This window comes from Megalops cyprinoides, chromosome 2 (assembly GCF_013368585.1).
Source record: "Megalops cyprinoides isolate fMegCyp1 chromosome 2, fMegCyp1.pri, whole genome shotgun sequence".
Classification (NCBI taxonomy): domain Eukaryota; kingdom Metazoa; phylum Chordata; class Actinopteri; order Elopiformes; family Megalopidae; genus Megalops; species Megalops cyprinoides.
Genome location: NC_050584.1, coordinates 45,499,824 through 45,630,020, shown reverse-complemented (window position 1 = coordinate 45,630,020; position 130,197 = coordinate 45,499,824). Strand labels below are relative to the sequence as shown.

Here is a 130,197-nt window from a genome sequence, read left to right as displayed (position 1 = left end):
ACGGTATATTGATCCCTTTTCAACCCTTCAGACTAAATATAAAAAGCCCACATCATATGATCCATCCGCAACGTGATAAACATAATACTTTTTTGTGAACAAATATTTTTGAATGACTACCACAGCTGTTAGCCACTGTTCAAGCACGGAACAGTTGTCCCCCTCATACCCTTTTTGGTTCATTTCCCTTTTTGTGCTCATTAAAGTAAATGTGCTCAAACATCAGTGCATGGTCCCACCGTAGCAGACAAAAGTAAATATGGGCCAAACAATGACAATATGCCAAAAAATTCAGTGGAGGTAAAGGCCTTACGGGCATATTTGCAGCCACTATAAATGGAAAGCAAAGGGAATGAAAATTACAGTTGGGTTTGTATATGACTGCTAAAAGCTATGAATGCTTATTTCTTCCTTGTGGTTGGCTGCATCTCCTTGTTTTTATGGAGGTGCTTTTAAGATGTGCTGGTACTGGGCAACACATGGCCCAGTGGTTTGGTGAAAACTGGCCGTTCCGTTTCACCCTTGACCCCACTCAAAACAGGCGTGTGCTGTAACGTACCGACAGAAGGAATGGACTGGCGCAGGAAGCCTCAATCAGATGCTGTCAGCGCGCATTTCACTCCTCGCTTGTCGTGCCTCTACCTGTCGTGTTGGCAGCGGGCCCTTCCTAATCTGGTGTCCGTGGAGTCGGTCGAGTCCCCAGCTGCCGCAACGAGGCGGTCGGCCCGATGTAGCCCGCTGCGGAGGAGTGCACACTGACTAGATTTGACAGAGGCTTCTGAAAGTCGCATCGAGACCCCGTACAATACAATGGCCTGATGCGGTGAATATGCACATGCTCAATGAAATGTTTCATGGCTGATGAAGTAACTGGACTGCGATGACCTGGAAATCCCTCGTCACACGCCCGCTCCGCTGATCCACAGCAACAGATCACCTGATGCCCCATGTGGTACCCCGAATAAGGAGCGCCGTGGAACGGAAACCGCGTTTGGCCAGCCTGCAGACGCAGACTTGCTGGCAGCAGGGCTTTGTCGCTGGAAATTTGAGGCAAGTAGCATTTCCCCTCCAGTGTGACCCACAGCCTTATACATAGGCGTGTAGGTATACACAGACGGACTACTTATATGACTACTTGCAGCTGCGCGGTCATGCAGCATGCATTCGTACGAGGAATCACAAAGCCCTCTCCCACACGCAGCAGATAGAGAGCTGCACGTTTACTCATTACCTCAGAGACACAACATCCCTCTGCCCCTCCTCCACTGCTCTGCTGTGCTCTGCTCCTGCTGTTGTAATTCTAATTTCTTTAGCAGATCCCCGCCAGTGCCAATAATGAACTCTGTGAGACGCAAAGAGTCACTCGCTGCGCTGTGCGTGTGTGTGTGTGTGTGTGTGTGTGTGTGTGCGCATATGCATGGCTGTGTGTTTATGTGTCTGTGGAGCACAGTGTGTGTGTGTGTCTGTGTGTGTATGTGTGTGCTTGACTGTGTGTGTGTGTGTGTGTGTGTGTGTAAGGTGGGGGGAGGGGGGGGGTTATGTTTTTAAATTAACTAGTGCCACAGAGGCCTGCAGCTGAGCTGCTGAAAAGGCTGCTATCCAAGATTCTAATATTCAATTTTAGAAAAAAAGATTATTTTTAGAAACATTTCCTTTTAAGTGCTTTATCGGCATTGAAGTGCAACACTCAGTATGTGGACCGATTTACCAAGACCAAGCAATGAAAAGCTTTGTGTGTGTGTGTGTGTGTGTGTGTAACATTGGACTCATAATAGAAGCTGCTGTGGACATTTTGGCTCACAGGTTGCTGATATGAGGCAGGCTTCACTGTGGCGGCTCTGAGCGGTTGTGTCCCTCTCTGCTGTAAAGTCTCTGTATGAGAAACAAAGGTCTTGCCCTGAGAGAAAATTGGGGGGGGGACGGAAGGGCAGGAGAGTTCAGTCCTGGCCTCTCCAGTAGAATTTATGGCAGCTTGAATTAATGCAGGCCTTGAAGGGTCTCTTGGGGCACCAGAGAGCAGCACTCAGAACCAAGTATGACCACAGCGCTGTGAAAGAGTGTGTCCAGTCATGTGTCTTTGAGAGTAAAGAGGGTAGGACCACATTAGCAGTGGGATTAGACTGCACACTGCTCACAATGCAGTGATGGGAATCCCAATGCTCAGTGGCTTACCACATGGTAAATCAACATGGGGATGGAGATGATCAATATTTGCCAGGACTGAGCAAAGCACTTTTATTTTTTTTTCATAATTATTTTTTGGAATGTTTCATTCACTTAAGTACTAAATTGCATTTGTAGACCCGTAAGGCCTGGACAACTTTCATTTCCCCCTTTTTGAGTTCATCTATTATTGTGCTCACCCAAAGATGTGCCATGTCAGTGTGCTTCTTCCAAGGGTCATTTCAATCAAGAGGTTTGTCGTGTTTGAAACTGAATTAATGAGCAATAGCACAAGAGAAATGCGAATTCCATCAGAGATTATTTATGGGAACACACGTAATAGATACGCAGAATTTCCGACAGCAGTTACAAAATCCTCTAGGTCACAGCGTGTGGTTTTTGATGCACCCGTGCAGAACTCAAGGGGTGGGAAATAGACTCCCGTTATGTGGCAGATTTAAGGCACCCCAGGTTTTTTTGCAGCCATAGTGCCCTTCTGCACACAGTCCCAGCAGGGCCTGGAGCTTTCATGCTTGAAGTGCGTTCGCAGAAGGGAAATTAAGCTCATGTCATGTTGCCTGCGACTTTCGCTTTTTTCCATCAGTGTACGTGGCATGGCCTCATTGAGACTTGAATGGTCCTGAAAGCAGTCTCATTGTTTTGTAATCGCAGTCCTCTTTCCCTGAATTGCTGGGGCTACCAAACGCATCGGAGAGCGGTGTCCACTGAGGAAGTGGTGAACCCTTTGGGCCAGTACTGTACTCAAAGAGCAGTCTCCAGCAGGTGCGTCTTCTGATTGATGGATACCTTTTCGTGGCACTGAGGCAGCGCCACCTCGTGATAAATTGCATCCCAGCACTTTTGCCTCCCCTCAGTTCATTTGTCTGTTACCAGAGTCTGCATCTTAAGTAACCTTGTGTCAGTTCAGTCAGAACAAAGGAGGAGTAATTACAAAAAGCAATTAACAAATGTTGCTATTGAAATGGATTACTTGCAAACTGGTTGCCTAAAAGCACATTCCAGTTAGGCAACTAAAAGCTGTTCAAGAATAAGTGTGTTGTTTTCCAGTAATAGACCATTCATGGGCTTTTTTATCAAAGAGATAAAAGATGGTAGATTTTTAGGTGGCAATTTAAATTTTAAGGTGAACTGAGGTGCAACACTTCAGGAGAAGAGTTGTCTTGTCTTGTATATGATGGAACAAATGATGCAATAAGACGTTTGTCCGTCTCTTTGGCAAAGCATATAAGGAGAGACGATAAGTATCAGATAAGAGCACACACTGCTGCACAGGAAATTATATTAGCTTAGATCTGACCGACACAGACCTCTTGCTCACCCGGATGCTGCTGGTTGCCATAGAGACATCATCCCTCTGTGCTGCAGATCGTCCTGGTCTCTCTGGAGAGGAGATGCATGCCATGAATGAAATGCAAGTCTGTCTCCCAGCGGAGATTTATGACAAGGTCCTTTTTTTCCGGAAAATGTAAGTTTCAGGAAATTAAAGAGCAGCCCTTTATTCTGTATGTCAATGCCTGTTATTTTTATGGTAAAAGCAGGTGGATGTTTATGGAAAATGGAATAAAGCTATTCAGATTCCAACAGAATACCCTCTGAATAATACATGGATAACTCCCTATGTGTTCAGCTATCACATAGTTCCATGAGGAACCATTGTTGCACATGATGTGGTGTCATAGGGACAGTGTGATAAAATGTGTCTTAAACGTATTAAACAATAATTACCGAGAGGTGGAAAAGGGATTTTTCTGAAACTGGATCAAGGGTAATGATATATTTGGTCTCTGAATGCACACGACTGCATTTCGTTTGCCCCACGAGGTAGTAATACTCTGAATGACAGGGACTTGATGACAGCTCCTTAGCATTTTCAAAGAGAGATGTGATTTCCGGGGCCAATTTTATCTTTTTCACAAATCGATGCATCTTGCCTAAAAGTGTCCCAACCCTGGGGATCAAAGACACTCCTGTCCTGTACTTCACAACCAGTCAGTACTCGTATCACAGTTTTACTGAAATTGAACCTTCCTCTGTCCCTTCGTTTCCCTCCCCTTCTTCCACGATGCCCGCCGTTTCAAAAAAGGTACTGTAACACTTTGTTTGAGTGTTAAAGAAATTCCTGTATGGGTGAATAAAATCCGAGCTATATTAAAATGTGCTAATAAATTGTGAACTACTAATTTATGAGAGCTGCTGAGGACAAATGGACAAGCATGCTCTCGCCCTATTGATATATTTTTAGCCCTATTGGCTATTTTTAGGAGGTGTATGCTGACGAGTATAGTGTTCCTGAGAAAGTAAGGAAATCTTGAAAAAGACCCATTTTCCCATTTGTGAACTGTAGTCGAAAATGAAAATCATCTCCCTCGGAAGGATGTGTTCTGCAGTCTGTGGTCTACTTTGACCCAACGCTCCTCAGATTTCATCTGGTGTAATGTATTCTTCCTCACCTCTAAAAGGAAAACACAATAAGCAGAGATTTAATTTGGCGTTGTCACACGCGAGGACGAATGGGGGTGATGAATATGGTCATTAGAGGTGGCACTGCTGGTGCTCTCTCCATATTCCTGCTGCTCCTCCCCCCAGCTGTGACCCATCCGACAGGAACTCTCTCTAAAACAGAGCCACCTTCAACAGCCACTTCCCAAAAAAGAATGCTTTCAGAACACTGTAGTTGTCTGCATGTGTTTATTGCATTTATTTTAATTAGTATTTATATAGTTACATTTATTTTTTATTTTATGTTTTGCATTTTTAATTTCTGAGTTTTATGGCTGCACTGTGATTAATGGAGGGTGCACATCCTGAAAATGAAAAGCTATCTTTGTTTTAAATTAATCTCTTTCCTTTGCCTGTCTCTGTTTTCCCTGTAGGCTTATTTCTGCCTTTTGACACTGTGCCTCATACCCACCTGTCCATAATTCCAAACATCTACGTGATTTGTGTTCGAGTACACTTTTAACAGAGGTCAAACTTTGGAACCTATTGTTTTCAAAGTGGTACCTTGGACAGCTCCTCTTGTCCGTTGCTAAACCAAATGATCTCCGATTAGAATGTATAGGAACGATAAGAAAATATATAATATCATCGCAATTATATGATCCTGACACAGAGTACATTAACTTAAAATTAATTTTAGAAATTCATTTCAGTGTCAAAGAAGTGCAATTTTCTATTATAAAATTGTTTTTGTTTTTGTTTTGTGTTGTGGTCAATGCTGGAGTGAAGTATAGCTGTGTCTGTAGTGCACCAAACCAAAGCCGTACGCTGTGTCAACGCTATAGAATGTTTTGTATCGCGTATTGTCGAACTGTGCGTACACAGTACGAGGCATGTCGAAATGTTTGGTACATTGAATTGTACAGTTCTCAAGTCCACTAGAGACAGCTGTTGCATAATCCGATTATTGCCAGTTGAACGACGCCTCCCAGTTGCGCTCTCTCCACTCCTCGCTCCACAGACACAGCAGGACCCTGCTCCATCCCCGTCAGCGAAGAGATCCTAGTCTGAATTTTACTTCTTAGCAGGCGATTTCAGCAGGACATCTTCTCCTGCTGTCGCGTTGTGGTCTTTTTACGTTGATCTCTACAGTTTTTCTCCTCTATTTTTTCTTCTTGGTGACATCACTTTTCGTGATCCCTTTTCGAAATTCCGATAAAAGACGAAGAAACATTTATTGTGGGAAGCGGTAATCGAAAAAAATACTTGGTCGAAATGGTCTTTTTCTTATTCTCCTTATTGTCCACCAAGGGGGAAATTAAACGACATTATTAGTAGACGTATAATTAGTTTGTGAGAATTTTTATTATCCAGCTCTCTCACAGAGTTGGTTTGTATTTGTAGACTTTGCTCCAATGCATTTTCCCTGAATTCTGAAGGCTGAATTCCGTGACGAGGTTTCCTTCACCCAAACTATTGCCTCTGTGGGTTTACACTCTGACCTCTATTGAACATACAATCCATCACCCAGACTGTTGCATTTTTCCCGGGGGAATAGCCAAACGCGCGCGGTGTGCTCAGTGGATGTCATTTGGAGCCGCAATCAGTGTTCGAGCGTTACCCCCGTTTCTTCTTTCCCAGAAATGCTATATAATTCCTCGTGCCTTCGTCGCAGTTGCACTCCAGGAGGGGGAAAATAAGGTATTCGAAGTAAGGAAAAAAGAATGTAACATTTCAAGTGATCGAGTGATAAGTTATTTTATGTAATGTGGAAACCATCAAGCGAAGCGAAACCAGCGGACAGTACAGACCGGTAAAGACTAGGCTGTAACATCATCTGGAAGCACTCGTTTGGGAGACTATTCGTTGCATTTCCACTCTTCGCAAAACAGGGACGGTGTTTAGAAAGGTAAGGCTGTTTTGGGGGGGGGGGGCTGAGGACGGAACTGTCGCTATGTAATCCCTTTGAAAGAAAAAAAAATTCAATACAGGTCGGTAGACATAAAATGTATCAATGGACTGTGTGCATGTGAAGGAGGTAACTGGTTTACTGATTCGCAGCAGCGTATGGCAGCGCTCCACTGTACTAAAGGTCTAGCATTGTCTGTTTCTGCAGCTATTTGGATATGAAATGTGTCTTTCACGGGGATCAGAGTAATTGCGCCCCGGGTACATGCTACTGTAGCTGGTTACAAATAGTGTAGGATACTGTCACTTTGAGAGCTCTGTAACACGTTATGCGAATGTGCTGCCGTGTCAGGCTCCCCGTCTCTGAAACCACTTTACTCCTGAGCAACTGAACTGAACTGAACAGGCCCAATGCACTACAGGTACAATATTAATGTGCTCTCTCTTAGCCTATCTGTGAATATGAAAATGGGAAAATTCAGAATGGCAGTAATGTTGGGTGATTTGCAATTAAACTGTTAAATACAGATACAGATAAACTGTACCATGTGTAAACCATAAAGCAAAATAATATGGTACTACATCTGGGTGGATTGACCAATGAACCTCTGGTCCAGTGCAACACTGCCGTCCAGCTGGATGAAGAAAAGACCAGAGAGATAAGGTCTCCTGAGCTCCACCTCTTCCCACTTCCTTCATCTGCAGCTGAAGCAGTGATTTCCCTCGGGGTTCTGCAGTGTTGTCCGTGCTTGGCTGGTTGTATGAGAGTTCCGTTAGCTTTATCATTTTAATCAAATTGTTTGATATCAATGGCAGAGGCAAGCGGGCCACTGCTGACTGAGAGCTGCCAGCTGCACAGACATGTGATGGGCTGTTGTTCTTGAGGGATTGCAAACAGTATCTGTGAGTGCTTCATGATGTCAGAGTGTGTGTGCATGTCTGTGTGTGCATTTGCATCTGTGTGTGTTCTGACCCTACTCTGATCAAACATTCAAATTGCTTAAACAAGATGATACATTCACCTATTAAAAATGAAGTCACATTTTCACTTGAAAGCCCTTGTATGCCAATGTGTTTTGTTTCTTCTTTTTTATGATGCCTACCATTTGTTACCTTTGCTCATTGGGTTAGCACACATTACGTAATTGTAGAGTCACCTTTAAATGCTTCAACTCTTCCTTCTATTGTTTTATCTGTTGTAGATCAGTTGTTTATTTAATCTAAGAATTATTTTTCTCTTTGGCATTTTTTTCTGAGGGCATTTTAGATATGTTCTCTATTATATCTCCATTTTGTCCTCTTAATATTTTCAGAACTGGAATTAGTTATCTCTCAAATGTTTCATTGATACTAAAATTGCTCTGGTTAATTGGCTCCTCTCTTGGAAAGAAAATAAGGTTGGGGGCAGAATTTGGCAGGAATGACACAGTGAGGTGGTATCTTAGCCCCTGAAGTAGTTGTGTGTGAAATTAAAACCCAGAAAATGTGCTTGGTTAGATAAAGTAAACATGGTAAATCAGTCTTGTAGGGGCCAATGACTATTGTGGTCTTACTGTACCCAAGGAAACAATTGATTTTTGGTTGATCTTCATATAGCCTGAATATATGTCATGCTACAATTAAATATACACATTCAGTTAAGTTATCAAGGTAATGAGCACCATTGACAACTTTTCAGGGAAGGGCCCCAGTGTTTTGTGAGCATCAAAGACAACCTTGTTTCTGCTTTACTTCACTGGACTGTATGGTCCAGTTTAGGGTCCATGATTTGCGACCACAATTTTGTGGGCTCACTGCTGCTGTTCACAAAGCACCAGAAATTTCAATTTCATTTCAACCAATTTCATGGTTGAAACTCGTGGGTCCTGAAGGGGTAACAAGGAGATAACAGAAACAAACATACAAATGACAAATCCACAAATAAAACAAAAGATGAACAATAATTACAATTTCAATATCCAATTGCAAATTACATGTTCAACAATCATTGTAATCAATGTAATGTAATGACTTTACACTCCAAGAGCTGGCCACCATGTGTCATCTTTGTGGTTCTTTGATGCAAAGTGTCTGTGATACAGGGGACTCTTGGAATCATTTTGTTACCAAACAGTAGTTGTACACTTGACCAATGTACAAATATGAGTTTTAATTGCTCAACATTTTAGAGAGACATATTAAACCCACCGGGATATGTATATCCTCAGGTAAATTTGTAAATAATATGTTTGTTTGTCAGCAAAGTAAATATATTAATGTCACAATACTGGTTGCCCTAAAGCCCAGTGATTGTCTGAACATAATTATTGTGTCAAACTGAGCTTAGACCACCTGGGTGAAGGTCATATATTTCTGCCTCTAGCCACAGGAAATATATTTCATTTGACTTTATTGACTTTGGTTTTGTTTTCAAAGAGAAGTGGTAAAATAAGATGCCCTGGGCTTTAAATTAATTCAAACCTTTGGGTGACATATGCAGTACTGACATTCTTAGAATGGTTGGTGCTGAGTGTTTTTGAGAAATGTTTTGATGATGTTATGTTCAGCTCTGAGAGGCCTCCAACTCAACTGACAGCCATGTTTACCTTTGCTGAAATAAGCAGACTGTTCACTCGAACTGCGGTATCATCAGGACCAGAACTGAAAAGGGTATTTTCCATTGAACAGTGTTACAGAATTACAGTGCTTTAGTCTGATAGACACAAACAAGGGTTTAGGCTCACCAACTGTACTTATTGTTTTTGTAGTAATTAAAAGTCAAACGAGAGATAAGTCAGTGGAAAAAGTCAGTTGGATTAAATGGTTTAATGTCATGAAAACTAAAATTTGCATAGTTGTTGTATTTCAGGATCCAGGCTATAAAGGGCTCTGTGATAATCCTCAGCTATTTAGTTCCTTGTAGCCTGTTCTAACTGACAATGATAAGGAACAATTTTTCTTTTTTCCTTTGGTTGGTTTGTCCGAGCTGTGCAGCTTTTCTGGCTGTAGATGTATTTTCTCTTAGTGCACGCAGAGATGAGTGCTTTTTGAAGAAGATGGAAAAAATGGGGTGGGGGGTTGGGGAGAGAGAACCATAACCTGACTACCTGGCTAAAATTGCCTGGTGATGGAAAAATATTGTTGCAGGAATGATATGTAAATAATTGAAAACCCCTACTTTGAAGTTGTAGGCTCACTGTGATTCCAAGAGCAAAGTTAAAGAGCACTTCACCGAAAGATTCATGTAATTATCGAGGAGTGAAAACGCCAGAACCGGGAGCTCCGTCATAACCTGATCTTGATCACGATGCGTCCACTGCTTTATTGGTGGTGGAGTTCTTCTGTCAGCCCGTATGGCTGTAGGGGAGAAGTATCTGAATAATGCAGAATCAGGTTCACTTTACTATTTCCCTGTTGCCTTGTGTTTGGTGACATTGTACATTAGAAAAACATGTTGTTTTTGAAGATGCCTCTGGGCCGAGTGATGCTGGTTGTGTTTTCCTGCAAATGAATAATAGATAAGATATCAGAAAAAATACATTATGTTTTAAGGAAGAGTGCCGGGTAATCTTTCAGGTCTCGTAGTATTTGCACCTCAGCTCCAATCATGTATCTTTTTTAAGCTGATATTAAACAGTAAGAACTAAATAAAATGTATTGGAAAATAGCCATATCAGTATGATTTGGAAGTGCATGCAATTTGAAGCTTTGTCTCTGCTCGCCCAGGGGTTTGGTTGCAGTCCTACCTCTTGACTAAGGATGGACAGAGGAACTGAATGAGGCCCTCCGTGTTCATATGACAGGGAAAGTGTGAGGTTCTTCAGCCCCAAGGACAAAGAAGAGCCAGGCCTCCATCCAGTCCAAATACAAAAACATCTTCACATCAAGGCATTTCACTTTTTGAAATTAGTTATTTGATGTTTGATATGATGGATGTGAGTTTCTTGATGTAGTAGAAGTTTGATCATATGAAATCAAGACTGGTATTCAGTAGGAACAATACTACTAACTGTGTTTTTAGAACACGAGCAATACCAAAGTGCTACATTGCTGTTTCATAAGAAATACTGATTACCGTCCACACGCAGCGTCACATTAGAGAACCCAAACATTTTCTATTCAACGTCACCCTTATCTTCCAAGTGTCGCTCAGTTCCCTTTTCTTGTCTCTTCCAAGGCACTTTGAATAAAGACGGGTGAATTAAACAGTGCACCAGCAAGTGCTGAATAAGGACCCAGTCAGCGGCAGAACGCTGCTTTACTGCCTGACATCTGGGGCTGTCTCTTGATTTGTCCTTGGAGCGGGATGCGCGTGCGGAGCGGCCATAAATCTGGCAGCAGGGCCCTGCCGGCAAACACTCGGCCCCAGCTGGAGCCTGAAATGGCCGGGGAGCAGGAGAGGAGATGGAGACAGCGGCTCTGCACGGGGGGGGGGGGCAGGCAGACCCTGGGACTGTGGAGGACCTTCTGGGAGAAGTAAAAAAAATCAATGCACTCACTATTGAAACTATCGCTGAGCATTAAAATCATTTATTCTATTTTGTACTATGGGTGCTGTCTATTTCTTTTAAATGTTTTGATGATAAAATCACAGGGATGACAGAAGAAAAGAACGACCTATTTTGCAATTTTCCTATTTTAGTTATACTGAATAATAAAGGCAAATAGGAAAATGGTTGCATTAAGTGAATAATGGAGAAAAACAGTGAGCCATAGTTCAAAGTTGTATGTTGCTCAAATGATAGGTATGAAGTAGGTAACTATAGTCCCTTAATCTTCCATGTGGTCCCTGCTGTTGTGCCCATTCTGCCTCACACAGGTCATTACTTATTAATTTAGCTGATGTCTAAGGAAGTCAGACAGGACCAGGCAGTAGACATATGCACAAGTGAAAGCACTACAATTGCTTTTTTTGTTTGTTTGAGTTTTTGCTATTATTATTTTCTTGACTAAATTGTTAATGCTTCCCTATGTTTTTGTGCTCTAGACAAGCCTGCGCATGTCTGTGTTGTGTCCTTAGGCTTCAGTGCTGTAGTGCAGGACTGTCTCTTCCTGTTTGTTCTGAGACCCCCATATCATAATTCATCCGTGTGGCTATAAAAAGACAGGGCCGCTCGCCGGGGCCAAGACTCATTACAGAATTGCTCAAATGTGTAGAGGGAGGAGTCATGCTACTCGGGCGTTCCTTTGCCAAAAAACGCTTGTGTTTCCTGGCCTCCGCGTTTTGTTGGCTGCGGTGGCGTTTGGCACCGGCCCTAATCTTCGGTGGCCTGAGAGACCTGAGCGTGGATATGAGGTGACGAGTGCGGAGGGACACAGAGGCGTGTTCTACATTGGATGGAGCATCGCAGGGTGTCAGAATGTCAGAGAGGATTGTTAAAAAAAAAGAGAGCACACTCTTGCTTTTCTTCTGCATGCACTCTCCAAATTTGTCGTGCCTCATGTGATTTTGTGTTCTCTCATGTGAGGTCTTGCTACTCGCTCTTCCGTTTGCTTACCTGTCTGACTGAATGCAGTGCAGATTGACTCATGAGCTAAAAGTGAAGCTACTTGCTTTTCTTTCTAACCCATATGAGTCCATGGCTATGGTCTGTACTACACACTGCTGGACTTATGTTTTATACAAAAGGCTCTTGCATGTATTAGCAGCGCTCCCTGTTAAAAGTACCTTGTTAACTCCGGAAATTTCTGCGGGGACATGGGGAGAATCTTAAGTTAACTTTGACTGACAACCACAGGCCATGACCCTTGACACCTTTATGGAAGAGAATAGAGACTGAAGGTGAAAAATCTGCTCCATTGTGGTTTATGTCGGCATGGACATGAATGCACTGTAATAGAAACACAAAATAAATAAGAGAGGTGCAGAAGGAAGGCCTACTGTAACTCCTGATAACAGAATTACACAAATTACATTAACTCTGTGAACATAAATCCCATTCTGGCAGGGTTTTTTTTCCCAAAGACAGTGAGCCAAAGCATTTCTATGAATTCCCTAAACTGCGAGGCTTTAGCAGAGACATGCTTTATGCAGGCAAGGAGATTTGTGGGAAACCACATGAATAAATGGATTTCATTTTTGTACAGAACAGCAACACTGTAACTGATGCATTCGAGTCAGCTGTTGTGGTGGGTGTCAAACTGAGGCCTAATGTGGGATTAAATGAGAGGCTCTGACAATCACAATTTGTAAACCGAATACTAATGTTGTGACAGAGAGACAAGTCTATCAGTACTAACTTTGACATTAGCTGTTTCTGTAGCATTTGATCAAATTTCCGTCTGATTCTGCAACCTATGGAAGTACTGAGATTTACATTCACATTTGCATTCATTCATTTGGCAAACGCAAAAGCGACTTGCATGTGAGGCAGAGTACCACACAAGCAAAAAATGATCTAAGGAGTCAACAATATTAGACGTGCTAGTGCTAGGTGCTAGAGATATGTTTTTTTTTAAATAAAGGAAAACATAAGACATAAGACATAAGAAATTGCATTAGGTGGTAGTGTTTCAGGTGATCAGGTGAGCATGGAACCTAGATATACCTATATGTGTCAAATTAAAACTAGTAATAGGATTAGGATTTGTTTTCTGTTGTCTGTTTTATTGCCTTAAAATAGTTGCAGGTCTAAAATTAGAGATTACAATTATTCTGATCATTTGTGGGTATTAGTATACTAGCTGGACAAAATGGTTGCCATCAATTTACCAAAGACCATTTTGTGAACAATAGCGTGTAATTGGGTGTAAGAGAAGCGGAAGTGGATATCTCTTATGAGTATTTTGAAACACTATTTGTTTCACTTTTCAATTGTGCAGTAGAGCGTAGCACACAAACAGCAAAAGAAATACAGAAATGACAAAAAATAAAAAATATAATAATGGAAAAAAAACATAATAGTAAACACTGGGAAAATCTTTTGTTAGGTAGGGCAGCATTTCTGTGGTGGTGCATGCTGGAACCTGGAGCAAGTGACTCATCACTTACTCCACTGCATGTGAGGTCTTTGTGTGTGACTCCAGGTGATTGGTGAAGCCGAGGAGCTTAAACAGGATTGGCACCACAGGCAGACTCACTTGTCAGGGATATTTACTCAGCTGGTGCTTTTATCAGGTTTATTTAGTGGTACTTGCAAAATGGTACTCCTGTGTCTGAAAGTTGATGTTATACTCAAGGACCCCCAGCTAAGGTGCTGAATTTTAGGGGCGAGGTATAATGTGGCGGTATGGAGCAGGATTCGTAACTGAAAGGTTTCCCATTTGGTTCCTCACTGGGGCACTGCTGTTGTACCCATGGGTGAGGGACTTAACCCAGAGTTGCCTCATTAAATATCCAGCTGTATACATGGGTAATGTAAAAAAAGTAACCCATGTAAGTCACTCTTGATAAGAGCTTCTGCTGAATGCCAATAATGTAACGTATTCAAAAGTAATGTAGCAGCACCTTTGATTTAAATCCTATTGTATGGCCTCACTGTTTGGTAAAAAGTCATGTGGGGATGAATGTAGAGAAGAGATGTATTTTTTGCTTTCAAAGGCAACTGTAATCAGACCCACACCTTTCACATCTACTATTTAATCAAAGGTATGATTTAATTGGGTGCAGATTGGGAGTGGAAAGAAACTCAGATAAATGACTCTTGCTAAGGACTGTGATGTCTGTGGATGCATAGGGTTGCGGGGGTGTGTTGGGCATAATTCATGCAGACAGAGTTTCGAGAATTCCCCCTCTGGGAAGGGAGAGAACCCTTTGCACTGCGCAGAACATTTCAGATCACAGATGCCGTCTTCCCGAGAGAGACTGACCTCTGTTCACTGTGTGGCAGGTGCAGGTCCTGCTTCAGAGAGTATTTGCCGCACCCATAGCCCAAAGCCGCACTCACCCATTGCATCACCTTTATAAAGTGTCCACTGTTGAGGCACAGAGAAACACTTAAGTGTTCTATTACAGATTACAGGTGCTGTGCTCATGTTATTACAGATTGCAACGCATGGTTTGGCCAACTTGTTTACTGAAGTGTAGAACTCTGTCTCTGACAGCTTTTCCCTCCAGTGGCCATGGGCCTTTATGTTCTGTTGAGTAGATACAATCATGCAGTTATTAAAAGCTTTTGAGGATTCAAAAACTGGCGGAATCCAGCAAGATTTCTAATTATGATTTATGCTAAGAACAACTGCAGAAATATCAAAATAAACCCCTATTTGCCTTTGGCATTTGATAAACAACATTAAACAGACTGAAACAAATTATAATAAACAGCAACAATTACAAATCTCAGATTGTGTGCTCGGTCAATCAAAGGACCACGATTTGAATCAACCTTAGTAATGGATAAAGATTTTTGAAAGACCTTAGTAATGTTTAATGATTTTGCAAGTCAAAATTATATATATTCTGAATGAAAATAGGTTTAATGTAAAGACAACTATTTGAGTACTGGAAAATTAAGCACACGCCTTTTGCGGATCTTGGCCCATAGGAAAAAAAAATAGTTGAAACAAAAGAATGATTCCGCTAAAATGCTAAAATGATGCTTAGAATTTGATACACGATTTTACCACTGCTACAGAGGAGATGTGGTTGCCTAGAGAAGTGTAGTGGAAATGCTCACCGAGGAACTCCTATTTTTATGACAGTAAGGAGTCGCTGAAGCATGAATGCTTCTTTATGACATGAAGACATGATGGCTAATTCGATAGTTCTTCCAAGGTAAAATCCTCTTTGCTTAGAGGTAGAGTTTTATAAGTGGCATGTCCCAACTGAAAATATAGGTAAAAACAGAAACATCTGGCTAATTAATAACTTCAGTGTCAATTTAAGCCTAACGTTAAGTAATTTTTAGCATTCCTTATATTTTGTTGTGCAACTAATCATGACAACACTGATGAATATGTGTGCATGTATGTTATATTTAAGACATGTTTTGACAGTAGAGACCCTTGATGGCTCCTGAGCCTCTACATACAGCTGTAACTGAGCCTTCTCCTCTGTATGCAAGAAGGAGAGCAAGGGGGAGATCTAAAAGTATCCAAATGTATATGAATTGTATAATTGACTGTCCCAACAATTGTATTCATAGACAGAATGAAGTATGGATGTAGGTAGAGCCCATGTGAGCCTATACTCAACTCATTCAATCAGCGCTCATAGCAGACCTCAGAGCAAATGCAGAAGTTTTAAAAATACTGTGTATTTGATAACCAGTCATCAGTTCTTACATGGTGCATGACTGGAGGTTTGAGTTTCCTTTAGGGGTGAGGGTGTAAGAAGTGTCTCATGCAGGAACAACCCGTGCCGAACAGAGCGAACAAGGAGAGGCCAGTGGCACAGCCGCTTCAGACATCAGGGTTAACACGGCTGACCGAACCACTGTCAAAAAGATGAGACCAAGGACGGAATAGCCAGAAATGTGCTGTCAGCTTCAACTTGTAGCACGTTAAATATCCCCCTGATAGTTTAAAATTATAGCTCTTTCACGGGCCTTGTCATTGTTACTTTTGTTATCACCATTCCCCTCTATTTGCAGCATTAGATGGATGACTGCAAGCTGTAATTAGTTACAGTATCTTTTCCCTTCTTCTTGAAATATTTCCGGATGAAGATAAAAATAGACAAAAAGCTGAACTGAACAGCTCATTTGCTGAATGGCTCAGGGGAGGAAAAGGAGGAAATGCAGGAATAAAGAAAAGATTGTCCAGAGAACTGGGATCACCACGAGAAAGAGAAAGGAAAAGAGACAAGGGAGACGAGGAGGAGGAGGGAGGTAGAAAAGGCACAGGTGACCAGACTGAATGGTGATGGAGTGATGAAGATGAACGGGCGGTGCTCGGGAGGACATGAGCAGAGAGGAGGAGTGGAAAGAGAGGAGAGGACAGGCAGAACAGGGGTGTGTAAGGAGGAGACTGGGTCAGGGCTGGGGAAACAGCCCTCAATGCCATGGCAACTGAGATATACGAGCATCAGTCTATTGATCTGCAGACTCATTGCTGTAATAGAGTGAACAGGATGATGGAGGGGCATGCTGACAAGGCCTGCACCACACTCCCCCCACCCCCACCCCCCAGATCCGCAGAGCTGCATGCTCTCCCCCAAAGACCCCCATCACAGGCACCACATCCCATATTATTCACCGTTTGTTGTTCAGACAGCCCCTCACCCCCACCCTCCTATGCCCCAGTGTACTGTTGTGTGAGTCTGTTGGATGTCCTTTAGTGTATTGCAACTGAAGTCAGCCAGCTTTTCACGTTTCCCTTTTCAGAATCATGACACAGATTAGTAAACAAACACGACTGAATGGATAACCTTCAACCTTTTCTTTTATAGTTTTGTAAATTCCAGAGTAACTTCTTTATAATTTATGATTTGGAAAAAGCAGTTGGTTTACATCCCTCTTTGAGCGACAGCAAATTAATTTGCTTGTTCATGTGCATTTTATTACTAGTTTTAGTTGAAGTAGCTGTGTTATTATCGATATTAACAGTAAGGATATGAGTACTGGGCATAACAGTAAGTTACAATGCACTTGGAAACAGTGACAAAGAGGCTGCAGTTTCTGCAGTGCAGTGCAGCTGCGTGTCTTATCTGTGTCCGGCTCCTCCGGTAGCAGAAGGGAATGGAGCGTGCGCTATGTTTGTAGGCTATTGTCGCTGTAAGCTGCACCCGGCAGAGGCGACAGGCCGATCCTCCCGTCCTCTGAGCCGCTGCGTGCGTGGAATCTGACGCTCCCGTCAGCACCCCGGAACGGGACGTGTCGGTGAGCAGGCCACGTGCAACCTCCTTGCGCTGCCCTTCTCACCCTCTTTCTACATGAAGGAATGAAGGGATGGTCAGAGAGAGACAGAGAGAAGAAATACTGAATGCTTAATGGCATTTGCAGTAAATGGTTTGCACTGTGTGAGGGTGCGTTTTAGGCCGGCTCTGCACCCCGCCCCCCATGTCTTCACCCCTGGAAGAATTCAGTTCTGTGAGTCTGTTACAGCCTGCTACTTCACTGTCTTTAATTAAGGGTATTTGTCATCTCTGGCGGATTAAGACTACCCTGTTGGGATGCCATCTACAGTTTAATTGCATATTCCTTTTGTTGGCCAAATGAAAGTCACGGCTGAACAAGCAGGGCACCGTTCCTCATTGTGCTGACTGCGCATTGTGGCCATTGGACACATCTTTGTTTTTATCAACAGAACAGGCTGACATTAACCGTATTTACACTAAGCCAGTGTTAACTTTAAGTTTTTGCAAATGTACTGTAAAGGGCGGGGTTTGCTTTTCTGCAAAGAGCTGCGGGTTTGAACCCCAGCGCTGCTGAAGCCACCGTGCTGTGTCCAGGACATTGTGTGTCCAATAGGCTTAACCAGAACCTTTTGTGAGTGACTGCTCACCACTGCAAGAGAAGATGTGTCTGGAAGGAAAAAGGAAGAGGAGATGCAGACATGACCGGGCCCTTCCTGGGTCCTTAGGGAGAAGAAACGCCCACGTGCCCCCAGTATCCCTGCTGTGCAGTCATTATCCTCCTGCAGCCACATAATTACATTTCGTTAGGCCGACTCCTAAATCACATTTCTGGTGCTGGTCAAACTCAATTCCCTTTGGTTGACCAGCCCAACACTTCCTCTGTCAGCACTTGCTTTATGTGCCGACAGCCCCTGCAGCCAGGCACCCCTCCGTACCTCATCGCAGCTCTGCTCCCCCAAGAAGCAGAGAACGAACCCACTCCAGAGCAGAGAGAGAGAGAGACTTCATATTTCTCTTTGCAGCTTAAGTGTGTCCTTATTGCTGTGTATAATTTAGTGCTCTGGGTCTAGGATAATGGACAGGCGCCGTCTAATGGAGAAGTTCACATATTGGTTTACTGGAGCCGTCTTGCTTAAAGTTACCTTCTGATTGCGGTTCACAAGTGTTTTGAAATGTTTTTTTTTTTCCAAAAAATGCTCGCAGGAAAAACATGCCGAATACAGATGAAGTCAAAATAAGTCAGAAATAGATAAATAATGCATCACCACCTTTTTTAATATTCCTGACCTTGAAACGCAATCAAAATTTCTTTCAGTGTAGCCTTCACTGGCAGAAGTTCAAAGAATCCATACATGTTGAAAAATTCTTTCAGCTCAGTTATAATGTATTTTGTTTAAGCATGCAGTCCTCTGATGCCTCTGTTTTGTTTGTGAGATGAAAAAAATTATCTGCTGCCTTTACTTAAATGAGAGGCAACATTTCATATAGTCAAATGATAGTGGTGGATGACAGCCAAAAGGTAACATTAAGACACATTGTTAAAAATGGTTCCAGTTGCCCTTGAAGGACTTGTACTGTGCTGTACTTTGGACTGCAGGGTCAAAGTACAGCTCAGTACCCCTACCTCAGTGTGAGTGGCAACTGATCCCTTCCTCTCCTGAGTTTGGGGTACAGGGTGTATAAATGAATGAATGAATCAATACATTTCATTTTATTTTGAACCCTTCAGCAAAGATGTCACAGAATGCTTTTTGCTTAGCGTGACACAGGCCTGTGTTGATCACAGATCGCAGTAGCACAGAAGCTCTGTGTTTCCAACTGAATGATCTCTAACTGAATTAAGAATAACACAACTACAATGAGAAAGATGAACAGAATGTGAGAATGGAAATGGACAAAAACAGGATTACAAAAATTAAATCAGACTTCAGCATGAAACAGCTACATTTTATTTTAACATGTTTATCTTACATAAATAACCATAATAAAGATGATTAATTCCTGCTCCAATGCTAGGGTGCACGTTGACAGGTTTTCTTTGTTCTTTTTAACTCTCCTATAGTAATAAAGGGCACTACATGTGTATATAGTACTGAGTTGAATTACTAACAGAAAGTATTGGAATATAAGAGTATAAGAGAATATAAGAGAATAATTTTTTGATAGGCTTTCCACGAACTATTTTTACTTTTTTAGCTAGAATGCAGTTATATCGTTTACCACGCCACATGCTAATTATTTTAAGTTTGTAGGTTATCTAACTGTGGGCTATTTTCTATTCATTGTTCAGTAACCCCATCTTGTGGATATCATTGGTACTGCAATAACAGCTGAAGAACATTACCCTCAAATTTTTATGCAATGTATTTTAAAGTATATTGAAATCTTGACATTCATTGCAGTATGCTTATTGAATCGTATACTTATAACAATGTAAAAAAAAAAGTTTATCTGAATATAAATGTTTTTGGCTCATGTGCAGTGTGTTTATTTGTGTACATACTTATAAGCTTCTGCTCTACTTCCCTGACAAGGTTAAAATTTTGGTGTGCTGCGATCTGCCTGACCTTCCTCCCTGGAGCTGGGATCATCCCTGACACTTCCCCCCAGGCAGCTCCACCTCCTGTTCTCCATCTCTCTTCCAATGTGAGTATGTGCGCACCACTGACAGGCCTCCATCCATTTTGGATGATGTGTTGTAGTGCTGGTGTTAAATACTGCTGTAGATAGAGCATTTGACATTTGTCTTAATTTGTACTGCAGACACAGCTAATAGCAGAGTAGAAAAAAATGTGATCATTGTGTTCATTTTCACTTTAATTGCCTAATGCTTTGGAATTAACAGATATTATTAAGTAAAAGTTTATGAGGGGTAGAGTTCACCTTATTCTTCTGGTCTATGTCAATTTTCATCACAGAGCATCTGGGCTGTACAGTGCTAGATAGATGTATCTATGCAAATGTTTTATTCTCTTTGGAAATGCATTAGCAACTCACTAGCACCCCCTATTGTTCATTCAGGTATTAAAGCACACTTTGCTGAACGTAAGTGCCTTTAATTTATATTTTTTGGGACCCAAGGAATAAATCACAGTCGCTGATGATAATGTATTTATGTAACCCATGTATGCAGTGGACATTATTCTTTTGAATGTTTAAATCTCTGTACTTTGCTTTGCCTGTTGCTTAAGTGGGTGTTATACGTCAGTGAAATACAATTTATTGTCACCATTTCTCTGGTGTGCAGTAACGGCAGGAGTAGAGTCTCAGACAAATACTTTTCCACATACAGGGTTTGATGGAGATCTGGTCGGATGACAGCTGGAACTGTTGTCATAACCGGAGGAATTCTCGCAACGGTGATACTTTTGTGTATCATAGCAGTGCTCTGTTACTGTAGGCTCCAGGTAAGGAGAACTGCTGCCTGTATTCCATGATACATCTTATTAAAACACAGCTAAAACAGGGTCACAATGAAACAGACTGCTGACACATGCTGTAGGAGCTTCATTAAATTGAACAGGTTAATGCTCAGCTTCAATTCATATACTTTGACGCAAGTGAAATAAATTGCATGCAGGACAGCCTAACTCCTCTTAATGACACCATTAGCCTAATTTCACATGTTAAAATTTATTCAAACTCCCAAGCCAAATGAGTTGGAACTAAAAAAGGGACATACTGAAAATGATTGGATAAATAAACTTTGATAATGAAACTTAAACAAGAAAGAATAATCCAAAACTTGTATTTTTATTGTTATATTTCACATTGTTTCTGCTAATCTCAGCTATGCCTTTTTCCCTGTCATTTTCTTATTTTATATTTCTCTCTTCCGCTTTCATATCTGCATCTATCTCCCCCATTGCTCTGTCTTTTCCTCTTCTCTTTATCTATCTCCCTCTTTCTCACTCTTACTTTCTCTCTCTCACTCTATTTTCCACTTTCTCCATCTCTCTTATCTGCTGTATCTCTCGCCCTCTGTCTCTCCCTCAGTATTACTGCTGTAAGAGGAATGAGTCAGAAGGAGACACGGGCTCTGGCTCTCAGCCACAGTTCGCCTGCAATGCCTGCAGCGCTCCGGGGGTGGACGGGGCGGCCGTCACCCCTCTCTCCCTGTCTCCCGACCCCGCCCCTCCCCGCAGCTACTGCCCCACCTGCTCCCCGTACAGCTCCCCCTTCTACATCCGCACCACGGACGAGATGCGCAACGGCGGCGAGCGCATCACCTACATGCCCACGCACTACGAGAACCCGTCGCTCTCTCTCACCCTCTCCTCAATGCACGGCGCCCCGCTGAGCACCCGCAACCCGCCGGACTTCTACACCAACACGCGGGCCATCAGCACCGAGGTCTGATCCGCGGACACTTGAGAACCCCCCGTGGTCCTGGTTGCAGAGTTCCTGTCCCTCTCTGTTGTCTGTACCAGTTTAGAGTAGATGGTGACAGAGGGTTCCGTCAACCCTGAAGACTGTCCCTTGGGGCACCTGAGGTGCCAGCCTCAGACTGCCCCTCCTCTCTCTGCCTCCTGTTGGATCCCAATAAACACATGACCTTTTGAAAATACAATATTAAGGATAATGTATGAGGGCTACTTATATTGTTCTTTTACCTGCACCCACTCTTGTGGTTTCTCTTGTCTGCCAACAAAAAAATGAAAAAAAAGAAATGAATATGTGTACATTTTTACAGGCACAAAAGAAAATTATGTTTGGTTCTTGAATATGGGAAGAACAGTACTGGGTGTTGCCATTTTTTTTTCAATCAAAATTTTTAACTGAAAAATGGGACTGAGAGCAAAACTGTTTTAAAGTCAAGATTTCAGAGCTTTCTCTATGCAAGTACCATACTCTCATGCCCAACATGTGCAGAGAGAAAGAGTGAACAGAATCCAAGCGATGCAGCCATCTGCCTTGCCTGTCTTTTCTGCCTGTTTAATGTAACTGATAAAGAGGGCTGTGTTAGGCTTGAAAGAGACACCAGTGAGACACCAATGGCTTCTTTTGCAGAGAGGAAGACTGACAAGAAATTGGAGTATGAGGTAACCATCAGAGGGGGGAGCTTCTCCATGTGGTTTTGAGGGCGAAGACACTTTTCCAGGAGGTGGATAAGCTAGTCTGTAGCCACCCAAATCTCTTCTGAGGTAGATCGTTCATAATGCTGCCTGGAGTCTTGAGACAGGTCACTGGAACTACAGAGAAAAAAAGACTTTAGAATACAATACTGATCTTAATGATAGTAGTGATGCAAAAAATCAAATATAAAAAAAATTGAATTTAGAGAGATATTGTTAATTAATTCACTTAATTGATTAGCTGGCTGACTTTGTAAACAGCCAGTATGCATTTTGAATTGGGAGTGTGGTAATTGTAGGCAAGGTCAGGTTTGACTAAGGCGTAGTTTGGGATGCATAGAGGAGGTCCTCTCCTCAGTCTCTCTTCATTGTTTTATTAGTGTTCATGTATTCTCTTTTCTCCTTACTTACCAATGTCTTAATTTAAACTTGTGATGAGCCTGGAATGTCTATGTTTATTTACTTATTTATTTGTTTCCTTGCTATGTTCATTTAATTGATGCACCTTTTAAAGTGATGTTAGATAATAATGCTTGCAATATGTACAGTATTATCTCTCCATTACATTTTTCTAGTTTAGGGTGTGAAGAACATTTTTAAAAATCTTGAGTGAAACAGCAAAGCAAAAAAGAAAGAAAAAATAAAGTGACACTATTAATACTGTTGATACTAAATGTAGTTGTGCTCTAAGATTGAATTTTCCCTCTTTCCCTGCAGTTTGCAGAAATCCACAACCCATCCTACACACACTTGTCATGTTCATCCACATACTAACTATATATCAACAACCTTTATCTTGTTTTTGAGTGGTCAAAACATATTACTATAATATAAACAACCCTCCATCAATTAGATCAAGTTCCCTCTTAACGTCCGATTTTAGGACCTTGTATTCTATCAAGACACTGTTTGCCTGTAGCTTGATTATAAAGTAAACTGTAATGTCACTGCATATCTTTCAAAAGTCATGATATACGGTTGACATCTCTTTTTGTCATTTCATTGGTTTATTGTTTTTATGATGAGAGATATTTTTTAAAGATGATATTATTCCAAGGTTGAATAGAACAAAGAGGACACAAACAAGAGAAATGCCCACATATTTCACAGAATGTTCCCTTTTGAAGACCATTAAACATTTATAACTGCTTGAGGTCGTGTGCTTGTTTTGTACTTTGCATCTCAGTGCGTTACTTGTTATCTGTATGGCTGTCAACTGGCTTGTGCATGTAAATAATGGCGTATATCTGAGACAGAACATTTGAATATTTGTGCCTTGTTGCTGCAACTGTATTGTGGCCATCAAAGATGAAAGTTAGTCAGTTGTGTGTATTATTGTGCCAGTATACAGTTTTTACAGCTGTTCAATGGTGTGTGAGAGAGGACTTGTGCAGAGTACAGGCTCAGCACAGCCATACAGGTGTCATTTGGGATGCAGAACAACCTACACATCTAGGCTTTCAGTCCCAGCAAACATGATCTACCTTATCCCATAATCATAGAAAAAATATGTAAATGTTTATTAAGAACAACATACATAAGGCTTGGATGGGGCAGGTTTTTGTCAAAGTAAACAGAGTTTTCTTATATTGTGTGAATGCTGTTTAAATCTTATTTCCAAGACAGACACAATTTTGCCCAATGCAATTTTCCATCATTCAAACAATAAGACACATGCAGTGACCAACCGGGGTCAAACCAATACTAGAATCAGAGTGATTAAAATGATACTCGACATTCCAGACAGAACGTAAGTAAAAGATTCCCTATGGGAGATTCCCCTCACTCCTAAAGGAGACTCTGTTTAGTAGGGGATAGCGAAATACTATTTTAGTTGTTGATGTGTAAACTTGTTTTTATTTAATATAAAACCCTTTCGCATTTTGAAATGACGTACATGAAAAAAATCCGCGCAGATAGCACGGTCTGAAAAATGTTCACGGTTTTACAATGTATCGGGTCAAATCTGTAATCTAACTAATGAAAATATGTGAACCTATAATTAAGGAACGCGCTCGCCGCCGTGCCTTGCGGCTGGAATTTTGGCGGCGGTGACGTTGAATGCGCCGCGTGGACGCGCCTGGGATTGAGGAGGTCTGCGGATGGGAATGTGTGTCGGTGAGCTACTGTAAAGACTGCGGCTCAGCTGACACACTCACGTCCGGAGGCATAGACTCTAAACAAGTAAGTAGTTTTTAGTACCTCAAGACAATGGAACGAACAACAAAATTATATATATACCCAACTTTAGGTAACTGCTTATGTCGAGACGTAGCAGTGTCAGTTATCCCGCATTTTGCAACTATCAGCCGTTTGAGTGTGTTGCTGAACTGTTTTGACTTGTTTTACGCCTTAGCCGAGACCAGAAAGCAAGCTAGCTAGCCACTTCCTGTCACTGGCTGAAGCAGTGTAGCCTAGCCAATTGGCAGGCTAACACTGTTGATAGTGCTTGCTGATTTCTTACGAGAAACGGCCCCTTAAACTGTCAAGTTAGCAGCTAGCTACAGATTGCAAGCGAGCTACTTGGCCACATCCTTTTGTTGCTGTCCTGTTGTAGCTAGTTGGTTTAGCTAGCTGTTGTCTTGGCTAATGTATTGTAGCACGTTTCCTTCCTGTCCAGGTTGCTGTCTCTTTAGCGTAGCTAGATGGTCTTGCAAGAGCGCTGCTTTCCCAAATGCTCCTCCCTGCCCAGCCACCTAGCAAACAATTTGTTACCAAAACAAATTCGTTGTAGTAGTTCCAAGACGTATGGCATAAAAAACGAAATAGTTAATTCAAATATTCAGGGGGACGTTTTATCAATCAATCCATGAGCACAAGGATGGCTTGGATTAAAAAAAAAACTTGTATAATCTGTGCAATTGAAAGGGCGGTTTGTCGCTGATTACATTATAACTTGCTACTTTTTTAGATCACTGTATGATTGCATGCTAACCAGTGAGCTGTTCAGTAATGATCTGGGAACGTCTTCATGTCAAAATAATAGGTTTTGATGTCCACGGTACTGTTGTGGTTTGTTTCCAGTGTGCATTGCCCAGATACGCTAGTTAGCAACTGTGACAGTTTGCTAGACAGCTGGCTAGCTAACCACTGCATCTGTGTAGTTAGCTACAATTCACTAGCGCATTTAATCCCTCAAAAAATAGTTGATGACGCAACATTTTGCGACAGTACACGTGTTTACCAGCCTCGATAACTCCACGTTCCGTTTACAGACACCGAGCTGGTGTACTGGAAAGTCTGCGTGTTGAGCGACTGCTCCCTTTGTACTGGGGATCAAAAGAAGAAAGATTCTGCTATAAAGCTGCACAACAGGTCTCAGAACAAGAGTGCATTTACGATCACGTGCTTGGAGATGGAGGATAAAGGGAAAGCGATGGAGGATAAGAGATGCAGAGATGCAGCACAAAAATGTGCTCGCAAAGTGCGTTTGGGAATGAAACACAGGTAACACTTGATGGACAGCCTGAAACAAGTTCTTACAGAAAGTACTGTTGTTTTCTAGCAATTCATGCATTTTGCTGTGTACATTTTGTTACGGTTTCCAGCCAAAGTAAGTTTCTCATTAGCTAAGCAGATTGTTGTCTGTCAGTGAGCTGCTTGCTTCCTTCCATAGCACTTTCAAGGCGACCAGCGTGTGCCTGCGTCCAAAACGGTGTCTGTGGTCACGGAGTCACAGACCAGAATAGGAGTGGTACATTAATAAGTTCTGCAGCGTCCATCAGCAGGGTGTGTCGTGGCACAGGGCAGGCTGGCCAGTGCAGGAACTGCTTCAGCTGCTTTTTGGGCTGGTCTCGTCTTCCTGCGTCCTCTGGAGCAGCTGTGTGCCCAGAGTGATGTCATGGCTGTGTGGAGATGCCAGGCGGGAACTGCAGCCCCAACACACTTAAACTTTCATACAGTTCCTTTACAGGAGAGGACTGTTCACCTCTGCTGGGTTTGGGATGGAGGTTGGCAGTACACTGAGAGAGAGAGGCTGCGTGTAACTTGCCTATAGCCACAAAGTGGTGCTGTGTTGTTCTTTTTAGACTTTTATGGACATACATTCAGGGCTTGGATGGATTTTTCTTTTCATTTCAGTAACATGTCATGATGTTTTTAAGGTATTAGCTGTCAATAAAATGCCAAATGAAAGTGCAGTGTTTATATCGAAAGAGGGAAGTGGTATATATGGTTTCAAATTTAAATTATACCGTGCCTATATATACCTATATGCCACGTCATTTTCCAATGGCAGTTGATGCGTGTCATTATGACATGAGCTTGTGGGTAGCATGGGTGTGTATGTGATGCAAGAGGTATTATTCATCTGGATTCAGTAGTGCAGTGTCTGCCTACACACCCTTGTCAAGTGTATGGGATTGTCCCTGCAGAGATACTGAACACTATTGTCTTACTGACTTCCTGTTTTTGCATTGGATATAGTCTAAACTGAACTCTGTATGTGTGTCTTTGCATACTGTTTGGTCTAGAAGGCCGGAAAAATCAGACTGTAGCTCTGTGTCTGCCTGAGGCATACATGTGTGCCATGAATGTACTGCTAGATGAGACCCTGTTGTGTACAATGTAATGTAATGTACAAAAAACAAGTTCCAAGAGCAGAGCAGCGTGGCTTAATGAGAAAAGGAGAAGAGACCTATGTTATGTGGCAGTTTCTCTTCATTATTTTCAAAATGCGGTGTCCAAGAAACTGCATGTGTTGTGGGTGCCATGAACTAGAAAGACTTAACAAGCAGCTCCAAGGCATCGGAGCCTACAATAACTGTACACATAGTGCTATGTAACAGAAAGGTAACAGTGTTGTAATACTGTATTAAAATATTCTGGGAACGGATTAAGTTGAAAACAAACAACAACAAAAAATGCTGATAGAAACATCCAGCAGAAAGCTTTCAAAGCTGGAAAGTTTTTTCCACTCTCCTGCTTTCTCTTCAGTTCCTCAACAACAGTCAGGGCCTGTATTCATATAGTTTGGAATGTTAGGGGGATACACTTGAACAGACTAAGAGGAAGCCAGTCTAGAAGTTAAGTTAAATTCATTTAAGCTCCAAAGAATAGCCTATATAATAACACATTAGACTCAGTGTAGCGTGGACCCCAAGATAGTTATGGTAGCTTCAGCAAATAACTGGTTGTCATTAGCTTATTAGTCATTGACCGCTTGCTTAATGGATTAATGGGTTACTAATGTCATTAAATTCCAGCTTACTTAATGGAAGAATGGTTGGTATATTATGTGAATATAATGAAGCATTGTTTTGTTCATTTTCTCTTTTGCTAGAAAGAAACAGCCAACATGTAAGGAAAGCATGTCAATAAGAGTAATGTCACAAAATAAAAACAAAAACAAAATGAAACAAACACCTTTATTATTTTCCATTTCCACATTTTCCACAGTTAAAGCAAAATCTGTATTCCTACACACTCCAGCATAGGAAAGTACCCAATTTTATATTATTCACCTGCTGTTCATTATATGAAGCCACAATGGTACTGGGAAAATAGGAACAGAAATAATCTTTTTAACATTCCAGTAACTTCTCATGTGAATATTATTCAGTTTAATAATTGACATGCCTGGGTCATGATCACATGAAATTTTCAAGTAGGATGACAACCTAGCATGCATTCACATCCTAATTGGGGAACTGTGCGTGTGCGTGGGTGTGCGTACTTGCGCTTTTGTGGGGCCTCTACACTATGGAGGAACAGTTGAACCTTGTACACCTTCCTTGGGAATCTGCCTAAACAGCAGAGAACTTAAAAGAATTCATTCATTTTTCTCTTCCTCATTGTGCAGTTCAGCTAATTGAATGAGTGTGATGTGACCACATGACTGCAGCCAGTTCCAGTTTGAAAATGAGGCAAAGCAGGCTGTGTATCTGCATGCAGTGTTAAGGTCAAAGAGCATCCACTTACTACAGTTGTACATATTTTGCCTTGTAGGGGTTATTAGTGAATAGACAACCTTTGCCGCATTTCAGCACAGTAGTGTATACATGGGCACGGTCATTGCAATTTTCAAGGTTAGTTTCTCTTCAGCAACCCTTGCACCCTCTGCCATTATTGACCTTCAGAAAAATTCTACAACTTACTGACTGTTACCTGCTCTAAATAGCCAACTGCAAACAGCTTAGCATTTACTCTAATGATATTGAACATATTTGTGAACTAATCAGCACAACTTAAGTGTACTTCAGCTGTGCAGTCAGTAATGTCAGATTTCAGATGACAGTGTTGTAATTGAAGCTTGATGTACCATTGGGGCTGTCAGCGGTTTTACTCTTCTGTAGGCTCAGACCTTTATTCTGCAGGACTCTCAAACACAGCAAATGACTGGTCAAAGAAGGATAAGGTTTTTATATTTCAAGCACAGCCGGTCAGATCCTTTTCTGTGCAGTTGACAGATGATGGATGAAATGTTACCATGAGCCTCAAATGGCTTGGCATTCATCGCATTTAAAGTATCTCCTTCTGTGATCGTCATATAGATTGCGGTGGTGCCCTGTCGGATAAATTATGACTGGATAACATTGGTAAATTGTTTTCTTTATCAGATGTGGCGTATATTGTAATAAAAAGATAGGCTGTCCTTATGTGTGTGTATGCATATGTGGGACGGCAGTGTAGCATAGTGGTAAAGAGCAGGCCTTGTAACCAAAACGTTGCTGGTTCAATTCCTTGCTGGGTCGCTGCTGTTTCCTTGAGCAAGGTGGCAAGGTACATAACCCAGGACTGCCTCAGTAAATATCCTGCTGTATAAATGGGTAAAAACCTATGTAAGTTGCTCTGGATAAGAGCGTCTGCTAAATGACTGTAATGTAATGTAATGCACGATCAATAGCCCATGTGTGTCTATCGCATGCAGGGCGTCTGCTGCCGCAGTGGACCGAGCACAGTGCTTTGGGGGGAGAGTGTTCCAGGCTATCATGGATGACAGCTCCTCTCTGGGCAAAGTGAGCGGCTCCACAGAATCTGTGTCAACCGTCACCAGCGAGGAGTTTGTGCTGGTGCAGCCTTCAGCCGGGGGGTCCCCCTCCTCGTCCGAGGGCAAGCCCAGACTCAAGGTGCTCGCTCTCTCTCTTGCATACACACTTAGTATCTCAGTCACATCCGCATGCTAACCCAGCCTCACACAAATGCAGAAAAAGAGGACATTTGGTTTGAAGAATTTTCCCATTGAAATTGGCTGTGTCGCGTTTATGAATTATTTTCTCAGATGTCCTGGAATGGGAGTGAGCAGCTGGAGAGAGCAATGGAAGAGGTGCTGGAGGATGCAGGGGGAACGGAAGAGAGGAGAGGAGGAGCGGGAGAGGAAAATGAAAGAGAAGGCTCCCCTGGCCCAGAGGCGCTCGCGGCTCCTGAAGCACCAAAGCCTCCCCCTAGCCTAGCTCTGGACACCTCCCCTGCAGGTAAACTTATCACTGAGAGGGACTCAGACTCCAGGCTAAGCCATCTGAAATGGAGCAAAGCCTGTCAAGACCAGCGGCTACAGCCCAGTGCTGGTCTCTAGTTTATACACAGTGTGATTTCCTTAAATCCTAAGTGAGTACTGCGAGTGTAGTCATCACTTTATACAAGGTGGCCACTGCAGGACTGAGATATCAAATCAGTTTTCAGACAACATAATTTGTTTCCAGACCCAGTTATTATAATAGTATTTTTAGTACTCGTATAATCAAGGTTGTTTTGTGTTACCTTGCTGAGAGGTTTTTGAGTATAGTGCATACCCATGAGTCCCTAAAGATGGACTCATACTCTTGCCACAGCTCAGTCAGCTTCTCCTCTTCTACTCCTGTCCAAAGTGTAGTTTTGCTTGCCCTTGTTTTTCTTCCTGGGCTCTCCTGTTGCTTGTTTTTTGTACTCTTACATGAAATGGCTTGTCAAAAATGGCTTCTGGACTCTGGCACTTGTTGTTTGTCATGGGCTTCCTGTGAGCTTATTTTGTGAAACCTGATGCACGTTTTGCCAGAAAGGGAATCGCAATTTTAGAAAAATTGATTGAAACAATTATAATAGCTTGTGAGCACCTGACACCCTGTAAGATCTTCATCATTTAATGAAGTACAATTTCAGCTGGAATGCTCCACATTTGAAAAGTAAAGGCAGGAAACCTGAAAGGGTTGGGCCTAAGATTGCATTTCAGATTGCAAGCCAAAGGGCTTCCATGCTGTTCTACTATTACTCGATAGATCACACACCAGTGTTATGCCAGGTTCAGACTACACGATTTCAGCCCGATTTTGACACGGTTTTGTCTTAGCCGGTAAATTTCCAGCGTCGGGCCCGATTGTGAACATCGGGAACGATTCCAAACGATGAACAGGTCTTGTAATGTGACATAATCAACGAACAGAGATGTGGCATCTGGGATGTCCCATGACACCCTGACAAAAAGTCTAGCATGTGAGAATTTTTTGAGAATCTCCCAAGACGTGTTCCGAAGTTGACCAATAGGATGACAGAGTGCTCTCTGCAAACATGGAAATTAGGAATAGTAACAGTATATTATTGTTAAATGTCGGTAATATTATTTTAATTGTGGTTACACATTAAGTGTTAACTATCAGTTGCATGGAGTTACAGTAATAACAGTAATCAGTATTATTATTATCATATTTGTTAAACTTACAACTACATTTACACTAGTTGTAGAAATCATGTACTAGAGACAACGAGGCACATTCTGTATCTGCGATATAGGAGCTGATAGCGAATTCTCCGGTGTAACATTAATGCGTGAACTCGGCAGCAACATGTAGCCATGATTGACACTTTCTTGACTCGCCTCCCCGACGACACGCAAGGACGTGAACGATGGTTGGTGGGGGTCAAACTTGTACTGTTGCCAGTCTCCCGATCGAGACGAGGTATGATTTTATGGCGGCATGAATGCCTAGTCTGACATGGTGACCGTCGTGAAAGACAAAAAAATCATGTAGTCTGAACCCGGCATTAGTTATCATTTGGCCAAAAGTATTGCTGTGCCATACGTATAAGCACTGGATATTTGGTGAACAAGTAAACAGAATGGTGTGAAGCAAGCCCTTGTAGCAAAAAATATAAAAGAAAGAAAAATAGAAAAATATACAAGAAAATTGATCGAACATGGTGGGTGCTCATCCACAAAAAAATATTCTTAGTGTTTTTGCTATGTTTCATATCAGATGAGGAAGCAAACCCAAACCAAATAGGTGTTTACCCGAGTTCATAAAGGTGTCATTGAGTGCATTTATAAATTTACAACTGTTCCCTTACTGGGGTAATTCCATTTCAGTGACAGTAGAGTTCTTTATTAGGTGCAGCTCCCTTAATGGGATTTCTTTACAGTGATTCAGTTTTGGAAAGCTGTAAAAAAAAAAAAAAAAACAGGTCTCAACTTTCACAGTATAAGTTTAAGCAGTGAGAGTCTGCGAGAGTTGGAGTATAAGCAGATGTGGCCTTGACCCACACTTCCTCTCCGCACTTGTGACTTCCTCACTAGCGGTTTTACACAATAAAGCCAACAAGACAAATATTATTCTCATGGGACTTTTTTTTCTGAGGTCGCCAAGGTATTTTTTAAAAAGAAGAAACAGAGTCTGCAGTCTTCTAACGCTCCCAAGTGGTTCTGTTTGCATGTAGAGGTAACATGGACTATCAACCTTAATGAGGTACACTGTGGAACAAAGCATGTTAAGACTCCTCAGAGGGGTGGGGACACAGATCCCTTTCTACTTATATGGGAAGAATTTTTTGCTACATATTGTACTTTGTCACACAAGGGCTTAAATGAAGAAGTTGATATCAAGCCAGTTTTTAAGTGTTTCCATCATCAATGTCCTTTTTGGCTGTATACACCAACTAAAACCTATACCTGCAGATAGTCTGTGTTAATGGAAGCATTCAAGTAGTGTGAGGGCTCTTTTTCAGTTATGATGTAGTCCTGCACCTGCTACCAATTCTGGGGATGTGAGTGTGACTTTTTGCTGTATTCAAAGGTATTTTACCTGACATAAGTTAACCTCCCTTACCTGGATTGATTATTTACCTGTATGGGCGTTCCTCGGGCTAAGTTTCAACATGCTTGTTGACATGACACAGTACTGTATTATATTTTGAGTTAAGTTGTGTTGTTTTTTCAGTCATCCAGTCTCTTCTAATGCAACTGCTCCATAGTCATGATGGCATTGTGAAATTACTTTATGGGAGGCACAGACACCTGTTCACTTCTGCATTGTCTGCATTGCAGATCCCCTAAATAATCAAATGAAACTTCTTCTGCGATGCAAAGCTGCAGGTTGGACTCTTTAGATGAAAACAAGTTCTGTTAAAACACTACACACACAAATCGAGAAGTAAAAGTACACTTGATGGCTCTTGTGATCTGACAGATGAAATTCATTTTTAAAATTTAATTTAATGTGACAAAATGTCATTGTTTTAGGTGAAACATTGAGTTAGGAGTAATTGTAGTCAGATGCAGAGTTGTTATAATAAAATCCTGACTTTATTATTTACCTTATCAGCTTGAAATTAAGGGAACACCATGTTATCAGAAATAAAAACAGAAAACAAAGAGGCCTAATTAATTTTCAGTCATGCAAGTAGAGGTTGAGAAACAAAAACACATTGTGTACTGTGATCTGAAAGAATTTGCACTGTTCATTTCAAGAAATAGAAACTTTCCAAGTAATCAGCTTGAAAACAGATGTTAAATTGTGAATCATCGCAAAGTGTGGAAAAATAAATCATAACCCAGGGGGTTTCCCAAGGTGTGCTGAAAAAGTAGTGAAATGGCTAGTAAAATTCCCTGGGTTTATTACTCAATAACAGTACAGTCAGGCTATACTACACTTACAGAGCTGGGGAAAAGTCAGTAAATACCTTGGGGACTTCAGAAAAAGTTGTCCTGTGTCATTTCAGTTGTTTTAGCCTTTGCTTCAGATCCGGGCCATATATTGTGAAAAAAGGTACATTTTGTTTGTGCTGGCTCAGATTTTTTTTTTAAATGGCAACTTGTGCTTATAAGGCTACTGCTGAAGCAAAATTTCACTTTTGTGTCTTAAGTAATGATAATATCTCAAAATCCACTGTTATTATTAGTTGATGTTTGCATCCTGCCAATTGTTTTGCTGCCCAAATTAAATTGAAGGCTTCCTTGATGACGTATATTGCAAACGCAGTCTTGGCTTCATGCTAAAACCATTCACTCCCTGCAGTAAGTTAGTCGCCTTTGTGAGAATTTATTGCATTTTAATTAAAAATATTATTTGCATCTTCCGTCGTTCACAATTAAATAAAAAAATCACCTGTCACACTGTGTATTGTGTAGGTACATGCCCATGTAAACAAAAACGAATACTAGAACATATTTTACATGATGAAGCCATAGAGTTATCATCTAACAACATTGCTCTGTGTCCCTCGCCTGTGCATGGAAATTTCTCCACCTGATGTACGTAATGTGCGTAATTACCCGAAAGTCTTTCCTCCACACAGACGCGTCAGCGTGCCCATCAGGTGGCTCCACCGTCCCGGAAGAGGACAGCGTTCAGTTCAACAAGCTGTCGTACCTGGGCTGCACCTGGGTGAAGGCCCCCCGCAGTGAGGCTGAGGCGCAGAGGGCCATGTCCACCCTGCGGGCGGAGAGCGCCGTGCCCATTCCCGTCACTCTCTATGTGCCCAACGTGCCAGAGGGCTCCGTCAGGTCAGTCGCAGGGGCACAGACCCGCATGCTGCTGGCATTACCTTCGCAGTTGATGTGTTCTGTATTTACATTTACATTAAATTATTGCCGTTTAGCAGATGCCCTTATCCAGAGCAACTTGCATAGGTTACAGTTTTTACATGTTGTCCATCTATACAGCTGGATATTTACTGAGGCAGTTCTGGGTAAATTACCTTGCCCAAGGGTACAACAGCAGTAGGCCAGCAGGGGATCGAACCGGCAGCCTTTCGGTTACGAGCCCAGCTCCTTACCGCTATACTACACTGCCATGTAATTTAGACATTAATGTGCACAATACTGCTGGATATGTATGCATGTTCTTGGAGTCCATCACTACTGTTGTTTGAGGAATCGTCGCAAGGGAAGTTCCTCCATATCCCCTCTGAACAGTATAGCCATAACCCCCTTCCCTCTCTGCCCTGTCCTTTGGTTTAGGATCGTGGACCAGGCGTCTGGGACGGAGATCGCGTCGTTCCCCATCTACAAGGTCCTGTTCTGTGCGCGGGGCCGCGAGGGCTCTGTGGAGAGCGACTGCTTCTCCTTCACCGAGAGCTACCGTAGCAGCGAGGACTTCCAGATCCACGTCTTCTCCTGCCACATAAAGGAAGCTGTGAGTCTCACCACCAGCTTGTGCTTCATCAGCATTAAATGTACTCTGTTGGAGGAGGTCTATTGGCGTCATTATCTGTTGTGGTAGTGGTGCTGGTGGTGTGGTGGTTAGGGTAGTAGGGCTGGTAACCAGAAGATTGGAAGTATAAATCTGGGGAGGGGAATCTTGAGGAAAGTACTGGACTCCAGTTGCTCCAGTAGATATCATTAAATGATAGTCATAATACTGGCCTTTGGAGTGTTGGTAGCCTGGTCTGACGCTGTTACCTGGTCTGACGCTGTTTGTCATTTAACTGGAATGGATACACTTATGTTCTGTTGTGCTTGAAGTTGCTCTGGATAAGAGTGCCTGGTAAAGGAATGTAATGTGATAATAGATACAGTTAATGGCAACATTTTTAGTGCTATTCAGCGATTAGTATTGTTTGGATTTGGTAATACCATCCATAGAGGTAGATGTACTCCAAGTTTCTCCACCAACATCATGAGCTTTTGCCCTCTCTCTCTCAGGTCAGCCGAATCTTATACAGTTTCTCAACTGCATTCCGGCGCTCCTCCAAACCGGCGCCTGATGTCCGAGACCCCGCGACACCCCTCTCTCCTGACGGTGATGTCTACACCTTCACCGTCTCATTGGAGGTGCGAGAGGATGACGGCAAAGGCAACTACAGGTCAGGACCGGGCTGTACATTGCCTTATAGTGCCCAGAGACCTTGTAACCACTGTGTACTGCCATGTGGGTCTCTTCATAGCAATCAGTGACAATCAAACTCTTATTACTGGCCCAGCAAGGTTAACCCCCATGGGCACACTTGACTGTTATTATTGTGATAACCAAAGTAATTTGTTTTGCCTTATAAATATTTCATCGTAATTGTACCCATTTGCTTTGGTTAGCACTCTTAATTAGTACCTCACTAAAAAAAAAGGCATCTGGGGCAGCAGTGTACCATAATTGTAAGGCACAGGACTCCTAACCGAAAGGTTGCCAGTTCGATTCCCCACTGGGGCACTGCTGTTGTACCCTCAGGCAAGGTACTTAACCCAGAATTGCTTCAGTAAATATCCATTACATTTACATTTATTCATTTCGCAGACGCTTTTATCCAAAGCGACGTGTAAATGTAAAAAATTGTAACTTATGGCAGTCACTCTGGGTAACCGCGTCTGCTAAATTCCAGTAATGTAATGTAATCGGTATGTTGGAGATGCTTAAGAGGACATGTCAGTGTAAAGTCTGCTTTCCCTGCACCCTGCCTTGTAGCCCAGTTCCAAAGGACCGGGACAAGTTGTACTTCAAACTGCGCCAGGGAGTGCTGAAGAAGGTGGTGGTCACGGTCCAACAAATGAGCAACAAGGAGCTGGGGATCGAGAGGTGAGGAGCTGGGGCGTGCTTCTGTTCCAGAAAGCGGGTGACCTGATGAACGGGTACACGGCAGGAACAGCCGGGGGAGATGGGAGGCTGGGTCACATGGAATCAAGGCCACAGCCACAGTGCACTTATTGGCATCTGTAAGGCTGTTTTCAAATTAAGATCAAATTCAGTGCCGTCCACAAACGAATCCTTAAATGGCCAATTAGAGGAAAGATACTATATACCAGAGGAGGCCATCTGAATAACAGTTTTGTGTAACCAAAACTGTATCAATAAACAGTGGCAAGACAAGAAACTAGAAAAACCTGATTCCTCTTCAGACCTTGTGACCATGTCATTGTTATTCCAAACCAGCGTGCCAGGTGCCTGTGTATGTAATGTTCCAGAGAAAACACTAGTTCTGGAGAACTAGGTCAGCTCTTGATTGTCTTTTTATCATTGTGTGATCTGGAAGCATCAAACATTGCTATGCTAATGGCTCAGCCTTTCTTTAAAGGTCACGAAAGAGTTTATTTGAGCAGCGTTCTGTGAACTGGTTGCAATGTACAATAAACTCTCCTTTCATAAGTTATTGATGTGAATTTGTTTTCTCTCACTTAAATGTATTTAGTATGATATACTGTATTATTCTATACAGTTCTACAGAGTGAAGTATCTAGTAGGATGTTAGTTGTCATTAACTTTATAATAAACAATACAGTTCTCGCAGTATCCACAAGATGGTGCACAAGCTTTGGCAGAGAGAAGCGACAGACCCTCTCTTACTGAGCAATGTCAGGCAGCTGTAATGTCGCTGTTGCCAGGTGGACACATATTAGAAGATTAACTCCTTGAAAACTAGCACACTGTAGCCCAGAATGAGAGGAGGATTTGTGAGACCGCCACCTTTGTTGTCACGTATAGGCATGCAACAAGCTGAAAAACATGAATAAGAGGATATATCATATGCTTTACTTCTAGATGAACATTGATTTAATCGATTAAGTTAGGAAATTGATGATAACAATTGGATGAGAACTTCAGTTGAGTACTGGAAGACACAAACACAGTGTGTACTGTGCAAACACAAACATTTGTTTTTATTTGTGTGGTACCCTATTGTCATGTTTTCTCTTTGTATCTGGGGTTCTAGGTGCTTTGGAATGTTGCTGAGCCCAGGTCAGAAGGTCCGGAACAGTGACATGCACCTTCTAGACATGGTGAGGGCCCATATTTCCTCTGGAGTGCAATTTTCATGGACACAAACGTTGCTAGCTGTGTAAACCTGCTACCTTATTTTGTTTCTGTGTGGACTCCTAGCTGTCTTTGGTTAGCTGGCAAGGTTAAATTGCCGGGTAAGCTATATGACAAATGGCTGTACCAGGCTGGTAAGGTAGCTGGTTAGGTACATTAGATACCATGTGAGAAATTAAGAATTTTAATGTCAAGAAATGGGGCCAGGGCTGGAATTTGTTATTCTGTCGTTCATGTACTTTTTTGAACTCTTTTTGAAAATCCGGCCCAATTTCAGCCAACACATTTGTAGGTTCCTTGAAGAAACATTATGTCCCTGAGCAAAACATGTTGACTTGTTATTTCCCACAGTAGTTTTAACCTGCCCTATAATGTATTCCAGAAGCTTACATTGCACAGCATTGTTTTCAGTCATCATGAATATCTCTAGTTCCAAGAGACCGCAAAAAGATTTTTGTTAATGGTCTGTAAATAATCTCTCCTAGTTCTTTAAGTACCCTTGGGTATAAAACATCAAGGCCTGCTGCCTTATTGGTCTTTTTTCAATACTTCACAGGCCCTTATGTCAATATTGTCTAATGTTTCCTGAGTATCAGCCCTAACTGTAGGCAAACATGTAGCCTCATCCCTAGTGAAGCTCTCAACAAAGTAACATCAGTTTATCTGCAATATCTTATCACTAGTAAAACAAAACATCTTTGTTGTCCAAAGTCTATTTCTGGGTTGTTCAATCACAAGTACACATCATGGTAAAAACAGTGTTATTTACCAACATAGATAATGCCCTCCCCTCCCTTTAGGGTTTTTTTTTTTTTTTTTTTGCAAACCCCCTCCCCCATCTCAATCCCACCCCTCCACCCCACGTAACAGTAGTTTGGCAGAAACAGAGTGGGTTAATCAAATGAAACAGCAACAATTTTTCAGTGAGTTGGTTAAAGGAAGCAAAGTTTCCATTAATACACAGATCTGTAATAGTGCTGATCCCAGTATTACTCTGGGAATTAAAAGCTCCATCAAACAGAGAGGGGGGAATCAAGTGGTTTCTATTTACAGGGAGCTGAAAGGGGCTTCAGATTAAAGGCCTGTCTAAACAGCTTCCAAATTTTTCAAGTTTTGCAAACAACTGGATTAGCTGTGAATTTGGAGATAGACTCAGGGAAGGGTAGTGTGGAATAGAGAAAAGCTTGTGGAGAAGCAGTGGGACAGGAGGAGGTTTATGAGGCAATCCAAGAGGGGGATCAGTTCTCTTGAAGAACCTCTTCCTGCGTCTAACCTCCTCCTTGACTTTATACAATACTGAATTTAGCGTTTAGGATTACTTTTTGCATCTATATTTTTCCTCTCAAAAAATCTTTTGCCTGCTCACCTTGTCACTTTCTTTCATTTATCCTACTTATTTTTCCTTACTCTATATGACTTACTAATGAAGTCATATTGAAAGTTGAGAGTAATTTCTTTGAATTTACATGAATGCTCATTTACGGTTATGTGGTGCTTAATCAGTGCTGCTTAAAGCATCTTAAATTAAGTGTGTCTTATTCAAATTCATCATATTTCAATCGCCTTGCCTAAAATTGAAAACCCTAGATTTGGGTGACGTGGCTTTGACTTTCCAGTGTGCCTCTGTGACTTGATTCCAGTGGGACCTACTGTACATCAGTCCTGCTGATTCTGTCAGGATTATTAAAAAAGGGTCTCAGTGTGATTTTGCTCAAGTAGGGGGAGATAACATACTGTGTTTAGAAAACAGTCCTTTAAAACATCCAAAAACTTTGCTAGGATTTTTTTTTTTTTTTTGGGGGGGGGGGGGGGGGGTCAGTCCCTGCATTTTCTTGAACATCCAGGTTTTCTTTTATAAGCAGGGCTACCCCAGGGCTGCTCTTGTGCTAGTTATATCTTTTCTGAACAGTTTAAACCCAGCAATGCTGTACTTCTTTTCATCCCCCCATTACTCACCCAAGTCTCTGTAATACCAGTCATGTCATTCTAGCACCCATTTACCACAACAACTTCTAACTTCAAACATGTTTTTTGTACTTCTAACATTCAAAGGAATCTCACCGTTTTCTTATAGAATATGGCCTCTCAGGTGTCCCGAGATACATTAGTCCCCCCTGCTCTAAGAATCACAGCCCTGATCCTTCTCTCAGGGGCTGGAAATGGTTGGAAACCACAATTTCTGTTTTGGTTGCCCCTTTTCGGCCTTTAGTTGCGACCTACTCATCCTTGCTGCTGTAAAATGCCCCCTCCCCCTCTGCGGCTTGCACACAATTTCCCTAAAAGGTGTACTAACCTGTTCCTGGAACTCTAACAATTAGGTTTTCCAGCGAAGGCCAGCAGCTTGGAGCTTGGGGTCAAGAACCTTGTTCTGAAGGTGCTCAGTCAGCCGGCAGCAATCACAGATGAATTCATCCTGGATGCCTCCATCCAGAAACACATTCACCAGACTCACATACTGCACTGGCCACATTTTCAACCCCGTAACTAAATAGGTAAATTTCCCTGAAGCTGTTTAGTGCACTGTCTAGACGGAGATACCAAGTCTACAGTTCAAACTAGAATGAGTGGCACAAAACAACCAGTGACAAAAACAGAAAGAGTGAGAAATCCTTTTGATTTGCTACCCAGCTAGCTAGCTGGCTGGATGCATATCACTGATTCCAGTAATACTAGTGAGGAGACAAGCTACGGGGCCCGGGATACAGTGAGTACATCATACAGAGCTACCATAGCTTGTGTACAGTGCAAAGCAGATTGGTCATTGCCCCGATAGATAGCTTGCTATTCCTGGTGATTACAGAGAATCCATGCTGAGAATGAGAACGTGTAACGCTAATATGTATGTTTAAATTAGCGAGTGTAGAAGTTTACATTGCAGTGTAGTATTTGTTATTGTAACCCAGTTTTGTGTTGTGTTTTGTGTGTGGGCATGCAGGAGTCAATGGGGAAGAGCGCAGATGGAAAGGCCTATGTGATCACAGGCACCTGGTGCCCCAACACGCCTGCTTTCCAGGTGCTGAATGAAGACACGCCAAAAGGTGAGCTCATCAGTTGACCTGGGAACAATTTATGGCAACAATACTAAAACACTTCCTAATTCTGTGTTACTCTTCCTATGGCAGAGATCCACATTAACTGGTATCTCAGTTACCCAGGGTAACCATATATTTGCATGGGATTACCTGACTGTTAAGAATTAGTGTTGTCTTCAGTTGTTGTTCTTCCCACTCACAATAACTCACCCTGCATAATTTTGTCATTTTAATGTGGTTAAAATAGCTTGCCCGAGTTCAATGAAAAAGATCTCTTAAAAGTGTGAAAGTGTTATCTGGAAAACATTTACAATACTGCCTATGCCAAATGCTGTTACTGATTATGGCAGTTGATTTCAGTTTGTTTTGAGCAGTCATTGCACTACTGAAATAGAGGTCAAATCACCTTTCACTGCTGGTGATTTTTTCTATGGGTTTGGCCTATATTAGCAAATAGACTGATCTGTGATACCTTTACACAATGGGTGTACCCATACTGAAGCTGCTGCTACAGCATCACATGATTTATCCTAAGTAGTCAGTGCTGGGGTTTTCTGCGTGCCACATTTTCAGGCTCGTTGCCTGTATAAGGAAACACCTGCTGCAAGCAGCCAGCCAGATCTTTCCACCAGTTGTTCACTTAATACATTCTGTTGAATGTATATCTCACATCCAACAATACAAAAAAAAACATTCTCATGCCTAGCTGTAAACATTTGCCAACCAGTCCTTACCATAATTTCAGAAAGGGTTCATTTGCTGCCATTTATGAGCTTGGGTCATATTTCAATGGGTTTGATAGAACGTGAGGTGAAATGAACTTATGTTCTCAAACTTAAAAAAAAAAAAAAATGTATTAAAGATTAAATGCGGTTTGATTTTTGCTAACTACTTCTCTTACTCAAGTCTGAAAGGATTGTCACTTCAGTGCCCTCCATTGCTTTTAGAGCTCACCTGCAGTATCTTCAACTTCTATTTATAATTCCATGATGAGACTGTTTGGTCTGTGGACCTCCAAAAAGGTGCAGAGGATTTCTCTGTGAGAAAATGGTTGAATGAATTGTTTGATTGTGTATGAGTTTACTAACAGTGGCCATCTTTAAATCACATAAACATGCATTTAAGCACAACAACAGACACTAGTGTAAAAAGGCTTCACTGAAAGTATTTAGAAGGATGTGTCAAGCATTTATGAAGCCATTCTGGAATGGCTGTTGAGTCTGAAAACTGAAAACTTTCCCTTGGTTCGTCTGGAGATACTTTTTACAGAATTTTTTTTAAAATCAGTTTTCAGTGTTAGATAAATGTTAGATCACTGTAAGATAAATATTAGATCACTGTAAGGTGCACTACACATTTTTAATATTATCTGGGAAAATCAGTATTCAGGTATGTTGTGCTTTTTGCCATTTTTCACATCATTTGTTATTAGTTGTTATTTATGTGGTATATATTCATACAACGAATTTACAAGGTCATGAGGCAGGATACATTAAATGCATCCCAGAAGAACCTCAAGAAAATGGGTGACTTGAGTATCAGAGTGAAAAAAGAGGATTTTTAATTAAAAAAAACATCTATCAAACCAAGAATCAAGGGTGAGTTCTGTTTTTTTTTAATTTTTAAAATAAAAGAATATACATTATACTTTCTGGGAAATCTAGAGTTGCAAGTGGATTTTCTAAAGCCACATTGAAAAAAGTAAATGTAAATCCTTTTTATTAGCAATCATTTGCTCAGTCAGTCACATTATTTGTGGAGCATCCCTCCCACTGACATTTCCACTGAGTCAGTTGCTGAAAATACATGAAAATAACAACATTTAAGCAGCTACCAAAATTCTGAGCATAATAAAAAGGCAAAAAGGGCAACAAGATGATAAGAGAAGCAAATTGATACAATGAGAGCAAAGGGAGAACAACATGAGAACATAACCAAACACAGTTTGAAAAATATATTCATATGTTTATATCAAACCAAAAATTATATATAATATATTTGCTTTGATTTGCTCAGTTGGACCCTATTTAAAGCAGTATAATGCAGAACCCTCTTTGAGGACAGATGCCCGCATGTCCATAGTGAGTTTCCTGACTGACCACTGACAGCACAACTGTGACCCTGATCTCTGCAGACCGTTCCCATGAAACCCCAGATGGATGGTGGTTAGTTCAACTGGAAGCACAGATTTTGTGCTTCCTTAGCTCCATGGCAACGGTTCACTGAGTGAAATATGGTGAAATTATAAAAGGAGGCTAAATTGTCATGGGCAGTGTGCAACAACATAAAATTATGACAGCATAGGATTGTTCTGCTTAGTGATTGGCAAGAACCAAATTGCCAGATAACTAGAGCCATTCCTTGGACCCTATGATTCGAATCAACGAGAATCTGCCCACAGCAGTGACTGGACCAGCCAGCAGCTGGCTCATCCAAATGACACAAATCCCTAACAAAATTGTGATGTCCCAGTAACCTTTAACCAGTTCCCTTAGAACTGTATCTTGTACTACTTAACCCGGATGTAACTTATGTGTGTGGTGTGTAAAATGGCTCCTCTTTAACCCTCTCTTGCCCTGTCCTCTGTGGCTGCCGTGATGTTGAAGGTGCATGGTTCTTTGATAACTGGAGCTTGAAGTTCCGTTTTTCCAAAACATCTTTCTGAATCAGGATTTTATGCTTGAGTTTAACATCGTAATTGGAATCTATTTTTAGGCATCTTCTTATAAGGCTTTAAGGTTGTCCTTTTCTTTTTTCTAATTAATTAAAATCATAAAACCTTCTTGGTGTGAAATGGGTTTATTTTCCTCCTTGTAAGAGCATGATAATTATTCACTACTCCATGTTTATTGGATTCAGTTCTGTCATGATTACTTCACCCTGAAGAAGAAAATAACAGGCTCAAAAAAGACGAGACTCCCCCCCGCGCTGCGTACTGGACTGGAGAACATGCACGCAGTAGGACTGATCCCAAAAGATAATAACCGCATATTATAAACCTGGCACCGAATTCTGCTGCATTACTTCTCAGGGAGCTGTTCCACCACAGATTGAGCCCACGCTTTGCAGTAAAACAGGGCTTACAATTTGTGTTAGCAGGATGGGTCAGGATGAGTATCTGTTTGGCATGGATACTTGTGCGGTAATCACCCATAGCGCTCGTGCTGAGATAGGCGCGTGCCTGTTAGGTGAGCGCAGAACACCCCCGTCAAAGTACAGGAGAAAGGCAAGAGTTCCTTTACTTCAGAGTGGGTGTGTGGTCTACTGCTTGGAATGGTCTTTCACAGAAGAAACATCTTGAAGAAGGAACCTGCTATAAGCGCTAATAAATTGCAAAGCAGGAAATGACTGGTACTGCATGTGTCACATAATGTGACCGTATTGAAAATCCTCGTAAGCCCAGCCCACTCACACTTATTTAAACAGTAGCACACCATTCTGACATCCCTTATGACATCACAGATACTCAAGTACGTCCACACTGACCCGTCAATACACCTTGAGTTCATTTGTACGCAAGCGCAGCTGTGACCATGGTGTCTCCTGTTCACCTTAGATAAGCAGGTGTACATGACAGTGGCTGTGGACCTGGTGGTGACTGAGGTGGTGGAGCCGGTCCGCTTCCTGCTAGAGACACTTGTGCGGGTCTACCCGGCCAACGAGAGATTTTGGTACTTCAGCCGAAAGGCCTTCACTGAGACTTTCTACCTCAAACTCAAACAGGTACCGCCCCTGTCATGTCTGTATTTATGTTGCCACATCTCATGCCAAGCCTGTATACCAAACTACACTCAAACCACCACCACGACCTTTGAGTGGGCAGTATACAGTTGTCTGTTCTCATGAATGGATGAGTTTCCGTCATTATTTCTCGTGTAAACACAAGTGCCTGTGAGTGTCCTACTTTTAAAATGGAAAACAAAACTGAAATAAGAAGTAAAGCCCTTTTGAAAAGTGAAAATATGAACACGGACTCTCCTGCTGGAACCTGTGAAGCGGCAAATCAAGGCTTTGTATTATTTGAAGCTAATAAGAGGGCGATTCTCATTATCGTGCTGAAGTAATTAGGGCTGCTGCCTCAGTCACTGCCTGATTGCCTCTGTAGTTATCTCATCACGGAGAGGAAGAATGCCTGTGCTGTAGTTAAAAGCTAATTAAAAGATAATATTATGGTGTTAGCACAAGATCCAATCCAGTCTTATTATTTTATTATTATTTATTTGTTTAGGTCTCTCGTTAGGTAAGAGGAATTACTGTGTAATTATTGTCGCTCTAAATGTATTTACCCCTGTGGTACCATTTTTGGTCATGTTGAAACACTGTACATAGTACACTGTACAGCACATTTAGCAAAGCCAAATTATAGTGTAATAAATAGATGGAGATCAAACTTTTAGACAAATAACAGCCTTAGAAATGGCCTCTACGGTCAAACCTCCTCAATAATTCCTTGCTCTGATTGCAACTTGCTCCCCGTGAACCCCATTACCAGACGCAGTGCCCGAAAGCGGGTAGTTATAGCACAGTGTTTCCCGTCACTGCTCATTTTTAATTTCCTCCTGTATGCGTAATTATATTTTTGCTGTTACCCCAGGCAATGGCAAAGGCGACATTAACTCCAAACAGTGTGTGTGCGTGGGGGACTTTTGGAACCGTGCTGAAGATACTAAGACAGACGGTCCCCACCGCAGCCATCCACATGCCTCATTCACATTCTAGAACAGTGCAGGAATTAACAGTGAAATCTGTGGTCGTTTCTGTAGAATCATTCTGTTTCTCATATTGATGATTGTATCTTTTATTGACTCAGTGATTACTGTCCTACAATTTTAGCTTTAAAATGTTTCAGCTTACATAGAGAAATTTCTCTTTCTCGTTCTCTATTTCTTGCTCTGCTTTGTCTTTCTGTATAGTTACATGATAGGTTGTCTTTTATCCTCCTTTGTGTGTGTGTGTGTGTGTGTGTGTGTGGTGTGTGTGTGGTGTGTGTGTGGTGTGTGTGTGGTGTGTGTGTGTGGTGTGTGTGTGGTGTGTGTGTGTCTGTGTTTCTGTGTGTGTGCGCGCGCAGGGCAGTGAGAAGGATGGTCAAGGAGATGCAATGTTTGAAGTGGTGAGCCTGCAGAGACAGACAGAGAGGGCCAACGGAGCTCGTGGGCGTCTGCAGTCCCCTGCTGAGGATGAGGAGCCAGAAGAAGGTAAGGAGATGACACAGTGCCCCTCTACCCTGCGTAAGACTGCACAGTGCCCCTCTACCCTGCGTAAGACTGCACAGTGCCCCTCTACCCTGCGTAAGACTGCACAGTGCCCCTCTACCCTGCGTAAGACTGCACAGTGCCCCTCTACCCTGCGTAAGACTGCACAGTGCCCCTCTACCCTGCGTAAGACTGCACAGTGCCCCTCTACCCTGCGTAAGACTGCACAGTGCCCCTCTACCCTGCGTAAGACTGCACAGTGCCCCTCTACTCTGCGTAAGACTGCACAGTGCCCCTCTACCCTGCGTAAGACTGCACAGTGCCCCTCTACCCTGCGTAAGACTGCACAGTGCCCCTCTACCCTGCGTAAGACTACACAGTGCCCCTCTACCCTATGTAAGACTACACAGTGCCCCTCTACCCTGCGTAAGACTACACAGTGCCCCTCTACTCTGCGTAAGACTGCACAGTGCCCCTCTACCCTGCGTAAGACTGCACAGTGCCCCTCTACCCTGCGTAAGACTGCACAGTGCCCCTCTACCCTGCGTAAGACTGCACAGTGCCCCTCTACCCTATGTAAGACTACACAGTGCCCCTCTACCCTGCGTAAGACTGCACAGTGCCTCTGTGCTCTCTGTTAAGACCACACATTGCCTCTGTACTCTGTTAGACTACACAGTGCCCCTCTACCCTGTGTAAGACTGCACAGTGCCTCTGTGCTCTCCATTGCGCTGCACAGTGCCTCTGAGTTCTGCATTACACTGCACAGTCCCTCTGTATTCTGTGTTAAACTGCAGTCTCTGTGTACTCTGTTAACAGCACAGTTCCTCTGTATTCTGTGTTAAACTGCACAGTCTGTGTACTCTTAAGAGCACAGTCCCTCTGTATTCTGTTAACAGCACAGTCTCTGTGTACTCTGTTAACAGCACAGTCCCTCTGTATTCTGTGTTAAACTGCACAGTCTCTGTGTACTCTGTTAACAGCACAGTCTCTCTGTATTCTGTTAACAGCACAGTCTCTGTGTACTCTGTTAAGAGCACAGTCCCTCTGTATTCTGTGTTAAACTGCACAGTCTCTGTGTACTCTGTTAACAGCACAGTCCCTCTGTATTGTGTTAGAGACAGGGTATGGAGCCTCCACAGTCCCTCCCTAGTCTGCATTAGGCTACCTAGCCCATCTGTATTCTGTCAGTGTATTCGGGTATAGAGACTGCATAGTGCCTCTGTATTCTGCATGTTTTGCTGGGTTGTCTCTTGTGATGTGCTGCACTTTACTGTTAGGTGCCCTCCAGTGTTATACTGTCCTGTACTTGACATTTACTGTGCGTAACTGCTCCCCTGTGGTGCAACAGTTACGACAGTGAGTTTTTGGTGTAGTTAGATCTGATGACTGCAATACCAATATCAGTTGATTGAAGTATGCATTTTCCCTTAAATACAGAGGTGCACTTGGTGTTGTTCAATTTAAAAGAAGAATGACAATGTCTCTGAGCTTACTTAAATTGCCTTTGAGAGCCTGTGCTGAAAAAAAGAACAGATTGCCTTGGCCCAAATAGCTGCTTCAACACATTTTTATATTTTATTTGTTTATTTATTTTTAGAAATGGATTTTCTCCTGGTGGTAACACATCACACAAACGAGATCATCAGTCCAGATTCTGTCAGTGAACTTAATATGAACAACACGTTGGCTCATTTTGCATTTTTCCCAGCGTTTTGGCAGCCATGAATCAACTGTGAAATTTAATTTAGTTTCAGTTTGAGCATAGCTCTGGGTGAAAGATAGCAGCCATTTGCGGCGTATAAAAGTGTATTTGTTTTGGACAGCAGGCAGCGCAGGCTGGGGATGAGAAACCTGGAGGCTGTCGAGCAGTTATCTCAGCCGTTTGGCAGGAATGGATCCCAGTTTGGTTAAGTGGCATTGGCTCCCGCTGCTGAGGCAATGTCATGTGACCGCCCGGTACTGATTTCGCCGTCCTGGCAGATGCAGCCTTGTTTTGAACAGATTTCATATGCAACATATAGAATGAAAGGAGCTTTAGATACTGTTGTGGCTAATCTGAAAGGACTGGACATTTTGCTACTGCAGCTCAATTAGCATTCCTCTCAGAAAATCCACATATGATACATCATTGCTATGTGCTTCATTCATCATATTTAAATATTTCTAACTTAAATTGCACCTTCTAGTGTTGTAACATTTTACTACATTTGTTTTAAATGTGCTTGTTCTTACGCTTGAAAACATCAGAGAGGCAGAAATCTGTTTTTAGTGACCGAAACCTCTGTGTAATGTGTACCAGATTTCACACAGAATGCGCTACATCTGCGACTGGCCAATGAGGACTTCTGCCTAAGAATAGAAGAGAGGAATTTTTTGCTATGGTGAATAAAAATGTATTACTAATGTTCTGTGAACAGCTGCGAGTTCTAATGCACCAGCGCGTCTTAATAAGGGCTGCCCTGAGAGTTGGCTACATGCAGGGAGATCTGCTATACACCTCATTTAATATTCCCATTATGGCAGATTTTTTTTCCATAATAGATGGAAGGGAGGCATTGAAGAGGAGGAATGATTGCAGAGGCACTTGTTCCGTTTTTATTTTTCAGTGTTTAACCTGTACTTTGGCTTTATGCTTACAAAATCTTGTCTGCTCTCCCTTAGAATTATAGGAAGAAAAAAAATATCTGAAGCAAGGGAATGCAAATTCAGATGAACTGAGGGAAAGTAAATGTATTTTGTAAATTACCGTATATGACTGTGAGGTAGTGTGTAAGATACTTTTTTAAATTCATTGCTGATTATTTTCCCAGTGTTGCTTTGTCTAATGCAGTCGTATTCAAATATTTTTTTTTTTAGCCCAGCCGTCCCCTTAACTTTGCAATTACTGCACCCCCTGCCTCTCCGACCCCTCCCAGTATGTACAAACCATAACAATTTCAGCACTCTTAAATGTTAGCCCACTTAATAAGGAATAAAACATAATGATATGTTTAATGACCTTCTGATTAATAACATTACTTCTGGTGAATAACATCACTTTCCTATTTACCACTTTGAAAGTAAATCTGAAATCCAAATAGGCCTCTCACATGTTCTTGTCGTTGTTGGTTTGAACAGGATAGGGACAGGGGAGTCTTGCCCTGGTGTCAGGGCAGTATTTTTATTCTCTCTCAGCAACACTAGGTACTTAGTTAGCTACTTCTGTGCAGCTGTTCATCTGTCCACCTACTCATAGTGTACAGCTACTTTCTGCTGTAGCAGATATGCCACATACGTCTGCTTGTATTGTACTGGTAATGGACGCCTAAATGTGATCTTAAAAATGTAAAAGTAAGTAATGAGTTTGGGAGTTAAAAACGCACAAGGGCAGGCTACGCGTAGTAACAAATTTAGTGTTTTGAGAGTTATTTGATTTTTAATTCATTGTATACTTTGATGTTGGTTTTTCATGTATTATTACAAAGTCCTTCATAAAAGTCCTTGCAAACCACAATCCCCCTGAAATTCCCTCACATCCCCGGGGGGATGCCTCACAGTACCATTGGTCTAATCACATTGTAGGGGTTTGTTTGACATTGGCCCTCAAAGTCAGTAAGAAAGTTCAAGTGATGAGATGAAATGCTGATTGCGAAGTTACATGAAGGAATCCATGTTAAGAAAAATTGAATTTTCCTGTTGTTTCACCTAACTTTTAGTGCTCTTGTTTTGGTCATTTATGTTTGCTTTTTAATTCTTAAAACTTGTTCTTTCATATTTGAACATGAAAAATGGCATTAATGGTGTTCTGTTCAAGATATGACATTTTTCTATAGATTCCGTAGTCACATATTATGCAGTATGAAACAAGATGCTCATACAGGTGTTTATTTTTTAACAGTAAAACAGGGACAGTGTACAATGACAACAATTCATGATGTGACGTGATGCATTGGTAGTTTCAAATAGGGCTGCAAGTAATGACTATTTTGATAATCGAATAATCTGTCGATTATTGAAACGAATAATCAACTATTCAAATTATGAATCGCACAATTACTCAGTGGCTCTTATTTATCTATCAACTTTTAAATTTAGCTTGAGGTTGTTTTAGGCATATGCTAACTAACAATAAAGACAATAAAGGTGAGAACTTCATTCAAAAATACGTCTTTTAATGAATGGTTACTAGGATTAATTCAGTGAGGGCAGTTCCTTGCTGGGGAGTACAAGTCTGCTTCCTTTGAAGAAAGCCACCCATGGTAGTATTACGAGATCCAACAAACCCATAACTCGTTCAAATTAATTCGAATGCAACCCACATTGGGCAGGCAGGCATAGACACGAGTTGTAAAAATCTTTCACGATTTAGAAAGTATCAAATTCTCCGGTGTTCTCTAAACTTGTGCACTCGGCACTCAACGTTTAAGCAGAGAATTTCTAAGTAGCAGACGGGCTCTGGGTTAACATTGTAAAGTTAGGGCACGTTTGGAATGTGAACAGGATCGTTGTGAATAATAGGTTATTATTTGCTACACTGTATGTTCAACGTCATTAATAATTTATTGTTCAAGAGAAAATGTATTTCAAAATAGAAAACGAAGTAACATGGCTTTTAACATTTAACATTAACATTAGCTATGCTAACTAACTTAACGAGACGAGTCTTCATCATCCAGAGAGCCAACGTGCCACCTCTTCAGATTCTCGATGATAACTGATGTGCTCCCATGCCAGGCAAGGTCAGGTTTGCAAATGTTGCAGTTCAAAACCTTATTGGCAGAGTTAACCTTTTCGCGTGTACGGTCACACCGGTGTAATTAGCCGTTTAGTGCGTATGCTAAAACCGGTGCGATTAGAAAACTAATTTTAGCTTTGAGGAAACAGTGATTTAACATTAAAAATATATAGCAAATGCTAACTGAAAACTATGAGAAGCTTAATAACGCTATCGAAAATCTAATGAACCATGTAATGTAACATGCACTACATAGCATAATAAATAGGTTACGTGCAAAAGGGTTTTTTTTTTAGTGAATTTAGTAAATTTTATCTTGAGGATGTGACGTTGATGGTATTTCACCGACATTTTATCTAGAACACTCTAACTCTTTGTAGAGTGAAAAGGTCTCATTACAGTAAATGTGACTGCGTAGTTGTACAAAAAGATATATGAGGGAAAATAATTGCATGAATATACGTCTTTGCAGCAATAGTTTATAAGCCATTCCTAATGAGCAACCACTAACAGTACCACATTTTTAAAGTAATGATTAGTGAGTGTTTTTCATGGAATACTTGCTGGGGTTAGGGTAAGGGGGTCACATTTCAAGATAACCATGAGTTCAGTAAGGTCATTATGAACCATTTTTAAAGGACAAATAAGGGCTGCTGGCCTTTAAAATAAGGGCAAACAGGAGGTAGAACATTAGACTTTCATGAAACTCACATGCTGCATGAACATTAATTTAGAATATATGACACTGTAAATACTGGCGGCGGTGCTGGGTTTCCACAAGCACAGCACTGCACTCTCCCATGACAGGAAGGTTTCTCTGAGCTAGCAGTGGTGTGAGGAACACTGGAACATACAGTGAGGGGGATGACACACCATGTCTGTCAGTGCTTGCTTGTGTCCTACAGTACATTCACTCTGTCTAAACAGAGAAACCACCATAAACGAAAGTCGACTCTAGCATATATTGCAATTAATGATTAACGCTGTACAGATTGCAAAACGATGGCTCTCTGATGTAGGTGCCGGTCAATGCATTTTAAATGAGGTTCCATCTCGCTTCTCCTAATTTGAAATGTTATGGTAATGCCACACTCAGCATTGAGCCGTCCTGGCCCTGGACCTTGCTCTTCTGTCATACCCTGACTGTGATAATCCAGATAGAAAGCAAAGAGAGAGAGAGACAGAGAGACAGAGAGAGAGAAAGAGATCCTCCCACACCTGGCATTGAATTTGTGTTGTCACCTCTGAAGACAGAGCCTTTCTCCAAGGCCTCCCACCCCTGCTTTGAAAAGCTGCAGAACTGTCGCTGTAGAGGAGCTGTTGAAAACCGTTTCCAAAGGATCTGGCGTGTTCCAGAGCTCTGATAGAGCCTTTGAAAAGAATGTCTTTCAGACTTCTTGCTAGAGGTCAGCTTCACTGTTGTTTGGTTAGAATGCACTGCGGTGTTTAGGGGAGCGTACAGCTCCGTGCAGTGCTTATGTGTGCCCATTGTTTCATTTTTGCTAATCGGTGAGAAATACGACTTTCTTCTGTTAATAATAGATATGGTTTTTTCGAGTCTGCAGTTTTGTGAATAGGTCTGGGATTTGGTGGACCTGTCTGTGTGCGTTTTGTTCATTTTTACTTGCATATTACACATTCATCCATTCTCTAGCTCACACGCACACACACACACACACACACACACACACACACACACACACACACACACACACACACACACACACACAGAGCACAGATGCACTGAATGTTGTCTGCACATGCAGAATTAAGAAATGCCTATCTGCATTCCTTTCTGAGTCTGTGCCTCCCGCCCCTGTTTGCAGAAATATCAGTGCCTAGGGTATGAAGGTTGCACGTTTTATAATAATGACCTTCCTCGCTGTAGTGGCAGAGGTACATTCTTTATCACCTTGAGTCGCAGCACGGGACTCAGACGCAGTAATGTCACGCTACAGAGGCGCGTGCTGTCTCCGCGCGTGTCTCTCCCCCTGTTCCGGGGCTGCCCAGAGAGGAGAGCTGGACTTTGTGTGGCGGACCATGACGAAGGCTGCAGCAAGAGCCTTACAATCGATGCAGTGTCAGAACCATGCTTATTATGAATTTTTGAACTAGCAGAACTTACTGTCATTTTGAACCAGTTTTATTTGTCTGTTTATGCATGCCTTAAGTCTTCCTTGAAATGGCCAGGTGCTACGTTGCATAATATTACGCTACATACGTAACATAACCTATCAGATATACAATTTTGTGTGTTCATTTTACATCACTTACATTTAGCAGACGCTCTTATCCAGAGCAACTTAGATACATTACAGTTTTTTACACGTTACCCATATGTACAGCTGGATATTTAATGAAGCAACTCTGGGTTAGGTACCTTGCCCAAGGGTACAACAGCAGTGTCCCAAGGGGGAATCGAACCGGCAACCCTTCGGTTACAAGTTCCGCTCCTTACCACTATGCTAAACTGCTGCCCCATTTTGTGATGTTTGACATGCTCAGTCAGACCCCTAACCTTGTCCTGGCTCATGGCTTTCACTCTTTCCTTCAGACAGCGACAGTGAGATCTCAAGTGGCACGGGTGACGTTTCCAAGGACTGCCCCGAGAAGATCCTCGAGTCCTGGGGTGGAATCCTCAACAGATGGTGAGACACTCAGGACCCCATCGGACCGTCAGGGCTGTGGACAGGAGCTGGAGTTGTATTGCCACGGTTGCAGATAAAACACTAGCTGTTTATGCTGAATTCAAATTGGAGTGCCTTGCGAATAATGTCTGGGGACAGGGGTATGCGGGTTGCAATGCACAGGTGTGTGAAATTTCCTAGAAGTTAATCAGCAAAACTGTAGATACTTAGGAGGAACAGCTGAGAATTGCAGTTGTATGCAATGTCTGGCTGTTATCTTTATATTTAATAGTTTTGTATGAAAAAATGGAGGTTAATAAATACGTAAGCAAATTTCTGTAATGCACACCATGTGATTGTGGACCAGGGGTGAGCAAAGGCAAGCAAATGGAGACTCAGTTCATTTTGAAACCAGTTATTCAAATGAAACATGATGCCTACTGGATGCATCTGAAGTATCTTGCCCATTAAAGACAGCAGTGTCCATCACTTTAGAAATTACTGTTTCATAAAAATACAAAAATAATGAAAAAATGTCTTTCTGTGAGTGGCACTGCAAAATTGAGAAAGATCTCTGTGTTTTACTCACTGATGTTATGTATACAAATGACTAAGGCTGACCACAAATAGCACTGCCCAGCTCACAATGCTAAAGTACACTCTGAAGCAGTGGCTCTGCCACACCTCCAGTGGTATCCATTATCTTGAGTGCACAGCAACATAACCATTATCTCCCTTCTGTCAATTTTCATTAGCCGTGCACATGTCATACTCATTTGCACCAGATAAACAGTTGTTGTCCAACTCCTCCTGCTTAAAACCAGACATTCCTAGGTTATAGATATCAAATTATATCGCAAAATGACTAGGTGATAGATGTTAGCAGTAATACTCCTACAATGTCTTTTTATGCATCCTTTTAATAAAAGGAAAATCATAAATAGTGGAATTATTGACAATGATGCATTTGATGGCAAATACTAGAAAGGCTGGGAAGTCCTGTGATGTGTGTGATTATGCACTGCTAAGTAACAGTACCTGCATTTCCGGTAGATTGGAAGCATCATGGTAAATGTTGATGCACTTCCGCCATATCGCACGGAGTAGCGACTGTGTTTAGAACATGTCTCAGTGTAGCGCTAATGCTTGTTTCCTCGCATCAGGCACGGGAACCTGGCGGCGCGGCCCAAGGGCCTGTCCGCGCTTGTGAGGCCGGGGATCCCCGAGGCGCTGCGCGCCGAAGTCTGGCAGCTCCTGTCCGGCTGCCACAATGACCAGGCCCTGCTGGAGCGCTACCGCATCCTCATCACCAAGGTAGGGGGAAAAAGCACACCGATGACCTCTGAAATGGCAAGCCTGTATGAAGGCGTTAGAATGGAGATGCAGGACAAAAGGCACGTGGCCAAAACGCATGTTTGGGTTAGATGGATCTAGAACAGCTAACAGGCAGTCAACGCTGCTTTCTCGCTGCTTTTAAGGCCACATGCCTGAACGCACTCTGCATTTGGAGTCCAGATACTCTTCACTTCATGCTCCTCCACAAGTTGCTCTTGATAGCCCATTGTCTTAAGCACCTCACAAACACATGCAAAGCATCTGTCGTTCATAGGTCCTTGAAGGCAGCGGGACTCTTTAATGCAGTATATTACTTTCAAGGTCATTCCTTTAGTATTGTGCTGCTCTGCTGTTATTACATTACATTACATTCATTTAGCAGATGCTCTTATCCAGAGCACCTAATGTTGCACTAACCTTCATGTGTAGGATGGATCTTCTACTGGATTAGCTGTGCAGGCTTGCACCACTGTGTATTAAAGCATTTTCTGATTTTCTGAGTTTGAGCTAAAGGTAAACGACTTATCTGCTGGTTTGATCTGAAATTTTTGGTGTAACTCTGAACATGTGAAAGATTCAGACAGTCCATGCTTGCATGTATTTGAAGATGTCTGCCTTTCTAAAAGTGCGTGATGAGATGTTTGAAAGTCGTGCTTTCAAGTGCCAGTTTGTCAGTCTCTTTGGGGATGGATAGAGAGTTTGATTTTGAATGTGTGTTACCTTCGGAATCTCGAAGCAGTACACTGTGTCCCTCCTTTTGCATTGTACTTGGAGGGCGGGAGTTTCCCATGCAGAGTGTGGGCATTGTAAACACTTTCCCACAGTAAGGGCAGTGTGGTGACCTCTGCAGAAAAAAAGGCCCAGCTATGCTGTTCCCACAGGGGTCAGTGATAACAAGTCGGACCAGAGAGTGGTTGAGAATGGCAGTAAGTCTTAGATGGTGGCAGAGCGTGGTACTATGTGATATTCAGTGGCAAAAAGCAATGCTAATTGGAATAGGGTCACAGAGAGTGATAATGGGAGACAACTAATGACCGAATGTTTTAGTGAGCAACAGAGAGAAGTAATGAATGTTAGTGAGTGGCAGAATATAGCAGAGAATGCTAAGTGAAACAGAGGGCTAATTGGCATTAGAGTGGTAATGAATGTTAATAAGTAAAAGAGAGTGAGAACGAGTGGTAATGATTAGTACAGTGGCAATGAGTAACTGAGAGTGGTAATGAGTAATAGAAGGTGGTAGAGAGTGGTAATGAACAGTAAAGAGTATTAATTGGTGGTAATGAGTTGCAGAGAGTTGCAGAAAGCAGTAATGAATAATAGAGTGTGTTATTAGCTGTAATGAGTGTTAGAGAGTGGTAAAGGGTATTAATGAGTGGTAATGAGTAATAGGGAGATGTAGAGCATGATAATGAGTAAATTGAGAGTGGTAGAGAGTGGTAACCATGACTGGCAGTTCCACTGCCTCCTTTCAGCGTCTCATTTGATACAATCGGGTTACTGCTACAAAATTGTGTTACACTGTCTGTAGAACACATGGAGGCCACTGTAGAACAGCATAAGAATTACTGAAAGGCTCTGAAAGTCAGAGTATGTTCTTGCATGCCCTGCTGGTTTGAGCAGTGGAAAACATTACCTTCATTCCACATCTCACTTTTGTGATAATTCCCATAAATAGAAGCAGGGGTATTACTGGAGCAATGATATCAATGAAGCGTTATTTGCATGCTTTAAAATATTATGTAACATTTTGATTTTTATGCGATTATAAAACTGACAGGTTTATTCAAGGTGATTTAACAAGGTTAACAAGACTGAGGCTTTGAGTTTTATTTACTGTGTAATACCCATTCTGTTATTCTGAGGAGAGTAGCGCTTGAAATACAATGCAATAATCAATGCCTGAAAAAGCAAAAGAAACTGCAGCAATAAACAAAACTGTTCAGCTGCTTGGAGTCTGCATCTGCCAGAGCAGGACTGAGGGGAAAAAAGAAAGAAAATGAAAGACGGGGGAAAAAAAGAATAGCAAGTTTTTTTCATATCTATTTATATTGGTATGTCTGTGCTTGCCAGGCAGTGTAAATTTCACTGATACGGTTCTGTAACCCAGAGCTCCAGTTCCCCCACTTCCCACGTTGTCAGAAATAGCAACAGTCCAGATAAGCAGCTAAATATACGGCAGGTTATGTAAGACAGGTTATGTGACATGGAGAACATAATTCATTCATTAATTTCATTTTTATTTCCATTCTTACAGAAATAATGATATAGCTATCTCAGTCACGGTGCTATTAATAAAAATAAAATGCCTGAAGGGACGAGCGGAGCTGCTCGCTCAATGATTTCTCTGTTATTAATGGGTCTGTCTGCACTCCATGATGATTATTATGCTGATTGAATCCTAAGTAGTTGTGCTGTTGGTAGTGGTGGGATATTGATGCTGTAAATCAGTGCATATTTCTTTCTCTCTCTCCCTCTTTTTTTTTTGAATGATGTACATTCAGATAATTACTCATAACACTTGCACACATGGCTGCGTTGTAACAGTGGCACACAGATTGATTCTGAGATGGCGAAGGTTGCTCTGTAGTTCTGCTCATGGAGTGTTTGGAGCCAGCGTAAAGGTGTGCGGGTGAGTGCCGGGCGGTGTTTGTCAGGTGTGTGTGTGTTGAACACAGATGTGGTCCCATGTGGAGAAGGCTGCCCCCCCCCCGTGAGGAGGAGGAGGAGGAGGGAGAGATGGCTCTGCGATCTTTGTGGACCGGGAATTGAATCAAGGTTCCCTCGTTGAAACTACAGATGTTTCCTTCCCCTCCCTCCCTCCCTCTTCCCCCCCCTCCCTCCCTCTTCCCCCTCTCGTTTTCTTCAAACAAGGGGTCATGGACACGCAAAGTAATGCTAGGTTGCAGAAAAGTGGTCTGTGCGCCATTGTGCTGGAAGGAAGCATGAGACCGACATTTTCGCAACCTTTTATTTTCAGCCGACTGTGTGATCAGCCAAAGGTGCGCCGCTGTTCAACTGTGGCGTCGGAAAGTACTAAAGGCTATTCCAGGTGCTCTTCTCAGATGAGCCATTTCTGTGTAGTTGAAGTGAATGTCTTTCCACAGTTAAATCTGGATCATACGCTGCTATTTTTGTGACATTTCAGCGACAGTAAAATGGCGATTGTTTTTCCATAGGAGGAAGGAAGTTTGTTAACCCAGCTATCGGTCACCTTGATATGTCAGTTTTAATTAACACAGCCTGTGTTTAATGTTGCATGTTATGCAAACAGCTTTCACAAAGAGTCACTCAAATTCAAATTTTAAACCTGGAGTCCAGGGAAATTCTGAATTGTTTATTAAATAGCATTTAGCGTTTCAGTGTATGCTGAACCCAAATAAGACTGAACTTAAGATGAGTGGTGAATTAGGCATTATATTAAAAAGCACCAGGCTCCACATAACTGTATACAGTTTTTTTCCCAATTCTTACACAAATACTGGTGTTATCCTCTGTAATCTCTAGCTTTTGGAGAAAGGCTCTTGAGCAGAACTTAAATTAATATCATGGTGCTTGCATGGAGTCTTTTCTGACATACCTCTGCATCCCATTCTGAGCTGCCATCTTCTCTGCATAAGAAGTGCCTCGGGGACGAGTGCGGTTGTCACTCTCAGTGCTCCCCAGTCTTTCCAGGCCAGCTGCAGTGCTGGGATAGGCTGTGTGGCAAAGACCCCTCCCTCACAATGGGCTCCTGTTCCAAGCCAAGCCACAGATCTTAATGTGGCTGTCATTTAACGAGCTCCCCCCTTCCACAGAGCTGCAGTGCTCCTCTATCAGTATTCGCAGTCTTTTCTTCCCATAAAACAATCCACAAAACAAAAAAAAAAAGAATTTTCTTCCTGTGGGGGAATGTAATACTTTCTGCCTTTTGATTTTGACTGTTGAAAAGAAAACAGATTGGTTCATTTTTGGTTCATACTGATAATAAAATGGTTTTTGTTCAGTGGTCATGTTTTATATATAGATGTATTCTTTAGAATCTCTGGGTTTTCTCCCTGCGTAACTGCGCTCAGTTTGATGCTGACACAGAAATGACACTTTGTATTACAGAGAAACACATTGAACCAAACTCTTCTGGTCATGTGTGGAGAGTAGGGATCGTAATAATGCTCTCGCTTCAGGACAGGCAGAGTCTAATATACACGAGCAGAGCTGGAAGCCAGCTGTACTTGAACGTGCATTTTAGTTTTTAAGACTGTAGTTCTCTGTCTATAACCACAGGTTATGTGCACATTCACTGTACGGCATGTCAGCCAAATTAAAACAATAAAATGACGTAGTGAAGTTAAATTCGTCTCACTGTTTGTTGCTGCCTAAATACCACTCGCAAGGGAAGTTCACTTGCACACACACGGTTGCACACATAAACACACACAAACAATCACTTGCACACACATAGACACACACGCGCACATATATACACTGAGGCACAAAAGAGCACACAGACAGATGTACACAGGCACAGTATGAGCATTACTGTAGACTTGGCCCTTATTTAGATGGCTGTGACAAAGAGCGGTGCAGTGCCTGTCTGGTTGTCCCAACACAGAGTCATAGTGGCTGGGATCAAGGGCACAGGAGGTGACAGATAGAGGAGATTATTATCATTGTTTTTTAGTCCCCTCTTCTTTTTGTGATTAATTATTAACGGAGACTTGTGGTTGTCTCTCTGCAGCTGCAGTGGACATATAACGGCAGGTCTGCCTGTCAAACTCACCCGTGAGCCGCAATGCTCACTGCTCTCCTCTTTAGGCTTTTTCCATGGCCTGTCACTAGTCATTCTGGCAAATTGTGCTGAAGGGGATATTGGTATAATCCTCATTACTGAGCTAGTATTATTTTGAACGGATTTGTTAACAAACTACGAGTTCTTGCTCTGAAACAAAAGTAGTTTGAATGGATGCAGGGGTTAGACAGAATGCAAAATTGAGCGTGAAATAAGAATGGCAGCGAAGCGTTTTTTCTTGCCCCAGAAACTCCCCCCCCGCTTCTCTAATTTGCTCCTGTTTGTTGCGCTTTGTCAGCTGCTGGTGAGGGAGGGTCCCAACCAACTGAAATGCCTGGCAACTGTAACCAAGGGGCAGACAGAGGCTGGGCTTGGTCATTGGTCTGTGCGACTGACTGGGGGCAGAGAGAGAGAAGAGAAGAGGATAGAGGGGAAAGGGGGGGAGGGGACATTCTACAGAGAAAAGAGAGAGGAGGGAACCTAGATGGGTTTCTCAACAGGAATTTTCTCCTGTTCTAGCTTTAAGAAGGAGAAGGAATGAGAGGGCGTGAAAGAAGGAGAGGTGGGGAGCTGTGAGAGGAGAAAGAGTGATGTGGCGGAGCTGAGAGAGAAAGAGAGAGAGAGAGGACCTCAGGTGCGGCCAAACCGAAAGGGAGGGAGGAGGGAGAGCGGCGAGCGAGCGAGCGAGCAAGGGAGAGAGAGAGAGAGAGAGAGGAAAAAGGGAACTGTAAGCTAGTCACAGCATCTCCTTCCCACTGCACCAGCGGTGAGGGACAGCTCCTCTCCGCCACGCTCTCAGCCTTTTGAAAAGGGTATTGTCTTTATTCTAATGAGTGTGTAGTCAACTCTTTTGTTGTATACCTCACTCTATTTTTTTTTCCTCTCTCGCAAGCGCAAAGAATTCCTTGTGTGTTTTTAGTACGTGTATTTATTAATTTATTTCGAATGCGAAACGGCGGCCGCTGTGTGCAGCCCGGTGTGAGAGCGCGCTAGAAGAGCACGCAGGAAAAGAGACGCTGGGTGCAGAGACAGACCGGGACCCGGATTCTCCCTCTCTACCGCTGGAGTTTTATTTCCTGTGTTGCAGCCGGTGTTTTGTTTCGGCAGGGAGACATATTGACAGAGTGAAAGAAAAAACTCAAAAGGGGAGACAGCCCGGCCTCTTTCAACAAAGGCTGACTTTGAATGGAGCCGGGCATGTATAAGTAATAACAACAATAATAAAAACAAGCACTGTGGTGGAAGATTCGCGGATATGTGTGTTTCTCACCCTGGGCTGTTCGAAAAAATATTATCGGCGAGACAGAACATAGACAAGTTTATGCGATAAACAAGCAAGCAGAGCGCAGTTTGCCGCTGCGCAGACACAACGCAGCCAAAGCGTCTACTTTACCAGGATTTACCAGGACTTTACCTGAGAAGACACTCACAAACCGGGAAACGAGAGAAACAAGGATTTGTGCTTTTATCTCCGGTGTTTGTGTAACTTTTCATCTAGGCTGTGGAAGAGAAGATGTGACTCAGGCCTTTTTTCCTCCGGAAAACATGACATGGTTTTTCTTCCTTTACAACCTGCAAAAAGAAAGTTCAAAGAAAGGAAAAGGAGTTGGAATCAGGAGCCTTACGCCTCTCTTTATTACAAGCAACACAGGCTCCCTGAAATTTGGTTAGCTTTATTTTGTGTTTGCACTGACTGGTGGACATCGTAAATACAATTCCGGAGAAGTCTGTGGAACAAGAGCTTTGACATCAATTCCCGCAGAGTGCTCCCTGTTTATCTAGAGTGTGTCTGTGTTTTGATTGGGACAATGGACGACACATAGGGGGTCCAGACAGCGACAGGGACGCCTTGCTTTTGAAAGGGGATTAAAAAGAAGTGTATGCGCTTTGCAAGGCTGGGGGCTCACTGATCCTAGAGGAATTTTGGAAGGAGTCCATATGCGGTATGAGAACAAATCTTAGGGGCAAATACAGTAACAAATAAGAAATCAGCTTTGGATGTGGTCTTTGACTGTAAACTGTGAAATTGTACTTGTATAAGTAACTGGTAGCACTGAGACACATTAACATAGATTAGGAACAGTATTCTTGTTAAATTGCACATTCTCATTCTTTCCACATGGAAGAAAAATCTCACAGGCTTCCTGTCTTATTTAATCTTCTCTGGTAGAGTCTGCAGAAAAGTAGAGTCTCCTTGGATCTTGTTTTCTTCACATGCCCTGAGTAGTTTCTGTGTCCCTGGGTTTTCCCCCCGCTCTGAGGACTTCACAAGCCTCCAGACCAGCAAGAGCACACTCGCACTGCTTGTTAGGATCAGAGGATGTGACTGCAAAATGCCAGGAGGTGCTTGTGGAAGGCCCTGTCGGCCACTCTTTGGCAGATACGCGTTTTCAATTTCTGATTGTTTTCAGTGGTTGCTCTGTATTGTCTGTGGAAAGGATGTCTTTGCATGGTGATCTTTGCTATGCTTTGCCAAACTGTCCCCAGGCATGACTGACTGGAGAGAGCTAACAGTCATTGTCTTATACGGTGGTTCTACATTTTTTTGCTGGTCATTTTCATACCAAGACCCAGCTATGTGAGACAGAAATAGCAATTGAAGATCAAGCTGAATTTTCTGAAGAAGAGAAAGGACCGCAGAAGACATAAGGTCCTCAGTTACCAGCCATCTGCCCTACGTACAACACAGCAGGACTCGACCGGAGCTGAACCGGAGCTAGAACGATGAACCAGTCGGAATTGATTGAACTGGTGCCCACTTTTGTCCCAGATGCAAACAGCAGCCTAGGAGGTCCTGTCAGCGTGTCCCTGAACCACTCTTGTCCCCTGGGCTGGGGGCAGAACGAAAGGGCGGAGGCCTGCGTGTTGGAGACCGCGGTCATCGTGCTGCTGACCGTGCTGATCATCACAGGGAACCTGACCGTGATCTTCGTGTTCCACTGCGCGCCCCTGCTGCACCACTACACCACCAGCTACTTCATCCAGACCATGGCCTACGCTGACCTGCTGGTGGGCCTGAGCTGCCTGGTGCCCACGCTCTCCCTGCTGCACTACCCGGCAGGCGTGCAGGAGCCGCTCACCTGCCAGGTGTTCAGCTACGTCATCTCCGTGCTGAAGAGCGTCTCCATGGCCTGCCTGGCCTGCATCAGCGTGGACCGCTACCTGGCCATCACCAAGCCCCTCTCCTACAACCAGCTGGTGACGCCCTGCCGGCTGCGCTGCTGCATCGTCCTCATCTGGATCTACTCCTGCCTGGTCTTCCTGCCTTCCTTCTTCGGCTGGGGCAAGCCGGGCTACCACGGGGACATCTTCGAGTGGTGCGCCCGCTCCTGGCCCACCTCGGCCCTCTTCACGGGCTTCGTGGTGTGCCTGCTCTACGCGCCGGCCGCCCTGGTGGTCTGCTTCACCTACTTCCACATCTTCCGCATCTGCCAGCAGCACAACCGCGAGATCAGCGAGCGGAGGGCACGCTTCCCCAGCCAGGAGATGGAGGCCGGGGAGGGCGGGCACCCCACGGGACACAGCCCCGACCGCCGCTACGCCATGGTGCTCTTCCGCATCACCAGCGTCTTCTACATGCTCTGGCTCCCCTACATCATCTACTTCCTCCTGGAGAGCTCGCACGTGCTGGACAGCCCCGCCCTCTCCTTCGTCACCACTTGGCTGGCCATCAGCAACAGCTTCTGCAACTGCGTCATCTACAGCCTCTCCAACAGCGTGTTCCGGCTCGGCATGCGCAGGCTATCCCAGACGCTCTGCTCCTCTTGCTCCTTCAGCGCCTGCGCCACCGTGGACAAGGACTTCGGGGACCCAAAGCCCCGTAAGAGGGCTAACTCCTGCTCCATCTGAGAGGGCCAGAGGCGCAGAGGAGGACAAGGAATTCTTGGAGTGGAAACGAGGGCTGGGCAAAGAAAAAGATCAGTCTCGAAAATCAGCTTTATGTTATGGGGTAGTGCTGTCCTGGGTGGGACTTGCCCCTTTAAAGATTTGTGAGAAATGTTGAGCGGAGCTTTGAAGCTGGGTATTTTAGAAATGATGCTGTCAAACTTATTGTTTATGAAGTGAAAGGACCATTACTCTCCAGGAACATGAAAATCAGCCGAGGAAAGTTAAAATTCTTCAAAGCGGGCACGGTTCTAAGGACGACTGTTTGGACAGGTTAACATAAACTGACTTGCACAACTTTCAGGTGTGTGGGCCTACAGCTGGCCTAGCAGAACTAGCAGAACGCTGATCACTTTGGCTCAAAAAAAAAAAAAAAAAACATGAATCATCATTCATCCAAATGTTAAGAGCTGTTGTTTTCGGCGCACGTATGCTTAGATTTTATATAAGAACAGGCTGTGATTCAGTGTGAAGCGGAGCCCCATTGTGAGTGAAGTATTCCTGGTTGATGCCACAGAAAAGCAGAGGATCACACCGTCTGTCACGCACCATCAGTCTGTGCCTGTGCTCTTGTCTGTAGCATAACTGCGTCACACATAGCATGTTGTAACGAAATACAAGTCAGCACCAGTAAGTCAAAAGTGTACTCACGTTCATTTACGTAATGGAAGTGGGCAATAAAACGCACTGAACTACATCTTAGCTCTTGCTTGGTGGCTCAGTAGTCCTCGTCACTGCCGAGTGCTGATATAGAGGGCAGCTTACTTAGCGCTGTGCCCCCGTGCACAAGCTCGCTTCCACGTTACAGGGTAGGACAACTGCAAGAGTGGCTCAGATTCTAGTCACCGTATATGCCTGTGTATAACAAAGGACAGTAGCTGTTACCTTTATGTAAATACTAAAACAAAAATATAAAATGGCTCATAACATTCCAGTGTATGAGAAAGTACGTGTATGGCCGATTGGTTCAAATGCTTTTGGTCAGCTTTAAATGGAGGGATGCATTTTTGTATTATTCCTGTCTGTGGTGGTACTTTCCCATCCGAGAACAGCTGGTGGACCAAGAATCTTAAGAAGCTGAGAAGCTTCAGAAGACCGCAAACTTGAGGCTTGAGAGATGGTTTTGTATTCTGATGACAGCAATTTTTATTCTGTGTCCAGCCCGAAACAGGGCTGCTGCGGAGGTAGAATATGGCTGAACGAGATTGTATCTCTGATGAATTCTTCCACTCAGATTCCCACTTGGCTGCTTGCAGGTGCGCTCTCAGAGAGTGGAACTCATCCAGCAGTTTGTCACTTAGGGATTGACTTTAATCAGCGTGGTTGGGTCCCAGAGCTGGCCGAAGCTCAATCCAAGAGACTGTCTGTCTTTATGTGTGTGAGAGAGAGACTGGCTAAAAAGGGGGGGGGGGGCAATCACTGTAGGGATGACCATTGATCTTGTTCTACGTTTCAGTGTCCTTCAGTTGAAGTGAACAGAGCAGAACTGAGCACAGCGATCATTCCAGATCTGTTGTGCATACTTCCTGTAGTCTTTAAATTCAAAGCAATGCAGAAAACGCGGAAAAACGCACAATTTGACGACGTCTGGAATTATCGAGATATTCCCCTTTCCTCCCCTGTGGTGTACCCCCCGGCATCTGTTGTTAGAGCTCTATGCCTGTACTGTTTCTGTGAACATGTGAGAGCTAAGATGTAAGTGACACAGCCAACTGAACCCTTTGTGTCTGTGTAGCGCCTGTGTGGCAAGGACAGTACCCTGTGTAAACTGTAGGCAGCCTGCACAAAGATCCTGCATCAGATTTTGCTCTTTGTTCAGACCTACCCTGTATGACACGTTTATCGTTTCTGTGCCTAATGTTTTTTTTTTTTTTTTTGACTTTTCACAAAATGACGGTAATTCCAGATTTGGCATATCTCTCATGTTTCCAGTTATTTTTTAGGGGGGAAAATGCATCGTGCAATTTAGAAATAATGAAAGCAAGCTTTATTAAAAGAAAAACCCTCAAATTTGAAAATCTCCATTCCATCCCATTTTTTTCTTTGCTGGTTTTATGTCTTCCGTAGTTTTGATTTTTTTTTCCAAAGTTAAGCCAAATGAAATGTAAACCTGTATGATTTCTTAATTGGGCATTACTAACTCTTGTGTTGATGGTGGGGTGCTTCGTTGGTAACAAATAAACCACCATCAAAGTAACAAAGTAACAGATAAACCACCATCGACATCAGGTTTGTACCTTACAATCAGAGGCCGTGTCAGAGGTCAGTCCCAGCCTTGGTCTTTTGCTTGCTGCTGTGAAGCGGAGCATTTCCAAGATTCTGAAACGCTGCACGTGGGCCTCAAACCTCTTGATCTCCTCTCATCATTAGTCTACCTGATGAAACCCATAAAATGGGTCAATAATTACTGTACTGTGAAAGAAGGTAATTTTTTATGTTTTTATCTTTTATTCTTTATTCAGTTATGATTTAGTCTGGCAAAAAACATCTGTGAACATTGCCTTGTTCATATTTACTTAAATCTTTTGGTCTTAGTTTTAATGTTTGCAACCACTGAAGCAGCACGACCTCACACATAGTAAAGAGTGAATGGAAGATTACGTGGAGAAACCTGTGATCTCCCGCGGGATCGGATATTGACATCACTCCATAGTGCTCAAAATGTCAATGTATGCATTCTTGTAGTTTTCCGTTGCGTCAAAACTAAACACGTGCTTTTTTTAAGTAATGAGTGTCAACAGATAAAGCACATGTGATAAAATAAAATCATTTTTCAGTCTTTGAGAAGATTCAAATATGGTACAAATTCTGTGTAGACATGTAACTTCAATATTGGTAAAAGATGAAATTGTTCCGTCATAGCTACTGCTTTGAGTCTAGCACTGGTGGTTTGACAAGAAGCAATGAGTTTGGTTACTTGTGAATGATTAAGCAGCATATTTATTTGTTATTTTGGTTATATTTGCCAGTTGTTGTGTTGAACCTGCAAGTAATTGCAATTTTAGTTATGTTTAGATTGTTTTGTGTTTTTCCCCATCTCTCAGCATTATCTTGCAGATTATAATAACCAAATGTGTTTTTTGATTACTGAACTGTGGGAATGCAAACTTAGAAAATAGTAAAGGATCTTTTTTGACTACAAGTGCTATGGTGAGGGTGTTGCATTTTTTACTATTTTTTTTATTCCATTACTGGTACTGTATATAGTCTATTTATTTATTTATTTGATGATGTACAAAGTGATACAGCACCTGTTAAATAGGAGTATCTGTGTACCTGTTTTTATCCTGCTCTACAGCATATGTGTTACAACAGAAAAGAAGTTCCAAAATCTCTATCAATGATGGCACATATCTGTGTGTAATAAACTAGATTGCTGCTGTGACCACATAGTAAGCTGTTTTTGATTAGGAAACTAATATAATAAATGATACAGTATATATTTTTTTATTTTGAAGATTTTGTCAAAGGCTATGGTTTTGCTGTTGCTGCCAATCATGTAAAATAAAAAAAAGAAAAAGAAATATGTGTACATTTTTCTGCTTGGATCCGGTTACTTTTGCAAGCACTTGTGGGTTCTAGGTCATTTCTAGGTCATTTGGAAACTATACATGTACACACACTCGTCTTAATTAAAAAAAAAACACTAAACTATAAAAGCAAAAGACAACTGTGCTGGCTCATATTGGTACTATAATGCACGTGCTGTTAGAGCTGGATGAATAATAGATATTGTATGTAACCATAATCTCAAGCAGGTCAGCATGAAAGCTTATCTGCACAGCTGGTCAGTGTGAGGTGTGCAAACGCTGTTATGTAGGTTGTAGCACGTGATAGGAGGGCTGCTCTATGCATTTGGCCAGTGCAAGGTGGTTAGTCTGAAACATTGTTCTCCAGACCGTAAGATATGATAGCAGGGCTGCTCTATATAGCTGACCAGTGTGAAGTGCTTAGTCTGTGAAACACTGATCTCCAGACAGTAAGATATAATAGTAGAGCTGCTATGTGCATTCGGCCAGTGTGAAGTGGTTAGTCTGTGAAACGCTGTTCTCCAGACAGTAAGATTCAAAAAGAGGGCTTCTCTGTGCATTCGGCCAGTGTGAAGTGGTTAGTCTGTGAAACACTGATCTGCAAAGAGAAAGATATGATAGCAGGGCTGCTCAGTGCAGCTGGCCAGTGTGCACAGCCAGACTCGACCTCTGCATCTGTGTTTAAAAAGGTTACAGCTGCGCTCTGAAGGGGAATTAAATATGCGTGGCTAGAAAATGACCTTTTTGAAATCCAATAATCCTATCAAATTTGTGCATCCAGTCCTGGAAGTGTTGCCGACTGTGTATTTTTTTTTTTTTTGGCCAACCTGTCTGGACCGTATTCCATCTTTAAACAAAGCATAAGCGCAAAGGCTGCTTTTGCCACGGCGCTTTAGGTTATATATTCAGGAGTCTCCTTTTCACCTCTGAGATGAACAGATCGCTGAAGTGGATTATGCTGTAATGCGTGTTAGTGCGGTTCCGTATGGAGACACACCTTAAGCTCCTTAGCCATTTTCCCATTTTTATTGAGGAGGGGAGAGCAAAGGAGGTAATACGAGTTAATAGGGAGTGCAGTGTGTTCTGAGGAGAATGGGACACCGTAGGGGGGGGGAGGGGGGGGGGGGCTGCTGCCTTTTTTCCCGCATTGGCAGTAATGCATGGCCTGTCACAGTTGCGCAGACCACACAGAGTCCACGTTATATGGCAAATGAGTCATTAATGTAATGGTGCTGCTGCCCGGTCTTATTTCACTCAGAACAGTGGAGTGAGGAGCAGCTCTCTCTGCAGCTCTCTCTGCGGACTCATCTGCACCCACATCCAGCCTCCACTGGGACAAAGGCAAATCCCCACACTCGCCCTCTGCGCCCCAGGCGATTGATAAATTAATTAACGATAAATGGTTAATTAAATTGTAATAACAAAGCGATGTATAAATGAAAAAAAGGGCTGTAACAGAAGTTGGAGCATGACATTTTCTAAAATCTGTTATCTTGGGACTTGAATTTCAAAGGGTGATGTAGGTCACATTTTGGTTTGTCCCCCTGGCATTTTCGCTCTTGTATCTCTCAGCTGATTGGTTGCTGCGTTGGGTGTTTTTTTTTTTTTTTTTTTGGATTGCCTTCCCTGGAGTATTTTATTTGAAGCAGAAAAGGGGAAAGGCACCACATTGTGTCTTTTGGAGGTTTGGTTTTTACGAATGCCTTCAGGATTTTGGCCTCCCTATGTAGTGGGATGTAGGTGGGTTTAATCTAGTATTTCTAAGTCAATGGGAAGTCGGGCTATGGACTGACTCCATTTTTCACAGAAAAGAAACTGCTGAAAATTGATTTTCTTGGAAGTCCAAGCTGGACTGCTCAAGCTGTTGTTGTTGTTTTCTTCTTGTTGTGTGAATGTTTTTGTCACACTTAAAGCATGAAAAGAAAAAATAATTACAGTATGGTTGAATGCACAGTATTTCCATTGTGCTTTTTCAAACACAAGACTCTGGCAAGAACTTTATTTATTTAATAACAGCACTGAATATGCTGTCCTTAGCACTCACATGTCTCCATTGTATGTATACAGTAATACACTGTAATCAGGAGTTCAGTTGGTGGTGTTACGGACGTAGCAATGGAAGCAAGCAATCACGCATGCTCAGCCTCATCGCTGGCATTAATTAAAACCGAGCTAGTGTTTTGGAGCAAGGTTTTGGGTTATTAATAATCCAGCCGAAACCTTGAGGTGTGCCTCTTCGCATCTCTCCTCATCTCCAGGTCTGCGTTATCATCATGTGTTATGTGCGCTGAAAGCACCAAAGTGTGAATCCACACGTTTTCACTTTTGCGCATGTTTCCCTCCTTTTTTTGTGCCCCCCCCCCTCTCTGGTTTGTACAGTTAGACATTTGTTCTTCCTGCCAGTTTTTCATCCATATTCATGAACACAAAGAAGAGCAGCTTACGGTCCAGGCTGGTGAATATTTATGAAAATCCCCTCCATGCCGACTGTATAATGAATTCCGTTTAATATTAATCTGTGCAGCTGCAGAACTCCTGAATAACTTCTCCCTTCAAAAGATGCTCTCGGGCCTGAGCAGGAGGAACACCTGCCCCTCTCAAAAACAACAGACGCAGCCCACTGTAATCAAAGATAAAGTATTCACACCCCTCGTCAGAGACAATGTTACCCTGTGATTTATTAGCCGTAATGGGGGGACTGTTCATTAAAGAACTTCCTTTCATGCATATTGCATATGACGGCTTTGCCTTCAGAAAGCTCCGCTTACGCTGATGGCTGGGACCGGGTTCTGTTTTGAATCAGCCCCGTCTGAAAGGCACGCTTGAACTTTCACGACCTTGCGAGCGGCAAAGGTCACGACCGCCGACGCTGGGCAGGACCGGCCGCTCACCGCATCCGGCGTCATCTGGCTCGTCCACTGAGACCAAGGTGTCACTGTTATCTGCTGCCGTTTCTGTGAGGGGAAGCCTTCACAGCACAAAGTATCCGAAGACCCTCTGTTGCGGAGGCCCTGTTTTGTTGTGAGAAAGTTGGACTTTGTGAACTCTCCGGACTTTATCATCCCATTACTCCCCGCCGCTGCCGAATCACGGTGACAGCAGATGAATGGCCCGCAGTCTGTTGACGGTAACACTCTCTGACAGCTGCCCACACTCTGCTATTAGGCTGGTCGCATGCCCGTTCGCTGCGTTCCGCCATCTGTCCGTTTTGCATGTTACATCAGAGGAATTCTGAAAGACGGGGTGTGAACCACCTCCTACCAGAGACAGTTAGATGGAACTGTGTCACTGTGATTATTTTCAACAACACTATACTGGGGGGATTGCTGGTTCTGCGGTTCCCTACTGATGATTATATGGGAAAAAACGACGAGATATGTCAACCTTCCCTAAAGTTTGATGGTTAACAGCAGCATGCGTTAACTCATGAGTTATTTGTGATATTTGGCGCGTGTCGGCGCAGGTGGGTGCTTGTCGAGTTGGGGAGAGTTGGGGAAAGTTGGTGAAGGTCAGATGTGGTTTTGTTGGTACAATGTAAGGACAGTAAGAAGGGGTTACTGGTCTGTTGTCTTAATGAGAGTGGGTAAAAGTCAGGCTGCACAGACACACTACAGTGCACTTTGTTGACTCCCTTTTACTGACCTTTATGCGTACTAGCAATGGCAACCCGCACCCAGCTGCCAGGTGGACCTCATCTTAGGGCTGAGAACTCTGTCTGTACTTTTAGATATATATTTGTTCTGTGCAGCACAAAGCATATACAGTATAGTGTACAGAAACAGCTAATGAAATTTGATTTGCCCTGGCTCAAACCCCTCCTTTCAGCATCTTGTCTATTCATTCATATGATTTAAATGATGCCTATGTTTTTGATAAGGACGGACACCTTTACGCAGATTGATTCATGCGTTCTCAGCCAATGCAGTTCAGTGAAATGCCTCATCTTCAAGTGCTGGGTGGAATTACGATGCTATCGAATTATTGTCATCATCACCGTGATTATTTTTTTGCAACGGCTTGTCTTTTTGACCCTCGAAGTCAGTGTGCGGTTATATATAGCCCCCCCCCCCGAATGTGTGCCAGTGCTGATCCCGGTCCCTCAGGACTGTACCCAGCTGCCAGGTTCCTGTGCTCTGCCTGGCTCTGGCACTCCGACAGACCTGCCGTCCCCTCCGCAGGGAAGGAGCACCGCTCAGAGCACAGAGCCACTGTGCCACTGAGCTGTGGATCTTACTCAGCCTGATGAAATGTCCCCAGGACCCCCTCTCTCTCTCTCTCTCTCTCTTTTTCTCTCTCTCTCTCTCTCTCACACACACTCTCTCCCTCCCTCCCTCCCTCCCTCCCTCCCTCTCTCTCTCCCTCCCTCCCTCTCTCCCTCCCTCCCTCTCTCTCTCTCTCTCTCCCTCCCCCCCCCTCCCTCGCTGCTGTTCATGTTGCCAAAACGCAGGTGAGGCAGCTGAGCTGTCATCTGCTTTAACCTTAAGCCTTCCCCGGGGACCGTTATTCAATTAAACATCTGAAGACGCGGAGCGGCCCCTCGGCTCTGTCCATCTTGTTTCCCGGCGTCCGCGCACTGGACAGAGCTGTTCTACATGCTGATGCGAAAATTGTACATGCAGCTGATTGGCTCCCCCAGGACGTTTTGTCCGGTCAGTGTGCCATTTGCGCAGGGCAGTGAGATTCGGGGGGGGGGGGGGCATGCAGGGCAGGAGCAGACGTGCTTCCTCAGCTGTTTACAGCGCGCCACGCTCCACAGAGGCTGGCTGGGGAGAGCGTGAAGCCCTCATACACTGCACCATGCAAAGGCTGCCAGTTTGCTCCTGTGTTCTCTATGGTTTAGTGTTGGCGTTCCTCCTCCTGTGATAGGTCTCCACATGTGTGTGTGTATGTATGTGTGTATGTGTATGTGTGTGTGTGTGTGTATGTATGTATGTGTGTGTGTCTGTGTGTCTGTGTGTGTGTGTGTGTGTGTGTGTGAGAAAGACAATTAGGAGACAGAGGCAGAGTTCTGTAGCCCCTCTGACATCATCACTTTGCCCATTGCATTGGGAGAGGGGAGGCAGACAGGCGCATTAGTTAGTGAGTGCATGTCTCACTGGTACAGCCTACCAGAGTGAAACAACCACAGGACGAAGTCTGAGTAACATTCGACATGAGGGGGTGGAGCAGGCCTTTGAACGCTCTTTTATTGTGTCCAATTACTGTTCGATTTTAACGGGAGGAAGTGGTCAGGTAATGACACCTGCACACTGTGGACATTTATGACACGCTCTATGCTGATTGGAGACTGCGTGGATGTACTGTGTACTGTACAGAACTGTACTGTGGAGGTTGTTTGCTGGAGGTTTGAGATTTGAGGGTTTGTTATTGGGAGGGGTGGTTGGTCTGTGTCTGTCTGCTATTAATAAAGCTCAGGTGCTCAGCGGGAGGCAATTAAGGCATCTGGAGCAACAGCCGATCAGGAGCCCTCCAGATGTTCCCATCAGTGCTGGGGAGAGACAGAGGAAGAAAGATACCAAAATGTGTGCCTTACAGAGGCTGTATGCTGTGGGCCTTCAGAATCAGAGCCCTTTGGAGAAACAAACATAAACTAGGTAATCCAGCCTGCTGCTATCTATCATCATTTTGCCCTGTATTTATCTCTGTATTGCATTATGTCTAGATTCTTGTTGACTGGTGAAGCACACCTGCTCCTCCAAGTAAAATGTATCAGTTTTAGGTGGTGGAGAAGTGCAGAGAAAAGTCAAGCACTGTCACAGTATATTGTCATGGAAACCAAGAGGGAGAGCGGGACGCAACCAGATATTTTCCCCCGTGACGCTCGTTTCGTGTTTAATTGGGAGTACGCAGACATTTGTTTTCCAGGTCAGAGTCTGTGCAAGTGATTCTTGGAGAAATGCATGTGTGTGTGCATGTGTGTACGTGTGTGTGTGTGCTGCTGGCTTTCACCCCGGTGCGCCTGGGAGCCCGTCTCCATTTTCCCACAGCAGACACATGACATCTGAGTCTCTCCTCATTGTGTCCTCTGAAAAGCACGGCCCAGGGATCATGTGTCTTAGAGGAGCCAGAAATAGAACCTAGATGGAATAACCAACCAATGTAATTAGCTCATGAAAAAACAAGTCCTATTGAAGACGCACAATCAGTTTGGGAGAGAGAGTGAGAGAGAGAGAGAGAGAGAGAGAGAGAGAGAGAGAGAGCGCTCGCTTTCTCCTCTCCCTCTCTCCCTCCCCCCCCCCCCCGAGGAATTCGTTTAGAGCTTTGCATCATTTAATCAGAGGCAACAAGTGGCAGGTTGTGAGAAGGGTTATAAAAGGCGCTGCGGGGGGAGAGAGTGTGCGGCCCAGACGCCGGTATCCAATAGCTACATCTGTCAGTACTCCACAGAAACGTCCGGGCACAACCAAGGGAAGACTGTCACAGAGGGAGCGGTGAATTATTCAAATGATAACGCAACAACACAAAAGGGTGGCCTGAGAAATAATGGTCCCGATGGCAAGGATGAGGCAGCAGGCTCTCGCAGCGTGGCACCACTGTGCTGTCTGCTCGGGGGGCTGACCTATTCTTCTCTTGGACTTTGGCATGATGGCCTCGCAGGCCGGCACTGATGATAAGAAGCAAGACACAGGATGGTCTCGAATCCCGTCGTTTTCCCCCTTCACTTCAGCAGACCCTGAAATGCAGCACTTCTCAGAATCAGAATTAGAATCAGAATCAGGCCTTATTTGCCAGAATGCTTCTATGCGTGCAGAGAATTTGACTCCGGTTCCAGTGTCTCTTGTAGTGCTTGCATGCAACATCAAAGTGACATCGACGAATACCAACCGACAGTAGTGTTAATAAAACAACAACAATAGTGGAGGACACATACATGGAGTAAGTATGGAATGAATGAGGTATATACAGCTACTGCACAACATACATGAATTAAAGTATACATGAGTGCAGGTTATGAATATGTACGACTATTGGCTATATACAACTTATATACTTATAAACAGATTAATCATTTATTTTTTACCCGGTTCAGCTTTCATCATAAAGGGCGTATAGATGCGTGTGTGCGTGCATATGTGCTGACATTCTGTGCGAGTGGATGCACGATTGTGCATTGTGTGCCCGTCTCATCTCTTTCCTGGACATGGACGTGCCTGCATATTCATGTGTGCGCGCCCGGTTCCTTTGTGTGCCTGTCAGTGTGAACGACTGTATGTGTGTGCCAGCCGAACTCCACCTTCAAAGCCTTTCTTCACATGTGAGACAGTGCGAAGAGCAAAAAAAAAAGAAAAGACAGCACGGCACTGAGATGAATAGAAACCAAGTAACACGTACTGTAGCTCATCAAATACAAAAAAAAGCCATCTTTAATCATGCCTGCAAAAACTTAATGCAGGCTGATTTCTTTTAAAAAGAAACAGACCCTTAGTTCTGACAATACTTTGCATAACAGTGGATTCGGTTGTGCCAGACTGTGCTGAAATGGCTCTGGCATTTAAAGCCTAAATTCATCACAAATTCCAAGCCTTCTAATAAGATGTTTTTTTTTTTTTTTTTTTAACTGGTGGAGATCACGGTCAAACTATGGGTCATGCTAGTCATGGTCACCCCAAGTGAACCCCACTTATCATTTTTTGGCGTTGTGCATGAACGAGTGTGAGCGTGTGCATTCAGCTGTATAAAGTGATTAAAAGGCTCAGTGGAGGAATGTTATCTGAGCTGTCTGTTGCTGTCACTGGTGTTCGAGTTCTTCCGCTGCAGCCCCAAGACTTGCCACTGATGCACTGTAACTATGGCAACCCGGAGCTACACTTTGCAAAAAAAAAAAAAAAAAAAAATTGAGAGTGGGGAGGGTTTTTTGAGAGTTTATTTGAAGTTTAAAAATAGGGAGCAATTAAAATGGATGGTGTCGCTGCTTTAAATATCTGTGCAGTGATTTTTTTAAGGGGGGGGGGGGGGGGTGTGGGGGAGATTGTGTTTACGTTGTGCGGTCTCTAGCTTCCACCTCACTGAGGATGTGGGGGCCTGCCCCCTATCTGCTACACAGGGACGGTCTCGCCTGCCCTCTTAGCCAGCCTCAGTGTGTCATTAGAGTAGTATTGATTGTCTAACCAGCAGTGCGACTGCTCCACTCCCCTGAAACGTTGACAGCATGCAGCATCTGTTTGTGCCGTGTGTGTGGCCGTCCTGCTCCCGGGGTGTCGCTCACAGGGACGGCGGTGCGTTGAGTTGTGACGTTGAGGTTGTACGCTGTCCCGAGTGTCTCTGGTGGCCGGCGCGTCCTCCCCACTTGAGCACCCAGCCGCATGTCCCCGGTGGCCAGTGACGCTGTTCGCGAGCCAGCTTCAGTCAGATTGACCCTTAAGAACCTGCTGCTCTGGTGAGGAGAGAAATCGAACACTAATGAAAAGGAATGCAGCCCTTGTCCCCGGATGGAAGTATGTTTAAATGCGTTAAATGCCTGAAGAAGCATGTTGTGAGGCTGGCACTTTGAGCACAGGCATGTATACAGAGCGCTGAAGAAGACTTTTCTGATATCATTTTACATTACATTATTGGCATTTAGCAGATCCTCTTATCCAAAGCGACTTACATAGGTTAGTGTTTTTACATGATATCCATTTACATAGCGGGATATTTACTGAGGCAATTCTGGGTTAAGTACCTTGCCCAAGGGTACAGCAGCAGTTCCCCAGCAGGGAACCGAACCAGCAGCCTTTTAGTTACGAGCCCTAATCCTTACCACTGTGCTACACTGCCATGCTACACATGCTCAAACAATTCCTCTGGATTTGTTAAAACGTTGTACAGTTTTAGATCATCTTTAAACAAGTACGCACACACTTTGTTAAAAAAAGATTTCCTTGATGATTTCATAACTTGACACAGGGACCAGATTTATTACCACCTGAGGCATCCTCCTAGCTCTGAATGCTTAGAAGGCAGAGATCTCATAGCCAATTAACAGGCCAGCACCAATTAAAGCTGTAATCACCCATCACAGAGAACATAATGTCCTAACAGTCCTCATGGAGGACAGAGGAAGTTTTGTGGCTCCGTATGCCAGAGCACTGTGTGTTAGACCCGTGGTACTGTGTTGCCCGCACTGTGAAAACACCAAAACATTTTTTTTTTTGCTTCATGTGGTAGTAATTTGCGGTGTCCCCGCTCAGAATTCCTCTCTGTGTTTCATGTAGCTGTGAGGTTGTGCGTGTGTGTGTGTGTGTGTGTGTGTGTCTGGATTTTGTGTGTTTTCTCCCAGTGACACAGTTAATAACTGGCCGTCCCCGCAATCACACACAGCGCGCACATACATAATGCATGAACAAGATTAATCTGTCTTGGTGCTGGCAAAGCTTAGAAGGCACTCTGGCACTCTCCTACCTTTCCTCTTCACCTTTTATTTTGTTTCTCTCCTACAAGGTTGTGCCATGTGATCAGACTAATGCAGCTGTTTGTCAATTTCAATTATGGGTTCCTTTGAAGTGGTAGATTTGGCCCCAGGGAGAAGTAGGGATGGTAATATCCTTTCTGTCAATCACCTATGATTTCCCTCTGTTTCTCTCCAGCCCTGAGGACTGCACAGTTACTCTTTCAGCTGAATTGAAACGGAGTAGTTCTAGATCTACTGAGGTTGTTTATTATATTTTTTTTTTTGGTTAGTTGAAATGTTTTCATTTTTGAAAATGTAATGTTTTCCCAAGTAACAGAAGTTCCCAAGCATCACCTGTTGTATTAGTTGGGGAAAACACAGCTACAGATTAACCAAGAGAGTGCTGTAACGACACCATTAACTAGCTGCAGTCATTCCCAGATTAAAATATTGAGTGATCCGTTTAGAGAGGATTGGATGGATAAAATGAAAGGAGAGGAAGAGAGAGGTGATCTGTAATGTGAGATGTGAATACGCTGTGAGATTGTTACATTGCAACTCACACAGGTTACAATATTTACATGTTGTCCAGTTATACAGCTGGATATTTACCGAGGCAGTGCTGCGATAAGTACCTTGCCCAAGGTTAAAACGGTAGTGCCCGATACGGGAATCGATCCTGCAACCTTTCAGTTACAACCCCTACTCCTTAACACTACACCACGCTACAACTGTGGACTGTGGGTGAAGGTGTTTCATTATAAAACAGAACAACATGGGGGCAGAGACTAAAGAAGGAGGGAGGGTCTGTGATGAAATGTGCATACCTAACTCCCCGCCCGGAGGTGTGTCAACACTATTGACCTGTTGGTTCAGCTTAAGTGATATGCTGTAAAGCTCACTATCAACAGAAAAGCATATGCTAAAAAAATGACATCTTGCACAGGGTAACTCTTAAAGGGTTGGCAGTGTTGTGTTTAAGTATTTCAGCAAGCCTGTTAGAGGTCCCCGCATAGCTTGAATCTCCAGCCAGCCTATCCCTGTACATAACAACAGTCCGACCTCAGTAAGACAGCCAAGTAAAACCAAGTCTGTATTTTAGGTAAATGCACCCACCTCAGGTTCTGAGAAGCAGACGGTTCTCTTTTCCCCCTCAGTAGACAAAAAAAGCGTGTCCATTAAGCTCCCTGAGTTCTTCTTGGCCCATGGGCAACTGCGTTAACTGAATCTCCCCATCTTCGGCTTTCAGACAGTTTCCATTGCCAGCCACACTGCACACTGCACACTGCACACTGCACTGTTTCTACAAGAAACTCTTGAAACAGTAACCCTGTTCCAGCCCAAGCCGTGTCTGCAGATACAGCATGGCTGGGAAGCGGAAGATGATTGATGATTTTGCACTTGTGGTTTGATTTCTGTTTCATGTGGTGGGAGCACTTCTGTTCTATGGACTTGGTAGAAACACATTGATACAGTATCATCGGTATGGTTCATTGTAGCTGGATAGTATCGACAAGTGGCGCTTTGTTGGAATGTCTTGACTGGCTAACTGACCATGCCCTGATGTGAACAAATTGCAAACAGAGGTCAATGTAGTTGGGCAACCAGTGATAAGCAATTCTTGTGTCCATCTGGCAGTTCAATAAAAAAATGTGTGGTCACTTCCCAGGAGGAGATGAGAATTCTCCCAAGTTTTAAAAATCCCTAACCCTAATCCTGATTTCATTTTGCCCTATCTGACATGAACCAGATTAACTCCAGTAGTGAATTATTAAAAATGACAAAGATACATGGTAAACAAACAGAATTTTAAACTTTAAAAAGTGAGTCATGTTTTTTCTTCAGAAGGACTTCTAGGCCACTTGTGTTGTTTTTGTAAGCTGCATTTTAAATTCCAGTCATGTCAAGCTTGTGAAGTGAAGATATTGTGTCGTAAACAGAATGCTGCTCTCTCTATCGGTTCAGCTGCATGACACAAGCACCAGCTGTCAGCGGGCTTGTCCTAGTGCACTTCACTCTAGTTTTGTTTGCTGTCATTGTGTATTTAATTGTACTTCACTTGTCACCTGTCAGACGCCCTTATCCAGCATGATTATGAGACGCCGGCAGGAGCTGCTGCCTGTAGGAAATGTATTTGTAAGTGTAAAAAGAAGTCAATATTATTGCATTTAGCGGGTGCGTTTTAACCGAACGAAAATGGATGCTGCTGAATTTAAGCACAAGTGCTTTGAAATGAGATTGTGTGGTTATGTGACAGGTCTTGGATCATGAGGAGCTGAATCAGGGTGTTAGACATTGTGCAGAAGGGCAAACCCCATTTGGCTTCAGATCACTCCCGTAAAGAAGAGCGAGACCTCGTACAACAGCGTCAGACACGCGGGTGAATTATACAAGTGTTGGGAACATCCAGCATTTACACTCTGATTTCCCTTTGCACCAGAGGTGAGGTCTACTCGGATCAATCGGCTTGAAGGTCATCGGTTTTATCTTTCTTTGAAAGCGCAGGAAAATTTGACAGTGGAAACGTTGTGTTATTTGCTGTCTGAGCCACAGTCAACAGCGCTCGATCAGTCACCGCAGAACAAACTCCAGGAGAAGACTAGTGAGGGATCGGCTCCAGCAATTACGCCTGTGAAATTACACAAGGAGAGGCAGCATCCTTTAATATTGATTTTTTTTTCTCTCTCTTCTTTTTCTTCTTCTTCTTTTTTTTCGCTTGAGGCACACTTCACAGATGTTAGTGGCTAAATTACCATTTGGAGCTCCTCTGCCTCAGTTTATTTATGAATACCATTTGTCACGAGCCCAGGGTTTATGAGGCTCCACTGAAAATGAGATATCCATTTTCATACTCGCAGACTGAGAGAGAGAGGGAGAGGGAGAGAGACAGAGAGAGAGAGACAGGGAACAGGCTCCAGGAAGGGCGTAATTAAGCACTTACAGACGGGAATGTGATGGGATTATCGTTGTTACCGCTAAATCCAAATCGTAAAGCCCACCTGCAGTTAAGATGCACTCAGAGCAAATTGTCCTCTGTGCAGCATTGCGCCGCTTTGTTTTAGGGAAAGTAAGCATGTCTGCTCTCGTCGGGTTGGCCGCGTAGTGAAACCGCATATCGGTCGCATTAACGTGGTCAGTGCCATTATTTGTCGCAGCTTCGACGGACGCGGTTGGTGTTGTGACAGGAATAATCTCAGTGCACCGCCTCGCTCAGGGGAACGACACAGCAGCTGCAGTCTCAAAGCCCCGGCCTCGGCTCACTGTCTCTGCCATCCCATCTTATTAGGAAAAAGAGAGCGGGGGAAAAAGGTTTATCCGGGAGGCACAAGCCGCGGAGCTAAATCAGCACTTTTTATTTTGGTCCTAAATGGGTTACCTGCCTGTGCACTCGGCTGAGCTGAGTAATGCTGTGTCTGTAAACAGCCCCCAGAGCAGCAATTAGAAGCGCTCTCTCCAGACAGCCACTCAGAAGAGCCTGCAGGGGCAGGGGAGAGACAGAGCCAAGATAGCACGGCACAGCCCTCCTACGGCACGGCACTTACATTACTGTCACAGTGATGTTAAACACCCGCTCAATTCATTGGATGTTCACTTAACTAACTCTCTTTCGTACAGCCAGGGAGAGTCGAGGAAAGAGAAGCGCTCAAGATAATGCTGTCATGTTAAATGTACGCAACCGCCGACGAATGCGTCTCATATCATCATACTCCTTTTAATTCTCTCCTTCAGCCGAATCAGATATCACGACCGGAATTATAGCACGCGGTGGATTATGTCTTAATTTTTTGACCTTGTAGTTTTTGCACAGATTATGCAATCTGAAAACCGCCAGGAATAATTTAGTGTGTAGAGAAATCCCAGAATGGCATTTCATAAAGGTTAGTGGTGGGGGAAGGGTTCTCAGCCTTGGAAAAAAAAAAAGTGGGTCATGGCAACAAGCAGTTTTATAGTCCTAAATGCATTGTATTCATAACACCTGAATGACTTGTTATCCCATCTCTTAGCTCCTGGAATACCCCTCTCAGAAACACGCACACATGTGTGTGTGCGCACACACCTGTACCTAGTCACACGCAAGGCTTGCGGCTGCACGTACACGCACCGCACTGGCGCACACGCACTTTGAGTCTGACCACCCACGGAGGCTGTCTCCCCCCAGTGCTTCAGCGATGGAGTCTTTTTATAGCTAACTGTTTATAATGTTCAAAGTGGCGGCCGAACCCCAGGGGTGGAGTGTGGATTCCACACCACCATCTGTGCACATGACAGTGCTGCCTTATCATCTCTCGGCACAGAGAGGGGAGGAATAAGACAGAGCATTAAGGCTCATCTCCTCTCAATCAGGGGTTCTGGGAGTGCCAACGTGGTGCGGTCATGCACTGCTGACCACCTGTGCTTTTGCCGTTGTCCAGAAATTTAATTAAGGATCTTCGAAACATACTATAAATACTTAATAAAACTGTTACATAATGTGAGAACATAAGAAAACCAGGGCAGCAGAAGTTGGAGGCTCATCTTAAAGCCTCACGGTCCAATTATAGTGCTCAGTGTCAGCTTGCCTGTCTCCAGGGCCAGGTTAGCGTTCGAGAGCCGATAATATGCAGCTGATGAGCGTAATTAGGAATGATGCACAGCGGCTTTCAACCTAAAGATTTGTCCTAATAATCTTCCCTGTCTCAGATTAATGTGTGGATGCCGTCGCCTGCCACCATACATATTCACAACACAAATGGAGGGACTGTGCGAAATACTGCCGCTTTTTGGGGGGACAGATCGGTCGGGGGTTGTCCTCCAGGTGTAAGGAAAAGGAAGTCCACCCTGATCTGCCGCCATTAGTTGACTAATGGCGCTTTTAATTTGTAAAGACATTTGCTGTTAATTTAATCAAACTGTTTACAACAACTCACCCTGTCACAGAGATTGCTCAAGCCTCCGTGTGACGTTGCCATAGCAGCGCTCTTTGTTTAATGATCTGATTATTTTGAGCTGCAGTGGGGGAAGTTGGAGCTCTTGAATCTGAAGCGGAGTGAACAGTTTCGATAGACAGTGCCAGTCAAAAGTTTGGACACACCTGATTAAGATGATGGGAAACATGCATTCAAAGACATTTTGATCTAAAAACTTACGCTTAAATGCTTGAAATTTATTTCATAGACAAATATAAATAGTAAAGTTGATGCCTCTGCATGAATTTCTTTCCAAAAAGATTTTTGGATATATTTTTGGATACTTCAAAGAATCTAAAATATAAGATAGCTTTGATTTGTTTAACATGTTTTTGGTCACTGCATAATTCCATTTGTGTTATTTCATAGTTTTGATGTCTTTACCATTATTATAAAATGTGGAAAATAGTAAAAATAAAGAAAAACCTTTCTATGAGTAGGTGTGTCCAAACTTTTGACTGGTACTGTAACTCTGAATGATTCAGGATCTCGTTCTTCCATATGAACCTCTCTACATCTCTTTGTATAGTAACACTGTGTCATCAGTGTGAGCATTGGCTGCACTTGATGGCAAAGCCTGTCCTGGCAGAGAATACACATGTGATAACAAAGCCTATGTGGTGTAAGTAGAAGTGAAACTGAGCTAACTGTAATCCTGTAGCATCTGAGCTTTGTTGTCACTCATATCTGGCGCTCTAAAAGCCATCTGTTCTCCACTTTAAGCTTTAGTCATAAATTGCAGCATGATGAAATTCCTTCAGTTTTCCTGGGTGTGTGGAGACGTGGCCAACAGGGTGCTGACATGCTTTTCCAACATTCACATGAAACAAGTAATTATGTTTAATACCGTGAAAAATATCTCATTCAGACCTGACAGAAAACACTTTGCAGTTGTTCATAGTGTTTTTCGAATGTTTTTTCAAAGAAGGGTATGCCCAAAGATGCAGTATTAATAACTTGATCACAAGGTCAAGATACAGGAATGTCCGTTGCCTTTATCAGAAATGAAGGAACAGAGCAATTTTCACACCCGTGCAGTTTATCCAGAGCGAAGCGAATTGGCGAATGAATGATAGCATTTTGTGATTAGGGAGACTGCCCTTGGCTTGTTGCGATTACGGCTAGGCTCAGGTGCTGCTGGAGTGGGCTTGCGTGCAGCTGTAGGTCATGTCCTCTCTCCCCCCAGTTCAGGCCACTTCAGCAGGTTCACGCTGCTGTTAATGGCAAAACACCACCTGGCTAAGAGTCGAGAGAGAAAAATGGCCTCCCAGAAATGAAGCCTTCGGTTTTGTTTTTTGACATGAAAGAGAGAGGGCCGGAGAGATGCTTGTTATTACATCCACTCCACGTTATAACACACAATTGAATGTAATTTATTTTTTGCACCTTTGTTCGGGTTTGAAGTGCCTCTAACTTGCAAATGCTTCTGGCAGCACTGCTCTCCTGTCATGGTGGTAATGAAGAGAGAGAGAGAGAGAAAGAGAGAGGGAGAGAGAGTGCGGGATGCTGCCTGTCTCTCCCCCAGCTCAGCTGTCAGGGCTCAGGCCTGCTTTATCTGCACCTTGCAGTTCTCCTCCCAGAATGCCATCCCTCTGTCTTCCAGGAGGAAGTGTTCCACTGCAGATTAGGGCCACAAGCAGCACTCCACAATTATACACAAGAGTCCCGGAGACTTTGTTCTATAAAAAGACATTGTTTAGTGCCTCTTTCATGCTAGATTTGGTAGCTAATATTTTATTGATCCAGTGATTGATTGGACAGTTTTAGAAAACTGTTTTTCCCTCGTGCCAGTGTTTAAGTACAGTCGTCACTTGCAGTTGAGAATGATCTATAAAGAGCTTACTGTATAGATCGTACCACAGGGGGCCGTAGTGCTATTAAGCTAACCCCTACTCTCATCCCCTACTGCCAACATCCTTCTGTCCTAATATTGTATATCCTCGCTGTGTGCCTCAGGTTTTGAGCAGTGTACTCCTTTGACAGCCTGGCTCCTCTCGATGTTTTTTTCACTGGTGTCGGTGTGCTTGGAGCTCTGTCAGTCAGTGTGAAAACCTCTAGAAATGTAGGTGCACTCTGGTCTGTTGTGGCATAGTGTGTGTCCTACCCAGAGAGAGTGAAAAGAGTGTGAACACGCACATGTGCCCATGGGGTTCGGAGGTGTGATGGCAGAACCGTCTGACTGTGTACGTGTATGTCCCTGCAGGACTCTGCGCAGGAGGGTGTGATCACCAGAGATATCCACCGCACCTTTCCCGCTCACGATTACTTCAAAGACTCGGACGGCGATGGCCAAGACTCGCTCTACAAGATCTGTAAGGTAAGCAAGGGTGACTGGAATAACTGGGCTTACTGGTGACTCAGCAGAAAAGGCTGGCGGTGCCATCATGCACAGCAGCACCCTTTGAAACGTGGGTAATGTCTCTTTTGTATTTGGGATCAATTAACATTGAATTTGATTGACGTTCAGAGCACCAGACTGTCAAGTTGTTACATGTATTTTGTTCAGCTTCACAGTATTGTGGTTTTATGTTGGTGACAGATCCTCAGTTCTCAAGAGTTCTCAAGCAATCTGGGAACATGCATTGCCATAGAAACTGATCGTTTACTGCAGACTTCTCCAGATGATGAGTACTGAAGTTGAAGTTTTCAGAAAGCATTTGTTTTTTCTCATGCAAAGCTTGCTTTGCCAGTTACTGTAATGTTAAGGCTGCAGATTTCATTGAACAACTCAAACAGGCTTGTGAAACTCCTAATTTGGGCATTATTGGAAAGACAATGAATGCTGCTGTTGGTAGGTCCTTGTCACAGACATTTTAAAGTGTTCAAGGCTTTCTCTCTGTTCAGCTCAGACAAATACAAGCCTGGTGTGAAACTCAGGTATTACATGACCATGGTATGTTGTTTTTCCCTTACTAGTCACTAGTACTAGTAGTAGTTTGTAAAGATGACAAATTCGTCTTTTCTATGGAGGGCCACATATTCTAGGTTGACTGGCACCAGTGCTCATAATGCACTTGAACATGTACAGCACCCATTGGTCAGGGTGAGAGAGTGGATGACAAGGGTAGTGGGTAGTGGGATGACAGCACCCAACACCGCATATTCTATACACCGTTCTATACCGCATATACCTTTCACCTTATATTTCCTCATAGCTTTGTCTTTAGTGGCTTTACTGTTAGTTCTAAATTGCATATCAAAGTAATCTTGTTTTCCCAAACCAAAGGAAGGTGATGCCTGATGATGGCTTGATGCCCAGAACATGTTCATGAGTTTGCAGGATTCCACTAAGACTGCTTATAGTCCTAAATATAAAGCCTGCTTATTTCAGGGGCATAAAATATTAAAATGAGGAAAATGTGCCTCTTGTCTGGGCAGTCTTCTTACTTTGCTTTAAACATGCTGGAGGAAAGGGAAATCTGTTTAGTTGGGTAGGATGGCTTACATTCCAGTGGCCCTTCAGACTTGACTTTGTCACACCTCACCACATTAGTTTGACTGAACGACAAGACCAGTCTGGCACCAGTCACTGGATCCTTCTGTTTCAGTATGATATTTGTCTAAGTTTGACCTTTCCTGGTGAACTCGCCTACGCACAGATACCGCAGTGACGCTTGTGTCCTTGTAGACGACTGTTCCCCTGGTGCTGGTGTTTGAAGGGGAGTGTCCGCAGTCGGGCACTGTCTCTGTTCTCTGTTGTTAAATCTGCCTTTGAAAGAGGGCTTAAGAGCCTGTCCATCTCCTGATTGGTACAGCCAGAGTAAAGGCAGTTTAATTACTCAAAAGGCTTTCACATGAACAAATGCCCATGACCATTAACTTATTATATATAGCCTACTGTATGTGTAGTTTGAAGTATTCACACCCTTTTTTAAAAACAATATTGTCTGATTATCCATGTATGGTATAATAATATCACTTAACAGATGTTTTATTATTGATCTGGTGCAAAGAAGTAATATCAATGCTATCAAATGTGTGTGCGTTTTAATCCATTTTTGAGTGTTAATGTCTGAAAGTGCACTGTTTGAGAGTAAATGGGAATTGACTAGCGCTCAGGAGAATCGATTGGGCTTGAATTATTGGTTGTTGTGGAGGTAACGCTCAATTTTATATTGATGGAACTCAGCAGTAATGCAAAGAGCGTATGTATCTGTGCCTGCGTGTGTGCATACCAGCATTCGCGTGAGTGTGGGAATGTACTGCCATGTGTGCGTGTAATGTGTTAAACACTTTATTTAGACTCAATAAAGCATTCTTGCAATAGGATACAGTGCCCGGAGGCCAGGTCCTGCAGGAGGGGATTCTGCAGTGTTTTGGGAAACTGACTATTCCTGTTGCCCTCTCTGTCCCCAGGCCTACTCTGTGTACGATGAGGAGATCGGATACTGTCAGGGCCAGTCCTTCCTGGCGGCCGTGCTGCTGCTGCATGTGAGTGTCTGACCGTCCTCAGTGGGATGTTTCTAGATGTGTTATTGCCAATATGTGAAAAAGAATGCGATTGATAAAACAGACCGTTTCAAACCTCAATTCATACCCTACACAAAATGTAGAAACCCTCCTGGAAGGGCGGTGGTGGTTGGATATGACACAAAAAACGTTGTAGGATGAATGGCCGGGGACTGGCTCGCGAAGTGCCGTACAGTTGTCGCTCAAAAAGCTGGGGTTTGTCACAGGGGTTATCAACTGTGGTTTCAATCGTAGAGTACCAATCAAAGGTTTGGACACACCTGATTAAGATAATGGGAAACATGCATTTAAAGACATCTGGATCTGAAGACTTGTACTTAAATGCTTAAAATGTGTTTCTTAGACAAATATAATGAATTTCTTTCCTTTTTTGGTGAGTCCATAATACCATATGTGTTATTTCAAAATTTAATGTCTTTACTATTATTCTAAAATGTGGAAAATAATAAGAATATTTTTGACTGGTACTGTATGTAAAAGTTGTGAATTTATGAATCTATTCCATACCCACTGGCTGCTCCTGTCTGTTGACATGTGGAAATAGACAGCCACCACGAGGGAGGTGAATGCCAGCATGTCAGATGATGCTACAGCTGTAAGGAGTACATTCCAGACTGAGCCACACAGCTGTTGGCAGTGCTAGTCACGCTGAGACACTGAATTGTAGCTTTAGGTGACTTTAAATTTGAATTGTTCCTAGAAAGTTGTTTTTCCCTTATTCAGCCTATAAATGTGTTTATCCGTAGGTCTGCATGTGCCTTGGTAGCACCTGGGGCTAGGTTATTAGCATTGCCGTCCAATAAAGCTCCATTGACAAAGATAACCTCTGTACAGTGCAAGTAAACATGTTTGTTTCTTTAGTTTAGCGTAGTTATTTTTAACCCTGGCACTTGGTATGTACATTCTAACGCAACCCACCATTTTCAGGACACAATGTTCTTTGCCAAACACAGAGTAGTCTGCCATGGGCTAATATACTAGGGTAACCCCCACAGCTGGCGAGGGACTGTAGCTAATTCAATAGAAAAACAAAGAAACCAACATTGACCTCATACAAGAGGTCTACTGGGACCCGTGAGTAAATTTTAAACCATGTGTCATTTGAGTCTTGGAGTGGAAAGTGTAAAATCTACCTGTAAAATCGAGACGTACTAGAGGGAGGGGGGTGAAGTAATTGAGAGTAGATGAGAAAAGAGTGGAGTAAGTGGAGACAAGATGGAGGGAGGATGGGGAAGAGAGGGAGCAAGACAGAGAGGAGGGGGAGGAGGGATTTGGGAGGTTGGGAGGGTCGAGCGAAAGAGGGATGAGGCTGAGGAGGAGAGTAGGAAGGTGAGGGGCGGCGAGGGAGACTGAAGGAGAGAGAGGAGAGAGAAGGAGAGAGTCGGCTAGCTGCGAGAGGTCCCTCAGTATGCAAGAAGCATGGGAGGTGTCAGGAATATTAATGGCCGCGCCTGTCTACCTGCAGGAGCTCATTCAGCCCGGGACACACACAGTGGCTGTGATTAAATACCCACTCCACTCTCTTTCCCCTCATACATACACACATTCCTCTCTCACGTTGGCCCTCACGCTCACACACCCATTCTCTGACACGCGCACACACAGGCACACGGTCACCCTCACGTTCTCTCTTCACACACACATCAATTCTCTCTGTCTCTCACCCTCTCCTGCCTTTCCACAGTGAGACAAAGGATGCCAAAAGAAAACTTTGTCACGCTCATTTCAAGGAGTAGCATCAATATGCTGCGCTTTAAGTCTTTCGTTTCCCCCTCTGTCTCTCTTCTACCAAATGTGCCACTCCCCCCTCTCTCACTTCTTCATCCTCTCTCCCCGCATCCTTCTTTTTCAGCATCTCTCTTTCTCTCCCTGTCTGTCCTGTCCCAGATGCCGGAGGAGCAGGCGTTCTGCGTCCTGGTGAAGATCATGTACGAGTACGGCCTCAGAGCCCTGTACAAGAACAACTTCGAGGACCTGCACTGCAAGTTCTACCAGCTGGAGAAGCTGCTGCAGGTGAGGCCCCGCAGACGAGCCATTTCACACACATCTTTGCTTTGTTTTTTGACCCCTTTGTTGAAAGTGTTTGACGCCTCTGTGCACATTTTCAATCTGTTTGGTGTGCCCTTCTGTTCGACACCCGATCTGTCCATGTGTTCGTCTGTGTCGTTTGTTTGTGCTATAAGCTGTTGGCAGTGTTAAGGACCAGCTGAGTATTTGACCTGTACACACCTTCACACCGTATAGCTCTCGCCCCAGGAGAGGAGACAGCTCGTGTTTAAAAAGGTCTACCTGAGTGCCGGTGCCAGGTTCTTGTAAGCTATTAAACTAAATCCACTGGAAATTGGGTTTTAATTTTGTGCTGAAATCCAGTTAGATCCAAAGTGTGCCTCTTTCAGCGCTCGGCTCAACCGGGTTAGTATTGACAAGCGCCCAAGGCAAAAGAGTTAGTATCGATCGGTCGGGTGGAGGTACAGGTGTGGGGGGGAGGTTGCAGTTTTACAGCAACAGGGCTTTCAAAGCATTTTAAATTCTCCCTCTGCAATTCTTCTTTTCCTCATCCCTCCTTTAATTTGGACAGCCCTTTGTTCAAAGCACCTCATAAAAGAGTGCAATACACTGTATTTGCAATCATCTCATTTCTTGCCTTGTCAGATTAATGGCTGGTTCACACCCCGGGATTTGAATGTGTGACATTCACTAACACTCTGTCTGCTGGCTGTAGATGCTCATAATCACCTTGGCTGTTTACATCCAGTCTCTCTTTCTGCCTTCCTCCTCCTCCTCTCTCTCTCTCTCTTTCCTGTCCCCAGCCTGTCACTCCCCCTTCCCTCTCCTCCCCATCCCTCTGTCTCTTGTTGTGTTCCTCCTGTCGCTCTCTCGTTCACTCTCGCTCTTTCTTTCTGTTCCTCCCCGCTCCCTCCATCTCCCCTGAGTATTGACTTGACCCGGCTATTTCGGTCACTCGCTCGAGCTCTGCGTAATGATCCCACGTTGGTCAGTTTAAGAGCATGCTGCTATCTATTGACAGATTTAGAAAGACCGGGCTGACAGGAGTTCTTTGAGTCTGTACTCCTCAAGCACCCCTCCCCCCGCCTCCATTCACTTTTAAGGTCACAAGCTGTTCAAGGGGAAGGCTGTTCATCTTCATGTAAGATGAGTTCAGTATGTTCTCAGACTTTGTCTTTTTTTTGTAAATGACATGTTTGTGATTCATTTTGTCTGATCTGCCCTGTCATTGCTCAGCGTGGCAGCATGTTATTTTTTGCTGGTTGCCGGGACAGTGAGTGCGGCATGCCTATAACGCTGCCCCTGCCCCCTCTCCTTGTGTTCAGGAGCAGCTGCCGGAGCTGTGGTCCCATTTCCAGGACCTCAACCTGGAGGCCCACATGTACGCCTCGCAGTGGTTCCTCACCCTCTTCACCGCCAAGTTCCCCCTCTGCATGGTCTTCCACATCACCGACCTGCTGCTGAGTGAGGTGAGAACCCGCATCTCTCTCCGCCGCGCCCAACTGCGGTCTCACCGCTTCAGCTCTCGGTCTGAAACGCAGTGCTCCTGTTCTACTGCAGCTCTGGTTTTACATCCACACCAGGTCAGTGGTTGTGCCCTCAGTGACAGTCATTACAGTGGTTTCTGCTGCAGTACTGTCCCCTTTGCCTTACAGTACCAGTTAATAGTTTGGACACACCTATTCATAGAAGGGCTTTTCTTTATTTTTACCATTTTCCACATTTAAGGATAATAGTGAATGGTAGAAACAGTGAAGAAAACCATGAAATAACACAAATGGAATTATGCAGTGACTAAAAAGGTGTTAGACAAATCAATCTTGTATTTTTGAATAATCAAAGTAGATCAAAATGTCTTTGTACGTTTCCCATTATCTTAATAATGGGTGTGTCCAAACTTTTGGCTGGCACTGTGTGTACAAAGACGATGCAAAGCGGGGAAGAGCTACGGGGAGTGGGGAGCCAGCCCGGGACGCTGCTGCTGCCTCAGAGATATAAGCCTGTGGGACGAACGGGAGCGCCGCGGAGTCAAGCAAAGCTTTAAAAGCACACCCTGACCAGACACTCTGACCACTCATCACACCGACCAGTTGCAGCTCCCTTCTCCCTAGAGAGGTTCTGCAGCCTCCTCTTTTGTGTCTTTGTCTTTACTCTCCTCCCTCCTCTCATTCTCTTTCTTATCAGCCCGAGGCAGAGCAATTAAAAGTTTTCTTCAGCATCTCTCACTCAGTGAACTGCATGATGAGAATCTGCTGTTCAATACTTCAGTTGCTAAAACGCCTCTCCCCCCTCCCCTCCCTTTCTCTCTCTCCCTTTCTTTCTTATTGTCATTCTTCTGTCTCATTGTTTATTCCTCTATCTCTCCCACTCCTCTGCCCCATGCTCATCTCACTCCCATGCCTTCTCCTCAGAGCTGTTTGCCTGTCAGAGGTACTGCTGGTGCTGGCCTAGAGCAATGAGCCCATGTAGCCCTGGATTAGCGCTGACCGTCAGGAGCGATAAGAGCTCACTGTGGGAAGACCCTGAATTGAAACAATGCCTGCGTGGTGGCACTTCACAGGCGTTTGCGTGCACACATGCATTTAACCGTGCGCACGTGTGTGTGTGTGTGTGTAAGCATGTATGCACATGTTCCCACAGTACCAAAGCCCCTCATCTCATGCATGTAGAATCTCATTCTATTTCTGTGGACACGTGTGTAAGAGTGTGTTGGTGGAAGCCCCCTCCCTCCCTCCCTCCCCAGCTGCGGTTGCTTTTCGCCTGGCCCTCTCAGCCCCCCAGCGCCATCTAGAGCCCGTCCGAATGAGGGAGGCTCTTCCCAGGGTTATTAATAGAGCAGGCGGGATATTTTTAGCTCGGTGTTGCCATGTGAACGGATTGTCTGAGCGGCGTTCCCATGCGGAGCTGACTTCAGCACTGCCTCTCCATGCGCCGCTGCGATGCGACCTGCTTTTGCAGAGTCCCTCCGTCCCTCTGCAAGCCTCCGTCCCCCCTGTCCCTCTGTCAGACTGCTTCTCCGCCCATGTGACCGTGTCTCAGAATCCCCCCTCTCCCCTCCCTCTGTCTCCCTCTTCATTGTAACAGCCATTTTTTCACCTCGCTGTGTCATCCTGCGTTTGAGGATGTCTTCACATTTCTTACTGACCATCACACACAAGCAAAGCAAAGCACAGTCACTAAACACAGACATTCTGCAGGGAACTCTAACTACTTTATTCCAAATATTTTGTTTGTTAGTTATAAGACTTTAGGTGATACCTGTGTCCAAAACAACGCTAAATGTGTCATTTTACCTCTTTTACCCTTATAATTCAATGACTATTCTTTGAATGAAAATATTGTTACTATTTACATCCAAATGCATCAGTCATGCACCAGCACGACTTGAGGGCTGGATTATAGTTGTATGCAAGGTTGCATTTACCCCATGACAACTGAAGAGACGCTTAATTTCAGATTGAAATCTTCTGCCATCACAAAAGCTTTCTCTTTTTTTCCCTCTAGGGGTTAAACATCATCTTTAATGTTGCCCTGGCTCTCCTGAAGGTAGGATTTTTCTCTCTAAGAATAAGATAATCTTTATGCTTTAGCATCAGTGTCATTGTTTTAATACTTCAGGTGTCGCATTTCTCCTATTTCAAAAGGTATCATTATACTTCAAAGTTTTGTAAAAGAGCCTTTAATCTGTTTGACTGTACTGTGAGTATGCAGGGCATTTGGAGGGGTGTGAAGTGTGGAAGTGATATATTGTTATGAGTCTGACTCCCTCTGCTGGTCTTTGGCAGTAGTACACTAATATAACACCAATGTTGGGAATTCAGCACTAGATTGGGCAGCACTTAACACATCAGAATCGGGTGTCAAAAGTATGCATGTTTTTATATTGTGCTGTGTAGGACACAGAATACCTACCTACCCACTGATTACAGCTACAAGCCTTGTGCTTTAGCAGGTTCTGCCCAAAGAAAAAATACAAACAACCAGCACACTAGCATCAATACTGTTCCAGTATTAAAGGCCTGCCTCGATAGCAGGCCTGTTTCACCTAGAGTACACTGGCTCTTTTGTGTAATTCTGCAATATATTGAGATAATGTTGCAGACAGATATTTCAGGCTGATCAATGGTGTTTTGATTTCGTCTTGTGGTTATATTGATCATGTTTTGTAGCAGCAGTGGTGTTGTTTGGATGATGTACTATTCTCTATTAAGGTTATTACTCCTGAAATGTCAAGGAAATCATTGTACCATTGATATTGCAGGAGTACTGTGCTGAAGTTGTTGTGGTGTTGCAGATGACAGTAATTCATTCAGGAAACATTTTATCAGTGTAATATTCAAAGAATGTAGAAGTACATTATTCTAGATATTTACATGTATCTTACTTGTGGTGGTCTTGATTTGCCACAGTGGAGTTGAGAACAAGAACGAGCTGTTATCGTGTTTTACTTAGCACAAACCTGTTGCCACTGAATACATTACCTTACATTACTATCGTTTAGCAAGCGGTCTTATCCAGATCGACTTACATATGTTACAATTTTTACATGTTATTCATTTATACAGCTGGATACTGGGGTAATTGTGGACTAAGTATCTTGCCCAAGGTTACAGCAGCAGCGCCTCAGCAGGGAAACCAGCAACCTTTCGGTTATGAACCCTGCTCTTTACCGCTATGCTACACTGCCGCCACACTCATGGAGGATGAAAGAGGAGGAGCATTTCTGTTGGCATAATCATGCATGTGGCTCTGCTGAGGCAGTCATTTACCCCTGCCGTTCTTCGACCACTGATGCACTCTCACTTATGGCTCTGACTGTGGGAGAAAATGAAATGTCTCCTCTGAATGTTTATCTCAGATGATCGGAGCACCCCGCCCTGACTCCTACAGCCTGGAGCATGAATAACCAGTCCGATTACAAACAATGATAAAAGTTAGCTACGTAGCAGGGAGACAAATAAACTGACGATGTCTGAGATGGGTGGTGACTGTAATAGTGTTTATGTCATTGCGCAAATTGTAATTGGTGGTTTTTGAATGTATACTATCAGAGACTTTTACACTCAGTATTCTTTTTGTGAGTGAGTGAAATTGTGTTAATACATTGTTGACCTTTGTAATTGATGAAACATGCAGTTGGGATGGTGTGTTATCCTGTAGCTACTTTTTACCTTTATTTGTCAGGCAGATGCCCTTATCCTCCCTGGGTTTGAGTGCTTATAATTGCACATACTGTAACCCATTTTCAGTGCACTGTCGGAGGAATAGTGCAGTAAAGTACTTAATCATACTCAGGGGAGGATCAGTAGATGTGGATCCACAGCCACACCTTACAGGTCCATTCATGGTAGTGTGTGTACTTAACGTCTACCCGTAGTTTTCAATGCGGTCCAGCTTCAGATCAGCACCAGGTAACTTGTGGTGATGCTTGAATGGTTTTGTGCATGCACTTGCTGGTCTGGGAGTGTTGTTTACCTGGTCTGTCGCTGTTGCTTATGTAACTTGGATGGATACACTTCCGTTCTCTTGTGCTGGAAGTTGCTCTGGATAAGAGCATCTGCAAAATGCATGAAATGTAATGTTTAGGTAAGTGCTATAGCCATTACCCCGCATGCCATCTTCATATAGAGCACAAGATAAAGATGTGATTTCCATAAAACTATGCGATGCTAACTACATAGACAGCTGTCTTTGTTACTAAAGAGAAAAAACTGCTTCTGTTATTGAAAATGTGATTAATGCCTATTCTCATTATTGGTAGTAGTTGTAGTATCAATATTAGTAGTCCTGCAGTGCTAGCAGTGGAACTAGTAGGAGTTACATTATGAATATAATACAGTAAGTATTGATACCAGCCAACTGTTATTGCACACCCATTGCTTTTTAGGTAATTTGTGTCAAGGTTTGTGTGGGTGGTGGAAGTGCTGTGACCTACCCAATTAAACTGTCAGGAGATATAGTGGTAGGAAGTGAACAGCATGAAATAACACTAAAACACGTAGAACTGAAGACTCAGCATCCAAAAGGAAAAGCAAAAAAGCGCGTGATGAATGAGAAATTAGTAAGTGGGTTAAAGTTGGTAAATTCGTTAGATTGACGTTTCACTCGTGATACACATTGTCTTTAGACTGGACATCCAGAGTTGTGATCAGCTGATAGATGGCCAAATATAGTATACTGCCATGCTGGGCTGGTCTCCAATTAGAAGTGAGTGCAAGTGAGGAAATGCTTTGTTATCCACAACTGTCACAAGGCTTATGGACATGATACAGCACTTAGATAAAAGCTGCTGTTCTGTCCAGATGTTCAATACTCTCTTGTTTTTCAACCAGCGCTGTAGTAGCTCTACAGTCAGTGTTTGAATTAGAGTTTCTGCATTTTAAAGTGAACTCATTCATAGGGAAGATCTGAAAGTCTGCTCCACATAGATGAATGCCGCCTTCTCATATTATTAATACCATATTTAAAGGAGTAATAGTAAACCATGTTTTTGTTTATTGGTTTATTTTTGCATGAAAAACTAAAAAATTAGAGTAAGGTAGCTGTTCATTTGTACTTAGCGAATGATTTTGATTTTTCATATTGCTGTGAGAGGGAAAGATGTTGCCTCATGACGCGATGCATCCCTCAGAATTAGCCAGGTTTAGAAACGCACAGCAATTTCTGTTTCTGTGTGGGGGTGGATGCTGGGGAGGGGAAGGCTACAATACGGTATGTTGTTAGGTTAGCTGTGCTGTAACATGCTTCATTGCTGATGCGTTGCATGGTTTAAAAAGCCTCTAGGCTTAATAAAGCAGTCATGCCAATAAGGCCTATCTACACTGAAACAGACAGAGAGATGGAGAGAGAGAGAAAGAGAGGAATGAGAGAGAGATTGTGTATTTAAGGGAAGATACCGTGAGGATAGAAGCAGATAGTGCGAGTGCATTTGAGGAAGGGGGACAGAGTGAGTGTGAGAGAAAAAGGGAGGGGAGGGGGAGTTGGGGGGTTGCACTGCCTCTCTCCTATTGGCTAGTCATTACAGCATTCTCCCCGGAGCCTCCCCCCACATCTCCCTCTCCCTCTCGCTCTGTTTGTTCACATGCCCTCCCGCCTGGCTGCCATTGCCCATTCAGAGCACACAGCAGCGGTTAGCGGCAGCAGCAGCAGCGGTGGCCAGGGGGATGTCTACCATGAGCTCATCAGCCCAGCCTGCCCATGGACCCCCGGCTCTGCCCCCCCTCCACTCCACTCCTCCTCCTCCTCCTCCTCCTCCTCCTCCCCGCGTCTTCTAGCACACCACCGGCAGCCTCTTCCATCCGTTCGCCTGCTCGCTCTCTCGCTCGCTCTCTCTCTCTCTCTCTCCCCTGTCGCTCTCCGTCTCCTGCCCAGCCCAGTCCTCTGCAATGGAGCCGCGCGTTCGGCGGTGCGAGCATCAGGCCCGCTCCGAGGGGCCGAGGCGAGCGTGAGCATCAGGGGGCGGGGGCTGGGGGGGGGGCCGTTCCGTCCGCAGCTCCACAGAGCTCTGCCACGCCGGGATTCTCTTTGACGTGACGCTCTGGAAACGTCTTCTTAAAGGGCTTCTGACATTTCATCTCAGTGGTTTTTTTTAAGTCTTGAAGAAATCAGCTGGACCTGAAAAACAAGGACGTGCTTTTTTTTTTTTTATAAAAAGAGATATTGTTTTTAGTATCTGGCATTTCCAGCTTTATTTCCGCGCTCTGTTGTCACACCTGGATGCAGTGTTGTGGCGGCTTGTGGAGCCCCGGTTCCTCCCAGCGCCGCGTGGGTGTTCAGGGAGCTCCTGGAGATGGGAGCGGGAGGCAGGGTCGCCGATAGCGTCGCCGGAGCCGTTTCCGGGTTTCCGATCCGCCGGACGTCTGTTTACATTCCCGTCCTGCACTGAGTCTCTGCCTGCCTGCCTGCCTGCCTGCCTGCCGGGCCCTAGCTGACGCACGCAGACTCGCCACCTCCGTGCTGGCATCAAGGAGCATCTCTCCTCAGTCGAGCGCTTCTGACGGCTTGGTCGGCACGAGCGGGCCCGCTGGCCTTCACTGGACGTTGTTCGGCTTCCCTGTTGAGCTCCTTTTCCTCGCTCTTCCTCCTTTGGGAGAGCAGCGGCAGCAGCAGTTGATCCCAGGGACTTGAGTGGTTACAGGCTAATACGGACGCGTTTCATGATTAGGTGAAGCCAAGCTGACTCTGTCCGGCTGTGGCTCGCTTTCCTTTTGGTCCCTGACTTTCGGGGGCCCCCTCTGCTCCAGCAGTAGCTCTGGGGTGCGGGGGCTCAGCGGAGGGGCGGGGGGATTCAGTGGGAGATGAGCCGCTGCCTGTCATCCGTTTCACCGCAGCCGTGCGCCCCTCATGTCTGTTGCTAGGCAACAGCTTGTTAATTTCAATTTTTTGGGAGGAGGACAAGGACACTAATAAACAGACTGAGAAGAGGAAGCATTTAAGTCTCGAACAGGATGCGTTTGGAGATTAAAACCACGCCACTCTGACAGGCTGAGTGAGTCAGGAAGAGTGACAGAGGCCTTTCCCAGCTCTTCCTCTGAACCTGACCCACTGCTCAGTCATGTAGTCGCCCTCGGCTCCTCTCAGGACTGTGGGTTTATCCCCCCACTCTGGCAGGGCAATGGACAGCGTTGTGGGGTTATTGGGACTATCTCCTGCTGCCTTCTTGGGTGCTAAGTTGGAGGGGACAAATCAAATTCTGGATGTTTGATATTTGTTCCTGCTGTGTTTACATTAAGTCTGTGTCTGTGCTACGCTAAACTCAACCGTCAAATACCTCCTTGTACTGTGACACTATCTGATCCGGAGCTATCACAGCTATAAAGGGTTTGCCCACCTCCATTCGAGTCCTTATTAACGTTGCTAATCAACCAAAAAGCCTGGTTGTTCCTGGAATTCACCCTGGCCGATCTGAACCCAGACGTATCTGCTGACCTCTCAGACCTGGGCAGCACACTGGAGTCCAGCACCCTGCCCGCTGAGGAGGAGGCGCCCTCCACCCCTCCGCCCCCTCCCCGGCCGCCCCCTCCCCCTCCACTCCCCCCTCAGCTGCCTCGGGCGGTGCGGCAGGGGGAGGAGGGGGGTCCAGGGGAGGACAGGGGCGGCCTGGTGACGGACTGTGCCTATCGGGTGATGGGGCTGCTGGCCATGGGCCACCGGCTCTTCGTCCCCCGACTGCTGGCGGTGAGGGAGGGCTACAGTGTGGGCCGCAAGCCTCAGTTTCTGCATGGGGGCACATTGTTTTCAGTCATTTTTAACAGTTTCATGACCTCAGTCTAACAGAAATATTATTTTACCTTTATTTCTAATTGTTACATACACTGTACATATCTTCACTTGTGGGCATGCCAATTTATATGCCTTATTGCACTGTTTGTACGCTGCTAAATACAGTGAAAATAGAAAGTGTTTGTGTCTGAGTAACACGTCAGACCTTTGTCATGCAAATACATTAACTTACCATAGGGTGGTGCTGTCATGTTATGGTGTTGTTATAGTCATACTCAGTCAAATAACTGATTTTTATTTATTTGTGTAGTATTGCGATGTGTCTTGGATTCCATGATCTGGTGACTGATGTATGGTAGTATACTTGACTTACCTTGTCTAATCAGATTGCACAAGTTAACTTGTGGTAGGGCTTGAATGGTGTGACGCTCACACTCACTTATTTGGTTGTTAGCCTGGTCTGAAACTGTTGCTCATATAACTTGAATGGACTTATACTCTATTGTGTTGGAAGTCACTCTGGATTAGGAGCATCTGCTAAATGAATGTAATGTATATAACGTATGTTTATGTGTTGCACACACTCATAGGTTAGCTTCAGAGTAGGTGGTCAGCTCATATTTGTTTTTCTCCACTTGTGCCGTGATAATGATAATGGCTGTTGTTCCAATAAGGATGCTGTCAGAGTAGCACTGGGGCTAGGACTTTTGCATAAACCAGGACGTGACGGTGATTGATAAATGAAGAGTTACAACACTTGTCTGTGTAATATAGCCATTTTTAAGTGTTATGAATTGCCAGGGTCAGAAACACTAGTAACAGAATTTAGATCAATCAGTCACTGTACACTCAAGGTAATCAAAGAGAAGGTTTAGTTTTAGGGTATTCAGGTTTTCCAGCATCCACTGTGAACAGTCTTGCTTATTGCCCGAAACCAGCAAAGGAGTCTATACCAGGGAATCTCTCTATATAGCATCAGTGATGTGTTAATGTTTTGGTTGTAATTCTGGGCAGCAACGTGACAGTTATTCAGTATATTCAATAACCTAAATTTGAATCTGGAAAGTTGCGGCTTGTGTGGTTCTAGTTTTTTTATTTATTGTGTGACTTTGTCTATCTTCTCTCTCTCTTTCTTTTGGAGCACAGACCTCCAAGGAGGATCTTCTCCAGGCCGACTTTGAGGGGGCTCTGAAGTTCTTCCGGGTGCAGCTGCCCAAGCGATACCGAGCTGCAGAGAATGCCCGCAGACTCATGGAACAGGCGTGCAACATCAAGGTAAGGAGCTTCCAGTCAGCCCTCGTACAGCTGGGATGAGTTTCGCTGACCATGTTCAGGAAAAAGGCATTCTCCAGTGGAGTCTTATTGCTCCAAAAATAGATCCAAATAGATAAAAAACAACTTTATTAGGTGGTTATATAATCACCGGCGTTTCAGCACTCACTGTGCCTTTCTCAGGGATGCCATGCACATATTCAGGGCTGACAGTATAGCATAGTGGTATGGAGCAGGGCTTGTAACCAAAAGATTACTGGTTCGATTCCCCACTGGGGCACTGCTGTTGTACCCTTGGACAAGATACTTAATCCAGAAATGCCTCAGGAAATATCCAGCTGTATAAACAGATAACACGTAAAAACTGTAACCTGTGTAAGTCGCTCTGGATAAGAGCATCTGATAAATGACAGTAACGTAATGTAATTCAAGAAAATGCTCTTCCTTTTCCGTTTCCCTTTTAGTGTGATTTTATTTCCTCAGTAACTAGCCTGTGCTTTCCTCTGTTCTCAACTGAGGTTTACAACAGCATCCTGAGCTGCGAATAGGACGCCTCCTGTCAGATTTGACCAAATTGCACAGGGTGGATGCATGGTCGGAGGTTGTTCTCGGGCTCATGAGCTTCAAAGAGCGCTGCAGGTTCTGTTTTCTGTGGTTTCATTAATGGAGGGTATGTGACAGCACAGAAGGGTGTGACTGTGTATGGGGGGGGCTGTGTTTTGCTGTAATACATGGTGTTGTGCAATTTGATTATTTCTTAATAACCCCCCCGTTTCGACACAGTTGCACTTCTTCATGTGTTACTGGAAAAGCCTTTGCTTTTCAGCTCCGTGCTCTGTGCATTAAGAAAGCCTGCTTGGGTGAGTGCACAAGGGTGAGCTGGGAGGGAAGGGGAAATATTGTTGTGCCTGCTGTTTGCTGCTTACAGAAGCAGAATTATGTATGCTACATGGCTGATCTGACAGAGCTTTCTGGTTGGAACGGTTTTGGGTCTTGTTAAACAAAGTGCCAGACTATACTGGAATGTGCTGAGAGGGCAGATAAGTGCACTCGGGGGTAATCGTTAAAATAACAGTGCTCCCAAGAGGATTACCATACCACTTCGTCTTATGTGTTTATATTGTGTGTACAGCACACTCATATCGATAACATTTAGATGCACGTTTCATTATACATGTTCAGAATCTTTTAAATTATTGGTATATGTATTCAGTGTGTATATTTGCCACAGCTAGCATATGTATCGTGGGAACAGTGCCACGTTTTTGAGTTTTTGCAGCGGTGAGTGTTTTTATGTGCACTATGGGATGTAATGCTGCTAGCAGTGTAGGTCTGTGTGGGCGTCTGTGGGGAAAGGCACTGACTCCCTCAACTCGGCAGGAGGTATTCTGGGAATGCACTGGGAGGTTAGAGGAAGTCAGCTCAGGTCCAAGGCTCAATAAAGGCACGGCAGAGAAGCACCGTGGGCTCAAGGCTACATGCCCGACAGACGCATTCCTCCCCAGCAGCCCCAACCTCAGTGGGACTGTCTGTCTCCTTTTGAGCTGTTCATTAACGCAGCCTTGCCCAGCGCTGTCGCCGTCGAGCACCGGGAGAATGAGATTAGGGAACTCATAACACATGTCCGTTTAGAAGAGGCTGAAGGAGCCCCAGGGGTGTAGCTTGTGCTGCCTGCACGCTGTGTGAGCGGCCCTGTGTTTGTTTTGGGTCTGGCAGAGAGGGTGGTCCTGGCCGGTGGCTCAGGAAGGGTGTGAGAGGAACAGGCGTGATGGCAGCGATATCTCCCTCCTCGGACCGAGGGCAGCCCTGTGTGGCAGCTCGTTCTCTCTCTCCCCCTGCCCCCTCTCTCTCTCTCTCTCTCTCTCTCTCTCTCTCTCTCTCTCTCTGTTCTGTTTCATTATGTTATACATTTGTTCGGTTGACATTTATGCAAGACAAAGCAATGTTGTGTAATGCATCGGGAAGTATTTTTCTGGTAAATTACGTAGGAGCAAGACCTGTCTTTTCGCTTGAAACAGCTGGTTCCACTCCAGTCCGTTTCCATGGTTTCAAGGTTTTATTAAAAAAAAAAAAGGAAGACGAAAATAACACCTTAAAGGAAGTTGCTCCTCGTACGTGCTGTGCAGTAATGTCCGTTCATCTGAGGCATGCTTGCTGTGCGGTTTCAGCCCTCACCCGCTGCACGGTTATCAGTACAAGCAGCGTGGAGAATGCTCTGTGTCACGCTGCACAGTAGTAGAGTAAAACACGATCAGACACACGCTCGCAAACGTACACATAGTGTCCCTATCTTGTCACTGTCTGTGCTGTATGGAACACTTAGCTCTGAACACGCACACACCTTTTTTGCTCTGTACTTTTGTATGTGTGTTTAAGAGGGAGGAGGTGTCTCAAGGCTGTTTGTGCAATATGTGAAAAAAACCAAACCCACTTTCTCTCACTAGTGCGTCGGCTATCAGGAAATGAACTTTACTAGACTAGCTTTAGGGCCTGGAGGGAGCGAGAGAGAGCCGAGGAGGAGGGCTGAGAAAAGCATGCTGGGGAAATATCTACCTGCATGAGGGACGGCGAACAGGTGTATTGACCCGCTGAGTGAGAATGAGTCAGCAGCAAGAGGAGAAAGCGAGAGAAGACCGTGGTGGCGGCTGTCCTGCGTGAAATGCCTTTGAGCTCTCCCTGTGTCTGAGTCAGAGCGGCTCCGCTGCACTTCCTCAGATCCACAACAGCGCTGTCAGCTGTTTACCTGCGGAGGCCGGGATCCCGCCCAGCCTGGGACTCACCTGCGAGGCGTTACGCTCGTGGCTCTCTCTCCCAGTTGGCAGCCGACCTGGGCGTGAGGTTGGTACAGATTGCGGTCCTGCTTTGGGCGGAGGCACTCAGCAGCTGGAGGCGGGAGGTCAATCAAGACTCGTCTGTCAGCGCTGCCAGTGCGTTTCGCGTCTCTGTTGTGTCAGTCCCGTCAAACGAGGATCACTGTGTGCGCTGGGCGAACGGAGGTGCTGCAGGACTGCAGGGCGGGTACTCCCTCTCCGTGACTTACTAGGAGGTGGAATGTCTCTGTGATCGAGGTCTGGTTAACACTGTTGACACGCTGGTACAGCAGGTGGGTCCGGACGCTGTTGCGCTACCCTCTGCTCTCAAGGCCTCCACCTGTCCCACCCTCAGCCAGACCCTGCGTGAGGAAGCCAGCTCCCTCTGGCCTGACTGCACGGATGGAGGGGGAGGTTATGAAATAAAAGGTGCTTAGATACCAGGAAAGGAACTGGGGGGCTGGAGCCTGATTCCAACACACGGGTCTTGGAGACAGAATCTCTGCCTCTGTCTCCTCCAGCTTAGCTTTGACAGGTCCCCGGTACAGAGCTGCTCTGGAGAGGCTGATCAAAGGGGCCCTGATACTTCTCTCAGAAAGCGAGAGAGTAGTGAGAGGAAAACGAGCTGCACTCCAGCGCTGTAATCCTGGGATTTGAGATTTCGCCACGGCTTTCTGCAAGAGACGTGCCGTCGGTACTATCAAAGAGTCTGAACTCGAGGATTTTTTTTTTTTTTTTTTAACCTCCGATCTGGTGTTTATTTTTGCCGCCTCGCCATAATCTGAGAGGCAGAGTCGCCCTTGCCTTTTTCAGACACTCTTTCCTGCTCGTATCTGTTTGTCTGTCCTTCCTTAAGGGAGAGAGGCTGTTTCACGAGAGCAGGAAGCACAGGCTGTCGCCTCGTCTCTCGGGAGGTTAGTGCTCTGAGTCAGTCAGTCTGCAAGGAGGGGTCTGATAGCGGCACAGGAAGCCTTACGCTGTATCACCGAGCAGGTCTCCCCCAGCACGCACACAGAGGGCGGATACGCAGGGAGGACATGCGAAGTGTCTTCATGCGACTGTCAGATGATTTTTATCAGTACTCACATGTGAGGGAAAGAGCAGCGGCGAGCGTATTTCTCGCCGGTTTGTTTGTGTGTAAAGAGGGTAAAGTTGACTCTTAATCAGCTTATAGCGCACAAGAATTCTCTGGCACCTGCTCATTCTGGGGTCAGAGCACTGCACTTTTGTGTGAGGAACAAGCCCCCGGATTATACAAAGAATTTGAATTTCACAGTCTTAAAGTATTGCGCAGAGGCACAAAGGGAAGAAATTACGAGGTGAGACTGGACTTTTCAGTCTGTTTTGAGCCTTCTACTCTACTACTCTGGACTGCCGCTGCAGGTTTCAGTTGGATTTGGAGAGATGAATTCATTCATTTGTACCTGCTCGGTCTTGGTTCCTGCCTAAGCCCTGGGGGGGAAGTATCAGGTAGTGGCGGTCTGAGTGAGGACTGGAGCGTAGCGACTGCTTGGCTCTCTGTGGAGCGGAAAGAGGAGGGGGGGAGGTGGAGGAGGGGCGGACAAGGGCTTTCTACAGCAGCCAGATCTGAAGGGAGATAGTTGTTGAGCTGGGCTGGTATCCGTGAGGACTGAGGGCTGATGGGAGGGTCTTGAGGGGCGAGGTGGAGGATCTCCTGACTGACACAGGAAGTGTGTGGAGAATTAGCAGAGTCATTACAGTCAAGTCCCCGGCGCTGCGTCCTCACCCTCGGAAGTGAGTGTGTGGTTTTGTGTTTTTTGCGCCTGCATATCTGAAGAGGACTTATAAAATGGGAGCGGCTAGCTGAGCAGGAGGAGAGGCTTCTGTATCATCACCAAGTGGCGGAGAGAAGGGGCATTGGAGAAGGAGGAAGAAAGTGGCCCTGTGTGTCTCCCGCTGCATTGACGTGCGGAACACTCAGCCCTTTCTCTTAAATTGCACCGAGCACCTGAGAAGGACAAAAACAGGTGTGTGTTTCTCGGTCAGTCCCCCCCTTCCCTAATCACCCACCTGCGGGGGCTGGGCTTGCTCTGTGAGGGACCGCCAGAGACTGATCTCGCCAAGCTAGGCAGACCTGTCTCCACGCTCTCGGCTGAGTGAACCCGGCCCCTCACGTCTGCCAAGATGATGGAAGAAGTGTCCATCACGGTGGCCTATGATGCCCACGTTATCAACCAGGTCTCTGAGGAGGACTTCCTGGCCAGTCTGGTGGCTGACTCCAAGCCCAAACCTGTGGTAGGTCTCGGATTTCGGCTGGCACTTTGGAGGCAGTAATATTGCCGCTCTGTCACTCAGGAAAGAGATCAGAGGCTTTTGCAGAAACAGTCTGTCCTCCCTGTCTTAACAGAAGTAGTGTAGACCGCAGCCTGTCCCACTTAGACCTTGTGTGTGTGTGTGGTGTGTGTGCACGTGTGCTTGTGTGCGTATGTGTGTACATATACGTGTGTGTAGATGTGGAACGCGCTTGTGTGTTTGCATGCGGTTGTGTGATACTTGTATAAGACTTGCTTCTTCAAAAAGTGTATTTTCTGTGTTCTCTGTTCTCTTGCTCCTCTTTTAAATGTGTAGAAAACTTCATGACAGTAATGAAATTAGGCTGCCAGTTTATGTCATTATTGGCTGTATTTTTAGCTGAAAGGAGACTTTATTCCTGATCTAGTGTGCATGAGCATGAGTAAGAACGTGTAATTGGTCATAAAATTCAAAACGCTTTTGCGCGCTGTGACCCAGTTTTTCCTTCAAAATTGATTTGGATGCACAGAGTGCCTTAATTTCAGTATTCAAAGTGCATTTGTTAAGTCAAAGCTTGCTTTCACAGTTGAAAGGATTTTCCTTTTGGAACCTACAGCATGTAGAGTTATCGATAACCGCTGTAAGTAAAAGCCCTTGAAATATGAATGCCTATTGACAGACTTTGTGTGTGTGTACGTCATCTAGAGCTCTGGTCTCAGTGAGAACTACTGTGCCTGGGTCTGAGGGGAATTTGTATAAGAGCTGGTGTTTGCTGTCAGAACAACCGTTAAAACTGCGTGTTTGTGTGTGTGCGTGTGCGTGCATTCGAGTTTGTTGGTCCGTGCCTGACTCAGTTGTGTCTGTTTTCATGTACGCGTTTACATTTGTATTTGCCTGCTTGTGTGTTTGTGCTTGTGTGTGTTAGCATCTGCCTGCAAGGGTTTCTGCGGGATCACAGAAAGGCAAAGTGAGTCCAGAGTGGTGGGTTGTTTGTGGTCATCACAGCTGTGAACTTTATTTATATGACTGTTAATTTGACTTTGCTGCTGTACCCTTGGGCAAGCTCCCTCTCCTTCTCACATAACCGTGTGAATACGTTTGTTTGGATGTAAATGAAATGAACTGCATTGTTTTTACCATGGTGTGGTGTTGAGGTGGTGATGGTTAAAGGACAAAGTCACCTTGGTAACAGTGGCATTGTGAGGGGCAGGGCAGCAGAACAATGGCCGGGCAGTTAATGGTGGGCTCTGGCCCCCTCCCCATATACGGACTTACATTAATCCTTTCCTGGACGTATACTCTTTACACAGTGTTTATTTGTTTTGCACAAGTTTCACCTTCCGTAGCATCTGATTCTGTGATTGTCCTGGTTACATGTTTGTTGTGTGGATAAATTTCAGAGGCTGCGTTTCTGGGTTAAGCACAAGAACAGTTTGTTGTCAGACAACGCTGGGGAAATGTCAGCTCTTTGGAGTGGAAATGCAGCCTCCTGAGGTTAGCAACGAAGCTGTCTGACTGGCATCATCTGGATGGCGGGGGGCTGTGGGTGTTTTGAACGCTTGTATAAGCCCAGGGTTGCGTGGAGGTGAGATTTGTCACGGAAAACGGGGGAATGCAATGTGTGTGACTGATAGGAAAAAATGAAAAGAATTCAAATTTGAAAATGAAGTGGCAGTCGGAGCAGCCGCCCACGTGCGGCCACCACCGTGACATAACGATTGTGCGGTGGAACGTTGTAGTCAGATCTGAAGGCCAGGGTTGAACCCAAGTTGCACAAGACGGGCAAAGACTAGAGGAGGGGAAGGCTTAGAAGAGGAACCGTAATGTGTGGGCGCGTCACTACCGTGTGTGTGTGTGTGTGTGTGTGTGTGTGTGTGTGTGTGTATGTGTGTGTGTGTGTGTGTGTGTGTGTGTGTGTGTGTGTGTACGTGTGTGTGTGTGTCTGTGTCTGTGTGTGTCTGTGTGTGTGTATGTGTGTGTGTGTGTGTGTGTGTGTTGGGCTCTGGGTCATTTCAACACTACAGACTTCAAGAAGCCATCAACGTGAATGTGAAATCTCTACAGAACTGGTGTTTTCTGTATGTGCACAGTATCTTTTCCCATGATCCTAGAGCTAATGGAGGCTCTTTCCTGTGCATGATACCAGACCTTCTCTCTCCTTCGATATGTCTCTCAACATTGATAATTCGGACTTGCTTTTAACTTGTGTCTCTGGGAATGATCGGTCTCTGCTGAAACTTTTGTTTGTTCTGTAACATGATAGATATGACACTTGTGTAAAACTTAAGGGAAATGTATTTCATACCGTTAAAAAAACAAACATGGCATTTTGGCTGTCATATCGAGTTTGGCATCACTGGTTAATACGCAGTTGAAAACATTGTGTTTCATCGGAACCCCTTTGCTTCTTTGTTCAGTCACAGGTGCTAGATAATATAGTGCATTCTGTAAAATAGTCAACAATATGGCAGGTTTATGTGTATTTTAACAGTGAAATGGAGGAGCTCTTCTCTCTTTCTGGGAACCTTTGTGGACTCCAGCAGTGTTTTGAATATAATTGCACAGGAGCGGGGGAGGGGGAGGGATAATTGGAGTGTCCGCTGTGTCAGCCAGCATTCTAAACATTGTCAGTGGATGATTTTATCATTTCCTGAGCTTCATTTTGAGTTTTGGAAAATACAAGTAAGCAGCAACTACCTGCAGTACAACAGCACCGTCATGTGCTACACGCAGCGCCTGTCTCTGTTTAGCTAAGTATCACAGACAGACTGCGAGCCAAAAGCGGTAGTCAGTGAGTTGAATAAAAGTCTCCCATGGGCCCTTGTTAGTCTCCATTTCCTCTGGAGTGCTGTCGTCTTCGCGAGGCTCACTGAGCAGTCACGTTGGTGATTCACCGGACCTTTCTTCAATTGCGAAAGGTCAGGGGTCAGGGCTTTGTGGTGCGTGGTGAAGTATACCGGCAGAAGCACAATAGACTGAATGGAAATTATGTGACAGGTTTACTGGTTAAAAGGACCCACATTGAACAAAAATACTGTTTGCCTCTGTCTCCATGCGACAGGAGGCATTCTTCTGCAGTGAATCCTGATCATCTTCAGTGTGTGTCTTTTTGTGTGAGCAGTGGGCTGTAGAGCCAGCATGGATATTAACATCAAGTATATTGGCCAGGTTCAAAATGTTTCTTCATCTCACTTTGGATAGGTTTTCTTGTTTTCCTTCTGATGTGTTGGCTGAGCTTGCACTGCAGTGTGAATACTCTGTAGAAGCAGACACACCTTTCCACTTACCCACTGTAGCTGTAGGTCAGTTCCAACTGAAGAAACAGACCCAAGCCAACAGTATGTTTCCCACAGCTGGCCAACCCCATATGAAAAACTGTAGGTTGTCCCAGAGTCCAGTTGAGTCCAGTGGAATTTCCATAGTCCTCTTTATCCTGTGTGTACCATCACAGCCAGAGTCTTTTTACGTACCTCTTGCTTGGTAGCAGTCTTTTCCCCACATACCACTGATGGTTCGCATTACAAAATAAAAATCAGTTTTCAACAAGGACCTGTACTCGGGGCTCCATTATGTAATCAACATGATTCAATACAATCTTTTTCGATGGGTGTCTCTCTGAAACAGACATAAAAATCCACAAGCATCAGAATATTACTCCACTGTTAGCTACCAAGCAGACACAATTTTGTCAAGCAACCTAGTTCGCTTATTTACAAAAATATGCAATGTAGGTGTAGGCAGTAACAGAAATGGTGAAATCTAAATATGTTCTAGCTTCAGCAGCCCTTTGGTTGGTATTAGAGTAGTATACAAACAGCTAAAGCAGGTCAGTGGAAACCATGCTCTAATCTGTCATACCAGCTCACGCAAATACAAGAGGTCCATTCTGTTTGTCGTTTCTCCCCCTACCTATTGTTCGGTTATTATCAGCCAGGCAGCGAGGGCAGAGCGGTCTGTTAGTGTTACTAAAAGCATGCCTACCTCTTCCCTATGTTTTCATGTTCAGATGTCTGTCTCTGCTTCACTGTGGTACCATGAACATGAATGGAAGAGTAGATAAAGTGTGGAAATGGGAGGAAGCATCCATCCATGTTTGTGCATGTGGGAACTAAATGTGACGTCCAAGGTCCATGAGAATAAAGGGATTTGGAATATTTCACTTCCGAAATGTCAACGTCGCAGCAGCTGCTGTAGGAGGGGCAGGGCAGCAGGGCAGCAGGGCAGAGCCCAAACAGGGGCCTCTCACTCTTACACTCCCTCACCCCCTTTCATTTGTGTTACTTCACTCTCAGCTCCATGGCATTCTGTGACTGTCCTTGCTGCGTGTTTGCTCTTCAGTAAATGGTGATCACCTAAGAGTGGGCATGAGTTTGATTTTACATTACCCGTTCGTCAGAGGTGTTGAATCGGACCAGTCAGGGTTCAGCTTTTTGATGAGGTCACTTTAAGGTATGGGTGGCAGAACCCCCCCCCCAGTGCCTCAGAAGCTGCTATAAACATATGACACACAGGGCCTGCTGGAGTGTGTCTCAGCCTGGGCCCTGAAGCACCCTCCACAGCAGAAGGGCCTCTTGTGGCTGCGCTCCGGTGACAGGGCTCCTCCCTTGGTGACTCGCCGCGCCAGAGATAAACCTGTAAACCTGATCTCACCAGCCCTCCCGCTGCCATAGCAACGTGGCTGGCTGGGCTTTCGCTGACACAACACAAAGGGAGAGGAACATTTAAAGGGCTGATCATGTTTTTTTATACAGTGCATTATAAGTAGTTGCCAATTTGAGCTTCACAGTGCTGAAGTTATTGTTGACTTTAGCGGTCATCTGCTGAATGAATTCAGCATGCGCCTTTTAGTGAAGGTTCCCGGAGAGCGTTTCAAAGAGAAGGGTTCCTCCTGACAGCCTTCTCATGCCAAACAGCTGGAGCTAAGTGGACCTGGGCCTGGCTAATGCCTGGATAGGAGACCTACCCAGCAGGCTCAGCACCCAGAGAAAATACAGAGGGTGCACTTGCAGTCCATGGGGGGGGGGGTAGTTTTGTTGAGAAGTAGGTGCTAGTATGCCCTCTGAGCCAAGATAAAAAGTGCCCCCACTGCGCCCCAGTGCAGCAACAGGGACCCAGTGCTTTAGGAGACACACCCTTACTGATGAAACAATAAATTGGGTTCCTGACTGACTGTGGTCATTAAAATTCTACAAATTCATTAATCACACAGATGGGTGTCCTGCTTTACAGATTCCTACTGTAGTTCTCTCAGTCTGTCTATCTAATAACATTCAGTTTAAGTGACTAAATAAATCATTGTCACCTTTTATCAACTGATGTGTGCTCTGTGTTCTGGTGCAAAATGGCTACCATATATCGCCCAAGTAGGTGTTACACAATGGTGGTGAATTAAGTGAATTACCCCTCTCACTGTGAAGCATTCTGAGATATTTGAAAGGGATGAAAGGTACCACGGTACTGTATAATTGCAATTTATTCTTCCCTTTAATTTAACTAGACAAAGGCTTCATTAAGGAAATTGGATATGCAATACCTGTGTGAACATGTAGTGCACGCACTTACATGCACTCTACAGTAGTCTTGTTAAGACTGCGGTCTACTTGGATGAGTAGACTTATATGAGTAGAATATTATGACTACAATACTCCTAACAGAAAAAAACCTTTTGTAGGTATGTGCATCAAGTGATACCAGTTTCAGTATCAGTTTGTTGAGGAAAGTGCTATTTTGAGTTGCTCTAATGAATTCAGAATATAAAGCAAAAATAAACCAAAAAAAACAAAGCAATACCAATGTTCAACAAAAGAATTTATTTAAGAATAAGGCAGAACTTCACTTGGAACTAAAACCCCATTGTCATTAAAGCAGAAATCCAGTCAAGACTTGATGTTTTATGTGTAATGTACCCTCATGCATTATCAAGCATTCCAAGTGTTAAAAAACCATCCTTCCTTCTTAAGTTGATGGTACAACTTGGCCTTATTGCCATTCAGAGCATTCAGTCAGAGTGAACAGTAATATACAACACCTTGTTGAAATATTTCCACAGAATGGCCTCTGTTAACAACATGACCAAAAGCATCTTGTAAGTATATTAGTGTGCAGTTTTAGTGTTGTGGCAGTTTCATTGTTTCGCATGGAAGGATAGACACTAACATGAAACAATGAAGGAAATAATAGAGACCCACTTTAAGGGCCCTAATTGCCTATAATTGGTACCCCTCAGAGTTCCTGTTTTCATTGGTTGTCCCAGCAAGGTGACAAGTACAACATTAAGACATTAATCAGGAAGAGAGAGTAAAGAATCAAAGATAATTTAAAATCCATTAGGATTCCATACAGACTACCCATCCACAGCTGAGATACAATGGCAGAGTGGATAAATTATAAAAATGTATAAGCAATATAAAATGTTGACATAACCCACTTCTATAAATTGCAATAAATAATTGCAGAATTAGCCTCAGTTATGTTAATTAAAATTTTAGAATTTTATTTTTGATTAATTCATTCTTAAAAATAATTAGGATATTGACAATATTTACCTTTTTCTTGACACAGTTTGATTAAATCATAAAATCCCTTGTTTCTGAGATGTCCCTGAGGTACTTGGCTGTGGGTTTCTGAGGTACTTTCAGCAAGTTCTGTATGCTGTGCTGTGAGTCATTTTTCAGCAGTGTAATTTAGATCATGGAGGGGTGATTTATCTTCCATTGATCGTTTACTCGGGATGTATCAAGAAAACTATTGACTGTTCATACGTGTAGCATCCTCTTCAATTTAGGAGTTTTCAGGCCAACTCCAGGGTCTTTAAGACAGGTTATAATTATGGGAAATTATTGCTTAGTAACATTTTTTTATATCTAAATTCAGATGCTATGTGGTTGCTTTAGTGAAACCTGATAGCTGCCAGTGAGTATTTTAAGCAGTGTCTTGCTGCAGACTGTGCTAAAGCGTATATTTTTCTGTTCAAGTCCTTTTCTGTTCGTGGATGATCATGGGTAGTCCTGTGTCATGTGCTAGCCACCATTGAAAGTGTGACAGAATCATTTCACACTCATTGGGGGGGGTTGGTTTTTTTTGAATCCTTGAACACTGCAATCCATGTTAGCCTTTTAACAGTCTTCACATGACCATTTATCCTCAGATAGACCAGCTGACATTTTTCCATAAAATATTCAACATACAGTCTGCTGTCCTCAGATCAGTGCTGCATAGGCCTGCTTTCAGCCACCTTTTATACAATTATGAAAAATTGTGCAACTTCAACATATCCTGAGTATATGACACAATCAGGTCACTGCTGTTTATATTTATCCCTTTGGAAAATGAATTTCTGTGGCCTGCCTGTGCTGCTTATTTTTTCAGTAAACCTAAGAAGCAATATCTATTTGTACTAAAATAGACTAAAGAAGAGATTTAGCATATCAGTGGGTAAGCATCCTGTAATGGACAATATTCTGAGACTTGGCCCAAAAAAATGCATCAAAGGTTCTGTAAATGTAATTTAGAGAACTTAATTTCTCATTCTATTGAGATACAGTACTGCTTTATACATGTGTAAAAAGAGCCATGCATGTGAACAGGCATGGCTTTCTACGTAAGGTCCGTGCTGTATTATGGCTTATCACTGCCTTTAAAGTTATCTGCCACAATGTCAGTTGTAATTAGAGGCATAGATGTGAATAAATAGATATTACAATCAAAGTCAATATTATTAGATCTTGTGCAAAAGACATCATTAGAGGATACAACATTTTAGTTGTGCTTTCCAGTATGACTTGATATATTATACTGTATACAGATTGAAACCTACAGATGTTCAGGATAGGTGTATTCCTTTTTAGTCATCTTACTGGTACCACATAGCGGTTTAAGCATTCACTGTGGCTTGTTCCTCCCACGCTTTCCTTCCGATGACACTGATGTGCTGTGCTGCTGCCTCCTCTCTCATCAGGTGCCTACCAAGAAACTGAAGAAATTTGAGAAAGAGTACCAGTCTCTTAGGGAGAGCCAGCTGCAACAGGAGGACCCCATCGACAGGTACCAGGTAAGGGCGCCCCCCGCAGCCTGCAGCGCGCAACGGTGACAACACCGTCACGCTTCAGAGGGACTCCGTGTGTGCCCCGCCGCTGCTGTTGCTTTACTGAGGGAGAGTTACAGGAAAATAAGACTGGAGTTCTTAGCTGGAGCTCTGCTAATATGTATGCAAATGGGCCGGTGGTACAGTGTTACACGTCTGTCATGAGGTTACTTAGACAGCTGTCAGCTTTCTCAGACAGCTGTCTCACCGCAGTGAGCACACTGACTTGTCATGCCTACACCCTCCTCTCTCCCTCTCTCCCTGTCCTGTCCCAGTTCAGGTGTGTGTAGAGGGCTGTGCAGAAACGTCACAGATCGCGCCGCACACTGACACAGAGGAGAGTGAATGAGACACGTTAAGAGTCGAGCACAAATACTTTGCCCGTCCAAGATAAGGAAAGGTGTGACAAGACCAAAAATAAGCAAAGGACTGTCTCCATGCTGCAGTTTTTCCTGTTCATAATGTTATTTCTTTTGTTGTTTCTATCCAAGTGTCTTCAGTTGGAGAACAGTATTATTTAGTGTAGAGATGAAACCGGTATTGCAGTGTTTGTAGCCTCAACTGAAACCTTTACTGAGCTGACCATAAGGATTGCAAGTGTTTACATGTGAAGACTGATGTCAGTGTATATTGTTCATATCCTGACATTTTGCTTCCTTAAGCTAAAATCTTGGTTGAAATTTTGCTGCTTTTTATCTGAACTGCTTTGTAAAAGTATATTTAAGTTGTTTACACAGTATTTTATGTGGTTCTTTCAAACCCATGCAGTTGCAGTTTGAGCCTTCATATTTTTCATTTAAAATCCACATGGTTTAGAAATCACTGTGGAAGTGGTCATGCTGTTTTAATTTTTATATTGATCAAATGTTCGCTTCAGTACTGTTTTGTATGTTCATATGTTCTGTCAAATAAAAAGTATATTTTTTTACTTTTTAAAAGCCCACAATAAAGTTTGTATTTGAAAGAATCATAATGTTTTTCAGTTGAGGTTTTAGAGGGCCTTGTAACAGTAAGGGTTCTGGAAACCTTAAATGACTCTGACTAGGAAGCCCTGCACACACTGTTCCTCTATATGCATCACTCCTCCCCCACTCACACTGTTCAGCCAATCAGCATGTCAGGGCAGTGTCCATGGTGACAGGGTGATGAAGCAGAGGACTGGGAGGTTTTGGAGGGTTCCCCCTGCAGGGTGATGCGGGAGACTGTGGCTGTGAGCTGAGCTGTGGAAGTGGACAGTCCTGTTGTGCGTGTGGGTGTTGGGTTGGGAGCTGCATGCCCGTGTTGTGACTCTGTGTAGGGAAGGTAAGCCACCATTCCACAGCAGTCAGTGCAGTGCTGTTTGAGAGATTCCCGCTTAGTGTTATTCTCTGTGCTGGTTCTGTCACTGCTTACTGTCTGTTATTTTTTTCATAAATGGGAAATTTTTGTGTCAGTTGTTTGTTCGGCTTCTCTGTGGTGTCCACTACGTAGCATATTAACATATGTCTGATATTTTCTTTTGTTTACTTTCCGATTGCGTGTGCGTGTTCTTCCGGGTGGAGTTTATGTGTCGAACACTGCTTTAGTAATCCGATAAACAGCTGTACTACAGCTCTGTCTCCTTGGCTCTCAACTGTCAGACATCCTTGACATCCAGATACAGAACGTTCATATTCAGACACACACATTGAGAGCGCTCATGTCCAGGTATTTGATAAAGAGTCCACTCATACAGATGTTCAGATGTATAACAGGGAGTCAGATAGCCTTCAGAACTAATTATGAGAACAGGGAACAGGCACGCTGGTGATGTCACCTCTCAGGTTGTCACATTTTCAAACTATTTTCAAACCTGACTCTTTCAGGTTGATGCAGTCTTTCTGATTCTGTCTTCACATCCAAATGTACTTAAAAGAGAAGCTTTATATCCAAGCAATCTAATATGGTACTTTTGTGGAAGAGAACCTTCCCTAGTGGAGCTTTGTCTGTATAAGTATGTATAGATATAGGTATACAGATAGATATAGTTCATTATTGAATTAAATCAGCATAGCTATAATGATGCATAACCATTGACCCCTGAATACAGAAGAATGGACTATATGATCACGTTCCCACACAGTGTGATGTTTATTGTGAATAAATGCCTCGTGTTCAATACCTTCAGGTCATCCTTGCCCGAATTTAGCAATTTGACCAAAATATCACGTGGGTAAAATAAGTGTCAACTGAGGCCACATTAACTGCAGGGTAGAGGAGAGTAGGAATAGAAGTCAGATGACCCAAAGTTTAATTTTTTCTTTTTAATGTCTGACCCCCAGAGCATCCAAACTGAGAGGGTGTCATGTGAGTCCACTTACAGGCAGGGGAGAGGGTCACGTGACAAGAGATCATATTCTCAGAGGAATTGACAACAAGAGCATCTTGAAGATGCTAATTAAAACAAAGGTTGGAGGGGCCAGCATTGTGGAAATTAAAGTGAGAAAGGTCGGAGTGCAAAGTCTCGTCGAATGAGTCGAGGCAAAGCAAATGCAGCTCCGTAGTCCCAGGCATGGGATGGCAGAGGGCAGGACTGTCTCCTTCCTTTTTTGCGTTCACATTCTTTCATTCCTAATTGATGCTGTCTTCATCAACACATACTTATTAATGAATATTATAGACCCGTCGGGCATAAGCTGGCGTGTTATGATGGAGTAGTATGTGCCCCCTAGCAATGGTGGGTGACAAGTCTAAAGCACATTAGATCCCATTGATTATGCAATTACAGGTGACTTTGAGTTTGGCTTTGTGTTCCGATATTGTGGATATGACTGTCTGTGTGGTTTGTGTAGACTGAATGTCCATGTGTAGCAGTGTGGCTTTTTTCATTCAGGTGTTTTTCTTTCGCATATGATAGTACATTAAATGAACCAAACTGACGACCAGCTATCAACCATGAGACATGCAGGACAGTCCACCGCTGGAGTATTGTCTGCATTAACCCTCTCATTCACATGTTCAGTACCGTATCTTCCCGAATGGCCAAAACAGCTGTTCTCATTGTGTGAATGTGCAGTAGCTGCCATTGTGTACTGTCTGGTTGGCCCACAAGGGTATGTGCCCTGTCAGTATATCCCTTCCAAGTGAAAGATGTACGGATGGTGCAATATGCATGTCTCTTTATTTAAATTCTGCATCCCTTCAGCGTAGTTCAGAGAAGTCGATTCACACGCAGCTCCTCTGCTGTCCTCACTCTTGGTGTGTGTTTGTGTCCGTCTGTCCACAGAGGGAGAACCGGCGGCTGCAGGAGGCCAGCATGCGCCTGGAGCAGGAGAACGACGACCTGGCCCACGAGCTGGTCACCAGCAAGATCGCGCTGAGGAACGACCTGGACCAGGTTTGAGCGCGTCCGCCTGTCGCCTTGTGCAGAAACACAACCAGGAGGGTGAAAACTGACTGTAAAAAAATAACAGCGTGAGAACGCGGGGGCCGCAGGTGACTCAGTGCTGTGGCTTCCGTAGGCGGAGGACAAGGCGGATGTGCTGAACAAGGAGCTGCTGAACACCAAACAGCGTCTGGTGGAGACCGAGGAGGAGAAGAGGAGACAGGAAGAGGAGACTGCACAGGTACTGCAGCTGATTTACGGACAACACCGTGAGCGCTCTCTGATAGGCCGTTTCACCAGAGCATTCTGACGGGCTTTCTGTAGCCTTTTCTAACGGTGTTTATGGTGATGCAACTTTATCAAAACCTATTATCGTTATCAAGATTTTACAAGTTTACACGATTTTATTGCTCTCTCTTGTCATGCTCCATTTTAGGCTTACCATTCCTATCAAGGGAATGATCTTTTACTGTGTGCCTTTTTGGTTGAGATGGTCCTGAGGACCCCTGCTTGTCTGTAATAAACTGCATCTGTTCCCCTCCCTCAGCTGAAGGAAGTGTTCCGGAGGGAGCTGGAGAAAGCAGAGTCAGAGATCAAGAAGACAACGGCCATCATTGCAGAGTACAAACAGGTACAGCAGAGCAGCAGAGAGCACATTTTGTTTTTTATTTGTATTTTATTATTATTTCATGTTAATTAGTATTAACATTTTTTATGTATGAATCAGTATGTATTTGCTGCACTCATTTTAAATTGAGTCATATGGCTAAATATACTCTTTTCTTTGTCAAAGTATTTGCTGTGTTGCTAGTTGTGACCTTTAAAATGCAGCGTATCAGTTAACAGCGCTGCGATGCTGTCTGCTACAGATATGCTCTCAGCTCAGCACCAGACTGGAGAAGCAGCAGGCTGCCACCAAGGAGGAGCTGGACATTGTCAAGGTGAGACATGTCACTGTATCAGTGCTGGTGATTTTCTCTACTCTGCCTTTCTTGTGCTTTTAAACACTGTATGTGTGATTAAATTACATGACATTACATTACAGTTACTTTACATTCATTTAGCAGATGCTCATATTCAGATCAACTTCCAGCACAATAGAACATAAGTGTATCCATTCACGTTGAATGAGCAACAGTGTCAAACTAGGCTAACAACACTCCCAAATCAGTGAGTGTGAGCATAACATTATTCAAGCCCTACCCTAAGTTAACTTGTGCAATCTGAGTAAGCAACGGAAGTAAAGGATACTACCATATATCAGTCACTAGTACACAGAATCCAAAATACATGGCAATACTACACATAAAATAAACAGCAAGTACTATGAGTAGTAGGTGTTACGGGGCAGGGATTGAGGTGGAACTGAGCCAACGCCTGAACAGTTTAATTACATAAAACTAACCTCAACAGAGAACATTTTTAACATTATTACATTATTTTATTGGCATTTAGCAGAACTGTTACCTTAACAGGTGCTGTAGAGTATGCACTCACCTGGACCCCCTCTCTCTCTCCCTGCCACAGAGCAAGGTGATGGCGTGCGAGCGCTGCCGGGAGGTCTTCAGCAAGGAGGGGCCTCTTCAGCTGCCGGCTGTCAGCAGGGACAACCGGGACTCGGACCTGGACGAGGAGAAGGACTCGCTCAAGGCGCAGCTGCGGGAGCTGGAGCTGGAGCTGGCCCAGACCAAACTGCAGCTGGTGGAGGCCAAGTGCAAGATCCAGGTATAGGCCCAACTGGGTGGCAGTGCAGAAGAGCAGCTCCATTACTTTTACATTATCATCATGCAGCAGGCGCTCTTATCCAGAGCGACTTACATAGGTTACAGTTTTTTGACATGATATTACATTTATGCAGCTGGATATTTACGGAGGCAGTTGTGAGTTAAGTATCTTGCCCAAGGGTGCAACAGCAGTGCCCCATTGGGGAAATCGAACCAGCAACCTTTCGGTTACAAAGCCTGCTCCTTACCCACTATGCTACACTGCCGCCTTCACACAGCTGAGCACGCTCCTCCCCCACCAAGTTACAGCTTTCTCTTGACCATCATAACAATAGCACGTGTAACCTTTGAGCTTTTTCATAATTCGGGGAGGTGTGTGTAATAAGCCAGTAGGACTCCTTCTCAAGGAGATTGGGTTGGCCATGTTCCAAAGTGTTACTTCAATTGTGGTTTCCTTTAATCCATCAGGAGCTGGAGCACCAGAGGGGGGTGCTGATGAATGAGATCCAGGCCGCCAAAAACTCCTGGTTCAGCAAGACGCTCGGCTCTCTCAAGACGTCCACTAGCAACCAGCCGCCTTCCTCCCCCAAAGAAGGGCCATAGAGCGCCCCCTTCAGGCGGCGGCGTGTGCAGCTTGGAGGAGTGGGGCTGCGAAATAAGGGAGGGAGAGGCATCTCATGAACACTAGATTAATAACACGATATTGCAATGCAGTATTCCCTTTCCAGGTGGGAGAGACTGGCGCACGTGCCCCTCCCCCCTGCTGAGGAGCAGGACCCAGACCAGAGGGTGAGCAAGCACTCGGTAGGCCATTCCTGCATCCCTCATGCTGGTCTGAAACAGGAGGGAAGACATGAAAGAACAAAGAAACGCAAGACACCTCATTTCATCACCTCACGGAGATCTGATCCAATTCTCCCTGGTGGTGCTCCCTTCTATGGTGAATTTCGTTCTAGTGAGGTTCCAGTGTTTTGTGTGTGTACGTGGTTTTGTTCCTATTTCAGTCGTAAACGAAACCCTGTTCCTCATTCAGTAAACTTAGGTTGTCGTAACAGAGAGAACAGTAGGTGGCATGATATGCATCTCTCTAGATCCCTGGTGATACAGATACAAGTGTTTAATATCACAGCCCCATCTAGTGGATCCATCATGCAACTGCAAATTGGCTGTCACCAAGACCGGATTGGACTCAGCTGCTCTGTGGCTTGGTCTAGATCGGCCATATGGTGTAAAAAGTCGCTGCACCTTGACAGACAAGTCTCGATGTGGACTCAGTGGTCTGAGAGACGTAGATATTAAGGGTTTCTCTCCTGTTTATTATACACAGCTTCCGATTACATGTCTTCTGCATTTGCTGCTAACGAATAAAAAAAAAAAAACAGCTACAGATGAAACAAATATAACATATTTAACAACACATAACTGTTGGACCATTGTAATCGCATTTATCCTTTCAGAAAGGGGATACTGCATTAAGAATTTCCATTTTTTTCTTGTTTTATAAATATATATATAAAGATTAAATAAACATTGTTCTGTCATATAGGAATATGTATAACTAATTATTGATCATTTTTAATCTTGTACAGTCCTAAAAAAAGGAAAAGTAAGAAAAGTGCTTTGTTATTTTTTACTATTTTGAATTTGAATGTCATCTTTATAGATGTGGACTACTTTAAGCACACTGTAAATCCTGCTCTTGTTTTGAGAACCGACACCCAGTGACATTCCAGCTCCCACTGTTTCATTCCTGGTTTGAACCATTTCTCTCCTGAATCTGCCCCCCACCCCTCGCAGAGTCATCGTAACACTCACGCTGTGTTGTAGGCAGGATCGTGTCATGACACGATAGAGCCGAAATGACCCAACACATGAAATCTGGGACACAACCTCCAAAATGTTCCTTAGCAGCCAGTTAAGATTGCCAATGAAGTATGCCTTTAGAGATAGTCAGGGGTAATTGGAAAGTAATTGTGTGTGTGTGTGTGTGTGTGTGTGTGTATGTGTATGTCCCACATTGTGCAAGGAGGTCGTGCAAATACAAGTGTGCCAAGAACTCTTCACTGACTCCTGTTTGGAGATGCCATGGTTTGCATTCCTACTTAACAGGTGTCACATGTTGGATTTGACTGTGTGTTTGTGTTCTGCACTGTTTTAGCAGTTTTTTATTATTAACTTTCTTGTTAAATCTTTGTCTAGAGAAATGGTTCCCTCACAAGGTTGCCTTTAATTTGGAGTATGTGGTGACTGTGCGGGAGTGATCTGAACACCCGTGTGAAAAGAAAAACAAGAACAGAAACCCTTCAGAAATGCAGGGGCATCTCGTAACAGAAGGCAAAATAACCCTGCTTTTGTGTGAATAGGTGGTGTCAGACTGAGTTTGGAGAGAATGTCCATCTTACAAGCAGGATGTTACATGCTTCAAGTCAGAACACTACAGAAGGGTCTGTTTCTTATACACAGATCTGTTACGTCATATTCTCCTTCTCCTTGTCATGTAGGCCTAAGTCATTTGGTATTTGTGAAAGTCAGCGTGTTCCTTTTAGTCAGATGTAATGACCTAGGTGCTTTTTTCAGAAGTGCTTGATTCAATCTAGATTTTCTTCACTTACTTTTCAACTTGCATGTACCTTATTTGCACCAACATTAGCGAGTGATTTCCATATCTGAAACACTAGGTTTGTCATTTGTAAGTAAAGTATACTTACAGGTGATACTAAGAATTATTTTTCATTTTTTATTTATAATTAAATGCTGCCAAATTATATATCCTACAGTACAATAAAGCAAAACAGGAACTCAGCTTGTCATTAAAATTTAACGAGTGCAATTCAAGTGTGCATTATGTGATACAATGGTTACTCAATTAACACATTTTTACCATGGGAGGGAATGTCCTTTCCATGTCTTTCTTTCATTTCCCAGTGAATCAGTGACATGGCTGTGATGTCAGTTACTTCCATTCCAGTGGTCTTTTCTGTACAGTACTTGTCCGACTTACATAAATAAACTCCTGTTTCTCGGTACAATGGTGTTCTGTCAGTGATTATTCACACATTACAAAGAACAAGGATGAGAGTTGTGTGACAGAATGCTGCTTTATTGGCAATAAACATGGGGATGATAAGGTTTTGATGTTTAGATATTTATGGTTATAGCTGAATCTGTGACAAATGACAATTTAAGTATTTTTTTGTCTCATTTTTTTGTGGCGTACTCTTCAGCTGTTATGAATGGATGCTAATGTATCAGTCCAAAAAACGTTTTACCAACTCCTACTGGAGTTAAAATGCCTCCCCCAAAAATTAAAATCTAATGTAATATTCATGATAATAAGAAGAAATGGCATGCCCTCACCTACAAGTACAGTATTGCGTCTATGAAATGCATCATTTTGAAATCATGCAAAAGAAAACACAAAAAAAAGCATGTGAGCGTTAGGCGATTACACAGTTACTGACGGAAAAGCTATCGGTAAGGAGAGAGGGAGCGACGAGAGGAGAGCACCGCGGTCTGCGGGCTTGTGCGGGCGGCTCTGCCTACTCGCAGATGTCGTCGAAGTAGTTGTCTGCGAAGCGGAGCATCTGCTGCACAGCGCTCAGCAGCAGGACGTCGCAGCTCGGCTCCAGCTCCAGCTCGCGGCTGTAGCTCTTCACAGGGACCACGCAGGACACGGGGATGCCCAGGCGAACGCTCACCTCTTGGATCTGCAGGGTAGGGTGAGACTTTTTTAAGTTTACGCGCAGCTTTGTTACATAGCCGTGAGTATATGACCAGGTGTCCTGCGGACAGATCCTGAAGGCCCAAAGTGTTTTATTTTAACTGGTCTGCAAGATAAATCGCATCTGTGTTGTAAAGAACACCTTAAATCGTTAAGGTTTACAAGACCCTCTTGCACATGAGTATTTCTTGTGTCCACACTGTACTGCCATGTACTTGTACTCTACACTCCAGTTTCAGGACAGTCAGACCATGTGACAGAGGTGTGGGCAATAGCTATGTTTGAAGTAATGAGGCACCAAAACAGGTGTTACTATTTAAAGTGCTTTGTGAAGGAGACCTGGTGTCTGAGCCACTTGGGTGCAAATGCTGAGATTTTCTATCAATCTGGTTTTGTAACAATCATTGAGTACTTCCTGGTTGTGTGCCTATATAAGGAAATCTGTGCATGCATATGTGTGTTTGAGTGAAAAATATCTATGTACATACAAAATGTGTAGCCATTCTACCAGGCCAAGTGTCAGCAGTAAGGCTCACCTTCCTTTCGATATATTGACAGTGGTACACATTCTCTATGTTGTCTGCCACACAAGAACAAGCCTCATCCACTTTGGTCAGAAGCACCAGCTGGGGGATGGCTGAAAGAAAACATCATCTATCACACATGTGCAACAGCGTAACTGTCAACTGGAATATATTTGCAACTGAAAGCACCATTCTCCAGCTCCGGTAAGATCCCTGCAGCACATAGGAAGAGGGTGTGAGTTACATTTTCCTGGCTGATAATTGTGAGGTAGCAGATTATTTGGTATCACCCCTAGTTTTATCAGAAGGAGGGGTTAAAATCAACTAAGACCAGCTTCTATTCACTGACCCATCCGGTTGACCTTCTTGCGAATAGCCGCAAGTTTCTCCTCCAGCTTGGAAGATATGAGCGTGACTTTGCAGCAGTCCATCACATACGCTACACAGTGGATCTTGTCCTGCAAATCCACAGACTTGTGGAATTGATCGTCCTTGGACTGCAACGGCCCTGAAGGATTGAACTGGATAAAGAAGGAGGGAGATGAAAGATACACTGTATGCAATGGGAAGAATTCACTGACACCCTCAGTGAAAATGCTGCGTGAGGAATTTTTTAGTTTTATTTGAACATTTTATTGTTTTGCAATTATACTATGTATTTCCAAAGTTGACAGGCTTCTTACATGCTTCCAGTTGTTTAGATGCTGAAAAGATGATGCATACTGATAATTTTTGGTCATTTCCAGGGGCTGTTCTATATTCCTGTATCTTCCAGTACTGTGGTCTTGTTGGATTAAAAAACTGTCCTCACCTGGTACCTGTCTGGCACATGACCTTTCAGAATACTGGTGATGTCATCCACATCAAGCCCTGCTCCTGTGTTCTCTTCCAATCCCATGGTGTCACAGAGAATTATTGGCAGAGGTTTGCCATCTTTCCCTGCTTTAATGGAGTAGGTACGAAACTGTGGAACAAATACTTTAACATGAGTAGTTTCTACTGGAAATTAGAATGAAACATTTTCCAATGGCAGACAAGCATCCGTATCTGTGAATTGTGTTCATATGTATTAGAGGAAGTCACAAGTCAACATTTCCACTCCCAACTGGAGTGCAGATTGTTTGTAGTGGCAAGTGGTCAAGCAAGGAAGCTAAAGCCATCCCTGAAAACTCTTGCTCAGAAATTCTCACATATTTCAGATTTTTTGAGGTGAGGTGAAATGACCTAAATTATAACCAAATGAAGAGGCTAACAGACAAATTAATGTGAAGATTACGTTGAGTCATGGATTCAGTTTTGAATAGAAAAGCCAACGCTACCACAATTGTTTCCGTTTGACTTTTATCCCCGTCTTTAGCAGATGAAAGCAACCAGGTCTTATTTTGAACACTACATGTATTTTTCCTGAACTTAAAGGAATGACAGCATTATGAAAACCAGTTTAATTTGAAATAGCTGAAGTTTAAAGTAAATGTCAGCAATTTCAAATTAAGGTAAAGGGTATAATGTGTCTTCAAATAAATATTGACTGCTGGACTATAAAACCATGAGGATGTTTGGGGATTAGTTCCAGGGGTGCTCAGAATCATGAATGACTCTACTAGGATTTATGTCCTCAACTAGTAGAAGATTTATCCTGTATCTGTATTCAGTTGTATGAAGGTAAGCCAGGACTGAATTTGAACTGATGGACACATCCATTTAGTTCTTACAAACTCTTATTTTGGTAGAATATGTCCTACATTGAGGACCTGTGTCTATCTGAGAGACCTGATATTAAAATCATCCAGCTGTTGTGGGGCAACAGTACCTGGGTGGTCAAGCTGGTTCCAGCACTGCCACACATAGCCCGGCAGGTGACATGTCCCTGGAAGATGGAGTTGATGGAGTTGAAGAAACTGGACTTTCCAGCCCCAATGGGACCAATGAGGACCACCCGGGCCTGGTCCACCGAGCTGATGCTGGGCTTGTAGTTCTTGATGGAGTCCACCAGCTCCTTCCTCATGCTGTGATGACACATGAGCAGACCCATTTATCAAACTTAATAGTACTGGAATTCAAAAATGTACATATTCTACTGTTGTACCAAACCCAATATTATTCACTAATGCAGAGGAGACTGCACAAATTTTTCATTCAAGTATCTGAAACTAAGTGACTGGTATCTTGTATTGTGTCTTCCTGCTTCATACAGCAGACTCATAACTTATGACTGCAAAATTCTGCATGTGAAAATCTGTAAATAATTGAGAGATACTTAAACACACATAGAGTACACACTGTAAAAAGTAGAGAAAACAAGAGCACATCCAATACAGGACCTTTGACTATAAAACTTACGCGCTGTCCCATTCAATATTCCTCCATGGCTTGTCCAGAAGATCATGTTCTAAGACGACAACAGAAAAAGAGCCCTGAGAAGAATGCTTACTTATTTAACTACTGCAACTCAAACTTCTGAACACCAATTACAAATTCTCCCTTGTGATGGCAAAAAAATCACCAGCTTTAATAAAGTTGGTATTCATCGGAAGCAAACTCCTCTCATCAATCCAGCTTTCCGTTACTCACCCTCCACTCTGTATACCTCACATTCAGTCAGCTGTAAGTCATTGCCATGCATCTCCGCAGCATTGAAGTTGTAGTAATTCCCTGGGTTACTGTACACAGCAGCTCTGCTCTGATACAGAAATATCAGATTCCCTGCAAAATTCGGGCCTGTGTTGTTTGCATCTGTGAATGCATACTGTGGATCGGTGGCTTGAACAAGGATGATGTTTCGGTCACGAATGCTGAATAAGAAGGCTTTGTCATCATAGACATTCTGTCCTGTTTGGGCATAGTTTTTGCTTGTGTACCCTCCAAAGACAAACCCTGCCTTGTTGTAGGCTACAGTGATGGTGGGACCCTGATGGTCACATTTCTGGTGAAAGTTAGCTGCCGAATAGCCATGAACACTGGCCTTGTAGATCAGGTGAAGTCTGCTATGCTCGAACAGGGCACACAATTGCTTCTCCTGTTTGCTGGAAAGGTTTGATGAAAGGACACTCATGATGGATTTAATAATCTGGGGAAGAAACACACACACACACACACACTTTATTTACACTAGGGATGGACACTTCTTTTCAGCATTGTTGACTTTAACCCTTTTCATTACTTATTATGTTGCATTTGGCAAATATGTATAATTACATTTATTTTGTGTAGTTACTGGATTGTACAAGTGTACAGTTATGCCAAGTTGGCTGTATAATAACGAAACATAACATTTTAAAGACTGTAACACAAGAGTCAACATTCATTTTTTTATAACAGTCTCCCTTATAAAATATTTTGGAACTATGTTAAATATGTTGAATTTTTTCTCCCTAATCCATTGGGGTTTTTTCTACAGCCGAAACTGACAAATAAAACGACGTTCACGAAAATCCCTATCCCTATCCCTATCCCTATCCCTGCTCCGGGCTCCTGTCCGGAGCTGTAGCCCAAGCGTCTCATCCCGTTTTCCAGTCCTGCTACCTCGCCGCCCTGCCCATCAAAGCCAACTGCGTTCCAAGAACCGGACATCCTAGGAGACATTCTTATAATCGCTCTGCTGTTAATTACTATTGTCTATCAATCTTAAATGTCTTAAAGTACATTATATAATTTGTCTTTACCTCTATCTGCCCAGTGCCGGCCAGAAACAGATGGGCTCCCCCTCTGAGCCCGGTTCTGCTCAAGGTTTCTTCCTGATAGCGAGTTTTTCCTTGCCACTGTTGCCTTAGGCTTGCTCTCAGTTGTGTTGTAAAAAGCGCTATACAAATAAAAATGAATTGAATTGAATTGAAAATCTGTTTCTATGACGACCTGCTTTTGTGCGCACCTCTTTCTTCTTGGCAAAGTATTTGCTCCCCGCCCCGCGGAGGAAACGAAACTTAACACGACCAGCCACTCTTGGTTTTGGAGAATCGAAAACGTCTTTCAGCTTTTGAAAAATCATGTTGATATTGACACCTAATTACACGTCTTTAACACTGTTATCATTTTAAAATAACATCTGCATGTTTTTGTTTTGTTGAAAACAGTATATTATGCACACCTACCTTGCACGTGGAGGCTGAGGAGACAAACTGCCAGGTTCAATCCGTACTTTCTCGATGGTCTATGGCTCACCGAGTCCTCCGCTGATCTGGCGTGCTGTAGCTCTCGTTACCGCTCTCTCTCTCTCGTTTATGATGACGGCGCTGGTGTTTGATGTGATTGGATTATTATAAAAAATCTAAATATCATGGATGACGAAAGCAACTAAGGTGTGTACACGATGTACTGCGTGTTGCTTGTTTCTCTAAAGATTTTTTTTCCTGTCCTTTTAACCTTTACTGTATGGCGCATTAAAACAAAATTGTAACTTAAATGTGGAATTGTTTAATTAAAATTGTTATTAAAATTAAAAAAGACTAAATTAAACTAAAATCTACATTAAGTATCTAAAAGGATAAAATCTCTCATTTTGACTTTTTAATTTCAAGATTGATGACATTGCTTGCAATATTGATTCAAATTAAAGGCCCAACACAAACAATACCTTTCAACAAAACGTGTTTATTCATTTTGTTTAAGTAATACACAACGGCATGGTATTGCTGATGTGATATTGCTAACCGCTAACTTTAAAATAAACCTGATCCGGCTGTTGTAACCCTATGTATATCCTCCCGACTTCTCTAATACATGAATGCACATGTGCTGTAGGGCTTCCTGATCCAGCAGTGTGTGGTTCTCCAGGACTGTGTTTACTGGTTTGACTGTGCAGTGCAACAGTGCCCTATGGAACACTTTTGTTCTCTGCAACATCCTGGAAGTACAGGTCCACATACTGCAGGATGTGGCTGACAGCGCTGAGCAGCAGCGTGTTTGTGTGCTCGTCCACATCCAGCTCACAGGAGTAGTTCTTCACTGGCACAATGTAGGAGGTGCACATGCCCAGCAGAGCCCCGGCCTTTTCCATCTGAAGACACAGACGTGTGAAACACACATGAAGGCCCACATACACACGCATTAAGAATATGATAATTACTGGTTCATTACAATTAAAACATGCAATGTTCTACTCATCCCGTAATGATCTTTTGCAAATCAATATAAAGGCACAGCACTACAGTGCGTACTACAAAAATAAGCAAAATGAGATAGAGTCAATGTACCGTATGCTGCAGCAGCCGGCTTCTGTACACCTTGGTGATGTCACGAGCCGCCTCCTGGCACACCTTGTCCACGTGAGTCAGAAGTGCCACCTGGTGCACACCTGGACAAAGGGCCAGCGTTCTGAGTTCAGGAGACCTGTGGTATAGTGTCTATCTTCTGTTCTGCTGTACTCGGCCCAGGCTTACGCCTGCAGTCTCCGTTGTACTTCCGCTACATCCATGTACTGTATATCCTGGTCTATCAGCACACTCTGGGACACAGCATCTCTGCTGTGTCATGAATCTTGGACAAGGCACATTGATGGTCTTACAGAACAGCAGGGGTATATGTGGGATTCCTTCCTTTTCCCTGAAGTAGCCATACATATGGTGGCAGTGTAGCACAGTGGTAAGAAGCATGGCTCATAACCAAAAGGTTGCTGGTTTGATTCCCTGCTGGGGCGCTGCTGTGGTAAGCAAGATGCTTAACCCAGAATTACCTCAGTAAATACCTAGCTGTATGAATGGATAACATGAAAAAACTGTAGTCTATTTAAATTGCTCTGTATAAATGCTAAATGAAAATAATGTAATACATTGTGTAATAAAGATTTCCTTTTTTAAAGCAATAGCGTCTGTTTCTTTTTTCTTGCCCTGTCTGGAGAAGGATACTGGTGTTCCTTTTCTCAAGCTTACCTAGGTCACTGATGTGTTCTCGGAGCTGCCGGAAGGTGTTGCCCATGCCCTTGCTGTAGGAGTCTATTTTTGAGGCGTCCACCACAAAGGCCACACAGTGCACCCTCTCTTTCTGAGACGGCTTCTTCACATAGCCCACTGTCTCAGGCCACACCGGATGCTCTGCGCTAAACTGCCACAGTAGGAGTAGACAGAAAACACTCTCACCATCTGCATGTTGGAGGAAACACCATACCAAGGGACATGGTTCACAGCTGGCAGCTCTCTAGCTCTCTTCTTCTTGTCTTGTCCTGTCGTGTTTCTCTTTACTGTCTTCTCTCTTGTTTGGTTGACACCCCTGGTCAGTACTACATGAAATCCATACAAGAGGTAATTTAAAAACTTGCGTCCACACCCTCCAGTGTACCTTGTGCCCATCAGGTGCGTGTCCCTTGATTATGGCCAGGGTGTCATGGAGGGTCAGTCCACTCATCTCACCCTCCCCCAGACCCATGGCATCACAGAACACCAGAGAGGTGGGCTGATCAGCACTCTCTCCTCGCCCTCGAATGGTGTAGGATCGGAGCTGGGGAGAGAGGGAGAGTGTAGGAGAGTGAGGAGAAGGGAGAGAGAGATACAGAGGGAGGAAGAAATAGAAGAAGGGAGAAGACAGGGGGAAAGAGAGAGAGTGGAACAAAAGAATAGCTTTTTAGGTCGGCCTTTTTTTAGTAATATACAATCAGAGTTTTGCACACACTGATTCACCAGCTGGTCATGATGGTTAGCAAAAGCTGACAAATTTTTCAAAGGACTTCCAGTCAAGGGAAGCAGTCAAACAGAGCAGCCTTCAGTTTGGGGGATGACTTCAACATATTGCGTAAATTAAGCATGCGCAATGATACAAACTTACAGTGTGACAAGCCCTTTGGTAGCCTTTAAAAAAAGATACCTACACTCATGTGTCTTGCATTGTTCTGCTGTTCTACCTTTTGCGTGAAGCTTGTGGAGGACGAGCCGACCATGGCTCTGTTAGTGGCCCTCCCGGAGAAGACGGAGTGGACGGAGCTGATGAAACTGGACTTGCCTGCTCCGACTGGCCCCAGCAGCAGAACCCGGGCCTCGGGGACAGACTCACAGCTGGGCTTGTAGGAGGTGATAAACTGCATCAGATCGTTTCTGTTCCTGATGGAGATTACGGCGTTGTGTAAATCGAGAAAGGGAACCCAAAAAAAACATCTGAATCTTGAGAGTTTTGTAACATCAGTTTACAGGATAAATGAGGGGAACAGAAACAATAATTGAATAATCAAAGAGTGTACCCACTCTTCTGTCCAGTCCACCTTTCTCCATGGAGAGTCCTGCAAACCCCATTCAACTGAAAAAGATACAGTTACACGACATTAACAGAGAACAACAGCTGCACACATAGTATGACCAGAAAACAGGTTGACAGTGATAGCTGCAAAAATAAAAATAAAAAAAACCAAACACACACAAAAAAAAAAACAAAAGTGAAATTTTGTAATTCACACCCTAGAAGTGTCTGCCAAAGAGACATGGCATCATGTGGACAGTCGAATGGAGGTAAAATGCTGAGCCCTCACTTGTTGAAGACAGAGAGGAAGAGCAGATGGCCAGGATACAGCGGCCAAGAGGAAAACAGTTTCTCATTCAGACTCACTCTTCTTGTTCTCTTTGCAATCTCCTTTGTTGACACTGAGGCCTTCCTCTGATGGTCCTGCAGCTGCTGATGCTGGGACTGAGCTGCTGATAGCTGTTGCGTTACTCCCAAATGGCGCAAATACACTGCTGCTTAGGAACGGTTCAAATTTTTTAACCGCAGCCGCAGAGGTTCCATTCTCAAAGGCTACCACTTCCTTAGGTTTGTCCAGTGAGTAAGAAAACATTTTCTTGTTGCAGTTCCTGACAGCATAACATGAAATGACAGTATGTGACATGTTTAATAAAGTACAATTACCAGTATTGTAATTTCATTTACATTTATTCACTTGGCAGACGCTTTTATCTCAAGCAACTTACATAGGTTACCGTTCTTTACAACATCATCCATGTATACAGCTGGATATTTTACTGAGGCAATTGGGGGTTAAGTACCTTGCCCAAGGGTACAGCAGCAGTGCCCTAGCAGGGATTGAACTAGCAACCTTTCGGTTACGAGTCCTGCTCTTAAACCACTATGCTACACTGCCGCCAAGTAGTTGTGAGTGTATTCACTTACAGATGCACACAACTCCTTTACGTTGCAAACATCATAACATATAATTGCGTTTTGTAGACATGCATCTGCAAGGACCTGCAGTACGTAATTTCAGATCGTGTATTTAATTAGGAAAATGATGACACTGTAGACTAAGGTGTAGCAGAATATGATGTCACACAACTGCATATATCTGCCATAATAAAACTCTCGTTTCATAATTATTACTGGAATTTCACCCGCATTACAGACAGAGCATGAAAGCATCACGCGTGTATTCGTCTACCTGGTCGTCATAAATTTGACAGACGCTCCCTTGTGGCAACCAACTTCACGTCGGGTTCTTACGCTTCCAGTATATTTTTTCCTAGCGGAAAGCAAAAATGTCTTAATAGAGAATAATGATCAATTTGAGAGATCAGAGTATCACATTTATTTTCTTACAGTTCAATGTCTTGATTAATATAATCAAGATAGAAAGAAACGCATTATTAATAGTATCCATTTCGGTCTATGCATTCATTGGAAACTATTAAATGTATGTTTACAATATTGCATTATGCTATTTCTGTCACGTATTTTAAATACTTGTATTGAATATTTTAAATATTTTATGCAATTTTATCTCTCTGCTGCAGTTGCGATTAAATGACCAATTATTAACATTCATAAGCTCATAACTTTTAAATATATGTTTTAAATTGCTTTTAAACTTTTTCAAGAAAAAGTGGTCTGGCTTATCAAAATTCAGATCCTTATTGCACCATGCCATATTTACAAATTCATTGTGTTCGTCGCTGCTCCGTTAAAACTATGCCTCAGTATGGACGCACGCTAAGACGACATGTGCGGTATAAAATTGTGCATAAAACATGTAAGTATTGTTACATTTAAACCAAGAGGTTTTCTACAGCAAAACACTTAAGCTTAGTAACCCATCCGGCGCCTGCATTTCATACATAATACATACCTGCTGAAGAGTTCGGACCGAAGAGTTCTTCAGGAAGAATGGAGTACCACTGTCCAGCGACTTCGCAGAGTTAAAGCTGGCAATATTTTTGATTAGCTAGAAACGAAAGTGAAATTTACACGCACACTCAAATAGTAGCAAACGGTACTAGAAACAAGTGAAACTTAAACTATACGTCAGCATCGATAACAGAAAATTTTCATTTGTTGACAAAAATGTGTTTTAGTTAAACATTAAACATTCGTCAAGTAGCATTAGTTTGATTTTTCATTGTCTGTATGTTGCAATTTACTGATGACGTGTTCTTCACTCAATAATGGAAAGCATTGTTTGTTTCTGTGCTGAGGACAGTAAAAGCTATTTGTTACGTGCACAGCATACACAAGTTCCAAAAAGTTTGACTATCATGAACCCCGATGGTTTTGGGTTCACCTACGTCGCAACGATACTAGACTTTCCTCTCCACCCAGGTATATTCTGTGTAAGTGTGCACAACTGTGATGTGACACCTCTGGGAATGTTGCACTGGGAGGCTTTGTTATCCAACGTGACGGAAATGCTTTTGTGGGGGCAGTGACGTGCTGAAACCCACGGTTTGTTTAATTTCTAGTGACAGCCTGATGTTTTGTGGAAATCCATCTCTGTGTAACGGACACAGTTAAGCTGTCCTACCTGATGCAAGCTCCAAAATACATCTTATTTTGATATCTCTAAAAAATGCATTCAGCCTACATGAGTTATTCAAAGTTACTCACAAGTCACATATCCTCTGCATGTCAGTATCCATACACTGCAAAAAAAAGCTCAGCCGCTTGCACTATTGATATCAACATTAGGCCAAATGAAAACTCAGAAATTTGCCCACATCACCTTACCCACACTGACAAGATATTATTCTAGAAAGTCTACTATTTCCTCTGTTCTTTCAAGCAGTTTGGTCAAGGTCTTCCTGCCAAATTCCCGTGGAAAAGAATCCATGTCAGAGCCTGGTGACCAGATACTCATGACAGTGAGGTAGCACCTCAGATATGGGGGTTATTACAAGCTCAGCTGCACGTTTGACCCCTTCCTTGCGCTCATTTGGTCTCTTT

General features: G+C 43.7%; 4 protein-coding genes and 1 long non-coding RNA gene across 6 annotated transcripts; 3 read left to right on the top strand and 2 right to left on the bottom strand.

Moving 5' to 3' along the window:
• Positions 1-20,559: 20,559 nt before the first annotated feature.
• fam163a (family with sequence similarity 163 member A) lies at positions 20,560-21,858 on the top strand. The gene is made up of 2 exons (XM_036522706.1): positions 20,560-20,652; positions 21,242-21,858. The coding sequence occupies exons 1-2, from the start codon at positions 20,560-20,562 to the stop codon at positions 21,602-21,604; spliced, it is 456 nt and encodes a 151-aa protein (XP_036378599.1). The 3' UTR covers positions 21,605-21,858.
• A 2,562-nt stretch (positions 21,859-24,420) lies between these two features.
• rabgap1l (RAB GTPase activating protein 1-like) lies at positions 24,421-117,198 on the top strand. Of its 2 annotated transcripts, XM_036522430.1 has the most exons (26): positions 24,421-24,504; positions 29,189-29,387; positions 29,540-29,732; positions 33,802-34,009; positions 34,466-34,640; positions 35,150-35,310; positions 35,904-36,014; positions 37,147-37,213; positions 40,183-40,285; positions 43,836-44,002; positions 45,348-45,474; positions 52,743-52,836; positions 53,979-54,129; positions 82,850-82,963; positions 85,003-85,077; positions 87,004-87,129; positions 88,449-88,592; positions 90,628-90,669; positions 97,492-97,620; positions 110,638-110,730; positions 114,008-114,118; positions 114,243-114,347; positions 114,654-114,737; positions 114,976-115,047; positions 115,634-115,831; positions 116,299-117,198. In XM_036522430.1, exons 2-26 carry the CDS (start codon positions 29,250-29,252, stop codon positions 116,431-116,433), a joined length of 3,123 nt encoding a protein of 1,040 aa, XP_036378323.1. In that variant the 5' UTR covers positions 24,421-24,504; positions 29,189-29,249; the 3' UTR covers positions 116,434-117,198. The 2 variants fall into 2 exon arrangements, with proteins under 2 accessions (XP_036378323.1, XP_036378324.1); XM_036522431.1 differs by lacking the exons at positions 24,421-24,504; positions 29,189-29,387; positions 29,540-29,732; ... (14 more) ...; positions 90,628-90,669; positions 97,492-97,620 and adding an exon at positions 101,394-102,683.
• gpr52 (G protein-coupled receptor 52) lies at positions 59,675-65,828 on the top strand. The gene has a single exon (XM_036522432.1). The coding sequence runs from the start codon at positions 61,640-61,642 to the stop codon at positions 62,762-62,764; it is 1,125 nt and encodes a 374-aa protein (XP_036378325.1). The 5' UTR covers positions 59,675-61,639; the 3' UTR covers positions 62,765-65,828.
• Positions 117,199-118,951: 1,753 nt separating the features above from the next.
• Positions 118,952-127,287, bottom strand: LOC118771449 (interferon-induced protein 44-like). Its single transcript, XM_036519460.1, has 14 exons — positions 127,242-127,287; positions 126,905-127,100; positions 126,346-126,504; positions 125,940-126,111; positions 125,265-125,365; positions 124,895-125,068; positions 123,738-123,761; positions 122,647-123,142; positions 122,416-122,464; positions 121,886-122,081; positions 120,887-121,039; positions 120,425-120,596; positions 120,088-120,188; positions 118,952-119,537 (listed from the first exon to the last, which is right to left on the bottom strand). The coding sequence occupies exons 2-14, from the start codon at positions 127,082-127,084 to the stop codon at positions 119,370-119,372; spliced, it is 2,145 nt and encodes a 714-aa protein (XP_036375353.1). The 5' UTR covers positions 127,085-127,100; positions 127,242-127,287; the 3' UTR covers positions 118,952-119,369.
• A 382-nt stretch (positions 127,288-127,669) lies between these two features.
• On the bottom strand, positions 127,670-129,167 carry LOC118772828. The gene is made up of 3 exons (XR_005004709.1): positions 129,107-129,167; positions 128,423-128,503; positions 127,670-127,841 (listed from the first exon to the last, which is right to left on the bottom strand). It is a non-coding gene; the product is annotated as an uncharacterized LOC118772828 (long non-coding RNA).
• Positions 129,168-130,197: the final 1,030 nt, after the last annotated feature.

Excerpts from the sequence above, each read along its gene's own strand:
- rabgap1l (XM_036522430.1), top strand. The coding sequence starts at position 29,250 with ATGGATGACAGCTCCTCTCTGGGCAAAGTGAGCGGCTCCACAGAATCT. Across the intron at positions 29,733-33,801 it reads TCTGGACACCTCCCCTGCAG|ACGCGTCAGCGTGCCCATCA; the intron begins GTAAACTTATCA and ends TCCTCCACACAG. Across the intron at positions 44,003-45,347 it reads TCTACCTCAAACTCAAACAG|GGCAGTGAGAAGGATGGTCA; the intron begins GTACCGCCCCTG and ends GTGCGCGCGCAG.
- LOC118771449 (XM_036519460.1), bottom strand. The coding sequence starts at position 127,084 with ATGCAGTTTATCACCTCCTACAAGCCCAGCTGTGAGTCTGTCCCCGAG. Across the intron at positions 125,069-125,264 it reads GCCGGCTGCTGCAGCATACG|ATGGAAAAGGCCGGGGCTCT; the intron begins GTACATTGACTC and ends CTGTGTCTTCAG. Across the intron at positions 123,143-123,737 it reads CCGGCACTGGGCAGATAGAG|ATTATTAAATCCATCATGAG; the intron begins GTAAAGACAAAT and ends TTTCTTCCCCAG.
- fam163a (XM_036522706.1), top strand. The coding sequence starts at position 20,560 with ATGACAGCTGGAACTGTTGTCATAACCGGAGGAATTCTCGCAACGGTG. Across the intron at positions 20,653-21,241 it reads TCTGTTACTGTAGGCTCCAG|TATTACTGCTGTAAGAGGAA; the intron begins GTAAGGAGAACT and ends TCTCTCCCTCAG.
- gpr52 (XM_036522432.1), top strand. The coding sequence starts at position 61,640 with ATGAACCAGTCGGAATTGATTGAACTGGTGCCCACTTTTGTCCCAGAT.